The sequence below is a fragment of the Equus asinus genome, chromosome 2 (assembly GCF_041296235.1).
Source record: "Equus asinus isolate D_3611 breed Donkey chromosome 2, EquAss-T2T_v2, whole genome shotgun sequence".
NCBI classification, from domain to species: domain Eukaryota; kingdom Metazoa; phylum Chordata; class Mammalia; order Perissodactyla; family Equidae; genus Equus; species Equus asinus.
In genome coordinates this window covers 59397581-59539276 of record NC_091791.1, presented here as the reverse complement: position 1 = coordinate 59539276, position 141696 = coordinate 59397581, and the positions used below count along the sequence as shown (strand labels likewise).

The 141696-nt window shown below is 53.5% G+C and overlaps 2 protein-coding genes across 11 annotated transcripts; one reads left to right on the top strand and one right to left on the bottom strand.

Annotated features, from left to right (window-relative positions):
• The first annotated feature begins 11297 nt into the window (after nucleotides 1–11297).
• On the top strand, nucleotides 11298–27421 carry TBATA (thymus, brain and testes associated). Its single transcript, XM_070519358.1, has 9 exons — nucleotides 11298–11338; nucleotides 12628–12863; nucleotides 14847–15002; nucleotides 15906–15991; nucleotides 17263–17439; nucleotides 19387–19468; nucleotides 20287–20431; nucleotides 21924–21976; nucleotides 22986–27421. Exons 1-9 carry the CDS (start codon nucleotides 11298–11300, stop codon nucleotides 23069–23071), a joined length of 1062 nt encoding a protein of 353 aa, XP_070375459.1. The 3' UTR covers nucleotides 23072–27421.
• A 20242-nt stretch (nucleotides 27422–47663) lies between these two features.
• Nucleotides 47664–131252, bottom strand: ADAMTS14 (ADAM metallopeptidase with thrombospondin type 1 motif 14). Of its 10 annotated transcripts, none has more exons than XM_070489620.1 (22): nucleotides 129992–130467; nucleotides 127855–128297; nucleotides 103857–104013; nucleotides 98027–98217; nucleotides 79323–79406; nucleotides 78424–78580; nucleotides 76364–76469; nucleotides 74495–74638; nucleotides 73733–73865; nucleotides 72167–72280; nucleotides 69816–69964; nucleotides 67690–67865; nucleotides 65201–65334; nucleotides 64698–64821; nucleotides 63601–63681; nucleotides 59490–59653; nucleotides 57888–58056; nucleotides 57315–57447; nucleotides 55020–55227; nucleotides 52134–52263; nucleotides 51902–52012; nucleotides 47664–49723 (listed from the first exon to the last, which is right to left on the bottom strand). In XM_070489620.1, exons 1-22 carry the CDS (start codon nucleotides 130071–130073, stop codon nucleotides 49569–49571), a joined length of 3345 nt encoding a protein of 1114 aa, XP_070345721.1. In that variant the 5' UTR covers nucleotides 130074–130467; the 3' UTR covers nucleotides 47664–49568. The 10 variants fall into 10 exon arrangements, 9 of the variants coding, with proteins under 9 accessions (XP_070345721.1, XP_070345690.1, XP_044612465.1 ...); XM_070489589.1 differs by having other exon boundaries at nucleotides 47664–49694; nucleotides 129992–130464; XM_044756530.2 differs by having other exon boundaries at nucleotides 47664–49697; nucleotides 129992–130461.
• Between the last annotated feature and the right edge of the window lie 10444 nt (nucleotides 131253–141696).

Here is a 141696-nt window from a genome sequence, read left to right as displayed (position 1 = left end):
ATTTCTGGCAAGGGTGCTCTTCTGGCTGTTTTTTGGCTTTTTTCCTTCAGTCTTAGGAATTAGTGATGGGCGAGATAATCTCCAGAGGATTTACAAGCTCTTCAAGATAAGAGAAACGGGTGGAACTGCCTCTAAAGCTGCATTTCCAGTCTTACAAGGATTTCCCAAAGACGGTTGCTCTTGTTTTCCCAGAAACTGGGTTGTAACTCAAATGACATTATGGGTTGATCTACCTGTCCAACTACAACATAAAGGCAGAGAAACCACTCAAGTTTTCTCCCAGATGAAGTTTCTGGGACATAACCCATCCAAAGTTGAAAGCATTTCCAATTAATTAAAATGCACCTGAGGAGTGAGTCTCTGAGGATGCTTGGGGGGTTCCTCATAGTGGTAAAGCACCGTCAGTGTCTGGCTGACAGTGGGTTGGAGAAGGGTGCAGAGCCCGACTGCAGGTGTCAACTTAGTTAAAAGATTTAGTCAAGTCCCATTCAGCCCAGGCACTTAGTCCCTGAGCCTGCACAAGGCAAGCCAAGGGGGCGAGAGGCAAAGGCCTGGAGCTGGCCAGGGCAGGCTCCCAATGCCAGGGTTGAAAGTGAAGTCCTTGGCAGAAAGTTTTCAAGTTTTGATTTTACAGAAAGTCTAGGTTCTGCTCAGGTCCAGCCTGAACTGAACCCCGACGATGACAATAGAGGAGGTGACGAATGAGACAGACAAACAAGGGAAAGATGTGATCAGGCCTCGCCCTCCCAGACTCTTCCCAAGAGTTATCAAGATAAAGGTCACACAAACAACAGATCCCAGGCAAGAAAGTTTACAGAATAAATTACTGGTCTCCTGTCCCCACAACAGACTGAGTAGGCACCTAAAACCCTCAACAAGCTCTTGACAGGAGACAAAACAGGGTTCCAGACCGTCAGTCAAAGGACTGACCAAGGGGCCAACCTGGAATCACTCCAGGTGCCCCAAACCAGAGGAGAGCTGCCAGGGGTGGAATGAGGACTCTCTGAAACCAGGCAGAGGAGGGCTCCCGGGGTGGAACATGAACTCTTCAAAACCAGGCAGAGGTGGGCGGGGGTGGGTGTGGAGCTTTCATTAGCACCTGGAAGACCAGTGGAAGCTGAGATTCCCAATTTGATTAAGTTCTTAAACTAGTGATTGTAAGAGCTCTCTGACTGTGGCCACGTGGTGTTACAGAAAAATACCATCTTTTCCTTTTTCATGGACTCGTAACTGAAAGTTGTCCAATTTTGAAGAATGCAGCCTAGGGGGCTGCTGGTGGGAATCAAATTAGCGTAATTTAGACAGGGCCGGTCGAAATATACTTATACGGCAGCTAGAACCAGATCTCAAAACCAGCCCAAACCAAGCCAAGCCAAGAGCACTTCTGTGAGTGGATCCCCTAATTCTTCCTTATTATCGAGCGTCCTCAAAACCAAGACCCTCACAATGAAGGCCAGACCAAGGCTTCCTTTGTCAGAAGTCACAGAGGGTGTCCACTGCCAAACCAAGGCTTCCTTTCAGAAGTCAGACGTGAAGAAGAAACAAGAATGTGGTCACTTATACTGAAGGTATTCACCAAAAATACGTCTTCCAAATCAAGAAACTGTCTCTCTACTGCAAAGTGAAAATAGGCACCAAGGAGTTGGCAGCTCCAAGCCAGGAAAAATCCCAGAATAGTCCCAGAAGAAATGTTCCCAGCAGCTGCTGGACTGGGCCACAGGTTCTTCATACTGGCAAGGGGCTGATGAGTCTCAGTCAAAAAGATCTGTCTGGACTTAGCTCCTGGCTGGCGCACCATTTGTTACCAAACCCAGTTCGTTTTTGCCTGCCATCCAGAAAGCCAGACACTGAGTCAATGAGGTTGCAGCAGAGAGAGAGTTTACTCACAAGGCAGCCATGAGAGGAAGCAAGAGCATGAACCTCAAATTTGCTTCCCCAAAAATAGGGACTCAAGGATATTTATGGGCTAGGGAGCAAGGTGGTCTGAAATGTGGAGAGAAGTGATTGGAGGTGAGGCCAGGTAAGGTAATTGATGATGCGCACAAGGGTAGTCAGACTCCATGCCTCTTCATAGGACCCATGTTCACAAAATGGTGGTGTTAGCATGTTCTGAGGGTGGAGTTTTTAGCCTCTCAACTTCAAAAGGTCACCTATCGGACATCTCTCCTGGTCCCATTGATGAGTTGGTGGTCTCAGCAGGCCTGAAGTGGACAAGGGGTTCCAATTCCTGAAGAACAGCTCACACACCCATTACCATGGTGACCCAGGCTCCAGGGAGATGTTACCTATAGGAGCCTAGTGGGAGTCAGATAGCATATTGCCTAAGCAGCACAGTTAACAATGGGTGGGTTAAACAGCCAAAAGCTATAATCAGCAATTGCAAAAAGGTAAAAAAACTTTAGTTCCCAGCTACTTAATTATTAATGGCTAACTCTCTGCCAGTTTCAGAGCAATGAAAATTACCCAAAAAAGTGGAATCATTATATAACGATAGAATTGTCAATCCACCAAGAAGACACAGCAATCCTAAATGTGTATGCACCAAACAATATAGCCATACAATATTTGAATAAAAAACTGATAGAACTGAAAAGAGAATAGACAAACTATAATTATAATTGGAGACTTCAATACCCATCTCTCAGCAATTGGTAGAACTAGACAGAAAATCAGCAAAGATAGAGAAGAACTCAATACCTCCATCAACTAGCAGGATCTAACTGACATTTACACAGCACTCCCCTCAACAACAGCAGAAAACACGTTTTTCACAAGTGTCCACGGAACATGTATCAATATAAGCCATATCGTGAGCATGAAACAGACTTTAACAAATTTAAAAGAATTAAAATTATGCAGAGTGTGTTCTCCAATTACAATGGAATCAAAGTAGAAATCAATAGTAGAGAAATAACAGAAAAATTTTCAAACATTAGGAAACTAAGGCATAAACTTCTAAACAAACCATGAGTCAAAGAGGAATTCTCAAGGGAAATAAAATAATACATTAAACTAAATGACATTGAAGATATGACATATCAAAATCTATGGGACTCTGCTAAACCAGTACTGAGAGGTAAATTTATAGAACTAAATGCATACAATTAGGAAAGAAGAAAAGTCTCAAATCAATAATCTAATCTCCTATCTTCAGAATCTAGAAAAAGAACTGCAAAATAAACCCAAAGCAAACAGAAAAGGGAAATAATAAAGATAAGAGAAAAATCAATCAAACTGTAAAGAAAAAATAACAAAGAAAAATCAATGAAAAAAAGAGTGGGTTCTTCTTACCCCCACCCCCCTTTTTTTGGTGAGGAAGATTAGCCCTAAGCTAATGTCTGTTGGCAATCTTCCTCTTTTTGCTCGAGGAAGATTGTCACTGAGTTAACATCTGTGCCAATCTTCCTCTATTTTATGTGGGATGTTGCCAATGCATGGCTTGACGAGTGGTGCTAGGTCTGTGCCCGCGATCCAAACCTGTGAATCCTGGGCCCTGAAAGTAGAGTGCACGAACTTACCCACTACACCACCAGGCTGGCCCCTGGAATGGGTTCTTTGAAAATACCAACAAAACTGACAAACCTTCAGCAAGACTGACAAAGAAAAAGAGAGAAATTACAAACCGTCAATGTCTGGAATGAAATAGGATATTACTACAGATATCAAAAAAATAATAAAGGAATACTACAAACAACTCTACACATGTAAATTTGACAATTTAGAAGAAATGGACCAATTCCTCGAAAAACACAAACTACTACAACTCATCCAATAAGAATAGATCATTTGAATAGTCCTAAAACTATTAATGAAACGGTCTTCATAATTTAGAAGCCCCCCAAAAATAAATCTCCAGGTCCAGATGGCTTCAGTTGAAAAGCCTAGCAAACATTTAAAGAAGAATTAACACTAATTTTACACAGTCTTTTCTAAAAAATAGAAGAGAACACTTTGCAATTCATTTTGTGAAGTTGTATTACCCTGATACCAAAACCAAAGACACTACAAAAAAGGAAACTATAGACCAATATCCCTCATAAATAAAGATGCAATGATCCTTAACAAAATGTTACCAAATAGAATTCAGCAATACATAAAAAGGATTGTACACTTCAATGAAATGAAGTTTATTCCAGACGTGCAAGGCTGTTTAATTACTCAAATATCAATTAATGTAATCCACCATATTAACAAGCTAAAGAAGAAAAATTACACGATTTCATCATATCAATTAAGGGGGAAAAAAGCACTTGACAAAATTCAACACCCATTCATGCTAAAAACTCCCAGAAAAATAAGAATAAAGGGGAACTTCCTCAACTTGAAAAATAACACCTACAAAAGATCTACAACTAACATTGTAGTTAATGGATAAAGACTGAACACTTGCCCTGTAAGATCAGGAATGAGGCAAGGATGTCCAATCTCACTGCTCTTTATTCAATACAGTATTAGAAGTTCTAGCCAGTGCAATAAGGCAAGAAAAGGAAATAACAGGCATACAGACTGGAAAGAAAGAAAACTGCTGTTTGCAGATGATATTATTATCTACATTAAAAATCCCAAGAAATCTACAACATATCTCTTAGAACAAATGAGTTCAGCAAGGTCATAGGATACAAAACTAACATATAAAAATCTATACATTAGCAGTGCACACATGGACACTGAAATTGAAAATACAATATCATTGGGGCTGGCCTGGTGGCACAGCAGTTCAGTTCGCACGTTCTGCTTGGTGGCCCAGGGTTCACTGTTTCAGATCCTGGGTGTGGACCTGGCACCGCTTGGCAAGCCATGCTGTGGTAGGCATCCCACATATAAACTAGAGGAACATGGGCATGGATGTTGGCTCAGGGCCAGTCTTCCTCAGCAAAAAGAGGAGGATTGGCAGCAGATGTTAGCTCAGGGCTAATCTACCCCCCACCAAAAAAAAAAAAAACATACAATGTCATTTACTCAAAAAAACCTGAAGGGCCAGCCCCGTGGCCCAGTGGTTAAGTTCGCGAGCTCCTCTGCAGCAGCCCAGGGTTTCTCTGGTTCAGATCCTGGGCGTGGACATGGTGCCACTCATCAGGCCACATTGAGGCAGAGTCCCACATGCCACAACTAGAAGGACCTGCAACTAGGATATACAACTATGTACTGGGGGGATTTGGAGAGAAAAAACAGGAAAAAAAAAACCCTGAAATACTAAGGTGTAAATCTAACAAAATGTGTGTAGAGTTTGTATGCTAAAAACTACACAATGCTGATGAAAGAAATCAAGGAAGATCTAAACAAATAGCGAGACGCACCGTGCTCAGGGACTGGAAGACTTTAACATGGTAAGGATGTCAGTCCTCCCCTAATGGGCACCCAGGGTTAACTGGGTTGCTAATAAAATCCCAGCAAAAATCTTTATAGATATAGCTAAGATTATCCTAAAACTTATATGAAAAAGCAAAGGAATTAAAAGAGCAAAGAAAATCTTAAAAAACAAAGCTGGAAATCTGTGATATTGTGATTATAATAAGAAATATATATACATATTTAGTCTTCTCCATTCTTAGCACAGAGCTCCTAAAAGCCTTAGAATTTCCTAAGAGATAAGAGAGGTAAAGATGTCTTTTGTTATTCATAACTAGCTCCTTTCAATTACACCTGAATTTATGTTAATAAAGATGGCTTTTGATTGCTAGGGAGCCTTTCAGCCCTACTCCCCCTGTTCCTGGAAGGGGAGAGGGGCTGATGTTTGAATCAATCACCAATGGCCAATGATTTAATCAATCATGCCTACCTAATGAAGCCTCGTTAAAACCCAAAAGGATGGGGTTCGGAGAGCTTCCAGGTTGGTGAACACACATCCACGTGCGGGCAGTGGCGCACTCCAGTTTCACATGGACAAAATCTCCTGTACTCAAGACCTTGCCCTATATACTTCTTCACCTGGCTGTTCTTCAATATCCTTTGTAATAAACTGATTTAGCAAATTATTGAACCCGAGGAGGGGATTATGGGAACCCCGATCTATAACTGGTCAGTCAGAAATACAGATGACAATCTGGACTTGTGACCAGTGCCTGAAGTAGGAGCAGTATTGAGGGACTGGGCCCTTACCCTGTGGGGTCTGATGTTATCTTCAGGTAGACACTGTCAGAACTAAGTCAAACTTGCAGGACATCCGGTTGGTGCCCTGAAATGGAGAAATGCTTGGTATGGAAAAACACTGCCATACAGCTGGTATCAGAGAGTTGCGGAAAAAACAGTTCTCCCTGACTGAGTCTTACACTAGATATCAAGATTATTTAAAACTAGTTACTAAGAGAATGCAGTGTGGATGCAGATAACCAATAACCATTCTACAGATAAGAGAGAGAAGGTGAATTTTACTTGAGCCAGGCTGAGCATAAGCTGGGAAGGTAGGATCTACAAAGGAAGAAAGCACCCTGGAGAAGCAAGGTTTTCAGTACAGTTTTATACCTTTTCAGAACAAAAAACATACATCAAACATGCCCAGGATACCTAACATATATGGTCATCAAAGTTTCAAAAAGGTATTCAGCTGCAGATTAGCAGGTCAACATGACCCTGATGTCTGGGAAAGGAAATTTATCTTCAGGAGCACCGATACTGGCATTACTGGCGTCAGAGGACAGGAAGTACGCATCCTTATCTTCAAAGAGCGCATTCTTTTACTTTGAGATAATGTTTAATGCATTCCTTACTTTAATGGTTAAAGCAGATGCACAATGTATGTTTGAAAGGCCATATAAGGCTTCTTTAGTTAAGGACAAATCAGGTTTAAACCAGAATAGCTACTTCATATACCTCAACGTGTGAAAATTTGTCAGTAGTATCGGTGGAATGGTAGACTAACAGAACACTGGAGAAGAACAGAGTCCAAAGACAGACCCACACATATCTAGATGCCTGAATTTTAATAAAGATGATACTATAGAGAAGCAGCACAAGAACAGTGTTTTAAATAATGGTGATGGGTCAAATGGATACTTACATGGGAAAAAAACATGGCTCTTGACCCCTATCTTACCCCATATACAGAAAGCAATTTCTGACTGGGCATAGATCTGAATGTGAAAGGTAAAACAGTAAACCTTCTAGAAAATAATATAGGAGAATATCTTCATAACCTTGGGCAGGCAAAGATCCCTTAACGAGGACATAAACACCACAAATCACTAAGGACAAGATTAATAATTGGGCTAGGTTAAAATTAGGAATTTCGCCCATCGAAAGACTACATTTGGAGACAGAAGAGCAAGCCACAGAGGGGAGAACATATTTGCCACACATGAAACTAACGAGCTCTGGGATCGTCAACTTCCTCTTCTGTAGGCTTAAGTGAGTTCACATATTTAAAAGGGAGCACAGTGCCTGGCACATAGGAAGTATTCCATAAAATTTTATGTTGCTTTTCTTATAATCAAGGCATCCAGGCAGGAGGAATTTACTTCAAATCATTTCCAGGCAGACAAAATCTCTCTCCTATTTTGACACTCCACAAAGAAAGAAGTCAGCAATTCTTTCATTCAACCTTACAAACAAGTGTTGTAAGGTTCATCCCCCAGCTGCAATCTGCATGCAGACCCAGTGCTCAGATCTAAATAGCAGAGTGGAGCGTTAAGTGCAGTGAGGAGCACGGTTACTCTTGGCTGTGTCAGGGCTCAGTGTGGGAAATTCCCCAGGTGGCTGAGAGCAGCAGGGGGAAGAAAGCCCTCTCTCTTTTCAATCATGGTGTTATTTATCACAGTAGTTGCCAGGATTCCCAGAAGCACGGAAGAGGGGCTTTTCAGAACCGTTTCGAAGGGGTTGCCTCATTCCTGCAGAGACAGGCCCAGGGCAAGCCAGAGCTTACACGGGGAACATTCTGACCTGTGTGGATGGAGAAGCACTGGGAGCAAGGTCAAGATGAGAGGCCACCTCCCAATGGGTCACCACAGTGGTTTGAATTCCCAGCCCTCAGCCCAGAAGGGGCAGAACTTTTGAAGGACTTGAGTTTGCCTCTAGCTACCCTCCTTCCTTTTGTTCCTCTCCAGTGGAAGACACAGAGTCTAGAAGCTTCAGGGCATGGATAGGGAGCCAGGGGTGCTGAGAAGGAAGACCCTCGAATAGGCCCATCCCCATCAGTTTTGAGGGCCAGCAGCCTCATTCCTAGGACAGCATGAAGCACCATCTGCAGACCTTTCCCTGTTTCACAGAGTTTATAACCCTCGAATCCTCAGATCTCACCATAGTCCTGTGGACTAAGGATTATACTTACCCCATTTTACAGGTGTCCAAGTTGAGCCTCAGAGACATAAAGTGTATTACGCAAGGTAGTTCTCAGACTAAGGACTCAGCCTACTATATAATCCTACTTCCATTAAGATTACCATTTTTGAGCATCTCTCGTGTGCCAGGCATATGACTAGGTGCTTCACTTCCATTAGCTCTTTGGTCCTTCAGAATGACCCCAGAAGTAGGTGAGGTTACCCCATTTTACAGGCTCAGAGAAGGTTATAACAGTCAGAGACTACACTTGGTGCCAGGCACTGTTCTAAACTCTTGAATGTGCATTAAGTCACTCAATCTTCCCAACAATCCTACAAGAATAAGTACAGGTATGATCCCCATTTCAGAGATTCAGAGAACTGAGATTCAGAGATATCAGGTAAGTTGTCTGAGGCCACACAGCTAGGAAGGAGAACTGGGATTTGAACCAAGCATTCTTACCGCTATTATACATCTCTGGCAGTATGGGCAATTTACCCAAGGTGACACCTCTAGGGAGTGTCAGAATCTGATTGAAATCCCTGCCCAACTGAAAACCCAGGATCTTCCCACTCAGCTATCCTGCCTAAAGTAGGGCTGGAAGGATGCTCTGCGTCCTGTTGGCAGCCACCTCCTTTCCATCTAAGAGACAGCTGTGCGAATCAATCCCCAGAAACAGGATGTGTGGAGACAGATGCCTCCACGGTGGCATCTGGCCCAGCTGGCTGACAAAGCTGGGACCCAGCACAAGCAAACTTCTTTGCCAGTTTTTCTCTCTCTGCCTGCTGCTCGCTGGCTGAAACCAGCCCCTGACTCTCATTCTCTCCCTGGGTCCCCATTGAAAGTGCTGAATGGGAGGTACAGCGGGAGCTTGGAGGGAGAGCGGGTCCTCAGCGAGCCCTGCCTGTCCCTCCAGGAGAGTAAGAGGAGCTGGGTGGGGGTGAGGAGAGGGGTGCTGGGGAGTGGTTCTGGAGTTGTGGGGAAGGGGTAACCTAGCAACCACTGGCTCATGTGGTCACAAAGCTGACGGGCTTGCCCACAGAACAAATGAGCCTTCCCGTTGATGTGTCCTCTTGCTCCTTCCTGCTCCGGCAGCAGGGACTTCTCTCCCACATGCTATAGCGGCCACTTTCCTCGGTGAGTCCAGGGATCTCTCCAGGGTAGGAAATGGACACTAGAGCCAGACTGGGGCCCAGGGGTGGGCCCAGAAGGGCCCAGATGGGGAAAGGGAAGTTCCATCTCTGGATTGGTGTGAGCCTTCAGACCCCTTGTGCCTGGCTGGCTGGGGGTCCACAGGGGAGAAGGAAGTGAGGACAGGGGCAGACTCATGGGGGCTCAGCCTGTCCTGCTAGAGTCCCCGTTGACCCCTCTACAGAGCTGTGGTGTGTGACCCATTAGTGGCTTATAAAATCAGTTAAATAGGTCACACCTAACATTTACAAAATGCGAACAAAAAGTAGGATGAAAATATCAGTGTGCATCATATATATTGCTTCGGGATATTGTTGCTTCAGTTTCACATACACACGCAAGCGCCTGCACACACATGTATGCACATGCATATAGATCATGATGTAAAAATGAACTTCTTACCGTGGTCACAGCCAAAAGCGTTTGAAAGTCTCTGTTCTAGTGAGTCCCTTTTCCTTAGGCAGATGGGTTTCCAGGCTTCCAAATGCCCTGTCCTCAAGCTTACAGCCTCTCAGCCCCAGAGCCTAGCCCCTGCCATCAAGGATGTCCAAAGCCTCCTTCAAAGGAAGCTCTGCCAGTTGTTGTTCTCTTTAGAGGAAAGATCAGGAGCCTTCGAGTCAGGAGGCCCGGCTCCTTGATGTGTGATCTCACAGTCTCTCCCCTTCCCCAGTCTCTGGCAGTGCTGCCTGCCGCCCTCCATCCTAACCTGACGAACCAGACCACCAGAGTCCACGAGTCTGAGGGCTCCTTCTCACATGCACTGATTTCCTGCCCCAATCCCATCCCTGGGCCCTGCAATGCCAGCACAATGTCTATATAGATGCAGACCCACAGATTTGGATTAATCACGATTCTTCGCTTTGACGTCTATCACCCATCATCCATGTCACTTAATTAGTTTACTTAATAGTATAATGAACACCAGTAACTGCACCTCCCAAAACCCAAGAACTAGAACATCACCACCAAGACACCTTCCATGCTCCTCTCCTGTCCTCTCCCTGGCCCCGCCTGCCCGCCGAAATAGCCACTAGCTGAATCTTGTGTCTAGCATTTCCTCACCTTTTTTTTTGTTTAATCACGTTTATGATAATTTTGCTTGCTTTCAAATTTTATTTATTTATTTATTTATTTTGAGGAACATTAGCCCTGAGCTAACATCTGCCACCAATCCTCCTCTTTTTGCTGAGGAAGACTGGCCCTGAGCTAACATCCATGTCTGTCTTCCTCTACTTTATATGTGGGACGCCTGCCATAGCACAGCTTGATAAGCCGTGCATAGGTCCACGCCCAGGATCTGAACCAGTGAACCCTAGGCCACCGAAACAGAGCGCACGAACTTAGCTGCTACACCATGAGGCCAGCCCCTCCCACTTTATTTTTAAAAAGAATCTCAGGCTATAGGATCTTCTGCAACTTGCTGTTCTTGACTTAGCGTTATATTTGTAAGATTCATCTATGTTGCATGAAGCTGTGGTTCATTCATTTTCATTGCAATATAACATTCAAGGGTCTGAGTGTACCACAGCTTGTTGATCCATTCTTCTGCCTTTGGACATCTGGGTTGTCACCGGGTTTTTGCTGATTTGAACAATGTTAGTTTAAATATTCTTACAAACAGCTCCAGTTGCACATCTGCAAGAGTCTCTCTTGGGCATATATCTGGGAGAGGTATTGCTGGGTCATATGGCATGAAAATGTTTAATTTTACAAGATATTGCCAATTTTTTCCCTCTAAAGTGTCTGTTCCAGTTTACACTCCCACCACCAGCCTATGAGAGTTCCTGTTATCCATCTTCAACACTGGTATTAAGTGTACTGGTCTTTACTCCGTTAGAAACCCTCCAATGGCTATGGAGGTGGGGACCCAGTTGGCTGAACAGCCACCGATGAGGTAAGGCCCCAATGCTGGCTGAGGAGGGGTGAGGATGGGGCAGGGTGGAGGACCAAGGCGGCCTCGGGGGAACTCCACGGATGGGTAGAGGGTAAGGAGGCTTCAAGGCAGGCAGTACTTGCTCACTTTCCACTGGTGTCAGTCAGGCCCCCAGTGGGTTCTCAGGTCCGAGTTGTCACAGGTCACAGGCTGGACCCCTCCCTGGGGGCGGGGGGAGGAGGGGTGGCAGGGGGCAGGAGCACTAAGCACAGAAATTGCAGGGGTTTTCAAGGGTGACTTCTCCTGCTAGTTGGGGACAAGGAAGGTCAGCCAACTTTGACTATCAGAGAAAGTTTGCTGTTATTTCTTTAAGTCCCAGATCCCTTAGAGACGAGTTAAGGAGAGAACAGGAAACCCAGGGGCCTGGTCAGCGAAATCCTCAGAGGGTCCCGGGGCAGAATGACTTGCTTAGCACATCCAGAGTCCATCTATATACTCCAGGACTCCCTTCAGCCAGGGCCACCAGAAGGGAATGCAGACAGCGAGCAGGCAGGGGGTACTCCCAAGCCCCGGGCGGAGAGCAGACCACCTTTGGATCCTTGCTGGACTGACCTCGACCTCTTCCTCCAGGGTCAGAGGCACAGTGTCCTCAGGAGAGGGAAGGGGTGCAGGGTGGAGGACAGAGAACCTGAGACAGTTTGACTCCCGTGAAGCGAAGAGCTTGAAGCTTCCCTGCAGCGTTGCAGCCCTGATAGCGTCAGCTCTGCACCTCCTGGGAGGGGCCCCCTTGGTAGAAAGACTTGGATGCCGAGTCTGGGCCAAAACTGCCCCTGAGGGCATGGGGGGAGGGTGACGGCCTACAGCTGGCTTCTCCTGACCTGCCAACAGTTTGGCTTGGGGAGAGGCCCTTCTGGGTTAGCCCCCTGGCCCTGGAGGTGTATATAGTGTGCCTTTGTTCCAACGCAAGTATTTGGAGGAGTAGGTGAGTCGGTAGCTTTTCTTTCTGGCTTTAGAGATGGTTTCTGGGAAACAACTGGGGTCCTGGGAGGTTCCATCTGAGTTCTCTCAAATGGATCCTAGCTCCGGGCTAAGACATCTTAGAAAGACAAAGCCTCCTGGTACTGGATTGCACCAATCGGGAATGGACCCTGGGGAAGGCTCAGCTTTGGGTGTCAAGGGGGTGGTGGTGAAATCCTGGAAACCAGATTTCAGGGTCTCAGGAATGGACTCTATAATAAACACAGCTCTGAGCTAGGCTGCGCGCTGCTGCCAGGAGGCTCCATTAACTTCTCCTTGACCCTCTCCTTCAGTCCAAAGGCTGAACCGAAGCCTGAGAAGAAGTCAGGGCACAGGCCAAGGAACCATGGGGACAGCAGGCCACAGAAAGAACCGATGATCCCAGGGATCGTGGATTTCGAGCTGATCCGAGAGGCACTGAGGACCCCCATACCCCAAACCCCTGGTGCCTACCGCTTTGGCTGCCTCAGCCACCACTCCTTCTTCTCCCGGCACCACCCCCACCCCCAGCACGTGACCCACATCCAAGGTAGGGCTGGGGGAGGCAAGGCCTGGCTGGCGGCGGTGGGGCGGTCTGGAAAACTGGAAAGGGAGGACCCAGCCCCTGTTTCCAGGCTGAGGTCCAGAGAGGATGGGAACATGGCCAGGGTCACAGAGCTGCTTGGCCACTTGCAAGCACTTGGCCAAGCCAAGACTTGCCTTGGGGGGCAGGCTCCAAGGGCAGGCTGCACATCCCTACAGGATTTCTCTCACTGCCCAATCTCCCATTTTACAAATCAGAAAAAGAAAAAGGGATGAACATTCTGCCCCAGAGCTGTGCTCTTTTGTCTAACTCAGGCCATTTCATCCACTCAACCATTCATCAAATACCCACTGAGTGTGAACTATGGGACAGGTACTTTCTTTAGACCCTGGGGATATGGCCCATACTGACAGTCCCTGCCCTCAGGGAGCCTGCTGTCTGGTGGGCAAGGATAGGAAACACTAAGTATCAGAGGTGGTAAGTCCCAAGGCTATGGAGGGGAGACCTGACGAGCAGCATAACATTTGAGCAAAGAATGAAAGGAAGAAAGGGCATGAACCAGGTGGCCATCAGAGGGATGAATGTCCCAGGCAGAGGGAAGAGTAAATAGAAAGGCCCTGAGGCGAGCATCCTGGCTCTGTTGGAGGAACAGCAAGGAAACCACCCTGGCTGGAGCAGAGTAAGGAGGGTGAGAAAGCAGATGTATCAGAGACACAGTGGGAGCCCAGATCACGTGGGCCTTGGGGGTCACCGTAGTCACCATTAAGCCATCTCATCGAGTCAGATGGGAGCCATTGGAAGGCTGAGAGCAAAGAAGTGACAGAAGTGACCTACTGGCCTCTGTCTGGATGGTGGCCCAGACCAGGAAGGTAGCAGTGGTGGAGTTAGTGGTCCCGCTCCTGAGATGCGCAGAAGGGAAAGCCAACAGGAATTGCCGACTGATTAGAAATGGGCTGTGAGGGGAAGCGGGAGGCAAGGCCGACTCCAAGGTTTTTGGCTTGAGCAACTGGAAAACTGGAGTTGCATTGCCTGAGACAAAGAAGACTGCAGAAGGGGTGAGTGGAGCTGGGCGGAGGAGTCAGGAGTCTGGTCTGGGATGTGAAAGAGGTGAGATGCCTTTTAGACGTCCAGGTGGAGCTGCAGAGTGGGCAGCCGGGTCTTAAGTCCAGGGGAGAGATGTGAACATGAGAGCTATTCGAGTAGGGACTGTGTTGGAAGGGGCATGCCTGGGTGGGGTCACCCAGGAGAATGTGCAGATATGGGAGGGGAGCACCTGGGCCTGAGCCCTGGGGATCTCAGGGCTAGGAGGCTGAGGAGATGCAGTGGAAGCAGCAGAGATGAGGAGCAGCCCCGAGCTAGGAGGAACCAGGAGAGGGAGGAGTCTTGCACCGAAGGAAAGTGCTTCAGGAAGGAGAGAGTGAGCAACCACGCTGAGTCCTAACCAGGCAGCTCCTCCAAGCTTAACTATCTGATGAACCTAGAATGGCACACAGACCTTGGCTGGAAGGGTCCTCATGTGTACACTGCTTGCTGCCACCTCCAGGCTGCCGTGCTCTCAGCCCTGCACAGGCTGAGAGATGGCGGGAAGTCTTATCCAGAGGGTCTGGCGAAATCTCCTCACAGGCTCTGGCTTAATGCCCCTGCCCTCACGTGCCTGCCTCTGTGCACTGGCACCTGCAGTTGGTTGCTCTGTCACAGAAAACCAAAAGGACCCCAGGACTAGGGTCCCTGGAAGCCTGGGTTCTTGTCTCACCTCTGCCTGACTTGCTGTGTGACCCTGAGCACATCCCTTCCATTGTCCATTGTCAGTGCCCCTGTGGGTGAGGTTTCGGTGGTGGCAGAGGCCCTCCCAGCTCTAGTGATCTATGGGCTGTGGCTAGTGGAAGAAGTGGGGCCAGTGCTCTCCCTGCCCACCAGCCTCCTCCTGGCCTCCCAGAGTTCTTGGGGTGCACCCAGGCCTCCCTTCCCACAGCCTCTAACCCTCCACAGATCTCACCGGGAAGCCTGTCTGTGTCGTCAGGGACAAGGTCTCTCTGGCCGCTTTGCCTCACGCCGCATTCTTATCCCGCTGTCTGATGGGGATGCCTACCATCTCTCTCCCTATTGGAGACCCACAGTCCAATCGCAACCCCCGGCTTTCTTCTGGTGGGTACTTGGGCCACATCCCCACTAGCTCGGGGTTCCACCTCTCCCCAAGGGCTGCCCCTCTTGGGCAGGTGCCTGGGAAGGAAAAGGCTACTGCTATTAGGTTGGGGGGGTTCCAGTGGGGTACCCCACTTTTTTCCTCATTTCCTCAGACAGTTGCATTATTCCCACCCTACCCGTCCTCAGAAATGTGCCCCTGCTTGGATTTGAGGTGTTTGAGAAGTTATAACAGGCAGAAGACAAGCAGATGGGGGCAGCAGTGATGTGACTTACAGCTGCAGACAGGGACACTGTTGGAAATATTCAGAAACTTGCGTGCTCAGGCTCCGGCCAGTCAGAATGATCCACCATAGACAATGCTGGAGCAGCGTTCCAGAAGCCTCTGCTCTGCCCAGCCTTCCCCTTCCCTCAAGGTGGGCGGAGGCAGGGGCCAGGCCTGTGGAGGAGGCTGGGACAGGTGCAGGGCCGAGGGGTTTGGCAGGTTGCTGAAGCGCTCCTTACTGGCCTCAGCCTCTCCGGGAGCAGTTCAACGTTTTCATAACTGGCGCAGCATCTCTGCTGAATCTCAGTCCCAGCCTCCGGTTCCTAAAAGAGGCAAAGCTGGATTAAACCACGGGCATCTTGGTATGCAGCCAAATGCTCTCCAGCATCTCCCAGTGAAGCCACAGCCTAGGATGTGAACCTCAGCCTCCCCCAGGAGCCACCCGCTCCACCCCTGCCCATGGTGTGATTCCTAATCCTTCCCCCAAGGGCACTGCCTCCCCTTTCCCTTTAAGATGCCAGTGAAGTCTGGAAGGAGGGGAGGCTCTTCCACACACAGCCCTCCCAAACCCCAGTGCCACAGGGAGGGCAAGGAGGAGAGCCCCAGGTGTCAGTTGGCAGGATCTTGTCCCCTCCTCCCAGAGGCCTGGAGGAAGGAGTTGAAGGACCTGGCTTCCCGGGTGGCCATCTTCACCAAGGAGAACCAACTGAAGAACAAAGAGGTGGGTGCAGAACAAGGGAGCTGTCTGGGAAGAGACCAAATGGATCCATCCCTTTGTAACAAAATCCCTCCCAAGGGGGTTCAACCCGACCAGACCAGCAGTAGAGCAAGTTCGCGGAGGCGCTGCTGTTGACACTGGGGGGGAGGGGCCAACAAACGCAACCGAAGGGAGAGGGTCGCAGCCAGGGCTCAGAGGAGGAGAGACCACAACTTGCTGGAGAAATCCAAGACGGGCTCAGAGCTTAGAGGTGGACTGGGCACACATTCCTAGTGAAGACACACAGCACGAAAGCTCAGACGCTAGAAAGCACAGGACGTCTTTAGAGACCGGGGGCTGGAGCGCAGGTGTAAGTGGGCAGCAGTGTGCGAGAAGGTGGGAAGGGGGCCGACTTAGAAGCTGTGCAAGACCAGCTTGTTCTTTTGAACTTCTGAACTTAGTGTAGTGTCTGATCACATAGCAGTAGAGAAACACTGACGCTTTTCAAACAAGATGGGTGGCCTCATGGGTGCTATGTGCCCATAAACCAGGAAAGACAAGTGGGAGGCAACTTGAAGGCAGTTGGAATTGGTCCCAGGACAGGCCTGGCCCTTCGTGGCTGAGTCTGGTCCTGCCCTTGTCTTAGGCAACAGAGTTCTCGTCCCCACTCTGCAGCTGACTCACCCAGGGCAACTCAGCTAAGCTGTCCGGGTCTCAGTTTTCTTACCCTTAAAATGGGGAGAAGGATACCACCAGTCTTAACTGGAGTTGCAGGGACAGGAGGGCCCAGGCGCTGTGCCTACAGGCCTAACTTGAGGGTTTCCCAGGGCAAAGAAAAGAATCTGGGGACAGCTGAGGTAGGAAGTAAGGCAGGTGGTGGGGTCCTTGGTGCAGCAAGATACTGTTTTCAAATCTCTGATAGGCTGGGGAGAGAAGCAGCAATGGGCCTGCCCAAGAGGAAGTATGAGGACCATGCAAGGACCAACAGGGGCAGCCAGGGTCCTACAAAGTTCCAAGAGGAAAGGCTTTGGCTATAATGGAGGGGCTCCCAATGGGGAGAGGGGTCTAGGACAGTGTGGGCTGGCCTGGCCAATATTCCGGGTCCCTGCAACACTGTGATGCTGGTATTCCAGGAGAGGAGGTGGTGGGTGCCCTGGAGGTGTGACCCAGCCTTGTCTCCCCTCCCCCCCCCTCCCCTCACTTTCCCTCTCCTCTCGTCTCCTTTCTTCTCTTCACCACTGCCTTCTCCTCTCTCTCTCTCCCCTCACCCCATCTGGAGTCTCTGGCGACTTTTCTCCCAGCAGAAAGAGGAGCCTCAGCGGGAGCAGAGGGCAAAGTACTCTGCGGAGACTGGTAGGCTCATCCCTCCTGCCACCCGAGCTGTCAGCCGCCGCCACTCCCGCCGCGGCCAGCAGAACAATGCTTCAGGCCGAGATGGAGGAGGCCAGACCTTTGTCCTTCAGGATCAGGAGCTGCTGGTGAGGCCCTGGGAAGGCTGGGGGCCATGGCCCTAGTCTGAGGGCAGAGAACATGGCTGGACCAGCTCCCTGGCTCCCAGCAATCCCAACTAGGACCCTCATACACTGCCTTAAAGTGTGGCCTTTCCCAGGAATACTGGTACCTAATTCTGTAAGACTGACAACCCCAGACCTGGGCGTCAGGAGTCTGGATTCCAATCCCCGGGGCCCCTAGGTTTCCGTGTAAGCCTTTCCCTCTCAGTTAAGTCCCTTCCCCTTTTGGGGCCTTAGTTCCATGATCTAGCCAAACCGGAAGCATGAACGTGTTATTGCGAAGGTCTGTTCCAGCTGCCACTTGACGAGTTAATGAAGGGAGCTACAGTGGTGGAATGAGAAACTTGGAGATGAAGGTCCTGCCTAGTGTGCCTCAGACCACACCCCAGTGTGCTGCAGCCTGCAGTCTGCAGGCTGGTCCCCAGCCTGGTCTCCCCATGCTCCAAGAGGGGTCTGGTCTGTGCTACAGTAAAGCACAAAGCTCATTTTCTCCACGTTCAAGTTTCCCCATGCAGGTCTGAGATGAGTCCATGACTCCTTCCCGTAGGTTAAGGCAATGAAAGTCCCTATTAAAATGCACATGTGTTCTCCAGGGAAGGCCAGACCATTAGCCAGCATCTCGACCCCTTCCCTGTGACCAGTGCTTCCAAGCACGCTGTCCTTTTGGAGCCTTACAACACTCCAGTGAAGTGGATAGAGCAGACAGGGTCTGGGATCCCCATTCCACAGATGAGGAGGCTGAGGCCCTGCCAGGTGACATTCTGTGATCCAGGTCCCCAAAGAGGGAGAAGCATAGCCGGGACTAGAACACAGTACTTTCTCCACCATAGGGCGGCCTCACCTTGCCTGGAATTAGGTTCTCGGGTCCTGTGGGGAGGGGGCACAGGGCAGGTAAGTTGGCTGCGGAGAACGGAGAAGGGCCCAGGGCAGACCAGAGGTGTGGGTGGAACTTGCTCCAGCAGGTGAGTACCTGGGGATGAGGGTGGGCACCCGAACAGGCGTGGGCCTGAGGAGCGGCCTGGCCTAGTCCCTCCTCTGCCAGGGAGGAGCCAGACCCCTTCACGTCCTGGGAAGACTGACTACCAAGCACTGAGGGAACCCAATTTCCGAGGACTCCAGGGGCTCCACCTCCCACCACGGGCCCCAACTCCAGCTGACCATAGCCACAGGGGCCATCAGCAATGCGGCCCAGGGAGCCCCGTTGTCCATCCAAGACAGAGCTGGATCTTTTCCTGGTGATATTTGACTGGAGAACAGTGGGGAAAGGACCCTGACGTAGCAAAGATCCCGAAGGCTGAGACTGTGGCCAGGAGCAGAGGGTGCACACTGCTCATCAAGAAGGAGCCCTGGCTGAGCGGTTCGCAGAAGCAGCAAGCCCTGACCCTCAGGCTGCCCACTAGGGGCACCCCACCTCTTTGCTGACATCTCCAGACTCTGAGCTTTGGAATTTGAGAGTGGGGAGGCCTGTGGGGTCCCTGAAATCCCCACACCAAGGACCCAGGCACTGGGGACTTGCTGTGTCTCCGAGGAGCTGACTGGCCAGCTCTGACTTTACCCTCACAGTGAGGGACTCTGGGGTACACTCAGCCCAAGAGGGGCTCAAGGGTGAGGAGTCCACACATCTGATTCCGAGGCTCAGCTCTCCACCCGCTCCCTGCTAGGGGTGCTCCTCCATCAAGGCCTCAGTTCCTCATCCATCCAGTGAGGAGGCTAACAGTCTTCCTCCAGGGATGTCAGGAGAGACAGCCCTCTGTGAAGTGCAAAGTCCCAAGCAGAGGGGAGGCAGGGACCATCGTGGGGACCTGTTTAGCCAAGCATGTGGCTCTGGGAACCAGTTTGTTGGGGAGGGGCCCATGCGTTGGCTGGAACGTGCTGTCCGGGCACACTGACCCGGGCCTCTTCTCCTGCCCACAGATCCTGGAGCTCCTTTGTCAGATCCTGCAAACAGACTCCCTGAGTGCCATCCAGTTCTGGCTTCTCTCCGCTCCCTCCAAGGGTGAGGATACAGCCCCATGCCTGGGTCCTTCTCTGAGTGGAGACAGATGGTTCTGCAGGACTCGGTTCTGCAGGACTCAGATGTCACTCAGCAGTCACCCCAGGGCCTTCTGCCTGGGCCTCTTCTCCTTTTTGGAGCCCCACACCAACCTTTTCCGTCTGGACAATGTCACTTCTCCTTCCTCCAGATTCCTCAGCAGGATTTCTATGACCCTGTTCCTTGGAGGGGGTCCCTTTTCCACACTGACCGCAGGCCTCAGCACCTGGGAGGGAGAAGTCGAAAGACCGTACTTAGCAGACACAGCCCCTCATCTACCACTGTGGAAAAAACACACACATGCAAATCCATGCACATAAGAGCACACATGTATATGCGCATGAATATGCGTGGACATACACCCACGCACTGGGACAGCAGTTGGAGGCTGTATTTAAGTGAGAGGGTGAGGAGTGATGGGAGCCAGACAGCTTATTGGAGAAGGCTTCCTGGATGGGGGAATGGGGGCTAGGGGGTGGAGGGCTGATCCCCAGCAGGCTTCCCAGAAGGGCCAGGGAGTGTGGTGGGCAGCTGGGCCAAGAACAATGTACGCAGGAGGGGGGTGTGAAGGGCTGGGCATGGTGCACACACTGGGGCCAGGAGAGAAGTGGGGATCTCCCCACCGGGACAGAGGGCAGAGTGTGAGATGGCTAGAGAAAGCTGCCCTGGGCCAGCGCTGGGCAGAAGAGCTGGAGGCCCTGCTTCCTGCCTGCCCCATGTAGGGACAGGATGGGGGCTGGGGTCATGGCCCTGAGGACTCTGCCTCCTTGCTGTGCTTACAGAGAAAGACCTCGCACTCGGGCTCCTGCAGATAGCCGTGGCTCAGCTCCTTCCTCAGCCCCTCGTCTCCATCCCAGCAGAAAAGCTCCTGAACCAGCTCCAGGAAGTCCAAGAACCACCTCCAGAGAGGAAACAGCCACCCTACAGGTGGGCTTGGCACCCCTCACCTGCCCCTCTGTTCCCAGAATGGCTCCGTCCTGTTCAGCCATCTGTCCTCCCAGATGAGAAGGGAGCCTGGCACTGGCCAGAGCCGCGGCTGACTGAGCCTGTCCTGGAGGAAGGCTCAGTCCCTCTCCAGACATCCTCCAGTTCTACCTGTGCTGCTGGAAGGCCCACTCTGCCAGGCTAGACTCTGTTGCCAGCTGTGGGGGATGCCCGAGGGTGTGACCTGTGTCAGCTGTAATAAGAGAGGGCTGGATGAGCCACATCTAGGCCTCCAGAAGCTCTTGGTCTTTGGGAAGACACATTTACGCCAGTTTTAAGTGCCCTGGCTGGCTGGAGAGAGAGATTCGTGACGAGCTGGGGAAAGGGAAGGTGAGGGACAGCCTCACAAAATGGGTGAGCAGGGCCTGAGTGTCAGCAATGGAACTCGTAATGTCGGGGGCTCACTCTGTGGGCCTAACATTGCCGGGTGTTCTATATACTTCTGTCCATACAGCCACCCACGGAGGCAATATTGCCTCCATTTTACACATCAGAAAACTGAGGCTCAGGAACAGTCAAATGACCCCCAAAGTCCCCTGGCTGGTCAGCAGAAGAGCTAGGATTCAAACTCCAAGCCCAGCAGTGCCCAGCCTCACCAGGGAGCTTGTTAAAAATGCAGATTCCTAGAGATGCTAACACCGCAGGTTGGGGTGAACACAGGGATGTGTATTTTTAACAATCACCTGAGTATTCCTGATAGAGCTTGGGAACACTGCTGGGATGGATTTGAGTGAGCAAAGGAGAGGGTGGATAAAGTCAGGACTGGAAGTCAGGATTGTGCACACTTTGGGGAATGTGAAGTTTGGCGGTGCTGGAGTGTAGGCAGGCTTGGTGAGAAGGGGTGGGTTCTTAGATTTGTGGGAGGCATGGGTCTTGCTCTAGCCCTAGACTCGTTTTCCCTTCCACTTTGAGAGACCAGAGGAAGCACAGGAGGAAGGCAGTGTTCACTGTGACCTTGGGCAAGCTGCCTTCCATCTGTGAGCCTCAGTTTCACCTTCTCAAAACCCCCTCTCCCAGAGGTGTAGGGAGGAAAAATTCTATCGGGTGGGGTGCATAGAAAGGCTTGCCGAAGTGTAAAGCCAATCCGAGACTGAAGAGCGTCCTTCATGCTGTAAGTAATTCACTAGGGAAGCAGCGGTTCCCGGCTTCTCCACTGACGCAGGAAGGCTCCTTGTCTGCGAGGAGCCAGTGGCTTCTCTCGTACTTCCTGGGATGGGAGGGCCTTGCTTCCTTGTGGCTGCAGCAGGCAATGGAGTCCCAGTGGTTGGGGTCCCGCCTGGGCTGGTGCCAGCCGAGGACAGACACTTGCTGCCTCTCTGGGAGGGGCCGCTCTTGCCCCTCCCTGGAGCACCTTCCTCGCCTCCCTGCCTGCCCTGCCACTCTGCTGGGTGGCTCCAGCCTGACCCTCCCTGCCTCTCCTTTGTGTTGGTTGTAGCCAATCTCCGAAGAAGACGAAGACGCCACCTCTACCAAGGAGGGAGAAACCAGGTAGGAGGCCACTAAGCAGGTCACTCTGGGGGCTCGCTGAGGCCCAGCCTGGCTGGGGTCCCCAGGGGGGTCAAGGCACCCTGGAGATGAATCTCTGCCCAAGGAAGCTGCGCATCTTATCCATTCATCCATTCACTCATTCATTCAACAGACGCTTATTTAGCACCTGTGTGCTAGGCTCTGGAAACCCCTGGGGAAGAATTCAGACAAGTTCCTGCTGCCACGGAACTTGCATCCTAGGGAGGAGTGCAGACAACAAATAAAAACAATGGGGGGACAGGTGCCATAGGGAAAATAAGGCAGGGTGACAGTGATGGAGAGTGAGGGGTGGCCGCGTTGGGAGAGGGTTCCTTGAGCTGAAAGACAGCGAGGAGCCAGCCCTACACAGGTCGAGGGAGAGCCTATAAGCAGGGCTGCCAGCGCCTGGTGTGTTGGTGAAAGAGCAAGCAGACCACGGTGGTCAGGCCTTGAGGTGAGGGATAGTGGTGAAATGAGATGAGGCAGGTGGGCAGGGCCGGCCTGAGGGAAAGCAGGCGTGTGGTATCATGCAGAGGGCGTGAGGTGCACTGGAGGGTGACAAGCAGGGTGCAGCGGGCCCCCTCTGGCTGCTGTGTAGAGAATGGACTGTGGGGGCAAGAGAGGATGAGGGAGACCAAGTGGAAGGCTGCCGCAGGCATCCTGGTGCCTTAGACATGTGTGCGGGGGAGAGAGCACAGTGTCCTGAGTGGTGGGCAGGGTCTCTGGCATAGAGCAGGGACTTCATAGATATCTGTTACTTGCACACAGAAAGAAGAGGGTGGTAGTGAGGCTCAGACAAGGGGTCAGCTCCTCCCGGGCCCCCAGCAGAGCCCAGAGAAGAAGCTGGGCTTGACGCAGGCTCTCACACACCTCCCTCTGCTCTCGTACATCCGCCGGGGGACTTGCAAGGAGAAGGGGTCCCCCAGCTCTCTGGGGAGGGGCCTGGGCGCCCCTCATCCCCTCCTGCCTGCGGTGTCTCCCCTTCCCGCAGAGAACATTGGGAAAGCCCAAGTCCTCCGGATGCATTCCAGCCAGAACATGGAAGAGAAACCGGCAAAGCCAAAGGCAGAGTGCTGAGGACCACCAGCCTCTCTGCCCACCTTGCTCAGGACCCGCGTTCGGGGTTGCTTCTGCACCCACCACTGCAACAGCGATACATACTTTCATATCACATGGAGTCTATTAAAACACTGTCTTCCCTTTAAGAGGACACTTCCGCTCTCCTATCAGTAGCATGTCTGTGCTTGGGGCATTTATTCCAGGAGAGAGGATGAGCTGCACTGAACCATCCCCATGCCCTTGGAGAAAGCCCAAGTGCCATCAATCACATGGGCCTTTCCTGGTTCTTTTCTGTTCCAGGGAATAGAAAGGCAGATGGTGGTTAGGGCGGCCTGAGAAAGGGGCTCTGCCCCTCCTTGAGCCAAGACACACAGGGCTCTGGCGAGGTTAGAGCAGAGGTCAGGAGCCCACAGGCCTCCTTAGAACATCATCGATACCAATGATTGAGTTCCTACCAGGCCCTGAGGCAGGGACTTGGGGAACAGCTAATGAGGAATACTATGTGAATTGTTCTACAGGCTTTATGTGGGGTACTATATTTGATTCTCCCAAAAGCTCTATGAGGTAGAGTATTAATATTGTCACTCCCATTTTATAGATGAATAAACAGTCTCGGAAAGGTGAAACAGCTTGTCCAAGGCCACACAATAAGTGGCAGAGTCCAGATCCAAACCCAACATATCTGGCTCCAGAATCCTTGTTTCTATCCACTGTATTCTACTGCCTTACAAACAGCTGCCCTCACCAGAAGTTGTGGTTACATTCCTGAAAAGCATAAGGGTTAGCAAAATAGTGGTTGTCAAGATCAACGAGGAGAGGGACATTATATAAATGTAACCCAGATGCAGCTGGGGTATCTCTATCCTGTAAGATCTAGAGAACGTGGCCATGACCCTCTGGGAAGCCCAGTGTCTTCCTTGAGATTTTTGCAAATTTCCTGGGAACATGAAGGGGAGGGAGGCATCAAGGTTTGACAAAGTCATGGTCACCTGTGGCTCTGAGCTCCCACTTCTACTGACTCAGCCCGGTGGGTGGGTTGTGGTTCCATTCTTTGCTTGCAGCACTGCTCCACTGCACAGCAATTCAGATGGATTCAGTCCCTCTAGGTTCTCCCGAGGACCCCACTCACACAAAACTTCTGTGCACAGTAGGCTTCAGTCAAGGTCAGGGTGGGGATCTGCCTTGTATCCTGCAAACAGCTTCATGGTCCACATTAAATTGCCTTGTTTTTAAGAGTCCTTGGCCACTCTCCCACTGGGGATGGTTCCCTGGTAGCAGCTTCTCCTATAATAACTGTGCCCGCTGGCTTTCTCCATCCCTGTCCCCACTCCTGCCACCAGTCTTCCCCAGAAAGCCCACATTTATTTTATTTTTATTTTTTTCCAATTTTTTTATTGTGGTAAAATATACATAACATAAAATTTACCATTTTAACCATTTTTAATTGCTCAGTTCAGTGATACTAAATACATTCACACTCTTGTGCAACCATCACCACCATCTGTCTCCAGAACTCTCTTCATCTTGCAAAACTGAAACTCTGTGCTCAGGAACCAATAACTCCCCAACCCACCACTTACCCACCATCCCTGGCAACTACCACTCTACTTTCTGTCTCTATGAATCTGACTACTCTAGACACATCATATAATGGAATCATACAATCATACATGTTTGTCCTTTTGTGGCTGGCCTATTTCACTTAGTATAATGTCCACAAGGCTCGGCTATATGGTAGCATGTGTCAGAATTTCCTCCCACATTTATTTATTTCTTATTAATGCAGCAGCTCAGCTTCCTCTAGCCTCTCTTCTCAAACCTTCTAGCCCCACCTTAGCCTGGCCAACCTCGTCAAGGGGCTGAGCTGAACAGAAGGTCTGCTCAGGGGACAAGGTCTTTGCCCCTTGGCAGTTGTGGTTGTAAGAGTATAGCATCTTCCAGTATGAATAATTTTTTAAAATCCACTCAGTAAAAAATTCTAGAAGATATCTGCTTCCAAAATAAATCAGACTTGTTGGCACAAAAACCCTGGCTGTTTAGGTAATCCTTCTGTATCACCGTTAATTTTTCAGGAAATGTTGTATGAGAGTAATATTTGCCACTGCAGATTCTCATAATTTTGTTGTTTCATAAAGTGCACATCTCTTCAAAGTTACTTAGCCCATCCTTCAAATTTATTTCTTTATTTTGCTTTCTCTGGCTTGTGTTTGCTTTCGCAACTCCTTGAAAAATGCTCGTGTCACTGCCTGACCTTTGCACCCCTTATCATTGCACTTAAAGACAAGACTTCCTGGGCCTGGCTTCTTAGCCATATATTTTGAGGGTAGATAGATGACTTTTTCAGCAGTCCTGCAGTCTATCAGGAGAAAGAAAGAGAAGAGGACTCAGCCAAACCATGCTCATATGAAAACATCGTGGAAATAAACACTGTGATATGCAAATAGGAAACCACTATACTGCAAAAATATGGACGGCCAAGGTATGATTGTACGGGGTGACCTGTCCTCATTCAATGCTTGCAGCAACCCGTAAGGCAGGTATTACTATCCACATCCTACAGGTGGAAAATCCGAGGCTTAGAACAAAGTAACATGTCAAGGCTCACACAGCCAATAAACAGTGGCTTCAAACCCAGGGCTTTGGGGCTCCTCAGCCAGCGCTCTTTTCACTGTGCTACACTGCCATCTTGCAGGCCATACCCCAAGGCCCACTCTTCTCCAGATGAGAGAAATGGATCCTTTTCTCATTTCCAGCCACTTCACCCACTCTTGCTCCTGGTTCCTCTTCCCCATGCTTTGAAGACAGAGTTTGCTCTGACTCCTTGGCCCTCTGCCAAGTCCCCAGGAGGGCCTGCACCCTCTTTCTAGGTTTTAAGAGAGTCATTGCTAAACCCTAGGAGGACAGCCGGGAGGGCGGGGGGAATTTGAAGGTTCCAGACACCTCACAAAGCACTGGTCAGAGTTGTCACTGGCCTTCCTGGAAATGTGAGTGGTGTCGGACCTGCCTTCCTCGTCACCTGCAGTGGGCCATCTGTGCCCTCAGATCCTGTGTGGGTTGGAGGCCAGACTGGTTACTGGGCTGTGACCCATAAGGTCTGTTTGGCTTTGCAGAGTCTCTGTGCTCTGCTTGGCAACATTCCTTGTCCTCAGCGGCTTGGCCCCCATTGGGACAGCAAGGTGACTTCTGCTGGTGTCAGGACACCATGGTCACTTCCGGGTCACTCCTAAGTTTTCTCTGGCTCCAGGTCCTGGAATTTTTCTTCTCCCTGTCCTCTGCTTCTCTGCCTGAAACAGGAAGACAGATTCAGCCTTCCAACCTTCTCTGCTACGGCTCTAGGTTCTTCTTGGGACCCCAGTCTCTTACGTCACTGTGGTAGCCATTGTTTGGGCTGCCCAGGATGTCCCCGACCCTTCTTCCAGGGTGGACATGAGGCCTAGCTCTCTTCAATCAGAGCACCCCATCCCTGGGCACAGTGACCAGTTCAGGGGTAGGATAAGCATGTGACCCAAGCTGGGCCAATCACAGACTGTCCCTGGGAATTTTTTGTGTGTAGGGGGAGGAATATTGGCATTTGAGAGGATGCCATCATTGGTCATCATTGCTCCAAGGGGACACAGTCCTAGATTAAGTCACACCTGGTGGCCCTGATTCTCCCCATCCTTCCCCATTATATGAGACAATAACTTCTTAATCTTAAAGTTGACTTTTATGCATTTTTTAACATAAAACCATCTTACTCACTTTTAAGTTCAGGGATATTAAATAGATGAATGTTTTTGTGCTACCATCACCACCGTCATTCATTCCCAGAACTCTTTTTATCTTGCAAAACCGCAACCCTATACCCATTAAACAATAACTCCCCAGGCCCTCCCCCTCCCATCCCCTGGCAACCACCCTTTTGCTTTCCGTCTCCATGATCTGACTGTTCTAGGTACCTCACATAAGTGGAATCACAGATATTTGTCTTTTTGTCTCTGGCTTATTTCACTTAGCACAGTGTCTTCAAGATTCACCCACGTTGCAGCGTGTGTCAGAATTTCCTTCCTTTTTTAGGCTGAATAATATGCCATTGTATTTATATACCACATTTTATTTATCCACTGCTCCATTGATGGGCATCTGGGTTGTTTCTGCTTTTTGGCTATTGTGAATAATGCCACTATGTACATTAGTGTACAAAAGTGATTGATTTTTATGGCACGTGTAAGCAAAAGGATTCTGGATAATGTAAGGTCTTAGAGCTAGTGAGTGGAGGCTCCAGAATTAGAATTCAGGCCCATCTGACTCCAGAGTCACCAACAAGAGCCCTTGCTTTGCAAACTTGAACCATTCTTGTACCTCCATCATGAATTTGTCGCACTTGTTCACCACCTGTACCATTCTTTAATGTTTCTTTAAACTTACTTTTTTAATGCTTTTATTTAAGTAAATATAGTTTTTTCCTAAGCAATAATATCGATGGTGTCATGGTTTTGATGTATTATTTATAAAAGTATCTCATACACGTGAAAATAACATAGATGCATTAAGATTTAAAATGTTCCTCCCTGTGCCAGCTAAGTTCATCTATTGTACCAGCAGGTATACTGACCACACCCTGGGAAACATTGACTAGAACAGATTGCTGTTTGAAGATGAGAGAGCCACCCCTGGGACTCTTGGCTTAAGGACACACACAGGAGTCAGCTTCTTCCCGCCCACTTTGCTGGCTCAACAATTGGGCCCTCCCCAATTCCACTTCAATTGGTGAGACTGGAGACCCATTTCCAGCAAAAGCAGGGGAAGGTTGTACCTCACTGCTAAAGCCTGAGAATCCCATTGTTGGGACGGCCCTCAGAAGCCCTCTGGAACCCTTCCAGCCTCCAGGGAACCCCCATCGTAGCATCCACACATGGTGTCCAACTTCAGCTTGAACAACCACAGTAACAGATCTCACTGCCTCTCCACGCTGTTTAAGCCTTAGTTTTGCCCCCAGAGCCACAAAGATCAAGTCTTTCCCCTCCTCCCCTGGCTAGCTAATTTTCCCTTGTCAAACCTCATGTATAAGTGTCAATCGAACCACGCCTCCTTTCAAATATTTGTACCTTTTACTTTTTACTTTTCTTGTCTGATTGCATTAGCTAATACTTTCAGAGACTTTAGTTAAATAATGATAATAATGGATATTTAATGCTATTTTAATGGGAATGCCTCTCATTTTCCACTAAGTATAAGTTGACTTTGTTTACATATCAAAGATACATATGTATATATAAACTGAAATATTCACATGTTCTCGAAGTCATGCCAAGAAGTATCTTTCAATTCTTAAGCGTTTAATCCACACTGGAACCTTATGAAGTGAATACTATTGTTATGACAATTTTACAGATCAGGAGCAGAAAAAGAAGTAAATTGCTCAAGGTCATACAAGCAGCGAGAAGCAGATTCAGGCTTCAGACTTAGCGGCTTGAATGGGCAGAACCCATTCTCTGACCCTGTACACCTCATAACGCTCCATGTGGTAGTTACCATTATTAGCACAATTTTGCAGACAATTCAGGAGAGTTTAAGTGATTTGTCCAAGGTCAAACAGCTCGTAAGTGCATCCTTCTCTTGAGTTCATAGGGCAGTCTTAGAGTTCACCACTACTGCACATTGGGTTCATTTCTTCTGCATGCTGTGTGGTTTTTCTCGAATCTGTCTTCTATTTCACTGCCTCAGTTTTCTGCCATGTCAGCTATACCCTTAATGTTACACTACTGTATGCACTAATTAACAGTGGCATTATTTTTGAGCTTGGTTTCTTTTCTTAGTTCCCACGACTTCCTTTCCAACTTAATCTATTGCTTCATTTCAACTTTGATCGCTTGTTTCAAAGAGTTCAAGTTATCTTTAATTTCTTGAGAATGCAAAACATTTCTTATCTAATATTTCCTTCCATTTTCTGGGGATGTCCTCTTCCAGAATGTATACTTCATCTTTCTTTTCCATGCTATCTTTCCTCTCTCTGCTTGCTTCCTTCTTTCATTCCTTCCTTCTTTCCCTTTTTCCTGTAGAATTTTGTCTAGGTACCCTGTCAGTTTCTTTTGCTTTTGCTTACGTTGCATCTGGAACACTCCTGGCCAAGCCTCCTATTTACAGAAGAGTGTCTTCTCCATTATCCACTTTGTTTACCCGGGCCCTGTGTGCCCCCTCCCCTCTGAACTTCAGCTTGAGAACTGAGTGTTGCTGGTTTATATTCTCCCTGTTTTCCTCTTCAGCTGCCTGGGACAGGAGCTGGGGAAGACTGAGGCCTGGGAAGCCAGTAAATGAATTGGCTCGCTGTTCTCTTCATCTGTAATTTTTTAAATAAAACTTTTAATTTTAGAACCTTTGTAGGTTTACAGGAAAGTCGTGAAAACAGTACAGAAAGCTCCCATATATCCCACACCCAGTTTCCCCTATTTTTTTAATAACAGCTTTATTGAGATCTAATTCACACACCATAAAATCCACCCATTTAAAGTGTACAGTTCAACGGCGTTTAGTGCTTACAGAGTTGTGCAACACAATCAACTCCAGAACATTTCCATCACTCCACAGAGAAACTCCTGGACCCACTAGCAGTCACTCTCCATTTCCCTCCAAGCGCCCGCTGCCCCAGGCAACCACTAAGCTACCATCCGTCTCTGTGGATTTGCCTGTTCTGGCCTTTTCACATAGAAGGAACCATACAATATGTGCTTTTGTGACCGGCTTCTGTCACTCAGCATAATGTTTTTAGGGTTCATCCGTGTTGTAGCCTGTGTCAGAGTTTCATTCCATTTACGGTCAAATAATATTCCACTGTGTGGAGATAACACATTTTGTTGGTCCATTCATCAGCTGATGGGCATTTGGGTTCTTTCCACCTTTTGGCTCTTGTGGATAGAGCCGCCATGAACACTCATGTACAACTTTTTGTGTGGTCATATGTTTTCAGTTCGTTGGGGATCTACCCAGGAGTGGAATTGCTGGATCCTACGATAACTCTTTGCCTTGAGGAATGGCCAGGCCAGACTGTTTTCCAAAGCAACTGCACCATTGTACATTCTCACCAGCAGTGTATGAGGGTTTGCATTTCTCCACGTCCTGCCAACACTTGCATTACCTGTCTTCTTAGTGGGTGTGAAGCAGTATCTTGTTGTGGTTTAACGTGCATTTCCCTGACGGCTCATGAGGCTGAGTGCCTTTCCGTGTGCTTATTGGCTATTCGTGTATCTGCTTTCAAGAAATGTCTATTCCAATGTAATTCTGTTTTTAAAAACAAAACTCCTGTTTTGTAGACGAGGATTCTCCATTCTGTCTGGAACTTTCCTAGTTCTACAGGGGACGCTCTGCAAGGAAAGCTCACCAGCCATTTTGGCTTGAGGGTCTCAAGTTTTTGCTTGGTTAAACAAACCAGCAGTTTGTGAATTCCATCCAGCCGAGCCCGTGTGTGCCATCAGAGATTAGGAAATAGGGTAATTATTGCTTACATACTTTCTTCCTGCCAGCTGGGAGGGGAAAAGTCACACTAGCAGTTTTTCCGTCTCCCTCTGAGATGCTCTTGATCCCAAACGGGAGACAAGAACCAGGTGTCACAGTGCCCTCTGAGCGCTTCCAAACCCACAGTCCCTTTTCCACCAAATTGAAGGGAACCCATGAGGTGTTTAGACTTTGCCTGACTTTCATCATCGTACCATTTTCAGGGAATAAGGCACACGGCTATTCCTGGAGCTTTCATTTAGTTTGGCCTAAATTGTTGCATTTCTGGGCGAATCCTCCCGAAGCATGTGGTCTGGGTTGAGACCCTGCCTGAGTTTCTACATTAGTGACCCATTCCTTCCTATTTTTATTTCATTTGGGCCATTTCAATTTGGAAAAGGAAATTAAAATAGCAATAGAGATGCTGTAACAGTAATCATGTTTTAATTTTTGCTGACTTGGTTGTGAAGGAGTAGAAACCCAAATAGGGTTAAAAGTGTGAAAATCAACTCAGTCTGAAAAGAAACAAAGGCAGCTCTGCCATCCCTCTGGCTGGGGGACAGACACAGACAAAACCAGCTGCAAAGTTAACAGGAAAGGCTGCTTTCCCCAAGGTCCTGCAGCAGGTGTAAAATGCCACAATCACCCCCTCATTGGCGACTGCTGCTTTCTCACCAATGAGACCCCGCGAGAGCCCTGCTGCTGTTTTTATTTATTCCTGGGGAAACCCAATTGCTAAGCTGCTCTTGCCTAATGACAGCACCCAGCCCCTAATTAATCCCCATTTCTCCTAATCTTGCCTCAGAAACAGTCACCAATCCAGAACTGACCCCTGCCTCCCTTGGACCCTTCCAGAACCCGTCAGTGGGAACCCAAATCTTAGAAAAGACACTCCCCCCTCTTTTGTCCAGCAGCGTTCCACACTCCCTCACTGGACGAAGTTAATAAATTTGACAGGCCTGTCCTCTGCGGTCTGTGGCTGCTTAGACTGTGAGAGTCGGTATTAAAGTGGTGTCGCCCAGCTCCGTTTTTCCGTTCAGCTAAACTTTTGTTTGCCCTCAGGGATAATTAACCCAGGGTAATGACTGCTTAGGTGCTTTCCTCCTGCCAGCAGGAAGGGAAAACAATCATGCCTATTAGCAGCTCTCTCAGAGCTGTTCACCCATTCCAGGTGGGCCCGAAACACTGCTGCTCACGCGGGAAGGCGGACGACCTCCAGGCCCAGCCACGGACGGCCCTCGGGTGGAGGGTCCACGATCAGGGCCTCTCCCCACACCCTGCCATGGGACCACGTGGGCACCTGGCCCTGTCCCCAGAGAGCTGTCTGTCCCGGGGTGAGTCCTTCTTCTGTTTGGGCCTCAGTTCATCTCTCAGCTCACTAAGGCCCCTTCTTCCTAGTCAGACAATCTGTGATTCAAAATATAGCACTAAGTGGGGTTCCCAGCAACAAAAATCACTAGCATTTCTTAAAGGCTTTCCATGTCCTGGCACTATGCTTAGCATTTTGTACACATTTCCCATTTAGTTCTCATAACAATAAATTAAATATTATTTTCCCATTTTTACATGAGGAAACTGAGGCAGAGAGAGCTTAAGTGACTTGTCATAGCTAGTAAGGGGCAACCCTTACATTTAATCAGCATAGCATACTGTTTCCCTAAGTATCATGGAGAGATCAAAAAGAAACTGAGGCGCAGAGAGAGCTGTGACTCCCCTCGGTCACACAGCCAGAACCCAGGTCCCCTGGCTCCCAGGCCACTACCCTCTCCTGGCCTCTCTTTCTAGAGCTGCTAGCAATGCCCCCTCCAAACCGGTCTGGCCAGGGCAAAGGGAGGGCTTTCCCTGAAGGGTCATGGCCCTTTAAAGTAACCTGACCTGCAGCGGCACACCTGGACTAGAGAGAAACGCAAGGGGTGGGGGGCGCTCCAAGAAAAGATGCCTGGTGCTGGCTGCTCTGGGAGGGTCCAGCCCTGCCCACCTCGCAGCCTGCGGTGGAAGGACCAGGCCCAGATCTGTGATAGGTTTCATTTGACCTTGGAGTATTCATTTTTTTTGCTGACCTTTAAAAATCAGAATTTAGGTTTTCTCTTCTAACATCAGAAACTATGGAAACACCAGATCCCTGTTCTGCATGGCCTAAGCGCTCATTCACCGTGGTCCCCACCCTCATTTACAAGCTTCGCCCGGAGGCTGAGCCCAGCTCTGACACACATGCACACATTTACAACCTGCTCTGGCTTCTGCACGTGCACACTCAGCCCTCCAGCTCCTCTGTCCCCTGGCGCTCTGCATCCACAGACCAGCGGCCTCCAGGCCCTGAGACCGTCTGACCTGCTCCTGGCTGGAACAATTGCCCACTGAGCGTTTAGTTCAGTGGCTGAGCCCTGGAGAGGGGAAGGTTTTGCCCCCAGTCAGGGATCAGGGGAAGTTCTGTATGAGGTATGTTTGATCGTATTCTAAGTTACAGAAAATTCGCAGTTGGGAATCCAGCTCTACCCACTGCAAAAGGGAATGAGGGACCCCGCAGTTTGATCGAGTGGACAGGACTATTGTGCCCTGACCAGTTACTTCGTTACTCTGAGCCTTGGCTTCTGCATTCCTATGAGAACTGCCCCCAGCCAGAGCACTTGATTAATCAGCAGGTGGATTATCTGGGCTCTGACTTCAATACAAGGAGCCTCAGCTCTTTTCTTTGTGAAAACACCATCACTTACTCTGTAACAGAGGCTGTACTGCAGACAGGATTCCAGGAATCTGTTTTGTCAACTGCATGGTCTCTCTTCGACTGCCTCTATGAGGATTGTCTCTACTCTGCGTTAGCTGTGTAACTTTAGGCAAGTGACTCAACCTCTCTGAGCCTCCATTTCTTCATCTAGGAAGTGGATATATTAATAGCACCAACTTCATAGGGTTTTTGTAAGGATTTAGTGAGATATTAGGTGAAGGGCATAGTGCAGTGCCTGGAGCACAGTATGTGTTCAATGGACGTTAGCAATATTTTGCCCTACACTCAAGCACCCACTTTCAGAAATTAATCTAGCACGAAAGCCACATTACTAGTACCACACCTACTTTCTTGACAGCTCTTTATACCAGGAACAGGCTAATACTTACAAAGGGTTCCGATGGTTACAATCTTCACAACTGCCCCACGAAAGGATCTAGCCAGAAGTGGCGTCCCCATCTGGCAGGTGGCAGGTAAAGCGAGGCACTAATGGTCAGACATGAAGACAGGCAGAGCTGGGCTAGAACCTGGGTCTCCAGCCTCCTGGCCAGGATTCTGCTTCCTACGTCCTGTTGACCACCTGCTGAGATGATCAGCTGAAGTGGATGATTCAGAAGCCCCTCGAATGACCTAGGCTCCTGGGACACCATTGGGAACGCCAATTCTTGCCATGCAGACGGCAAATTTGGTAAGTCTGATAAACTCATCTGTTTGGATGTCCAAGACCTCTTCTGTGTTTTGAGAGAAGATGGTGAAGACCAAAATTTTTAACATTTTAGCTGTAGTAGTATTACACCACTGGAGAGACTAAAATCTGAACAAGTTTTCTGGAAGGTAATTGGGAAATACATATCAAGTGACTTTATAAAATGTGGTTTGGGTACATTTCACTCCAATTCACTCCTGGGAGTATCTCCTAAGAAAAATCAGGTAAGCATGAAAAGATTTACCTTACATCATTGTTTATGAAACCAAAGTTTAGAAACAATCTAAGTTTACAGTACTAGGGGATTTGGTTAAATAAGTGATCATCTAGCCATACAATGAAGTAGTGTGTGTCATTAAAAATGAAGACGTAGCTTGACATATTTCAGGATGGAAAGAGTTTCTTCTTATACTGTTGCAGGGGCAGTGGGGGAGGGGAGCAAGTTACCCATGGCATGGATAGCAGCATCCTGTGTGTGTGTGCAGAAACACACTCTTACACATGCATGTGCGCGCATATATCTGCATACGTCTGGAAGGCAAACCAAGTTGTTAACAGTGGTTACTGCTAAGTAGAAATATGGATTTTTTTCTCATTAGGTTTTTAGATTTTTTCAATAACGAGCATATGTTTCTCGTGTAATTTTTTACAGAGAAAACGATTTGGGGTGTATGCCCTGGGGATTTCTACTCAGTGGAAGCTGGGTCCCTGGGCACTGCCCCAGCCATCCCACCCCTTCTCTTCCCTGTACCCTCGTCCCCAGGCACCCCTCCCCTTCCCATAAGCCCTTAGCCACGTGAAGAGAGGCAGGGAGCAGGGGCTCCTCAGAGTGCCCCCCCACCCAGAGTTCCAGGTCATGTGCTTTTCCCTCCTCCCCTGCCTGCCCGGTCATTTCAGATGAAGGCCTGGAGGTCCACCAGGAGGTAGTTTCCAGCAAGAAGGAGACAGAGGCCAGGCTGTCCCACAGAGGCCGGCCTTTTTCCCAGGACTATGACAAGGCACGGCTGCCCTTCTTTCTCCACTGGGAGACTGGGGAGGTGAGTCTCCTGCCCGTCCTTGAGACGCAGCCAGCTCCCTCCCCCTCCCCCTCCCCCAGGAGCCTACAGGGCTCGCCCTGAGTCCCAAATGAAGTCACAGGCTGGAGCCCCCAGGAGGCCATGTGGACACAGAGGACAGTTATGGTGACAACTTGCCAGGCAACTTGGGCAAGAGAGGGAGGGGTTCAGGAAGCGCATCCCCAAAATATTGCCCCGCAGCATGCGGAACATTTTAAGCCGAAGGAGCTTGAGAAAATGGCAGAAGCAGGAAGGTCACTCTGACCTCCCCCGACCCTTGTCCCCTGACAAAGGCCCTCATTCTCGGACTTTGGGAGGCTTCTCATTTCTGAAGGCTGGAGTGACGGTGGGGATGGAGGGCTGGGCTGGGAGAACTGAAGGTGAGCTGATGGGAAGAGGTTGGAGCCCTCCCTCACCCCCAGACCAGGGTGGGAGTTGGAAGTTGGAAGTTGGTTTGATTCTAGGAGGACATCTGAGGCCTGCCAGGTGTCCTACTCTGTGCAGAAGCACATGCTGATGAAGACCAAGGATCCTTGCAGCTACGAGGGGCTGAGGCAAGACCTCCACCTGCTGGCCACACAGCAGAGTCCCCACTCCCTTGGGTTCCAACTTCCATCTCCAAAACCACTGTCTCCTCTGCGTTAAGGGGGTGAGTCAGCTCTCGGGTCACAAAGGCCCTCTCCCCAGCCTCACCTTTTCTCGGTGTCCCCAGCAATATAGGTTTATTTATTCTGTGATACAAATTCTGCCACTCGCTAAGAAGGCAAAAGTGATTGCAACCATTTTCTTTTCAATGACATTTCTCTAGTCGATGGCTGCTTTATCAAAGCCCCCTGAGATTTCTGTAGTGAGCTCCTCCTGTCGCATTTAGAATAGGGTGTGACTGTCACAAATTTGACTCACCAGGGTTTTTTCTCCTGCAGCACCACGCAGAGATAAAGTCCCGCAGTTCAGGCCTGAGGAAGTGGGAGAGCTGGTTACCTGCACCCTCATGCCAACCGGGTGGTGTCTGGCATGAGTGGGAAGGTCGAGGGACAGTGGGAGGGGCCACATTCCCCTGGACAGAGAGTTGGGACCTGCGCGCCTGGCACTCCAGCCCTCCCGCGCCTGCTGCCTGGGCTTGGCGCTGCCCCCAGCATCCCGCTTCTCAAGAAACCCTCCCGGCTCCAGCCCCACTTGCGGGCTCCGGGAGCTGGGGAGCTGCGCCTGGTGGCCTGGAGGAGCTGTGGGTGTGGTGAGCGCTCCGGGGCGGGCCTGCGCGAGGGATCCTGGAGAGCTGGACGGGCTGCAGGCAGGAGGCATCCCCTCTCCGCTTACCTGGCAGTCATCCCTCATCTGCCTCTGCCTGGCCCAGGGACTTGGCCAAGTCCTTTCACTCGCTGGCCTCCGAGGCCAGGGCCCAGACGCTCTGGGGCTGAACCCACACCTGGTTCACGCTCTGGTTCTGAACGCCTTGCTTTACTTCTCAGTGCATCCGTGTCCACACCTGCAAAGTAGAAGAATAAAACAGAATGAAGCTGTTTAGTGAAAACACCTTGCAAACACTCAAACCGCCAGGGTCAGATCCAGTATAGCATCAGCAAGTGGAGTGGAAAACAGCATCCAGGCCCCCTGGTCCAGTATTCAGTCCTCTGTGCTCTGTGCCCTTCTGTCCCCCGGCCCACGGCATTCAGGTGAGATAGCCTTGAACCCTCCCAATTCCCATAGTCCAAAGATTCCTGGGGATCCTGCAGGCACAGGGTCTCGGGGCCCCTCTGCCTCTGGCCCTCGCTTTGCCCCTCATGTCAGCCCAGATGCAGAATTTGGCTCCTGCACCAATTGCTACTGGGATTCCACTAGTGAGCATTTGGAATTTCTAGCGATTTTGCAGAAGTGCGGGTCCCAGGGAAGGGCTGTGCTGTTAGCCCCTGGCACTCTACCATGGGCTCCCCTCCCCCTCTGCTCTCACCCTTGCTGCCCCCTCCTCAGTTTTCTCAGAAGTCCCCAGATACGACCCCCTGCTCATGAACTATAGCCCCCAGCCTTCGGCTGTCTAAGTACCAGGGAACCCTTGCCTTGTGTCAGCATCCCCTCAAGGGGCATTAGCAAGACCCCTCCATAAGAGGCCCCTCCCTCCATCCTCAGAGACAGATGGGACAACTGCCCCAGCTCCTTTGCCCAGAATTTGCCACTGGGTGGGGGGCCTTGACACCCCCAGAGGGCAGCCCACCCAGAATCCTTGCAGGGCTGGAAAACTCTTTCGCCGACCTGTGCCCTCCTTCTGCCCTCTCAGCCCCCACAGTGTGACCTTGCCCCCCCCCCCCACCAGCACCTTCCTGGTGGACACGGCCACCTCCACTCAATCAGAGGTCTCCCTGGCCACGCTTGGAGTTCCTGGACTTCAGCAGCATGGAGCATGCACCCTGCAGGAGATGGTCCTGTGCACAGCCGCCCTGGCCCCCCAGCCATCCCAGACCTGCTGAGTCTGCTGCAGAATACCCACACCAACACTCTACCCCAGGGGGCTGTGGGCATAGCTCGGGGAAGGAGGAATGAAGAGGATAATGGCAGCAAACACTTAGGCAGCACTTAGCATGTGCCACACTGTGCTAAGGGGTTTGTGTGGATTGCAAATATAGATGCAAAGTCATGCAAAAATATACATTTCAATCCTCACAATAATCCTGTGAAATACATACTGTTATTATTATCCCCATTTTATAGATGAAGAAACTGAGGCTCAGAGAGGTTAAATAACTTGCCAAAGATTACACAGTGAGTGGTGGAGTCAGAATTGGAACCCAGGTAGTCTGGCTCCAAGGCCTCCGCTGTTCAGCGCATGAGGCTCTGGAGGCCACCCCAGCGCTGTTGCATCGTCTGTCTCAAGGCCCCACCCCCACCCCATGCTCCTCCCACCCACGTGGAGTAAAGGAGAACCTGTGGAGCTCAGATGGGACAGAGGTTGGGAAACCACTGGCCTAAGAGGAGGAGACTTGAGGTCCGTCAGGAACGTACTGCATGACAGTGGGCAAATGTCTGTAGGAAACTGGCCTCAGTTTCCCCATGGGGCTGGGCAGGGTCCTCTCTAATGTCCACTCTAGCTCTGACATTCTGTGGTCTGTGAGAAAGCAGAGGCAGTGAGGAGGGACAGTGACCCAACATTGACCTTTCCCTGCCCAGGCCCCAGGCTCCTCCTACTGCCCACCCAGCTCGTTCCCAGGGAGGGAGAAGAGCACAGGCTCGTGCACTGTGGATGCTGATGGTGAGTGGTCAGAACTTAGGAAGGCCCAGAGAGCTCATGGGGCATGCCGGGGCCACACAGCCATGTGGGGTTTCCTTTCTCTCCAGAATTCCCTGAATGGAAGGCCCTTGGAGCTGCCCAGTGGGGACTCTGGGATCATCATGCTGGGAGCTGTCTTTGGCAAGGGGGCCCAGCAGGGGTGATCTAGGCAGCTGGTCCCCGAGAGTTGGATCTTGAAGGTCAGGGCCGCTTCTGACAGGTGCTGATTGAGAGGCTGGCATCCTAGGCCAGAGGAACAGCCCAGGCAAAGGCAAGGAGGTTGAGGTGATGGGGCCAATCTGTGGCTGCTGTAGTTTGAGGTCTAGTGGGAGATGAGATGGGAAGGCTCAGGAGTTTGGGCAACATCCTGCAGACAGGTGGCTACAGGGAGTGACTGAGCAGGGAGTGACCGCAGAGACCTGGGCTCTGCCAGCAGGAGGTGAGCCAGGCCATGTCCCTGCTCCTGGATGGACTGAGCAAAGTGTCAGGCAACTCAGAGCAGAGGCGGTCTCTGCTGGCCCTGAGGCACGCCTGCTTCCCTGGAACTGTGTCCCTCCCCCAGCGCTACATTTGCTTCCCACAGCCTCCTCTGTCACCACCTGGTCCAGGCACCACCGCCTCCTGGGCAATGGCAGTGGCCTTGCTCTGACCCATTCCCTGCTTGGTAGCCTTTAAAATGTAAGTCATACTGTGTCATTCTCTTGTCCACTCCCTGCCCTGGCACAAGGCCCGACCCTTGCTCATCTATCCCATTTTGTTGCTGGTTCTCTCTCCCCAGAGCTGCACCGGTTCTCTGACTGGGCCAGCAACCTGTGGACCCGTTCCTCCTGGAAAGCACCTGCTCAGGCTGTTCCCACTGCTTGCAATGCTCTTCCCAGCACTTCCCTGCTGCCTTCTTATCCTCGGGTCTCAGCACAATCACGGCTCCTTCTGAGAGGCCTCCCTGACCATCTTGCCCATAGATAGTTCGCCGCCTCATTCTCCATCCTAACACCCTGTGCATTCCCTCCCAGCACTGTCACAGTCTGAGAGGGGCTTCTTCACTTCATTCTCATTCATTATCTGCCTCCTCCATCAGACCCTCAGCTCCATGAGGGGAGGGACCATGTCTGTCATGTTCACCTCTGTAAGGCCCCAAAGCACACAGTAGGTATTCAATAAATGTTTGCTGACTGAATGACTGAAAGAAGAAGAATCAGCCCCTGCTCTCAAGAAGCCCCGCCCACCAGAGGGACAGTGAGTGGTGTGAACACAGATGTATGTGAAGACAGCTTTGCACGCATGCACAGAGGAGGGTGCCGCAGACTCATCTGGGCTCCCAGAGGAGGTGACATCTGGTCCTAGTCTTGAGAGAAGAGTAGGGAAAAGGCGGGAAGAGCATGAGGCCTGCAGGGGCGACCACCAGAGCCCCTGTGGTTCCCACTGTGGTCAGGCTGCGGGCGGTGATGCGTGTGCAAGGCTGACAGCCTGGACGTGTCTCCTTTGGAGGATGTGAACCTGTGGGCGCAGGAACTGAAAACCAACACCTGGGCATGGGACAGAGGGGCTCCGAGCTGGCGCCTGAGGTTGTGACAGGGCATCCAGGGCCCCCAGATGAACGGGTTTCCCTCAAGCCTGTCCCCACATGGACAGCAGGCTTCCTGGACTCCTAGCAGTTTCCTCTCAGCAGGCGCTCAGCCAAGGCAGGGTGGCTCCGGATTATCTGGATAATGGCTCTATGTGAGTGAGCAGGAGCCCGAAAATGGAAAGGGTCTCCCCTTGGGGCTGCCCTGGCAGTGGATTTCCAGGTCTCTGTGGACAGCCCTTCACCAGGGCCAGCTGACGGCCCAGCTGGAACAGAGGTCCCCCACCGCCCCTGAACACAGCAATGTCGGCCAGCCCCATGCGACTGTGTCTGCAGCTACGGGAGGGGAGACGCCCATAGGGAAGAGGTGGAACCCCAGGGCCAGGGCTGTTTAGTTCAGACCAGGGTCTGATGGGAAACTGTTCCAGACCATCCACTCTCTGCTTCATGCATCCACCCACGATTCACTAAGCGTTTATTGTGTGCCAGGCTCTGAGCTGGAGAGCCAACCTCTGCTCTGGGGGATTCTCAGGCTAGTGGTGGAGCCAGGTGAGTGACACCCAAGAAGGATGGGGGAATGACGGGCTGACGGGAATAGTAAAGATGAGACAAAGCTTTGGGCAAGATTACTGTTTCCGCCCTCACTTTTAGCCAGCATTTCCTTCTATCTTGTTCCCTGAGGAACTCTGGGGTGGAGAGAAGTCAATACGCCTTAGCAGGACTCGTTCACTGTTCTCAGTGCCGGCCCTGTGCCGGGTGCAGAGAGAAGTGCAGTCCCTGCCCTCGTTGCTGCTCGGGGGCCAACTGTGGGGCGGGGGCGACACGCAGGCTGGTCTTGTCTCCTGGGCACTGAGGGGGCACTTTCCGGGCACTCAGGAGGGGCTATAAAGTCTTGGGAAGACAAGGGAGGGCTCCACGGAGGAAGCAGCCTGGGAAATGCACTGACAGAGCCTTGATGGGCACAGTCCTGCAATGCATGATGGCTGTCCTGGTCCTGCAGTGCATGGTCTCATCCAAACCCCTCTCAGCACTGTGAGGGAAGACGGAGGCTCAGGCAAACATCTCTGGCAAATAGGCAGTGGGCTGGGCTTTGACCCCAGGCAGTGTGGCCCAAAGACCAGGCTCTACACAGCACAGTCCCCTCTGAAGGGATGCTGCTGTGGACAGGACTGCAGCTGGCAGAGAGGGGCCGGCTTTCCTGGGTTCCTCTGGCAACAGCCTGAGCAAAGACCTGGAAGCAGGCAGGGGAGGGTGGGCCAAGGCTGAGCGGATTCTGACAGGGAATCAGGTAGGGGTGAAGGGAGAGGCAGAGAGGTGAGGCTGACAAGAAAATCAGGTAGAAGTAATTATGAGACTGGGGCCTGAGCCTGGAAGGCAGCCGTGGGGCCTCGCCTGGTGGGCCCTGCTTCCCACAGCCCTCTGGCAGGGGAGGGGGGTGCAACCCTCCCACTGGCTGGGCCACCATCTCCCTTGCTATCCTTCCACACAGAGGTCTTCACACATCCACAATATCCCCCCAGCAGGCCCCCCACTGTGCGTCACAGGCTCAGGGCCTGTCCTCACAGCCGCCAGCCCCTTCTCCTGCACGAGGTCAACTCATGCAGGCCTAGGCCTGCCGTCCACTTGTCCCCCTGCTGTGCCCTCCCCCCCCAGGCCCTGTGATGTGTTGAATTCTCGCCACTGAGTTCCCAGAGATTGGAAACTCCAGTACCCTGTCACTGATCCAGCCAGTGACGGGCTCCTTCAAGGAGACGCTCCCTCCAGTGTTGGAACCAGCTCCAAGACCCAGCGGGCCCACCTCCGCATCCCTGGCTCCCAGCTGCCTCTTGGTTTCCAGGTCCCAGCCTCCAGGGAGAGTCTAGTGAGAGGACGTGAGCCCTGCGGGACCTTGAAAGGAGGCAGAGAACCCACCCTCTCTGTGTGTTCCTGTTTATTTACCCTGCAGACACTGGGTTTTCTGAGAGCAATTCCTATCCTCATGGGGCTCACGGTCTAGGGGCAGACAGGCCTTATTCAGGACCCACAGAGGGAAATGCACAAGTGCACCAAGCTCCCTGAAACAGGTCAGAGAAAGAGCCCCTAGGAAGACCAGCAGGGCCCGGCAGCCACGGGAAGGATTTTGGTCTTCTCCCCAAGGGCGGTAGAAGCCCCTGAATGGCTTTTGGCAGGGCCCTTATGACGCAGAACTGAATCAGCCCCCAGCCAGCCTCCCCACCCCCGGGAGATATCTCTTTTTTAAAAATTACTTAATTAATTAATTTATATTGAGGTAACATTGGTTTATAACATTATATACATTTCAGGTGCACATCAGTATATTTTGACTTCTGTGCAGACTACGTCACGTTCACCACCCAAAGACTGCTTACCATCTGTCACCTTATACATATGCCCTTTTACACCTTTCACACTCCCCTCTCCTCACTTCCCCTCTGGTAGCACAAATCTAATCTCTGTGTCTATGTGTTTGTTTGTTGTTGTTTTTTAGGTATGCGTTTTGGTGAGGAAGATTGGCCCTGAGCTAACATCTCTTGCCAGTCTTCCCCTTTTTTTCCCCAAAGCCCCAGTACATAGCTGTATATCCTAGTTGTAAGTCAGTCTAGTACTTCTGTGTGGGACGCCACCACAGCATGGCATGATGAGCGGTGTGTAGGTCTGCGCCCAGGATCCGAACCCGTGAACTCTGCGCCACCAAAGCAGAGCACTTGAACTTAACCACTTGGCCATGGGGCTGGCCCTGTTGTTGTTTTTATCTTGCACTTACGAGTGAGATCATATGGTATTTGACTTTTTCTGCCTGACTTATTTTGCTTAGTATAATACGCTCGAGGTCCATCCATGTTGTCTCAAATCACATGATTTCATCTTTTTTATGGCTGAGCAATATTCCATTGTGTATACGATCTCTTTAATATTACTATTCATCATCATATTTTTAGGAATAATAATAATCCCTCACTTGCTGGGCACTTTCATAGACTGTTTCCTTTGCTGTAAAATCAATCCTGCGAACAGTTGCATATTCCCAGTTGAGCATATTCCCAGCTGAGGCTGGAAGGGAGGTGGCAGCTGGGCAGGCTGCACGTGTGGCCAAGAGCTTGGAGTGGAGCTGGACCTCCTGCCTCCCTGAGCTTGTCCTGGGACTCTGAGCGTGAGTGGGCACCCTCCTGCCTCCCCGTCTCTGGGAAGTTCGAGGCACTGCCAGCCCTGAGTGGTCACCCTCTCCTGGGGAAGCCCGGCAGCAGGAACAGCCCTTCTCCTAGGAGAGGATGGTTTGGCCTGGGCATCTCCAACTGTCCTTGCAAGTTCTTTCCAGCATCATGCCAGCCAGGAGTCCCAGAGGCCTCTGCTGCTGCCTCTTGGGGGGCAGGGTGTGGGGACAGAAGAATACAAATACAAAACAATCATGCTCCCCCTCTGGCAGCCTACAGCCTAGGTAGGCAAAGACAGATATGTTAAAATTATAAGGAATAGGGCCAGTCTGGTGGTGCAGGGGTTAAGTGCGCACGTTCCACTTTGGTGGCCCGGGGTTCACCGGTTCGGATCCCAGGTGCGGACACAGCACCACTTGGCAAGCCATGCTGTGGCAGGTGTCCCATATATAAAGCAGAGTAAGATGGGCACAGGGATGTTAGCTCAGGGCCAGTCTTCCTCAGCAAAAAGAAGAGGATTGGCAGCAGATGTTAGCTCAGGGCTAATCTTCCACAAAAAAAAAATACATATATATATAAGGAATAACTATTACTTATAAATCACTTCTGGGCCAGACCCAGCACTCAGCCCCTTAAGTACATGGTCAGCCACCTCACAGGTAAGAATTATGCCCATTTTACCGATGAGGGGCCTAAGGCTCAGAGAGGTAAAATCACTTTCCCGTCTCCACCCAGGCGGTCAGTGGTGGTGCCAGGAATCAAACAAATCCCTGTCCACTTGGGAGAGGGGCAGATTTCCCCCCAGGGGGACAGAACATCCCCCGCTGCCCTGGTTATGTGATTCAAACCTTTTTTTTACTGAGATATAATTTGCATACAAGAAAATTTACTTTACAACGTGCATGTAACCACCACCACAATCAAGATACAGAGCAGCTCTGCCATTCCCAAAACTCCCTCGTGCCCCCTCCCAGTCAGTCCGCTCTCCCACCCCCAGCCCTGGAGACTAGTGATCTCCTTCCTGTTCTTACAGTTTTACCTTTTCCAGAACATCATTTGAATGAGATCACCCGGGGTGCCGTCTTGGGCCTGGCTGGTGTCTTGGACAGAGAGCTTCAGATCTGTCTAAGTTGATGCATGCATGTACCTAGGAGTGGTTCAGCCCTTTTCATTGTTGAGTAATATTCTACTGTACAGGCATGCCACGATTTATTTATCCACTCACTACTTGATACACATTTGGGTTGTTTCCAGTTGGGGGTGCTTTCAAATAAAGGTGTTATGGACCTTTGCATCCAGGTGGTTTTGGGGACATGTTTTCATTCCCCTCATGTGAATATGCAGGGGAGGCATTGCTGGCTTGTAGGGTCGGTGTGAGTTTCACTTCATAAGGAACTGTCCAAATGCTTTCCAAAGTGGCTGTAACACTCTGCATTGCCGCCCTAAGGATGAGAGTTCCAGTTGCCCCACACCCTCCCAGCACCTGATGTGGTTAATCTTTTTAATTTTAGCCATTCTAATAGGTGTGAAGTAGGATCTCATTGTGGTTTTAACCGCATTTCCCTAATGACTAATGACCTTGAGCATCTTTTCATCTGCCTACTTGTTATCGTATGTTTTCTTTGGTAAAGTGCCCAAATCTTTTGCCCATTTTTTACTAGGTTGTCTGTTTGAGAATTCTTTATATATCCTGCATACAATCCAGATATGTGATGTGAAATTATTTTCTCCCAGCTTGTATTTTGTCTTTTCATTTTCTTACCACTGTCTTTTGAAGAGTAGAAGATTTTAGTTTTGATCAAGTCCAGTTTGTCAATCTTTTCTTTTACGGCTTGAACTTCTAGTGTCATCTCTGCCTAGCCCAACAACACAAAGATTTTTTTTAAATGTTTTCTTCTAGACGTTTTATAGTTTCAGCTCTTACCTTTAAGTCGATTATCCATTTTGACTGAGTTAATTTTTGTATATGATATGAGGAGAGAGTTGAGGTTTATTTTTTCCATATAGATGTTCCATTTTTCCAGCATGACTTATTGAAAAGACTATCTTATCCTAATTGAATTACCTTGACACCTTGTTGAAAGCTGACCATGTCTGTGTGGGTCTACTTCTGAATTCTCTATTCTGTTCTACTATTCTCTCTGTCTGTTCTTACACTAGGACCATACCATCTCGATTACCGTAGCTTCACAGTGAGCCTAGAAATCAGGTAACATAGGTCGTCCCACTTTGCTCTTTTTCAGAATTGTTTTAGCTATTCTAGATCTCTTCGTTTCCATAAGAACTTTATAATCAGTTTTTCAATTTCTTTTTAAAAAACAGTCTGCAGGAATTTTGATTGGAATAGCAGGAAACTTATAGATCATTTTGGGGAGAATTGATGTCTTAACATTATCAAGGCTTCTGATTTATAAACACCGTCTACCTTCATTTAGATACTCTTACATTTCTCTCAGCAAGACTTTATGGTTTTCGTGCACAGGTATTCTGTGTCCCTGATGCACTGTACATGGGCTTGCTTTCCTAACTTGCACTCTCACAGGTGGTCGGAGCCCCGAGGGATGCTCTTGCGGTCTCCTGTCCTGCTCCAGATTTTTCTCGTGCAGAAGCCTGTGGACAAGAGCTGATGAGTAGCTGTAGACCCCCCTGTGCGCGGGGCTCCCAATGATTCCAAACTGTCACACTAACCTTTAAAAAGTCATTAAAATTTTTGTTGTATTTTCTTACTGCTTGTATGTGGGCCTCTTCCTTCCGAGCTCCGCCAAGGGTGGAAGAGCAGGTGTGCCCTCTCTCTTCTCGGAGGGCCTGTACTCTTTGGAATTCAGTTCACCTGCTTGCCTTGCAACCTCAGCCCTCTGCTGGGCTAAGAAAAGTATGACTTCCTCGATTATCGGGCTTTTTCTTATTGTTAGAGTGGGACCGATGTTCTCCTGTAGCCCTCCACACCTTAAGCAGGGCGTGGGTAACAACAGGCCCTGCAGGGGTGGGAGGGCCGGGGGGAGACTGAGAAAGGGCAGGAGTCCAGCCGGAGGTCTGGGGGCTTTTGAGGAACCCAAATCCTGACCCTGGCCCACTCCTGAGGCATAGCCACAGCTCACCTGGCCCCCCAACCAAGCCGCAGCTCAGGAGTAACCCAGAGACCAATGTCACCCCTGGGAGGAGCCTCATCGTCATCGTCCCTTGCATTTGCTGGTCACACTGTTTTCACAGGTAGGCAAGACAAACACTTTCCCTCCCATTTTTCACATGAGCAGAAGGGCTCAGAGTCCCTCCAAATCCAAGAGCCCAAAGGCTCCCCAGAGCCGTCTGGCCCCTACACTGGACGCTGTGGGGCCCTTGGGGTCAGCGGAGGTCCCTCTTCCTCATCTTGAGCGCTGCACTCCTGCTTCCAGATCTTGAGCTTCTGCCTGAGCTGTTGATTGGCAGAGGTTCCCAATGGTATAAGATTCAAAATTACTGATCCAGGCCAACCCCGCTGCTCCTTGTCCTGGCAATGGCAACTGACCAGTGGTCACTCCCAGAGCACTATGTGAAGGATTCTCAGGGGGCATCCGGGTCAGTGGGGAAGAGTCAGTGATGGACTGGCAATGTCTGCCATGGGCATGAGGTGGGGAGCATCAGCATACATTTCCATGCGTTATTCCTGCTGCACGAAATGTGCCAGGACCACTTTTAGCGCCAGGGAGGCTGGCCTCCTGGAGAGCCCCTCTGCCTGCACTACCCACCATGGAAAGGACCGCACTGTGCCAAGGGCATGTGCCCCCCGGGGCCAGGATCCCCAACTTTGCAGGCCACACTCTGGGTACCTCGGCCCACAGAATTCCCTGCCCGAACAGCCCTGAGTGCACTTCTAGGGCCTGTGGTGGCATTGACCTAGGACAGTCCCCCTAAGGTGTGACAGGTTACCATGTGTGGCCCCTAGGTCCAAATGGTAGCTGTTTAGAAGGGGTAGTTTCCAAGGGGAGGCCGTTTGCAGAGGGATGTTGGAGCCTGGACCTGAGGGCTAGACTGTCCACACACAGGCATGTGAGGCCCCCAGAAGGAGGTCTCTGTGCCCTCATCCCACGCCCCACAAATGTCAGGGAGGGGCTTGTGATGCACTCATTGAAAGAGTGTGGTGATGGATTAGTGATGTCTGACATGGGCAAGGGGTGAGTTAGATTAACATCACACGCTTCACGGCAGCCCTCCCTGCCCTCTAAGACGCACCTCATTCCTTCCGCCTCCTGCCTGGCATCCACGTCCTGCTCGCACTTCTGCAGGGGAAGAGCACTCACCACCTTCCGAGGAAGCCCCCCTTGCATGTTTGAACAGCTCTGCTAATTAGAACGTTCTTCCCTACGCAGATCCCAAAACTACCTCCCAGCCACTTCCACCCTTTGGACCAGATTCTGGATGGTGACTTGCCAAAGGCCACAGAGCTACTAAGTGGTGGAGCCCAAGTGGGACCCTCTCGCTCTGTTCTTGCCTCTCCGCCCTGAGCGGATGCTCAGAGAGCCCCAGAGTGAGCAGGGCCAAGGGAGGGAGGCTGAAGGTCGAGTCTTCTTGTGGCTCCAGCCCCTCCCTGAACATCCTCCACCCAGTCATCTTGCCCAGTCCAGCAGATTAGAGCCCTGGCTTCGTTGTCCCTTTCCTCAAAAACACAGAGAAAAAGAAAAACACAACACAACATTTTGGGATCCAAAACAAAACACCAAGTTATTATAAAATATTAATAAATACATAAAAATTTAAAGATCTGAATCTCAAAGGCACAAGAGTTTACACCCCTTAACACAGGCAGGCTGGGTCTCACAGGAATGATTGAGCGTGTGCCCAGCATCCCAGGAGGGGGTGGGCAGCAGTGGAGAGGGCACCTGGGGAGTCCCCTCTAGGGCCTCTATTCTCCAGGGGGTTGCGGGCCGGGGCCCACTGCTCCTGTTCCTCCAGCCTGGCTCAGAACGGCCCTGTGGACCTGGGGAAGGAAGGACTGGCGAGCACCTCTGTCACCTGCCGAAGGGTCTGGGAGGCCCTCTGCACAGCTCGGAGGACCCCTGGGAGGGATTGTGGGGAGCCGCGTGGCTTCCCCAGAGCAGGAGGGTCTAGGGAAATTACCTGCCTTTGGAGGTAACACAGAGGGTGGCCGAGGCCCTACAGTGCTGTGGGTCAGTGTCTCCTCCCCACCCCAGCATGGGGCAGAGGCTCACATCCTACCCTGGGCCACTTAGCCTGGGTGGCCCTTGTCATCCCCAGGGCCCAGCTATGAGTGGACTCTGGTCCTCAGCTCTGGGGCCTGACCACCAGCACCACAAACCTCTGGCCCAGCTTGAGCCAGCTGGGAGAAGAAGCCCTACCTCCAGCAGGATGGTCTTCGGCAGAGGGCAATGATTGACAGGGCACAGCCAGACAGCTCACGTCTCCTCTGTGTCCCACAAAGTCCCCCTCGTGCCCCAGAGTGAGGACCAAAGTTAGCATTCCTGGTCCAGCCAGGGGTCTAGCACCAGTTGGGAAACCCCTGGATTATGAGGACACACCTTCCAGAGTGTCCAGAGCCCCCTTCTCGGGTGGGCTGGGAGGCCCAACTGTAACCTGGAGGCCCCAGAAGGAACAGGAAGTGCCATCTCCAGGGACAGAGGTAGCCACCGACACTGCCCTCCAGCCAGGCAAGGCAAGCTGGACCCTTGGCCTTGGCCGGAGGAGCTGTGTGGAGCTCTCATTACAAAGAGCTGGGCCTGAGATGAATATGCCTCCCACCCGCCCCAGCCCTGCAGCCAGAGCCTCACGACCACACTGCCCCAGCTCCCTCCCTCTCGGACTGCCCTGAGGGCCCCCTTCACCTCCCCTGGCCCCGCTCTGCCTGGGCAGAGGGGCCAGATGGAGAGGGCCTCCACAGGGGTCCCCCCAAGCTCTGGTGAAGGCAGACAGCCCGAGGGATCCAGTGGCTGTGAGGAGGGGGCGCTGGCTGGCCCTCAGTCCTGGCAGAGAGACTGACAGGAGCCCCTGAGAGGTTCAATTCTGGGCTGCTCGCTGAGGTATCTCTGGTTAGGACATTCCCTGCTCTTTCCTTCCTCGCACACCCACTTCACGGGGTGAAAGTGTCACAGCCCCAGACTAGAACAAGAAAGCAAATAATTTAAAAGGAAGTCTGTGCTTGCCCTGCCCGCTGTGTGTCCTCTGCGTGGGGGTCTCCGGGCAGCACACAGAGTGTAAACTTGACTGGGGGGATGGGGAAGGGGGGGCTCATGTCACCGGGGAGGTGGCCGGAAGGCTGGTGCCTGGATATTTCGGGTCTTCCCTGAGTTGCCCTTTATTTTCAGAGGCTGGCAGAGGAGCTCCGGTCCAGCCCCAAGTTAGTCCCCGGTGGGTGCATGGGGAAGTGCCCCAGAATGTTCTAGGGCTCAGTTTCTGGGGAGCAAAGGGGCGCTGGGTCACTCGGGAGCTTGTGCTCAGAGGTCCTGGGAGCTGTGTGGGTCGGCCATGCTGGTGGTCTTCTGATCCCGTTGGCCCCACAGTGGGCTCCACCGCATCTGGAGGGGCCTTGGGTCCTGGTAAAGGGCTCCCAGGAGCAGAGAAGGGTGATGGTGAGGCCAGGGCAGGGGCCGGGCTCACGCCAGGGCCCAAAGCCTTCTTGGTACAGGACTCGCAGCACAGCCGGTGGTAGCCAGGGATGAAGCAGTAGCGATCGAGCACTTCCATCTGGCAGAAGATGGACCTGTCCCCCACGCAGGGCTCTGCTGCACACACAGCACAAGGACCGATGCTGGGGGGACACCCATCATTGGGGTGACATAGGGACACAGGCCCCCACCTCCCACTCAGCCCACCAACAGCAGGCCCTCCATCTCCTGCCCTGGCTGGACTCGCTACAAAGGTTTTCCCAGAGGGGGCCACACGGCTGCCCGAGAGGAGAGACTGGCCTGAGAGTCCTTATTATATAGACAAGAAACTACAATCCCTTAGAGCAGTGGTTCTCAAAGTGGGGTCCCCACACACACAGCATCAGCATCACCTGGAAGCTTGTTGGAAATGCTAATTCTTGGGCCCCATCCAGACCCACTGAATCAGGAACTCTGGGGGTGGGGCCCAGCTCTGTGTTTTGACAAACCTTCAAGGTGATTGTAATGCCTGGGAAAATCTGAGAGCCATGGCCCTACAGCATTAGTTGTCAGACTTGGCTGCAAAATGGAATCACCTGGGAGCTTTGCAAATTGCTGTGGGTTCTACCCTCAGCAAGACCAGACAGTCTCGGTGCGGCCTGGGCACTGGGCGATCCTAACCTGCAACAAAGCCTGGGAACCCTGCTCGAGATGGAAGTGGGATCCCATTCAACCCAAAGGAGTCTGCCGATTCTGCCCAGGGCCAGGCAAGTGCCCAGGGAACTCACACCTGGGACAAGCAGATTACACATCGCGCCGCCAGTCATCACGTATTTGCAACGTTAAGCCCTCCACCCATAAATTTGGAATCAAGCAGATCTAGGTTCCAACGGAGGCCCTGTCACTTAAAAGCTATGAGGCCTCGGGCAAGTCACTTAAACTCTCCAACCCTCAGTTTCTTCACCTGTAAAATGGGGATAATGCTGACATCTCCCAATGAAAAATAACAGTATAATGATAAATAACATTTATAGAGGGTGTGCACTATACTACTTTTGTTTGCTTTGTTTCAAATATCATCTAAAAGTACTTCTGTGTTTCTGTAAAAATCCCAGATAGGTCTCTCCAGACAATGTGAAAGCAGGAGCTTTGCTTTCTACTGAGTTTTAGCAGAGAAAGAGAAAAAGAGAGAGAGGGAGGGAGGGATGGAGGGAGGGGGAGGAAGAGCACAGTGTGGGTGGGCGGGGGTGGGGGGCTGGCTGGTTTAGGGGAATAGGAGAAAGATTAGAAAAACTGGGGAGCCAGTGGCCTCTAGATGGCACCAGAATTCTAGGAGCAGAATCAGAGGCCCACCTGCGCTCCCAGGAGAAAAGGAAAGGAAACCCAGGCACTTGCACAGCCTGAGCCTCAGCACAGCAGAGCAGCAGCAAGGCTGGAGCCAGAATATCCTCTGAGAACATCGAGCCAGACCCTTTATTTTACAGATGAGGTCGCTGAGCTGAGAGAGGCTCCAGGATTTGCACAAGGTCGCACAGCTAATGGGCCTCTAACTATGAGTTAGAGTCTGTGATCATTTTGCTACTCATCTTGTCAGACCCTGGTCCTTGGGAAGGTGAGGAAGGGAAAAAGTGAAGGAACATAGAACATACAGCCTGGTACATAACAGGTGATCAGTCAATATTTATTAACGGATGGATGGATTGGGTGGGTGGGTGGATGACTGGATGGACAGATGGATGGGTAGATGGAAGGAGAGACAGGAGGATGAACTGATGGGCTCCTGATCATGAGCCAGAAAGAAGTTACTACTACTATTTTTGTTGTTGTTAGCTGTCAGGTAGGCAGGAATGCATGTATTATCTCATTTAACTCTCTCAACAGCCCTATGAAGACAGCTCAGACCTACCACTGCTTATCCAAAAATCTTGGAACCAGATATTATTCATAATTCAGAACTTTTGAGGTTATAAAAGTAATATCAGGTGTAGTCATATTATATAACATCCTCAGTGGAGACTGGGACATCCCCTTGTCACCAAATATGGCAATGTTTCTTAAAGTAACTTATCTCTTGTTGGTTCGGGTCAGATTTTGCTGCCAAATGAGTTTGCACCAAATTTAGGGAAACACTTGCAACTTTCAACATTTTGGAATTGCAGCTAAGGGATTGTGGACCAGTATGAGTGTCATCCTCATCACACAGCCGAGCAGTCTGAGGCTCCAGGAGGCTAAGGTCACATGGACAGGCTGGAGGCTGGGTCTACTCCACTGCTTGCCCGTGTCTGTGACACCATGGCCACTGCAAGGTTTGGGGAGGGGGTGGAGTCCCGAGATATACTTACTTGATGATATCTTGTTAATGGGATGTAGGGGTCCAGGTTGTGGCACCCACTGCCCCTCTGGGGTCACAAGTTCCGGGATGTCAGCCCTCACTGTGGAGTTCCAGAGATTTCCTGTGAGCGGGGAGAAGCGGCTCTAGCATTTGGGACTTCTAGTCAGCCAGGACACAAGCCAGGCTGGGTCTCAGGTCCAGGCCGGAGGAGCTGAGCCTGCCCCCCATCCTATCTCGCTCACCTCCACAGGCAGGCAGGCTGCAGATCTGGACAGTGTCTGGCTTGTCCCCCTCACACTGCCCGAGACTATTGGCGCTGGTCCGGCATACCACCTGCCGCTGCTGGATGCCCTCTCCACAGGTGGCGGAGCACTGCCGTGGGAGGACCAGGCCAGGCCACGTTGGCCGGGGAGGGGTAGGTGGAGAGACAGAGGAAGCAGGCAGTGAGCTCTGAAGTCCAGCCAATGTCCAGGACAGAAAGGGTACAGAGGAGGGTGCCAAGTCTCTACTTGGCCGGAGGGACATGCAAGGACTGCTCTGCTCCAAATGGCCTCACCAGGACAGCACACCAGCTGTCAAATACTCCTGGACCAGGTGGTAAATAGCCACTGCCCTGGACCTTTCTACCATCTAAATGGTTCACCCTGGCTCAGGAGGGGACCTCCGGGACCCCATTCCAGCACTGCTGCCTGTGCCTGCTGTGTCTAATCTGTGCCTGGATCCTTAAAGATTTTGTGTATCACCGTGGGACACTCCCTTCTCATGATGCACCAGCCTGAGGGACCCGGGGCGGGCCAACACCTGATGATATCTTGTTAACGAGATGTAGGGAACTGGACTGTGACACCTGCTAAACTGAGAGGGCTGGGTGACAGGGTGGCCATGGACCCTTCTAGCTCTGAGATTTAATGACTTTGTGACTCAGTTTACCAAAATTCAGCTTGCAGAGGCCTATCTTCTTCTTCAAGAGGGAAAGCCGTGGGTGCAAGGAGCAGAAGGCAAACAGTTTACAAGCGCTGCCACACACAGCATCCCCTGGACCTCACACACTCTGATAAAGGGGGGACTCCCAGCAAAGCAAGGCTGCCCAACGTGACCAGGTCGCTGGGTTTTGTAGGCACTGACCACAGCCCCTCCGAGCAGGATGGGGAAAAACTTGCAAAGGCCCACTTATACTGGGGCATTTGATGACCCGAGGGAGACACAAGGGTCACGGGCCACACAGAACCACGGGACAAAGAGGAATGATTACAAACAACAGCTCTTGAGTGCTTTGTCAGTCTTACAGGGGCCACCATCTTCCACTATCTGTCACCTCTGTTAGTTTCATCTGAGGGGTCCTCTGTGGACCAGCAATCTTCCTGTTTTATATTAAAGCAAATAAATCTACATATCATGGAGAAGAATATAAAATCTGCATGAGCTGTGTGGGGATTTTTGATTATTTAAAAAAATACTCTTTATTATGCAATATTTCAAGCATACAGAAAAGTCTGAGGAAGTTGGTCATGAAAGTCTGTCCCAATACCACCACAGCTCTGACAGCTCAGCATTCTGGAGTATTTTCAAACCTTGGCTTCTGCCTTTTGAAACTTGAAGGAAATGGTAACCCATTGGAAGAGGTTTATCCTTAATACTTTAATTTTTTCTCACTTATTTTCCTGAGGTTTATCTATATCGATAAGTACAGTTCAAGCTCACCCATTTTTCTTGCTGTATAGTATTTTATTGTATGAACAGACCATGATATTTTGGTCCGATCTCCTACAGATGGACATTTAGGATATTTTCTGATATTTTTCTATTACAATGAGCATCATTGTACTTATCTCTATGATCAAATGAGGTTTTTAAAATTGTAGTAAAATATACATATCATAAAATTTACCATTTTAACCATTTTTAAGTGTCCAGTCCAGTGGCCTTAAGTCCATTCACACTGCCGTGCAGCCACCACCACCATCCATCTCCGGAACTTTTTCTTCTTCCCAAACTGACGCTCTGTCCCCAGTAAACACTAACTCCTCCTTCCTCCCCTCCCCCAGCCCCAGGCACCCACCCTTCTACTTTCTGTCTCTATGAATGTGACAGTTCTAGGCACCTCACATAAGTGGAATCATACAGTATTTGTCGTTTTGCGTCTGGCTTATCTCACTTAGTATAACGTCTTCAAGGTTCACATCAAATGAATTTTTGAGAGAAAATCCAAGACATCAAAAAACTTCCCTGTGGCCACTTCCAGGGCTGTGAACACCTGGACTATTCCACAGCCTCCTCATTGTTTCCGTATTCCCACCCTGGCCTCCCAATGATGAACTTTCTACCGAGCTGCTGGAGTGATCTTTTACACCCAACCAGAGCTTGTGACACCCCCATTAAAACCCTTCAATGGTTTCCCATGCACATTCTACCTCCTCATAAAGCCCTGTGGCATTTGACCCCTGCCCGCCCCTCCAACGTCATCCTGTAGCCCCTGCCCCTCCCATTAAGCTCCAGTCCCACTGTTCTTACAGTTTCTGGAACAGGGTAAAGTTGTTCCTGCCTCAGGGTCTTCCTGTGGCTCATCCCTCAGGTCTCAGCTCAAATGTCACCTCCCTAGAGAGGCCCTCCATGATACATTACCCTCATTTATCCCACACAGCTCTAGCTGCAACCTGTAAACGCTTTCGTTATTGGTTTACTTGTCTCGTACGGTTCCCTCCCTGGACTGCAGGTTCCACACAGACAAGAATCACAAGGTCTGTCTGGACGATGCTGGATTCCAGGCATTCCTAGTACAGTGCGCCTGGCCCATAGTCGGCAATCAGGAAATATTTCCTGAATGCAAGAATGTGCTCCAGTTTGCTCATCTGTACACAGGGAGATCAGCCCGTGCCTCCTAGCTCCGGGTGATGGCGAATGAATAGAAAGGGCTAGCCCAGAACCATGGCCCACATACGTGGCAGCGGTTGGACTTCGTTGTGAGACAAACCAGATCAGATGTCAGGGAGAAATTCATCCAGAAACACTCTGCCCACAGGGAGCACCAGATCCCTCCGCAGCTCCCCCACCCAGACCCACCGCTTCCCTGACTCCCCAGAGAAGCTGCCTGTAGGCCCAGCCCCTCCCACCCTCTGAGGACAACTCACCTGGGACCAGGCTCCCATCCGCCACTGAGCTGGACAGGGCACGCGGAAGCAGGGCCGCCGGGCCTCGGGCCGGTCCCCAGGGCAGGCCTTGGCCGGCATGGCCTTGTGGGTACCGTTGGAGAGGGGCAGCAGGCACTGCACCCCCCGGGTCTGCACCCCCATCTTCCCACAGCTCCGGCTGCAGGTGCCCCACTCCTCCGTCACCCACCTGGAGGCAGACAGGGCAGAAGGTGGACGGGAGGTGGGGCCAGGGGGACAATTTCTCGCAGGGTCACTCCCACCCCCTGAATCACTGCCAGCAAGAGCCGGAGAGTGGGTCTGGGCTTCAGAACTCTTGGGGGCCAAGACGACCATCCACTGGCTCTGCCAGGCTGTGCAGTCTTAGTGAGGTCACTTATTCCCGCCTCGGTTTCCTCATCTGGAAAACGGGTATGATGCATATTTAAATTCTGGCCCCTTGAGCATCCTTGGGGAAGCTGTGAACCCCTCTAAACCTCAGTGGCCCCATCTTTACATCAGGACTTTTTCAACACCTCATAAATATGTACTGGAGTTTCCCCATGTGCAGGCCCTGTCCTAGGTGCTGAGACACAGTGGTGCACAAAACAGATGAAAGTCACCACAGCTTGTATAGCAGAACCACCCCCCTGTAGGCTCTTGGGACAATTAAAGCACTTGTATACATAAAGCATGTGGCAGAGTGTGTGGCATGCAGTAGGCACGTGATAAATGCACTGTTACTACCACTGTCAGCACCTGGGGAGCTTCAGCGCTGATCAGCTAAGCTGATGGTCTCCACGTGGCTTCTAGCCACAGAGCAACTTCCAGCAGCATCTTAAGCAGATGCCCCCCAGGTGAGTTAGACAAAAGCAAAACTGCTCTGGTGGAGGGCAGGCAGGGCAGCCCCCAGCTCCAGCCCCTCTCAGCCTCCTGTGGCATCCTTTAGTAAAGCAAGGCTCTTTCAGCCAACCCCTTCCTCTAAAACACAAAAACACACAGCGCCTCAACTTCATTTGGCATTTTACGGATGGAGACAAACCGGGGTGAGGGGACCTGCCAGGATCACAGCAGAGGGAGCCCCGCATGCTCTGTGACCACAGACGATTGTGGGGAAAGTGGCCTGGAATACAGTGTAAAGTAAGACGTGAGAGAGAACCACGGGGGCGCTGAGGGTCTGGGCACAAGGAGCCCATGCTGGCTAGCACGGGTCACCAGCTCCTGCCCTGGCCCTGAGGATCCCCGGGCCTGAGGGAGCACAGCTGCTGTGGGTCACCAAGGCTGAGTCTAAAACCCCCAGATCCCAAGAGGACTCCTAGGGAGGCAGGAGGATGGGCTCGGCTCTCTGAGGTTTCCTACTGGCCAGCTACCCGTGGCCCTGCCTGGGGGTCACTAGAGAAGCCTCGTGGGGACTGAGGAGGTGCTGGGGCTGGCTCTGCCACAGGCTCAGAGGCCGGACCTTGAATCCTCCACAAGTCACAGCTCTTTCCTCTCTCCAAAGCCGCCTCCAAATAACCCCAAGAACATGACCTTGTGCTCCAAAGAGCCTGTATCCTCAGGCCAGGGAATCCCAATCAGGGGCTGGCAGGCCAGACCGCATCCTGGGCTCCACATGACCGGGCTGAGAGGAGCTAGTGGACAGCATCCTGGCCTAGGGCCTGGAGCCTGGAAGCACTGAAATCCACTTCACCTCGATGGACTCCCCCAAATCATTAAGGGAAAGCTGTGTCCCCAAACTGGGCCTCAGTTTCCCCATCTGTAAAAGAATGCCTGGAGAGGCAGAACAAAGGAAGCATCTTCCTTCTTCTGGGAATGGAAGTTAATCCAGAAATCCCAGACAGGACAGATGAGCAAGGAGGGCAATGCTGGCCATGGCAGAGTCTGGCATGTGGCTGCTCTCCGTCGGGGAGTCCTGGCTGCAGGGGCTGTGTGCCTGGAGGAAGCAGGCTCAGCAGTCCCTCGTCCTGGGGCTGGGGCTGACAGAGGGTCTGCAACACCCTGGGCTGGGGCTCAGGCTCCTCGTCCCTTCCCCAGAGCACTCACACAGGCAGGACACAGGGACACCCAGGCGTGGGCTCAGGCCCCGTCCCTCCCTGGGAGCACTCACACAGGTGAGGCACAGGGACACCAGGGCATGGGCTCTGGCCCCTGTCCCTCCTTGGGAGCACTCACACAGGCGGGACACAGGGACACCAGCACGTGGGCTCAGGCCCCATCCCTTCCCGGAGCACTCATGCAGGTGAGGCACAGGGACACCAGCGCGTGGGCTCAGGCCCCGTCCCTCCCCGGAGCACTCACGCAGGCGGGGCACAGGGGTGCTGGTTGCAGCGCCGGCGGATGGGCTTGGGCCTCTTCCTGTGGTCGCACAGGTGCCGCTGCACCATATGGTGGTCCCGGCGGCGCCGGCAGCCGTATTTGGTGAACTGGATTCCTGTTGGGAGGGCAGGCTGCCATGGGCGTGGTCCCGCCAGGCTCCCACTGCCCTGTCCCGGGCCTCAGGGATGGTGCGTTCTGGAGAGCCCAGAGGGCTAGTCCCACTTCCCTTGGAGCCTTTGCACCCCCTCCTGCCCGAGTCACTTTCTGAGGAAGCCGTCCTCCACCAGCCCATCTCACGCGTCCCTAGTGTAGTGCAGGCGGGACGTGGCTCTAGACGGCTCCCCCTCCGCACAGCTGGTGAGCCCTTACAGGGCCCGGGCCCTGCCCCAGCCTGCTCTAGCACCCCCAGCCCCATCCCAAAGGCCCTGCCCAGAAAGGCACGAGCTGTGGACACATTAAGTGGGGACAAGGTCAGTCCCCGGCCATTCCTGCTCCTCTCCAGAGAGGCCCTGGGCTGCCCCCACACGGCAGCTGGATGGTCAGGTGGACCAGTACCTCCTCCGCAGGCCTTGGTGCAGGGGGCCCAGCTCTTGAGCGCCCACTCATAGGTGTCTGTCTCCTCCAGGAGCACGTTGTTGCTCCCGATAAGGGGCAGAAGGTCCTCATGGATGATGTACTTGTAGGCCAGGGTGCTGCGGGGCCCACCCTCAGCCGAGGGGAGCACCTGAGGGGAGATGCAGGAGGTGGCACAGGACTGGAGAGCAGAGAAGCAAGGCCAGCAGGGGTGCCGGGGAGGAGGGGGCAAAGGGAAGGATGTGAAAAGCAGAACCAGTGAAAGCCAGGAGGGGACTGCACCGAGTGTGGCCTGGGGGGCCATTTAGACCAACAGCCATGTGGCAAAATCAAGCTAGGCACCTACTGTGTGCCAGACCCGAGAACGACCCGCGTTCCCATTGATGATTTTCCCTCCCACAGACCTAAGTTCTAATGAGGGCATGAGCTACATCTGTTGGTCTGTCCTGCTCGCCAGAGCACCTGCCCTGCCTGACTCTAGAAGACGGTCTGTGATACAGACTCTTGTCAGGTGTTTCCTCCCACTCTGTTCAGGTTGTCTTTTCACTTTCTTGATAATATCTTTTGATGTGCAAAAGTTTTCAATTTCCAAGAAAACCAATTTATCTATTTTTTCTTTTGTTGCTCACGCTTGTGGTGTCATATCTAAGAATCTGAGGTCATGAGACTTATCCCTCTGTTTTCTCTAAGAGTTCGATGGCTTTAACTCCTGTTTCTTTAGGTCCTCGGTCTATTTTGAGTTAGCTTTTGTATATGATGTGAGGTAGGGGATCAACTGCACCCTTTCACATGTGGCTATCCAGTTGTCCCAGCATCATGTCCCCGGGGAATGGTCTTGGCACCCTCACTGACAATCAATTGGCCACAGGCGGTCAATAACTACAGGGTGAGTGGACAATACATGTTGGATTGAATTAATATGCCAACACCAGGCAACAACAGGCTTCAGACTCTGCCCTCCAGGCCCTCCCCTAGTCACAAGGGTAGCACCAGGAATAAAGCCTGTGCAGGGTCTCCCTGCCACCAGCCAGTGCCGAGGGCACTGCAGACAGAGCCCCTCCTGGTCTGGTCTCCTGCTCCACAAGCCCTGGCCTATGGTCTAGGAGAGGAGAGTGCGGGCGGAGGCAGGCCCCAGCCGGGACAGTGGCCCCAGCCCCCTCTCAGGAGGTGGGCAGTGCCAGATGGCAACCCTGGGTCAGCTGCCCTACAGGCTACAGGAAGCCACTCCTGGACTCACTTTTTGGCAACGCCATAATGCAAGCGGACACTGGATGATGCCAGGACGACAGAGGGAAGCAACCCAGGCCCCTCTGGCTCCCTCAGGCCTGTTTCTGACCCTGCATTAGGGAGAACAGACTCCATGTGTGGCGTCTCTTGTCTGACAATCATCTCTTCTTCCCTCCTCACTTGCCATCTGGCCACCCTCAAGCACGGAGGGCACCCTGGCCTTGCCCAGGCTCCTGAAGACACGAGAACAGGAGGATTTCCCCGGGCCTGTGCTGGTTCACCCCAGAGACAGTGAGTGAGGGGACTGGACTGGGACAGCTAGAGGGGGGGCAGGGCCACCGTGTGGGTGGGGCTCACCAGGACGGCGATGGCTTCAGGCAGCGGCCCGCTGGTCCTTAGGCTTTCCTTGGCGTCCTCCACCGCATACTCCCACTCCAGGCCCATTGCCATGAAGGTCTGGCTCGCGGCTTCCTTGCCCTTGGGGTTGAGGATGAAGCTGCCTGTGACCTGGTTCTTCACCGCTGGCCATGGGGAGAGGGTCACACAGATTTCTATTCCCCTCCACAGGAGCACGAGCCAGGCCTCCTTAGGGCTTCAACGCCTTCCCCGTAGGCCCCTTGGGGCTCCTGTCTACCTGTCACTTCTTCACCCGAGCCTTTTCCCAGGCAGATTGGTCACCACACTGCCCCCAACACACCGTCCCTGCCTCTGGACCCTGGTGCACACCATTCCTCCCACCCTCACGGTCTCCCCTTCTTCCTGCCTGACTAATTTCCACCCATATTTAAGGCTCAGCACAATTCTCTCCTCCTCCAGGAAGGCTTCTTTGATTGCCCAGTCTTTAGGGATTTGCTCTCCCTATAACTCCTATGGCAGAGCACAGAGATTAAGAGAACAAGCTCTGAGTCAGATTGATCTGGGGAAGCTACTCAGCCTCCCTCTGCTGCCTCAGTGTTACCATCTGTAAAATGGGAGGGCTGCTGCCCCGTGAGGATCATCACTGTCCCCACCTCCACCTGCCCTGCCGTGGGGCTCCTAGGACAGTTCAAGGAGTTTAGACACGTAAAGAACTAGGCAGGGTGCATGGCATGCAGCTGGCACTTAACCAGCGGGAGGCACCATGACTGTCCTCAGAACAGTGCCTGACGCGAGCACTGTTGGGATAGACGTCCCGACTCTCCCACACCCTGTCAGCGCAACTCCTCCGTCTTGGCGTCCTTGGCTCAGTGCAGAGACTGGCACGGAGTGGGAGCCTTTAAAATGTCCATAAATGTCTGTCCCTTAAAGTCCCCTCCGTGAGTGACTCACAGCTTGTTACTGAAAGGCACCAAGTAGGAGGGGTGCGGGCGGACGCCCCACAAAGGCCCCGTGTCGTGGCCTCGGGCCCTGGAAGCAGCAGGGGCGGGGATAGGCTGCAGCCAGGACGGAGCCGCTGACCCCGGTGGGGAGGGCATCCCCTCCTGGTGCAGATTCAAACGTTCGTGCATAACTGTCAGAGGAGAGCTAAGGATCCAAAGCTCTGACCGTGTGCTGGCCACTCTGTAACCGCCCCAGGGCGGTCCTCACCTCCCCCCCGCCACTGCCCCCGAGCTCATTGCCATTATTAATCCAGGCAGGAATCAGAGGCTGTGTCTGAGAGGGGCAGCAGTTTCTCCTGGACACACAGTGGACGGGGATGGGCCGGCCTCCCTGATGAGCAGAGAAGGAGGGGAGGCTGGTCCTGCCCGGGAGAGATGCTCCTCATCTCTGATCTCTCTCAGTCCCCAGGGTCTCCAGACCCTCTAGGCTAGAGCTGGGCAGCTCCTCAGGCCGGGTCAGCCTCAGCCCTGCCCACTGCTCTTGTCTGCTCCTCACCTCACAGCAGCTGCCGGCCCCGCCCCCTGGCTGTACACCCTCGTTCCAGGAGGTGGCGGGCTAGACTCAGTGGGCTGGACTCAGCGTGGACTCTACCATCCAGGCCCAGCTCAGAGTCCTGGCCTCACCACTGACCCACTCTGACCTCGAGCGACTATCTTAACCTCTGGGTGCCTCAGTTTTCTCAGCTGCAGAATGGGATAACAACAACCCACATGGATTGCCATGAGGCTCAGACGAGATAACGTATGAAAAGTGCCAGTTCGAGGCCCAGCACAAGGTGGATATTAACAGTGTGACTTCTCTTCCTTTTAAAGAGTCACTGTCACCAAAGTCCAGGAGAGACGAGTGAGTTTGGACAGGGCTCCGGCCTTCACAGCAGGCTGCCGCCTGTCCTGGGCTTCTCCAGAGGGTGCATACCCTGCCAGGCACACACACACAAGGGCACACATGCATACATGCGCCCCTACACACACACATGCATAAGGGCATGCAAACGCACACTCATACACACACACAAACACAGAGCCTGCACATTTTTACTGAGGGCCTGCCGTCTACCTCATACGTGTGTAATTGCACAACCTGAGCCAGCGTCAGGTTTCAATGCCCCATCCAGGTCCTGCAGAGCTCTAACCCCTCAGGGGACTCACCCACAAACCCCACTGAGTGTGCCACCCTGGGCCTGCCCCAGGGCTAGGAGCCTCTGCCCTGACCTCCACGGAAGCCGACCCTCGGCCTAGAGGAGCACTCCCTGCCTCCAGGGGATCAAGGAGCCAGACTTGTGGAGACAGGGGCTGGAAGGGGCTGCTGACCTTATGAAATCTTTGTAGGGGTGCAGCAGGAAGAGTATCTGTAAACTCCACCCTCTCCTTGGAGGAAAGGACCCTTCTCTCCTGCCCCCTCCCCTCCTCAGCCCCCGTTCCAGGGCACCAGTCCCCCAAGCCGACAGGCAAGTGGGCAGGGAGGTGGCCGAGCCAAAGCCCTCCACTCACGTACCCGCAAAGAGCAGTGTGGCTGGCGAGGGCACAGGGCAGGGGGCAGGAGACCCGGGACCAGACAGGCTCAACCCATGAGCGAATCAGGGCACATGAGGGGCTGCAATCCACCTGGGCCTCAGTTTCCCCTTGTGCCTACTGCCTGTTGGTACTACACTCTCTCAGGTGCCTCTTCCAGAGCAGGTTAGGAACCCATCACAGCTGCACTAATGTGGATGTCCTCTCCAAGGGGCAAGTTCTCCAGGAGACTTTAAAAAAAGTTATTATTCTGATGATAATCAAAAACATGAATGCCAGAATTTTTGTTATATCTGAGCCTGCCCAGAGATGTTATGTTTTGTATTAGTGTTTATGATGAGTTCGTACCAAGCAGTGTGTCTTTGGGGCATAATAAACAAGAGGGGCCTCTGTGACATGCCAAGGCCAGGTGACATTGTAGCCCATATGCCCTCTGCAAAGGGGTATGAAAACAGACAAGTGTGGGAGAACCCAGCCACCACCCAAAGTGCAGGCAGCTGCCCACCCGCCCGCCGGGACCCAGCTCCAAACCATGTTTATATGTTTTAAATTCAGATATAATTCACAGACCATACAATTCAGGCTCTTCAAGCGTGCAGTTCAGTGATTTTTACCATAGTCACAAGGTTGTGCAATCATCACCACTATCTAATTCCAGAACATTTTCATCACCCCAGAAAGAAAGCTGAGACCCATTAGCAGTCACTCCCCAACTCCACCCCCCCCCACCCCCCAAGCCCCTGATAACCAGTAACCTACTCTCTGTCTCTATGGATTTGCCTATTCTAGACATGTTCATTTTTTCACTGCCAATTTAGTTTCAGCAAAAAAAGAACACAAAGCAAACAAACAAAAATTCTCTCCCATTACAGTAATTCTCTTAACTTGAATTTTATTGCTTTATTTTGGGGCTCTAATTTTCCATCTGTCTTGGCTGTATAGTTGCACAACTGTTGTGAGCGTAAGGGGTGGACATCTAGTTTAGGGACTATGTGATGAAGCATCATTATAATGAGAATAATTGAAGGGTCCATGTGGTCGACTGCACAAACGGCTCCAAATTCCTCCTGTACCTGTATGCACACCCCTCTGCAGTGTGACTCAGTTTCCCAACAAGAGAGAGCCTGTTTCTACCCCTGGAGTCTGGGCTTGGCCATGAGACTTGCTTGGGCCAATGGGACATTTAACAAAGCATGACACAAGCTGAGACTGAAAACTGCTTGCACACTGGGGCTGCCTGCTCTTGCCACTCCTGGGGACTATGTGACAGACACCTTGTGAATAATCCTGGGCTAGCCTGCTGGGGACATGGCCCTGTCACCCCCATGACCCCAGCCGCCAGTGGTACCAACCAGCTCCCAAGAGACCAAGCAGCAGACTGCATTTGCAAGAGTGAGTCCAACGGAGCAGAGGCAGCACCCAGCTGGACCCAGCCCAAACTGATGGCTGGCAGAAGAATCTAACAAAAAGGTTCTCTGCCATTACTCAGATTTGTGAAATCTTCCCTCGTTAGGATCCTCTCCTCTGTTCTCCCAGCTCCCCAAGCCCGAGGGCAGGTCCCGGGCCTGGCTGCCCCCTCCTGGCACGCCAGCACTCACCAATGCGGTGCGGGGCCTTCTCCAGCTCCTCGATCTGGATGTGCCTGGCACCCGCTGGGATCTGGACCAGTTTGAGAGCTCCTGCGACAGAGGAGGACCCAGAAAAGCAGTGAGCATCCTGAGCCGGTGGCCTCAGTGCCCATCATCCCCCATGACACCCCCCCACCCAGGTACCCAGGAACCTCAGTTTCCTCATCTATAAAATAGGAATGGGCCCTTCTCCACGAGGAGCTGTGGGGATCAAATGAGAGGCTATAGCTCCAAATGCTCTATTAACTCTAAGGGGCTCTGTGTGTTGGTTTCTATTATTGCCCACTTTCTTAACCCTCCTCTTCTCTCCTGATTTTCCACCCCCCCTTTCTTCCCACATCTTAAGTCACTGTAGGATCTGGATGAAACAGGCCATGAAGATCAAGTATGGCTGCCCTAGGTCCCCCTGGCCCTCCCAATCCTAGGCCTGGAAACAAACCTTTCTCAGAGCCACCAACCTTGTCTCCACAAGGAGAGGCAAGACAAAGCTGTAACATTCCCAAAGGGGAAACAGATCTAGTTCATACTAAAGTGTCAAGAACTAACATCTGGCCCTTTTCAACAGCAAGTGTGACCAGATCAGAGGTAGGGAGGGAAGTCAAGGAACTCAAAGGTAGCAGGAGTTCAAAGCAGGAGGCACTACAGGTTTGAGAAAACGAGGAGAGAGGAGAAAGCAGAGAGGAAAAGAAAATTACCAGTGTAGTCTGGGCCACATCTTCAGACCTGTCTGACCCCTCACTCCCACCAACAGGCCCAGGGCCAAAGAGATGGCCAAGCTCCTATCACAACACACAGCCTAGCAGAAATATGCTTCCGAGCTACTGGGCCCGTTGCAGGCAGCAGCGTGCCTGGAAGACAAGGTGGCCAGCGTAGCTCCTGGCTCGCCAGCTGGGGCAACCTGTGAAGGTCCGGAGATGGGCTCCAGGGCCCCTCTTCCCTGCCCTGAACTGTGGCCTGGCTCAAGGAGGGAGGGCCCACCTGAGGGACGGCTCAGGCTCTAGGAACCCAGCTGGGGAACCCCAGAACCCCAGCCACTCCTGGTCGACGCTCAGCCCCAGCCCGCTCACCTGCCTGCTTGGAGGCCTTGCCCAGCGTCCCCTTCACAGTCCTGCAGTGGGAGTTGTCACCGCCACAGACCCCGCACTTGTCATCAGCCTTCATGGACCCCACCTCCTTGTCACAGCCGACGGGCTGTGGTCAGAGGTGGGGTCAGCAGGAGGAGGCTCCCATGTCCCCACCATCACCCCCAGGTGTAGCCCCCGGCTCCCTCCTGGGTCCCCAGGCCCCAGACACGAGAGGACCCTGGACCGAGAGGCATCCCTAGACAGGGCTCTGCTACAAATTCGCCATGTGACATGGGCAGGTCTTAAACCTGGCCCGCTCCTCTCCCCTCCAATGGGGCTGGCAGTAACCCTGGTCCAGCATCCCAGGGTTATGTCGAGGACTGAGGGGTGTCACAGGTGGGGAAAGTGGGGCGACGCTTGTCTTCCAGGGAGCAGAAGGGGCAGGCGGGGCAGCTCTCCATCTCCAGCTGCCAGCAGAGGGCGGGTGGCCTGCAGGGGGCACCCACCACACACTCTCCACGGGCACAGATGCTGTATGGGTCCCGGTAGCTGCAGCGTGTTCCATCATGGACCACCTGGTTCATGAAGACCACAGCCCCTGTGTCCTCCGACTGGCAGATCAGCTCACACTTCTGGGCGTCTGTGGGGAGAGGGACCAACCACACTGAGCCCCCAGGTGGGCATGGAGAAAGTGGGCTGGCCCAGGACACCAGTGCACAGCCCATGGAGTGACATCAGCACATGGCCCACGAAATGACACCAGCGCATGGCCCAGGGAATGACACCAGCGCACGGCCCAAGCAGGAAGCTCTGAGGGCCAGCTCTGGGCAGCGAGGGGAGCAACGGGTGTGGAGCCAGGGCTTAAAATCCCTGTCATGTCACTTATTTATTAGCCAGGTAATCTTGGGCAAATTATCTGACTTCTCCGAGCCTCAGTTCCTTATTTGTTATCCCTGAACCGTAAAATGCCACATCAGGATGATGAGAAAAATCAAATGACAAAATAATAATAAGCCAACACTTAGTGAATGCTTACTGTGTGCCAAGCACTTCCAAAACCTTTACACACTCTTGATGTGCAACTTTAAATGCTTTCTGTGAATTAACTCATTTACATCTCTCAAGGAGGTAGGTTCTAGCATTACAGAGAAGGAAACCCAGGACCAGAGAGGTTAAGGAATTTGCTCAAGGCCACACAGCCATGCAATAAGCAGAAGAGCCAGGATTCTACCCCAGGCTGCCTGGCCTTAGTGCTGCTCTGACCCCTGCACACACTTCACCGGTCACACGGATGATGGGGTATCCTAACACGTCTGTGAATGTTAGCAGGCCAAGTGAAAGGCGGGCAGAAGAGCAGTCTGTGTTTGGGTTTGTAAAATGGAGCAGCACTGAGGGAGGGTGGGGAGTCCTTCCCAGGTCTAACAACTGAAGGTTCTCTTCTCTATCCAGGCTATTGACGTCCCCAAAAAGGAGGCTCCAGAGAACATAGAAACACCTGCTGTGTTCTTCAGAAAAAGGGAGGCAGGGGCTTAGCCAACATCCCGGGATTTGTCTAAAAGTGCAGGGAAAACCCAAAGTCCCGCTGCCCCCGCAGCCTCCTGCCCCTCCCCACCCCGTGCCCCTGTGGCTTGTTGGGTTCTGAATGGACCTGTAAGGCTTTCAAAGCAAGCTGCTCCCTCAGCCACATTTCTAAGGACCCATCTGGCTCCTTGCTCCTGGTGCCCAGGCTCCTCGGACACCTAGTGACATCTTGCCCCAGCACTCAAGTCTGGAGCCACAACATCCAACACCACTTTGGATTTCATACATGGTGGGACCTGGGCCAGGGGTCAAGGGGTGGGGGGCTCCAACCCTCCTACAGACAGGAAGGACTTTGACCTGTCTGCCCCAGGCAGGTGGGTCTCCGGGCAGCCGTGGAAGGCAGCCAACAGTGGCAAGGGAGTAGTGAGCTCCCCAGAGTGGGAGGAATCCAAGCAGAGGGAAGACACTCCCTGCCAGCCTGTTCCGGAGGGGTCTGTGCACCAGCGGGCAATGGACAGGCCTCTGTGGTCCTTTCAAACTTGAAGATTGTCATTCTAAATGTGAGCTGAAGAACTGAGGGGTCCTGCAACTGATACTTTGGAACCAGGGCTACAAAGGGGTGGCCCTGGGCTCAGGAGAGGAAGGGCTGTTCTCATTGCTCCATCTGAGGCTGAGGGCTGTGTGTTAGGGGGTGAGTATCTGTCTTTGGAGAGACCATGGAAAGGCCGGCAGGGGGAGGTGGAGCCAGAGGACAGTTACAGGCCCCTCCAGCCTGAAGGCTTTAAGACACCATGAATCCCAGCCCTTCATGGGCTTCCCTCTGCCGCTATGAAAGCCATCACTAGAAATGCTCCAAAACAGACAGATGCTGGCACTGGCTTGGTCCCAAAATTCAGACCCTGTGGGTGAGTCCCGAGGCCTGTGTCTGTCCCAGGGCAGCCTGGAGGGGGTCAGTGTGAGGATCCCACAGGCCCCCATCGGCCTGCCTCTCAAATCATTTTCATTAACTGCTAAAACGGCAGCACAATCAGTAAAACCTACAAGCACGGCAGGTCACAGGACCGAGCTTCTTAGGACGTTGGTTATGCAAAGCGAGGGGGCTGAGCCTGTGTGGTGCCTTCCCTCAGGGAAGGACATGTCACAGGCACCAGCCCCAACAGCCGGCACTGCCGCCGGCCTCAAGGGCACCCCTGGGTGAAGTGCCCCTTGCTCAAGGCATTTTCCTGGCATCTGCCAGAAAACAGTCATCAGAGTACCATATCAGAGATGGGTCTGATGAGGACGGTGGTCCCCCGAGGTAAACAACACAAAGGGCTTCACAAAGGTCTGTGGCAAGCCTGCTGACTGCAATGTCCCTTCTGGTGTCCCCACTGTCCCTCCACCTTCGCCAGCAGGGGAGGCCCTGCTGGGGAAGACACAGACCCAGCACATGCCCAGGGATGTGGGGGTGGGAGGGGGAGCAGGGCCCGCTCACCGTCATCAGGCTCGTAGGGGACCCAGCTGTGCTTGGCGTTCTGGTGGATGTAGTAGGAGTTGCGCTTGGCACACTGCTGGGCCCGGAAGTCCTCGTAGGGCCCCGGACACTCCTCGCTGTTGCAGATCTGGTACTGGAACGTGGGCCCTGAGCACAGGCGGCCTCCGTAGGCTGGGCTGGGCAGACACAGAGACCCAGTGACCTTGGTGGCTGGGAAGGCTGGGGAGGGCCAGGCTTCCGACATGGCCACCAGGGGCAAGCTCGGCCTTAATAGAGCAGCATCAAAAGGAGGTCCACTAACTCATAAACTGGAGAGGGACCCCCACTGCTGGGGCTGCTGAGCTCAGAGCCTTCCAGATCCCTCTTGCTCCTTCAGGCATACGCCACCTATTCCACCATGTGGCGGGGCAGGGAGTGGGGGGGGGTGGGGAAGAGATGGGGGCAGAAAGCAGGAAAGACAGGAATGACTAACCCTCTCCAACTGGGCTGGAAGGGAAATCAGTCTTACTCATCTGTGTATATTCTTCCAGCTGTTACACAGGGCCTGACAGACAATAGGTACTCAGTAAATGACTCAGCTACTCCTATTTGCATCTGCTTCCATTTAATACCATAATAAACTAAGGAGTGGTAAAGAGACAGACCTGGAATCAGAAGATCTGGCTGAGTCTAACCCCAAGTCCTGATTGTGTTTGTCCCCGGGCAGGTGACTTAGTCTTGCTGTACCTTAATTTCCCCTTTAAAGGAGGGACCATAAAATGTATTTTATCTGCCTCCTAGTGTGCCTGTGAAGAATAAATAAGAAAAGCTATTTTAAAGCAATCTGTACTCTCTCCTCCAGTAGGTTAGAGGATTAGGTAAGATTATGGATACACAGTATCCAAGCTGGTCCTGCTCAGACAGCCGGGAGAACCACCCGCTTACACACACCACGGCGCTTAGCGTCCCACCTGGCACAGAGCAAGTGTTCGATACGCTGCAATAATTATAACAGCAGCTGCTATTTATTAGTGCTTAATCTGTGCTGGGCATGGTGCTGAGAGCACACATATTATTTCATTTAAGCTTCATAAAATAAAAAGTTACTATTACAGAGGACTTCAATAAATGGAAATAACAATCGTCATGACTGGAAGGTGGTTTTCTCAGTGGGCACCGCTGGGCCTTTCTCTAACTCCGGCTTTCATACCCTCATCAGGTGGAAGTTACACGGCAGTTCATTTTGGCTCGTATTTGTACAAGGCCAGTATAGCCACCTGACACAGGATCAAGCTGCTCCAGGAGGTAGTGAGTTCCCCATCCCTGGAGGTAAACAGCAGAGTATGAAGGACCACTCCTGAGGATGCTAGAGGGCGGATGACCACCACCGAGCCGCTGCGTTCCTAGGGCCCTGCCGTTCTGCAGTCCTCATCAGCTCACTCAGCACCATGAGGGTAGGCCAGGCCCTGCCCCACAGAGGGTCAGAATCCCTCGTTCCTGGAGGCAGCCCCACGTGGCCGACTCCGGCCGGCCCCTGTCTCTCATGAAGCTCCTTAAGCAGGTGCTTCAGCGTGGGAGATGGAGGCTATAGAGAGCTGGTGCTCCAAAGTTCCAAAACCATGGGAGGGGATGCCATAGAAGGGATAACAAGGGAGAAATGGACTGCTTCCCCAGAATGCTGAAATTTGGGAGGGGGTGGTGAGAGACGGGATTTGACTATAGGAAGAGGTAAGTTAAGAAAAATTAAAGGATGTTTTGCTTCATGTGGTAGAAAAAAAACTTGGGGAATTTATTCTCCCAAGACATGGCCATTGAACACTTAGCTCAGGGTTTTCTCAAATTTAGCTGGAGGATCAGGATCATGGCAGGGCTTGTTAATCTGGCAGAGACCTGGGCCCACCCAGCCTGTGCGGGCAACCTTCAGGACACGAGAGTTTGCAAATCACTGGTTCAGACCCATTCTCAGATGGCAGACCCAGCCAGAAGTGACCTGGCCCCCCAACAATTTTGGGTCCTCATCCATTAGAATACATAACCCCTGCAGGGGTCCTCCTCTTGTGCCCCACCCCCCAGTGCCTTCCCCTCCAAGCCCCTCAGGCCTGGAAGCTGGGTTCCCTGCCTTGCCCACCCCAGCCAAGCACACTCACGGGGGATTATCACAGCTCCGGCTGCGGGATCGAACCCCGCCCCCGCATGACCGCGAACATGACCCGAATGTGGTCCAGGAGCTCCAGCCTCCATCCTGGCCGTAAGTCTGCTCCAGCGACTTCCAGATGCAGTGACCTTTGAAGCACCACTGGGATGGAACAGAGGGCATGACGTCACCCTGGGGCCACTGCTGCCCTGCCTGCCATGGAGGGTGCCCAACCAGGCACATGGCACAGCTGGTAGGCACCATGGTGAGCCCAGAGAAAGGGTCGTTAAGAGCACAAGCCTTGGGGTTACACAGAATCCCCCCCACCATGCACTGAATGACCTTCAGCAAAGGACTCCCCTTTCTGAGCCTGTTCTTCAACTGTACGACGTGATGAAAGCACTGTCCACAGAGCTGCTGTGAGCATTCAATGAGACAACACCTGGCACATACAGCCCTCCAAAAACGGCAGACGGTATTATTAAAGATGATAATAACTGTGCAATTATTTGCTTCACTTTTCCAGGAGAAATAAAAGAGGAGAGAAGACACAATTTTCCCACACTATCTAGAGTTGATCTTGGCTGTACCTCGAAACCACCATCCAGGGGCCACAAGCAGGTGTGCTCGTGGGAGGCAAGCCAGCCACATGGGGAGGTCCGTCCATGTGGTGGAGGGACTGTATGCATCGAGTCCAAGAGGCCTGGGTTTGAACCCCAGCTCAGCCTTTCCCAGCTGTGTGTGGCTTTGGCATAACTTCACCTTGCTGAGCCTCAGTTTACTCACCTGTTAAATGGGACTGTTCTAAGAACTGACGGGAATTAACAAAGGCCTGTGCACAGGGCCAGGCACAAAGTAGGCCTCAACCAAAGTTAATTCCCTTCCCTTTTCCTGTAGGGCCACAGGGAAGAAATACAGCAAAGCTCTCTGTGTCTTTTTCAAGACATAACTCAGTGGTTCCGAGCCACCCTGGGGAACTTCAAAAACTCCGGATGCCTCAGCTTTACCCCAGACCAACGGAGTCAGGATCTCTAGGCATAGGGAATTTTTAACTAAGCTTGTAATTTTTAAAAGAAGCAGCAGAGCCAGCCCCTTGGCCTAGTGGTTAAGTTTGGCACGCTCTGCTTCAGCAGCCCAGGTTTGGTTCCCGGGTGCGGAATTACACCACTCATCTGTCAGTGGCCACGCTGTGGCAGCGACCCACATACAAAATAGAGGAAGACTGGCAGTGGATGTTAGCTCAGGGTGAATCTTCCTTGGGGGGAAAAAAAAACAAAGAAGAAGAAGCAACATACTTTGTATACGGTAAAATTCACTCATTTCAAGTGTACAAGGCAATGATTTTTCATAAATTTACAGCATTGTGCAATCATCACCACCATCCAATTTTGGAACATTTTCATCACCTCAGAGAGATATCTTGTGACCATCTGCAGTCACTCCCCACTCTGGGGGTGGGGACTTTTAAAGCTCCCCAGACGGTTCTAATATGTGGCCAAAATTGAGAGCTGCTGATTAACTGTTACATGAAATTGTGATGCGACAGGGCCTGGGACTTTGAAAACACCTGGAGCAGGTGTACCAGTCTTCAGGATAATAGCACGGCGGGGTTGGGGCCATGGGAAGCCCCATCCATCGGTGAAGGGACAGACTCTACACCCCTGTAAGTGGGAGGAGCCTGGTGAGGGCAGAGGGCAGAGGGCAGGCTGGTGGGGGCGGGTCCCCAGGCTGGGATCCCAGCTGATGCTGAGCCATCATCACGCCTCTCAGCACTGCTTCTTCCGAGCTCTCTCATTTGCTTTGACGTGACTCAGTGACTTCAGAACAACCCCGAGGGGTGGGAAGGATGTTTGGCCAGAGGTCAGGAGGAGTTCAGTGAATGGCCCAAGGTCACCCCACAGCGATCATGGCAGGGCCAGCAATAGAGCAGAGGTGGGGTTCACACCCCAGCCCAGGGCTCTCAGCCGCAGCTATGATGTCCCCTGACAAACAGAGCCCTGCACCCACACACGCGTGAGGGAGCAAACAGACAGGGAAATGCGTGACAGGGCAGGTCTGGGGGAGGAGGCCTCATCCTCCGCATCTGTAGAATGGGAGTAAGCACTCCGGCCGGGTGGCCTATGAGGTAGTGCCAAGCTCCACAAACTGCAGAAGCCATGGAGTGTGGGGTGGGAGAGAGGGAGGGTGTGAGTGTGTGTGAGTTCACTTGCGGCCTCCGTGCACATCTACCTCACACGAGGCTCGCACCTGTCCTCCAGCACCGCCCCCCACATTCATATACACACTAGGTGGGGAGGCAGGGGTTCTCCTGAGACCTGCACTTCAGGAAGCCACTCCTGCTGTAGACCCCGGGCCCGCAGGTACCTTGCCTGGCTCACACTCGGTCCCGTCCAGCGGCGGCCCCTTCTTGGTCTTGCAGAAGTATGGGTTGTCAGGGTGGCTGCACCACAGCTGTTTGCAGGGCTCAAAGGTCCTGAACTGCGTGGAAGGGGAACAGGGTCACAGGGCAGGACTGGCTCTCCAGCTCTGACAAGTTGTCCAGGGTGCAAAGGGCAGGGACACAGAGAGAGAGGAGGGTGGTGGACACTGGGCCCAGAAGACTGCGAAGAAGGTAGGAGGGGACTGTGCAACCAGAGCCACACACATCCTCAAGCTCCACCCTACCCCAAGTGCCAGTGGCCTCCAGCGCCCCCTCCTCTCTCCAACAGGGCACAGAGAAGAGGGGGCCAGGCACAGCCCTCACCCTCTCGTCTCCCTCCCCAGGCCTCCCTCCCCGCCTTTGCAGAAGCCACTTTGTGACTGAGTGCAGACTAGGGTTTGAGGCTCTAGGGAGGCGGGGCCCACCAATGCCCCCTGAGTCCTGTGCACGTGGGGGCATCGAGGGGCCTGCCGGTCTAGCTCAGACCTGCAGCACCCAGACAAAGTCAGGACTCCATCTCCCTCCAATCTCACCAGCCTGCCAGAGGCTGGTGACCTTAAGTTTCCAATTGTCTAGGAAAGCCCCAATTTCCTTTTCTCTTCTGTCATCCGTCCCAGCCAGACAAGTGTCCTGCAAATACAGCACTGGGGCATTGAAACCCCCTATCCCAGGCTGTTCCCTGACTCGCAAAGCAGAGACCATGTGTCCCACTGTGCCCTGGGCAGTGGAGAAGGTGACCATGTGCAGGCCCTCCTGGTTCTATAGAATGGGGGGGGGGGCTGCATTCCTGGGTGAGGGGCTTGAGGCACTCGGGTCACCAAGGCCTGCCCCATCAGAAAGTCCTCTGCCCCAGGATGTCCCCTTCTCTGAGCCTCCACCTGGGCCCCAGTTAGCAGCTGTTCAGTTCTCTCCTGGGTGGCTCTTGCTGGCCGCCAGGCCCCAGGCTCTCCCCAGCCCTGTCCTGCAGAGTAGGGACAGGACTATGCTCTCCGTATCCATCTCCCAGGCGTGGGAGAAAGGGAGCATGGAATTGACCCCCTGGAGAGAGGAATGTGCGGGCACAGGAGAATTTCACTAGGGTGGGAAGTCAGCCCCAAACCCCTGAAGAGCAGATGGTGGCAACTATTCCTCTGCCAGGCCAGAGCCCAGTGCCTCATCTGACATGCAGACTGCCTGGCATTTAAGCCCCTGGTGACCAGCTCAGCCAGGATCCCATTGGCCATCTGCCCTCTGTTTTACTCTGTTCCCATCTTTTCCAGGGCTGAAGTGTTCTCTAGCCACTGCACACATCTGCCCCCACAGGTGGGACTGGGCAGGGCAGGTATGTGCAGAAGGTGGTAGGGCCTGGGCCCTGGTCACCCTGCGTCCCCCCATGGTGGCTGGCACTGAGGCTGCAGGCCCATCACGGGGCCACCTGGCTGGCAGGGCAGACGGTGCTCTGTGACTGACCAGCCTGGGTCACAGAGGACACGGCCTGGCGCCCCGGCTGGCAGAGGCCGGTGGAGACTCACCACCGAGCAGGTGTGGTACCCAGTGCCGAAGTCGAAGCGGCACTGCTCGTCCATCGAGTAGTCGATGCCGGGCAGCTCCGGGGGCCGGGGCCAGGCGGGCACAAAGGGGTCATCGAGCAGGCAGTCGTAGGAGCTGCCAGTGGAGACCGGGAGGTGAGCCAGGCGGAGGCAGGAATCCCTTAGCTCTCCATTCCCGGGGCTGGGAAGGCCTGCAGGAGTCCACCCACTGCCCCGCGCCAGGAGCTGCGTATTCTGGGGACAACGGCTGCCCTGGGCCCCCCTCACGCAGAACCTCGCTTCCACCAACGCGTGCCTGGGGTCAGAAGCTCAGCCTGTAGCTGCCTTACAGGGCCAGTTTTGCCCACTTTAGAGGGACATGCTATGGCCAAGAGCAAGGGCTGGTTCATGGACAATTTGAGGGCTCACTGCACTGAGGGAAGAAGAAAAGTCAGCCCGCCATGCAGAACATATGCTGGGCCAGCTGCCACACGAGGTTAGTGACAGTACCTCTGCCCGTACCTGCCCCATCCAAATCCACTCTGCGCCCAATCTCGGCCTTGACCCCCAAGTCTAACGCTTGTCCTGGGCCTCCACATCCCTGGAGCCCCGGGAGCCAACTGGCAAAGCCAGGAATTGAGCGTGTGTCACGGGCGGAATGGTGTTGGGAGGGGAGGTCACTTGGGGGAGACGGGTAGCTGTGTGACCTCTGCGTGGACTGGCGGCACGCTCCCCGTCCCAGCCCCCAGGGCAGAGGCAACCTACGGGAGGTAGCGGCTGAGCTCCAGCTTGCTGCAGCGGGACCAATGGAAGCGGTGGAAGGCAGCCTGCACCAGGGGCGCCATGACGCTGCCCAGGCTGGTCTCATCTGCGCAGCCATTCCCCTGACCGTCATGCTCCATGCCGAGCCTGGAGGGTGTGGGAAGACAGAGGGGAGCCCTGAGTCATGCTCAGGGAGCCCGCCCCGGGAAGACAGGCAGGCAGGCCAGCAGTGGGAGACCCTGCCCTGAGCAGGCTTCAGACTGCACCTCCTGGCCTCAGTTTCCTCACCACACAGCGGGGAGGACCACCCCTCTGGATGGAAGCTGAAGCCCCACCCTGACCCCCAATAGGGCTGGACTCATTCTGTCCTCCTGCCCCCTCCTCAAACTCCACTCACGTCCTCACAGCTTCCAAGCCCAGCTCAAACCCCACTCCTGCCCCAGGGGACCCTCCCTGGCCTCCTGGCTCATGGGCTGACCTCCCGCAGCAGGGCCACCTGTATCATCACTAACAACTCGCACGCCAGGCACTGTCTTCCCACCAGACCCAAGGCCTTTGGGTACAAGGACCAGGTCTCCTTCAGTTCAGTTCAACCCCATTTGCTGAGCCCCTCTGGGCCAGCCTCTTAAGCTGCTCCAAGACCCCACTGTACTTAGCACAGAGCTTTGCACATGGTGGGCACCTATTACAATGACAGCTGAAATTTTAAAGTTGTCTTTATAGTTAGTATTCAACGCCAAAACCCAAAGGTTCTAAATTCTTAAATACTCCAGGTGGCTGCAACTGGCCTTGACTACTCGACACACGGGCTTCTAAGCTTGACCTTGTCCCTCCAGAGGGAGGGGCCCCTGCTCAGTGAAGAGTGGACACCCCCTGCCCCCACATACAGGAAGACAAACTCCTGGCTCCAGAATATGTAGAACCACTGGCTTCCAGGGCAGGAAGAGACCTCGGAGGTTCCCTGGGGCCAGCCTCTCTGCACAGATGAGGAAACCGAGGCCCCAGAGAGGAGGCGCACCTGCCCGGGAGGGGCAGAGTTGGGATGAAGTCTGCATGGGCTTCCTGCGCTGGTTGGGTTGATGAGGAGATGGGTCCGGCAGACCGTGGACGGCAGACCCGCCTGCTGGGGCTGGCCCCTCCTCTCCTTCCCACGCCCTGCAGAGAGCAGCTTCCCTCTGTGTGACAGCGGGGGCGGGGGTGCACGTCCCTTAGCTCTGCCCCTGTGCACAGACAAGGCACGACCGTGGCATGTGCACATTGCCACCTGACACGTTGGACAGAGGCTTATTTGCTTTTTCCCGGCTTCTAGAGCTCTTCTCTGTCCTGATCTCCTCTGTAGCCCCATTCCTAGAATAGGGCCTGGCACACAGCAGGTGCTCAAGAAATACAGGTTGAATGAATGAATGAACATGCTCTAGACAAAATCCCAGCCCAAGGACCAAGCAAGCCAGCCTCCAGCCCGGCCCGTGGCCTGAGTGCCAGTGCACTGCTTACGGTGGGCTCAGGCCAGCACTCCAGTGTGTGACGAGTGCCAGCGCAGGCTGGAAGGGCTCTCAGAAGGGCCTCGAGGAGGGGATGGGATGGAGGGGCAGAGACTACCCAGAGAGCACACTGCCTACCACAGGACACTGCCACTGACCTGCCCACAGGCAGGCCCACATCTGGGCCCCCAGGCACAAGGCAGACCCAGAATTGCTCGGGTAGTCCCGGGCCCCTGGGCTCCCTCCCCACCAGCGCAAGGCCTCGCTGCAGGGTAGCTCCTCTGGCATCTCCTCAGACACTGGGACAGGAGCCCAATTTGGGGCAAAGCCTCCCACACCCACAGACATCCTGGGAGCTCACAGCACAGCCAGCCCTCTTGGTGCCACTTACACGTGGCCGGTCTCGTGGGCCACCACGAAGGCTGAAGAGAAGCCGTCCTCGTGGTTAAGAGCACAGCTTCTCAGGGGGTGGCACATGCCAGTGACAGGTGCATACCCTGCCGGGAGAGGAAGAGAGGTCAGAGAGAGAGCTCATGCACAGGTGAGGCAGGACACAAGGTCTGTGCCCTACCGGCCACTGCAGGGACATCCTGACTGGTCACTGCCGGAGGGTCCCTGGAGGAAGAAGGATCCTTGCAAAGTACCCCCGCAGTGGAACAGTCTGGACCAAGCTGCCCCCACATCCTAAGGCTTCCGGCTTCCCTCTCGGCCTGCAGCTTCCCTGTGCCTGTTAGAAGGCAGCAGGATTTCCAGACAGGGCCCGAGCCTGCGCACACCTGACTCCCATGCCTCGTCCCTCCAGCCAGCCAGTCAGTTAGTCAACAAACAAGCTCCAAATGCTTTCTAGGTGGGGGTAGGGGTGGCATAGTGTTAGATACTACAGGGAAAACAGAGGAATCAGGTCAGAGCCTCCCATCCCCCAACCTACAACACCCCCACACTTAGGGGCCCACGGCTTAGCAGGGACAAGGGTCAGGAGGTGAGTTACGTGTGTGCCTGCAGGGCCAGAGTTCAAGGAGCGCAGCACGGAGTGCAGGGGTGATCTGGAGGAAGGGGCAGGTTTCAACTGAAGGGGCTGAGGGGACCAGGGAACGACTTATGGGGCACAGAGCTGGGCCTGGAGGACAGGTGAGACAATTCTCTGGAGGTGGAGAGACGGCATGTGGGTGTGGAGGACACAGGCAAGGGGGTAGGGCCCAGAGAGCCGTGGGCAGTGCAGGAACAGCGCGGCCCACGTGTACCAGGCAGTGCTGGTGCGAGGCCTGTGTTCTCAGGGGCCTGCTTTCAAGACCCACCCTGGGGCCCTGGTATGGGCTGAGAGGGTAGAGGGCCCGGGAACACACCCAAGGAGGGGTGAGGTAGCTCGCTCCTGGCGTGAGTTCCCTGCTGGGCCTGCAGCTGACCCTTCAGGACTGCCAAAGTGCTCTTTCATTGGAGAGGGTCTTGGGGGCACGATGAGAGGCTGTAGGGGAGCAGGTTTCTTGGGCCTCCAATGTCCTGGAGGTCTGAGATTTGCCTTACCTGGGATACAAGTACACACATGGGTGTATGTTTGTGTGTCTGTGCATGTCTATCTGTGTGTACGTAGGTGTATCTGTGTGTGTGCCTGCAAGTGCACATTGGGGGCTTTACGGATTCAGCAAGGAGCTCTTTGGGTCGAGGCATGGCTGCCAGACTCATTTCTAACATCGAACCAGAAAAACCTAGAAAGTCCTCAACTTGGAGCCTGGAGATCTAGTCTGAGTTTCAGATCTGTCTCTTCTCTGCTGTGGGACATAGGTGAGCCTTTTCACCACGATGTGCCTCAGTTTCCCCACATGGAAAACGGGGAGTGGTCAAAGCCTCCTGTGTTTGGAGAGCACTCACAGGCACACTCCGTCACAGACATTCCATGCACTCCTTGGCCCTTGCAGCAGCCCTGGAAGGAGGGAGGCTGCTATTTTATTTGCCCCATTCGACAGCTGAGAGATCACAGGCAGATGAAGTGAGCTTGGATCATCAGGCTCCAGAGGCACGGAGCTGGGGGCAGAGCACAGCCTTCCTTTCCGAAGTCCATACGGGCCCACCCTGCTGCCCCCCAGCCTGCAGTAAGGACAGATGGATGCGGCGTGGGCAGAAGCATCTTGAAGATCGCTGAGGGGTCTCAAGCAGCCAGCCTCTGGGATGGGAAGCACAGAGCCTGGGACCTGACCACTCACAGCTGCCCGCAATCTCGGCCCAGACAGTAGGGACCATGGCGGGGACCCCTTCACTTCCCCTGACCCCCGGGAAGCCATTCCAAAGCTCGCTCACCCATCTGGCCAGGGCCTGTCTCCAAAGTCCCATGGACCTTTTTGCTGCCAGGGAACCCAGCCGCTCAAACCTCCCTGGGGTGGCCCCAGAGAGAGCGCAGCCCTGAGCCTCGGCCTCTGCCCTACAGCTGCACACACCTGGCCTCTGCAAGTACAGTACCTGGCATACCTGAGGGCCCAAAGTCCTGCCGGGTGAGGAAGATGACATGGTCGTGGTGCTCTGCGTGGTCGGGGTCCTGGCGCTGCTGAGAGTGTGCCCAGCGACACACCTGCTCCAGGCTGCGCGAGGGGTTCCCACGCTCAATCAGGCTCAGGGACTGCGGGGGCCGGAGAGCATCAACAGCGGAGCGGTGGGTCGGAGCCCCCAGACCACAGCGGGCACCCGGCGCTCTCTTCCCACTGGCAGAGAACACCAAGGCCCACGGACTGCAGCGCTGGTCCCAAGGCCACCAGCCGTCCCAACGCTGGCTGCTGCTGGCACACAGCCCTCCCACTTCAGGGGATGTTCAGGTGCCAAGCCCTGGGCAGGGACACCCGTCGGCTGAGAACTCAACACGCATTCTCTCTAATCCCTCAACTAACCTGCCAGGCAGATGCTGTCCAGAGCATTTCCTCTACACTTACATTAATTGTCTTATCTAATCTTCAGAACAGCCCCTAGAGGAAAGCTCTGTTGTGACCCCCGTCTTGGGGAGGACAAGCGACTGGTCTAAGATTGTAGAACCCAGGGCCCCAGGGCCCCACCCTACCAGGACTTGTCTGGGTCGCTGCCCCTCCCTAAGCCCCACTTTCCCCGTCGCTTCCTCAAGGACCAGGACCTTCAGCTGTAAGGGTACAGGACTGTCCATTTATCAGATTAGAGGGAGCCCTTAAGTCCTCGCTTACCAACCCCAAACGCCTCTGCCACTGAAGCCTCAATTCTAATGGTCTCAGGGCTCTGATTCCAGAGACAAAATGTTTCCTAGATGCCGTCCCCCTCCCCCACGCTGTAGCTGCTCCAATGCACTGGCCCCACACCCCTTGTCCCTCCACACCCCGCCTGCTGACAAGGCGGTTTACCTGCCGGTAGCCAACCATGATCAAGCGGACAAGGGCAATGTTTATGTGGGCTCCGAGGGACTCATCGTGGTAAATCTCATCCACCTGAAAGAGAAGAGCATGCAGTTTTAGGGGAAGTAAATGTTCGTTAAGGGCCTACTGTATGCCAGGTACTGGGCCAGGTACTGGAGAGAGGTAAAATGACCCGCCCAGGACGTGCAGCCAACGAGCAGCAGAGCTGGGCTTGAATCCTGGCTGCCTGACTCCGACCCTGAGCTCTCCCCACGAAGCCCAAGTGTGCGGGCGTCTGGTCTCAAACTCAGCAGCTCTGACCAACTCTCGCCTCTCTACATCTCTGAAGAGCCCTTACAGAAATGTCACCTGGCTCAGATCCCTCGTCCTCACATCCCTGCACACCTTTTCAATTGCCACCGCAATCATCTGTCTGGCCTGTCGGGCCGGGCACTGGGGAGGCAGCGGCAGGCGCTCCTCCAGGGCAAATCCAGGGGGAAAGTGCTGGGACCAGCAGCATCAGCATCACCTGGGGGCTCGCTGGGAAGGCAGAGCCTCAGGCCCAGCTCCTGGGTCAGAGTCTGCATTTGAACAAGATCCCTGGTGATTCTCAGGCACGATCAAGTCTGAGCATCACTGCATTGGCTACTCCCTCTCCCACCGGCCCAGGGACCTGTGGGGCAGTGCCTTGCACGGTTCATCAAAGCACGCAGTCCTATCTACTCCCCTACTCAGGAAGCCCCAGAACAGTGTCCATGACAGGTGGACACAGCCTCTGCCAGTCCACCCCCAAGGACAGGGAGCTCGCCCGCTCCTGAGGATGCCCATCTCCTGAGCCGTCCCATTGGACAACTCCAGCTTTTTTGCTTTAAAAAACTTTTTTTCTGAATATAAAACATTTCACTCTAAAAACTTTGAAAAGTACAAAAAAAGTAAAAGAAGAAAATTAAATCACCTCCCCTACTATTAGCCAGATACATAACAGCCACAGTTAACACGCTTCCTGCTCTATGTGTGTCTCATTTTACAAAATTGGAATCACACTGAATATACTCTTTGCATTTTGCTTGTTTCATGAAACATTATTCTGTGTGTTTAAAAGTATCATCTCCAGTGTCTGCATGGCATGCGCCACCACTTATGTAACTAATCCCCCAGTTGGACATAACCCCAGAGAGAAGTGATTTGTCCAAGAGGAGAAATGACTTGCTGAGCGAGTCAGTGTCAGTACACAGCACTAGTGGAGCAATGCAGCTCCTGGGAGCCAGAGTTCTGGTTCAAATCCCAGCTCTGTCGCTTTGGAGCTGGGTGGTCGGGGCAAACCAGGTAATTCTTTAGAACCTCCATTTCTGTCTCTTAGAACAGGGATCATAATGGCTGTCGTGTGGACGTCTCATGCCAACTCCACATCTGGGAATGATGAGTGAGCCACACAGGCAGAGAGGCCCCAGGCACCGACAGTGATGGAGACAGAAGTGGAACCCAGCCTCTGACTCCTGCCCGCACAGCTTCCCAGGAGCCGGGATAGAGTTTCATGCATGGCCCTGTTCTCACCACTTTTGTCCCTCTATGCCCTTCAGCTCATGAGCAAAGTAACCAGCCTACAACCCACACGGGGACTGTGGTCCACCAAATCCAGAGGAACCAGGTGGCCAGCCCCACATCTGAGAGTCCCCCTGGGAGAGGAAATCCAGGAGGGGAACCGGAGGTCTGCTCCTGTGCCAACACAGCCCTCCTGGGCCAGCCAAGGACAGGGCCAGGCTGTGGGGGCCAAGCTGTGGCAGCAGATGCTGTATGCACCGTGGAGCCCCAGCCCGCCTCTCCCAGTGCCCAGAACAGGCAGCTGCCCCAACTCATGAGCAGGCAGACTTCAGAGCAGCCAGCATCAGGCTTCCACCAGGGTCTGCCTGGCACCCACGTCTGGAGCCAACTGAGATGGAAGACCAGTGCCCCCTGTGGGACAGCAGGCCTCCCCAACACCCCGCCACACGGAATGGTGGGAAGTCCAGAAGGCAGCAGCTCTTCCTCCCACCGGCCGCCTCTCCCCAGCAGGAACAGAGACATCATGGGAACAAGTGCTCAAATACATAAAGAGATGTCCTTCTCAACCCTTGACTTGTCCCAGGAGAACTGCGGGCTGGAGGGGCAGGGGTCCAATCAGCCACACACACATTTTCTCCCCAACAAATTCCAACCTAAGGATTCTTCGCTGATCTGCTGACATGACTGCTGATCTGCAATAGAAAGACTCCTAACTAACCCCGATGTCTTAGCCCCTCCAACACCAGAACTTGGCCTTCCTTCTACACAGGGGTGGGGTCGGTGTCTCAGACCACCCTGACATGCCCTGTAGGCATGTAGACCAAGGGTGGGGTCACGGGTGACGCACATTCCACACAGCCACACCGCACCCCACTACACACGTATAAACCACGGCCACCCCGGGGCAGGGGAAGAGAGCAGGCACTGGGAAACAGGTGGGGGCATCTGCAGGGCCCTGGGCGTAGCGAGTGCCCAGGGCCACTGCCTTCCTGCCCTGTCTCTCTCCAAAGTGGACCAGGTGGAGTGCTGCCAGAATCCTGCCGTATTACTCATTTCTATCCCCCCACGCAGCAGGCCAAACCCCTATCAAGGCCTCCAGTGACCCCCGCTCCCCTGCTCCATCTCCAGCCCAGGACACTGGGAGGTCCTCACGGTGGGACTGGGGAGGGGGCTGCCGCACTCTGAGCAGGAGGCAGAATCAGAGCCTGAGTGTCCAATGCTGATGGGGTTGAGTGGGACCTCGTGACACCACCTCCCACTCCCAGGTAACTGGCCTCAATGCAAACACTGAGCAAGCAGAAAGGGACACCCCATCTGGAGAGACCACTCAGCACCCTGAAACAATCCCCAAAGGCTTCGGGCGACTGGTATACGGAGCTCTGCAGCACAGACTCCCTATGCCACCCCCCAGGAGCTGAGGGAACAGATGGTACACGTGTGGGCAGGAGGGGTCAGGGAGGTCTCCCTGGAGGACCGGCAGGATCTCTGGACTAAGAAGGTTGTGGACCCTTCGGAGGAGATGGGCAGAGGCTTGGTGCAGGGGAGAGGAAGGCAGGAGCCATGTGGAGCCACCAAGAGAGCCCCGAGGTCATTGGCAATCAAGGTAACTGAGGCCAACCCCCATGTGATGGGGACTTTCTTCCCAGCCCATGCTCACACACCTCTAGCAATGGGGAGCTCTCGGCTGTTAAAATGTCCTCAGTGCCATAGGCCCCACTCAGCCTTCCCGTCCACCTCCTCCACTGGCCTCAAGTCTCCCTCTTGAAGTTTCACTGAGCACATCTGCGCCATTCCTGGGGACAGATGGTGACCACAGTCTCTCAGGGACTTCTCCAAGCTCACATCAGTCAAGGAGAAAATCTCACAGGCAGCAAGAGAGAGAAGCCAGATCATTTAGCAAGGAAGCACCATTGGGTTGGGAGCAGGGTTTCAACGTAACAAGGGGGACACTGAAGTGACACCACCAAAGCACCAAGATAAAGGAACTGTTGACCCAGAATCCTGGGCCCAGCAAACTATCTCTTAAGAACCATGATGAAATGAAGACGTTATCAAGTAAGCAAAAACTGAGACAGTTTCACAGGACCCACTAAAGGATGCGCAGGAAAAGAAGATGGAAAATGATCTTGAAAAGGACACCTAACCCACAGGAATGGATGAGTAGTTTTGAGGCTGTGATACAAGCAGGGTTCGGCAATGAGAGACAGTCTGATCTTTTCTTATTCTGAACAAGGATAATGAAGTAGCTCTTTACTCCCTTATTCTCCCATTTAAAACAAGTGGGGCTGGCCCTACCATTCCAAGTCCCCCAGTCCAGTCCATCTCTGGGGCCCTGGCACAGTCATCTGCACACACCCCTGTCACCCCCAGCCCTTGAATAGGGACCTCAGTGGCTCTGATTCAGCCGGAGCTGCCCAGAGTCTTTGCCCAGGCCAAAGAGGTGGCTGGCCAGGGCTGCCATGTCCAGCCAGAACTGCAGAGGCCGCCTGGCACATGAGTCCCATCCACAGCCTGAGCCGGTGCTGGAGCCCCAGCCAGGAGTGCAGCGCCCTGGGAGGCCAAGGACCCCAGCCCCGTGGAACACACAGGCAGCTCGCTGATAGGCTCCAGGCCAGCTGTGGACCAGGGCCTGGCTCTGTCAGCTCTGCCCTCCACGCTCCCTCTCAAATGCCAGAGGTGAGGCCGCGAACCAGCTCAGAGGAGGCCAGGAGTTGCTTCTCACGGTGGTGGGCACAAGCATGGCAGCGGCAAGACACATCCACAGGGCGGAAAAGAACAGTGTGTCTAGTCTCCTTGCTTCCTCACCTCAGACAATTTCCATGTCATTTGCAAAGAGCCCCCCACCCCAGGTTAGGGTTCGGCATGACACATTGGCCTGGGATGCCACTGGATGCGCACCAGAAAAAGAAGGAAAATTCAGGACTTTCTCTGGCCCCAGGGAGACAAAACAGCAGAAGGGAGAGGATGCTAGAGCGCACCAGAGCTGGGGGAATGAGCTGCTGGTCACCAAACACAACCATGTGCCAGGCCCTGTGCTGAGCACTGTGCAGACAACCTCACAGCAGCCGCATGGAGAGAGGAACTATTCCCTTTTCATAAGCGAGAAATCCAGGGCTCAGAGAGGTTAACTTGCCCAAGGCGACTCAGCTGGGAAGTGGGAGGGCCAAGATTTGAACTCAGATCTCTGTGAATCTTAGCCACTAAATGCAGCTGCTCTCCAGAACCAGCTTCTGTGGCAGGCTGGCGGGGGTGGGCTTTCTCTGGCCTGGGAGAGAAGAGGAGGAAAGTTTACAACCCAGAGGAGGAAGGCAAGCCTTCAGGCGCCCTGCTCACCTGGGTCCAGCCAACGTGGCATGAGCAGGTAATAGAGAGAAACTGAGCTCGGGAGCCTGCGGTTTGCAAGGCAGCCCTGACTGTGGACTTCTCTCCATCTGCACACTTGTCCTCACTTCAGAAAACGCCGCCCCCTTGGTTGGCTAGGGAGAGGGAAAGAGGCCTTGCCCTCCAATAGTGCAGTCTTTCTGAGAAGATACGAGCCACGCTGGGAGGTAATTAGATGAGGAGGTTAAAGGAGGTGAGATCCGGGCAGACGGGAGGAGCCGGCAGAGGCAAGGCTTATGCTTGTGGGCACTGAACTGGGGGCAGGCTAGGGAGGGCCGGGGGCAGCTTCTAAGTCAGGGATGGAAGGAGAGAGATGCCCAGGGGCCAGGAAGCAATGGGCAAGGAGGCACCTCAGGGGGGAAGGCGCAGGAAGAGAGCCTGGCGCTCCTGAAGCCTCGACCACATTCCCTGGGCTTTCTGACCTGCTTCCAAACAGTCCCTCGTGGGTGCACATCAACTTCTGAAGCACAAAAAGGCTTTCTTGGGAGCAAACGCAGGGTGGAGGTGGGTTTCCACATCCAGTAAACAGCGAAACAACTAGCAAGAGAGTCAGCGCAAGAACCCTTGCCTTGTTCTCCTGTAACCCTGCATGACCACGCCTCCCGGGGCCCTTGTGGTCAAGCCCACAGAGCCAGAAGAGGGGAAGGAGGTCTATCGGGGTGGGAGCTCTGAATGTGTTTTCCTGCCCAAAGGGAGGGTCAGACTCCGGGCACCTAGGGCAGGAATGCCCGGGCTTTAGTCTGCGGCTTGATGGGGAGAGCTAGGTCCCCAGGGAGCCCATGGGAGGGCAGCTGGCAGCCCTCCCTTCTGGACCAAGCCGAGATGGGCTTCTCCTTGGCAGGGCAGGGGTAGGGGGGCCCAGCAGAGAAGGTCCCGGCCAACCCCAAGCCCTCACTCCTAGGGAACACAGCTCCTGAGGAGCGATGGAGCAGAAGGTCCCCCTACTGCTGGCAGCCAGGTTCAGGCAGGTCTCAAACATGGAGGGCTGTGCTGAGAAGGTAAGACCCTGGGGTCTTCAGCCACCCTGTACTCAGACAGGAGACAGGCCCTAGCTGCAACCTAAGGGCTGCCGGCGCCCCCAGCTCCCTGCACCACTTCTCTGGACCCTCCCAGCACCCTGCTGGAAGGAAGTGCCACCCTTCTTTTCTTTTTTATTAACGCGTTTTAAGTTTAGAATAGCTTCAGGTTTACAGAAAAGCTGCAAGGACAATACAGAGAGTTCCCGCCTGCACGGCACCCAGTGTCCCGCATTATTAGCATCTGTCATTACTGTGGCACATTTTGTCACAACTAGTAAACCAATATCAGCACGTTATTATTAGCTAAAGCCCATATCTTATTCAGGTTTCCCCCAATGTCCTCTTTTTCGCTCTGGGATCCCATCCAGGACACCACATTCCACTCAGTCATCATTCCTCCTTAGGCTGCTCCAGACGCTTTCTCCTCTCTGACATTTCTCGGACCTTCCTGGTTTCTGATGACCTAAAAGGTTTCGAGGAGTCCTGGTTAGGTATTTTGCAGACTGTCCTTCAATTTGGGTAGGCCTGAGGCTTCTCTCATGGTTAGACAGGGGTTATGGGGTTTGGGGAGGAAGATCACAGAGGTAAAGTGCCATCCTCCCCACATCACATCAAGAGTGCACGCTACCAACACAGCGCATCACTGACCAACACGCTGCATCACTGACCAACATGGAGTATCACTGACTGACATGGTGCATCACTGACCGACACGGCTCATCACGGACTGACATGGTGCATCACTGACCGACACGGCTCATCACGGACTGACACGGTGCATCACTGATGACACTGACCTTGACCACCTACTGAGAGAGCGTTTGCCGGGTTTCTCCACCGGGAAGTGACTCACTTTTGCCCCCTTCCATGCGGTGCTCTTTAGAAGAAAGTCTCTATGCAAAGTGGAGTTAAAATCCACTTCCTTGAGGCCAGAGTATATGCATCAATTATTTGGAATTCTTCTGCACAGAAGATTTGTTCCTTCTCCTCCATTTATCTTTTCATTTAATCACTTATTATCAGCATGAACTCATGGATATTTATTTTACATTCCAGCTATAATTCAATGCTGCATCATTTATTTGGTTGCTCAAGTTGTCCCAGCTATGGCCCTTGGGAGCACTTTCATTTGGCTCCCATGTCCCTTTAACATACCCTCATTGGTTTTGGTTCTGGGGTTCTGTGTTTTTTAAACACTTCCTTCCTTTCTGGCCCTACGAGATGCTCATCTTGTACATTCCCTGCCCCAGCTCTGGAGTCAGCCATCCTCCAAGGAGCTCCCAGGAGCACAGTGCATTATCCCCATTCTCATGGTGAGAAAGGCAGGCCCAGAGTGATGGAGGAGCATGCCCAAGGACAGCAACCACAGTTGGTTCAAGCCCAGCCTCTGCTCAGGGGCCTTCCCTGGGCATCCACTGCCTCTGAACCTGGAGAGAATGGGGCCAGCCCTGCTTGAAGGCAGGGGAATGGCCACAATGACCTCTCCTGCCCTTTCTCAGTCCCAGGCCCTAAAACCAGCCCTTCTGTCTCCCCAGCCACGACCCTTTTAACAACAGGTCACATGGTGATTCTGCAGAACAGGCGCTCCACCGCCCAGGTACCAGAGACACACACCGCACTTCTAGAGTCTGAGACACTCTTCTTTTTCCCTGTTTACTATCACAGTGGGCCAGGGGCAGTCACCGTGTGTGGTCACTGCCCGTACAAGCACGAATTTCTTGTTGTTCCTGGCGGCTTCACAGGACAACCGCAACCCCTCAACATTTCAGGTAATGACCCGTTTAGGGACTATCTGAGGAAGGAATGTGAGTCCCGGTTGTCTGAAAACCTGCATTGCCACCTTCCAGTAAGATCAAGAAGGCACCCACATTAAAGCTGCAGAAGGGGTGTCGTGTCCATAGCTTTGACGAAATCCCAGTGACAAGAGAAGAGCAATCCTGCAGGATCACTCGTGCTCTTGAAGGCACAGGCGACAAAACCACGTGGGAAAACACGGACTCTGATGGCTCTATGCTGAAAGTGACTTGGACAAGTGATGCTCTGAATGTGAAGAAGTCATGGGAAGACCTTACTTCCTCACACTGTCTTATTTATGTGTGTACAAGAGCAACATGACAAAAATCTAAGTCTAAATGAGGCTAAAAGAGCTCTTCTGATAAATACAAATAAAAATGCTAAGTGATAAGAAAACACAGAGTTTAATTGGTAGGTTTTGCTCTTCCTTCAGTACATAAAATAACGGAGCGTCTGGGGCCTTAGATTTGATGAAATATGGTAAGGACGTGCTCACACATATGTGTGAACTCATCTGTGTGTGCACATCTGATGTGGCATGGTACACGCAGGTGCATGTATCTACACACATATCTGTGTTACTTACGTGTGCGAACACATGTACCATATATGTGCGCATATGCACACATGTGTGGATGTGTGTCAGCAACATACTGCTGCCTGCAGCCTGGGATCCCTGCTTTCCCTGGGCCCTCAGGGGCTGACCCACGCAGTAGCCAGAGCTGGGCCCTGGTTTCCCCTGGGTTGGGACACAGACTTCACCAGGCTGTCACGCTCACTCATAGGCCACACTGGCAGCCCTGCCTTCAAGGTCACCAGTGAGATCTTGGAGGCTGAGCCTGCTCTCTGGGAGGTGGGAGGAGGGTGCTGAATCTCCTGATTCCTTTCTCAGTTGCCACAGGCTCAGTTGCCACAGACTCGGCTGCTCCATCCCCTCCCTGCCAGTTCACGATCATGGCCCTGTATTTCAGAGGGCTGGTGTGGGCTACAGGTGGGCACTTGAAGCTGCTGTCTAACCAGCACACCTCTCCAGGGTGGGGCTCTGGGACTCCCAGGGCCTGCAGGCTGGCCTGAGCGGTTCTCCCGGGACCCAGTTGCTCGGCCCACGTCATGCCCAGGCTGTGTGTGCAGGGTGGTTCCAGACTGCCCAGGAACAGAGCCCTTTCATGAGTCCACAACGCTCAGCATTTATCCTCCACGACCTATTTCCAAATTGCAGCAGGCTTTATGTCCCAGGGAAGCCTGCCTGTGTGTAAAGAGAGGCAGTGTGGAGGCCTGGGAAGACCGGAGCTCTGCTGCGCGATCTCACCCCCAAGCCCATCTCTCCTCATCAGACTATGGAGGCCTGAGGACGGAAGGTGAGGCAAACGTCAATCATCTGGAACCAGGCCTGGTACATAGTATGTGCTCAATCAACGGCATCTGTTAATTAGTTTAAAACTTCTACTTCTCACTTTGGGAGGCCATTAGACCACCCCAGAAACAGGATTTCTGGAATCTGACCTCCTGTTTGTCCAATATGTTGAGTGAGCCGGTAGATATGAACGCCCTTCGTGAATAGTAAAGCTGTCTTTACACGTGAGGGTACTCGTTATCAGTACATCTCCCCTGCCAGGAGTCCCAGCAGTGGTCCTTTTGTGGTGGGCGCTGTTCTCTGCCCAGTGGGAATGTAAACACCTGTGTGTGGCAGTAGGGGTTTGCAGCCCGGCCATGAGGGGTGCTTTGACATGGACGATTCTCTGTTGCGGGGCATCCTGTACATCATGGGACGTTCAGCAGCATCCCTGGCCTCCTCCCACCAGACGCCAGCAGCCCCTAGCCCTCCAGTTGTGACAACCAAAAAATACCTCCAAACCTTCCCCGTGTCCCCTGGGGGGCAAAACCGCCCCTGGTTAAGACCCACTGCCTTAAAGTACACGAATGTTTGCATTTAGTTTTGGGGGCCTCTGAGTGCCCTAAAAGCAGTGGAAAGTTTCCTGAGGAGAGACAAGAAGAGAAAGGAGCAAAGAGAGGGAGGGGGAGGCTTCCCATCTTCACGACGAGCAGGCAGGACGAGCTGCTTTGGAAGCTCACACCCCTGGAAAGGAAAGGTCTGGCAAAGCAACACATCATCAGCAGGAGAGCAGCTTCTGTGGGGCTCCAAACCAGCCCTTAGCAGGAATGTTTAACACGTGTTTTGTGCCAACAGAATGCCACCCCCCCCCCCCCGGCCAAGCTGCGGCCACCAAGGCTCTGGTCTGACAGTCACCCACACCCAAACCTCCCGGGTCTGGAAGGGGCACCAAGCTTTTCCAAGCAGGCCGTCTGAGCGACTTCAGTGTTCAGAAAGGGGTTCCGAGGTGGGTGGGAGCTGGTAGGACCTTCACAGAGGCACCAGCCAGCGTCTCTCCGGCAACCACGTCCAACACCTTTGTAGTGTCAGCTGGGCGAGGTGGGGAGCAGGGTGGACAGAGAGCCCGCCACCCAGACAAGCGGGCTGCCAAGAGGGGTCCAGCTGCAGGCTGGTTGCGTGAGGATCAGTGAAAGGGCCTCTTTGTCCCTTCTTGCCCACCCTCTGCTCCGGCTCCAGGCCGTAAAAGGATCCGACATCCCCACGGCCAAGGGAGTCCTTGCCCCAGAGACTCAATGCATCACCCCGAGGCAGGGAGAGTGTGCCTGGCTGGCAGGCCCGGCCATAGCCAGGAGCCAAGGGCAAGGGTGATCCAGGTACAGCTCCAGGGTCCTGCCCCTGCCAGGGAGACCCGTGGCAGAGAGCGGTTCCTTCTGCAAAGGGGCAGCATTCTTCCCACCTCCCAGGCTGGGAGCCTGGGCACCTTCCTTCTCCCTCCTCCCCAAGCTGCCTGCCCCAAGTTCTGCCACAGCAGCAGTGGGGGAAAGCGCAGACTTTGAAATCAGACAGCTGTGGGTTCGAATCCCAGCTCTGCCACTTGTTAGCTGTGTAGATTCTGAGCAAGTCACTTAGCTTCTCAGAGGCACAGAGGTCAAAGGATGTGGCTGCGTAAGGCGCAGCGAGGACTCCAGGAGGGCTTCTGTGAAGTGCTCAGCTCTGAGCCTGATGAGCGGCAGGGACTGGAGTGATACTGGGACGTTTGAGATATTCAGGTAGTTTGGAGAGTCCTCATTTCCTGGGTCTTTCCACTGCCCCATCACAGCCTCAGCTGGCCTCTGGTGTCCATCCTCGCCTCCCCAAATCTACCTTGGTGCCACCGACAGGCACTGTTCTTCACACATTTTCTCCACTCGAGAGCCCGGGCTACTGGCTGATGGAGATCCTGCCACAGGTGAACTCCAAGCGTTCTCTGCAGGCCTCCGTCACCTCCCTGAACACCCGGCTGCCTCCTCACGCTGCCTCCACAACCCTGCCTTGCCACCCTGCCCCGCTGCCACGCTCAGCCTGCGTGCTCCTCCCCTCGCCAAACCCCTCCCACCCACGGCTGGCTCAGCTCCAACCCCCTCCAGAAAGCCTTCCTCTCCCCCAGTCCACAGGGACGGCTGCCTCCTTCAGCACTGCCCTCAGAGATTCCCGAATTATTATGGGACTGAGGCTTGTTTTTGCAGCCAGACCAAAGCTTCTACAACAGGAGTCTGTCTGTCATACTAGGCACACACCAGGTGCCCACTAAATGCTGAAAACTGCCCAGCATGTTTCAAAGTCCTCAAATGGTTCCCGGGTCCTGAGATTTGAAGAAGCCTTAAGGAGAGTGACAGATGGGTAAACTGAGGCACAGAGAAAGACAAGTCCACCCAGGGCCCACCAGCACGTGAGGGAGGGGTGAGGAGGGAGTCCTTGCCCACCATCTGGAGCTGCATGAATATTTATAGCACATCCCCAGGTTAATAAAAAGAAAAATGAGAAGCAGGATGCCCCTGACTCATTCTCCCAGCTGTGGTGGGGAGCTCCAGAGACAAGGACCCGATCAGATCATTCTGAGCGCTCCACTAACAGCTCCGCCCTCTGCTCGCTGGCTTAGCACAATGAGACCATGCACCCTGGGAACCAGATCTCCTCTCTCCCCTCCTGCCAGGCCAGCCCTGGCCCCGGAAATCAGGATCAGAAATGGTCACAGGCAGGCAGGCACTCTGAGGGAATAGCAAAGGGACACGCTTTTTACTGGCTTCATGAAATCCCTCGGGGAATTAGTGCTTCAAGTGTCCCAGGCAAATAAAAGTTCCCACACAATGCACAGGATGAGCTGCTGCTTCCCCGGGAGGGAGAGGCTGCCGGCTGCCCATCTGTTCACCTCCACGGGCCGGAACCATGGCGGGCTGGTCCTCTGCACCCTGGTTAGTCAGAACCCCTCACAGCCCTCTTTCCCTGGGGCAGCGGCAGGTCTGCCACAACTCCTTAAGCGGGGCCATCTCAGTGCTATGAGCCCCTCTCCCCCGGGGGAACAGGCCGCCATGGGAAGCTCTGCCTCAGCTGCACGCCTCACATACCCCAGGCCCCTTCTGTTCCCACATCCACAAGGGCAAGCCAGCAATGAGCAGAAGACCCAGCCTCCAGCAGCCTTCCAGAACCTCCGAGAAGACATGTCCTCCCCTCCTCACCTCCTTTCTGGCAGGTGGTGAGGAGAAGGAAGGTGGAACCGAGACTGCAGAAACAGCAGTCCCCAAGGCAGGCCCACATGGCACAGTCTTCAGTGAAGGTGCCGCAGAGCTCCCTGGCCAAGACTGTGAGTCAGAGGTCAAGAGAGGAGGAAGAGGTCATGGGCTTACCTTCCCCCAACAGTAAAGTTCCAAGGACATGGGGAAGGACAGCAGGGAAGGGGGCGACTGGACTCCACATCGTGAACCTCCAGAACTTACTTAGGAGAGCTTCCCACCCACTCCTCACCGCCATCCACATGGTCTCTACTAGCTCCAGATCTGAGGGATTAACAGACCCTTCTGAACGCATCACATTTCAGTCTGGGAGCGCCTTTGGAATACCAAATTTCAAAAGTACACTTTGTTCTACGGAAAAAATATCCCCTTGTATGACCCATTAAAAGACATCCTCCAGTTTCCAAGGGAAGCCCCAAATTCTGCCTGGGGAACAAGTTCTGCCGCCCCTCCTCATCACCTTCCTAACTTCGCTGCCTTCAACCCCACACCTCGGAGGCAGGTCTCATCTTTTCCATGGCCCCCAGGCCACTTGAGCTGATCCTCTCAGAACCCTGTTGTGGGGCTTGGACTAGACCAGTTACTGGGTCTAGTGGGGGCCTTGCCAAGGGCACACAGTGGCCAGGAAGCCACAACATGTGGGTTTCCACCCTAAGCAGGGACCTCAGGGACTGGCACAGGGACACACACGTATATGATCACTCATTTCCTGGGGTCGCTTCTCAGGTCCCACCCCTGGCCTGTGTGGGGACCCAGTCAGAACTGCAGAGTTGGTATAAAGATTATTTTAAGCTGAAGACATCTGGGATTCAACAGATGCAGAAGGCTTCTCAGAAATTCTCTTATCTGACAAAGAAGCAATTTCCGGGAAGCAAGCTACCATAAATCTCCTCCCCAGGGAACTTTCACAGCCATAAAAAGTGATGGAAAGACCACTTGCACCTACATAAACAAATATCATCATAAACTTTCTTATTTCCCCTTAGTTCTCCTAAAAACCCATTTGTCTTTCCTAAATAAACCTATTTGTCCTACCCCTAGAGCCCTTCTCCCTCCTTTCTTTCTCCTATTAAATTAGGTATATAAGCCCCAAATTCTAACCACCTCATTGAGTTACTCATCAGTATGTCCATGGATATGCACACCGAACCCGTAAGTAAATGTTTTTTTCTCTTGCTAATCTGTCTTTAATTAGTTTAAATCACAGATCCCCAGGAACAGAGCCTAAGAGGGTAAAGGAAAGTTGTTTTTCTTCCCTGACACCTGGGTCACCAGCCATGGACAGCACCACCTGGCATGAGGCTACAGACACTGTATAGAGGCCGTGGGAAGAAGGTAAGCTCTGAAGTCGACAGAGCAGAGCTTGGATCCCAGCCCCACGGCTGACCAGACAGGAGACCAGCAGGTTGCAGAGCGCTCTGCACCCCAGTTTCTGTGTGGGGACATCAGCAATACTCAGACCTCTCACAGGGTTCCTGGGAGACTTGAGTAAATGAGGTCACCTTTATAAGGAGTCTGGCTCCCAGTGGTTGCTCAGAAACGGTTCCAATGACGTCACTTGCAGTCGTCTGTGGACACACGGCAGTGTGAGTGCTGGAGGGCAGGGACTGCATCTTCCCTTCCTTCCGAGCCTTCCACTGTGCAAGCTGTTCTTTCGTCTGCACGCCTCACTCCTGCTTTCCAGGAACAGACCCTGCTCCACCTCAACACACATGCCCAATGAGCTCCACCTGGGGGGCCGGAGCCGACCCTCCAGTCACAGCAACTAGCCCAGGACGGCCACGTGACCCACCCCAGGCCAATCCCCCCTGGGAGGGGGAAGGATCCCTGGCCTTTGGGTCCTGAGAGCAGGAGGTGTGGGAATCTGGGGTTGCCAGTGGCCCTGTTTCCCGTCATGGGGAGAAAGCCTGGTTCCTATTGGAATGTGTCTCAAAGCACAGACAAGCAGCGGGAAAGAGTGTCCTAATGGCCCTGAGGCCCTAGTCCCTGTGCTTCCTGGAGCTGCCCTGTCCTGCAGCTTCCTTCCAACAGATCCCTTCCTTGGCTTAAGCTAGTGTGAGTTGGGTCTCTGTCACTTGCAACCACAGAGCCCTGACTAACACCTACCCCCATCCTGCCTAATGCCTAGCACCAAGGAGGGCCCACTGAGGCAGCACAGCACCTGGCTCTGAACAAATGAATGAATGACAGCCAAGACTGTGGGTAAGGCCAGCGGGGAAGCAGGGCTCCAGAAAGTCTGTTCCACCCTTCCAGAACCTGCTGACCTACTCAGTCCAACCATGAGACATTTAAGGAGAAGCAAACAAACAGAATCTCAATGGAGGTGCACAAACAGGGGTTTCTCTAAAAGATGCAAGAAGGAATGGAGCAGAAGGCTGAAGAAAGAGAGCTCTGTGGTCTTCCCCAGACAACCCACCCTCAACCACTCCCGACCGCAGGCCTTCCCTCCATACCCCACGCCCCAGCCAGAATCCAGAAAGGGAAAGGCAGTGGCCAGGGCAGTGCTGGGGAGGAGAGGGTTGGGGGAAGGTCCCACAGCCAGAATCCGGGGTGGGTCCTAAGCAGGGCTGCCAGTCCTCTAGCTCCAGGGGCGAGCTTACAGCCGGTAAGTCAGATGGGCCACGAGACTCCCAGCCATCCAGGGAAAGTGCTCTCTACCTGGGACCTGGTCTAGGCCTCAAACTCAGAGAATAAAAATTGGTACTTCAATGGAGACTAAGCACTGTCCACAGCACACCTTTCAGTCCTACCTGAATCTGATGTGGCAGAAGCTACTTTACAACCAGAGCAAGACAGACAACTGACAGCAATGCACAACTCTCGTCTATCGACACGCAAATTCTATCTTCCCTTCCACCCCGTGAAAAAGCCAGTTTTGTCTCTATCTGCACATTCACTTCAAAATTCCTGATCTATAAAGGTTTCTGTTCTTTGGGCTCTCTTTTGAATAGGTTATGACATCTGCCTGGTTCCCTCATTGATTAGTGAGTAAAGCAAAAGCTTTAAACACACACCCATTTTCATTTCTGTACAAGAGTCATGATTTTACCTTTTTCTGAAAATTATCTTTTAGCAAACTGAAGGACTCTGGGGCTATGAATAGGGCCCAGCTCACAATCCTGGGCTCTTCAGCCCCTATTTTGGACCCAGGTTCCCAGCTCCCAAGGGCTTCCTAAGGCCTCCCCTTCGCCTACCCACTTCAGCTCCTCCTCCTGTTCTCCACCTGCTGGCTCCGGCGGCCGACCTGGCTCTCCCACCAATGGGATTGGTCCTCAGCTGTGGGGTCTTAGGTCGGGCCAGTGATTTATAGAGTATAGGTGGCTGTGTTCATATTCATAGTCATCCTCCCTTCCTCCCTCTCTCTTTCTCCAACAGCCCACACAGCAGCCTTTGCTCTTTGAGTTCCAAACCACAGGCTACTTCAGGGATAGAATTAGTATCCAAACAAAGGGTGGCAAGGGGCAGACTTTCTGGCAGCCCCTCCCCTCGCTGGGGCTCCTGTAACTGGAGCTGATTTCTAGCCTTGCTCTTTCCTTAAGGCTGGTGTTGGACAGAAACCTGCTGCCTTCCCCTTTTCCCCTCTGGGCAGATGCTGGCTCCCTGCTCCTCCCATAGACACCACCAGCTCCATATTTACTCATCACCTACCAGGTGCTGGGCTCTGTGCTGTGTGCTGTTGGGGTTCAAGCCCAAGACAAAGTCCTCACCCTCAAGGACCTCACGCTCAGAGACTTAGACAAAGAACCTCTACAGGCACACACAAAGACAAACGATACGGCTACAAGAAGGGCGGAACACATTATTTGAGTACTCACTATGTGCCAGGCTTGTGCTAAATACTTTACACATATTTAACCTTCACAACAAACCCAAGAGCAGATGCTATTATGAAATTATGAAAATACGGAGGCTTTCAGAGTTAAACATTGTAGCAGACACAGTCGGGGTGTCTGTCCAGCTCAGAACAACTTCTCCAGTGGCCATGCCTGTGTCCAGTCCCTCTCCTACTTTGGGAAACTCTATGTCCTTCTCCAACACACAGTGATTGGTCCAAAGGGTGGTCATGTGACCTAGAGTTAGACCAATCAGAGTCCTGTTCCCGGAACTTTGCCTGGGAACTGGAGGGAAAACTTCTCTTGTCTCTGGCCATGGAGCTCTGAGGGTAGGAGTCGGCCTCACGTTGCTAAAGGCCAAGAATCTGTCCTGCAGAGAAGCTGGTCAGAGAGAAGTGGGATGTCACAGAGAAAGTAAGGAACCTAAAGACAGAGTCCATGTAAGCCTCCAGTACCAATTACATTTACAACCACCTCCATCCTGTTCCTCTCACAAGCTGGCTCATAAGCCAATAAATTACCCTGTCTTTCTTAATCTAATTTGAGTTGGTTTCCCATCATTTGCAACCTACAGAGTCCTAAGCAATGCAGGTCCTTTGCCTGAGCTGCATGCTATCTTAGCAGCCACCTCATTTGCTGTGTGGCCGGATTTTGGACCCCAGACGGCACGGCAGCATCAGGCTATTTCATTATCCTACAAGTATTTCCAGGCAGATTGGCATGACTGTGAGGTTGATGCTTCTGTTCATTGACTGTTCGGTTTCCAGAAACGTGTTACTACTCACCTCATGGAAGTCATATCATGATTCTCACCAACCACTTACTGAGAGATTATGCTATGTGAGGTACCAGGCTACACACTGTGTGTCTCATTTAACTCTCCCCTAAACGATGCACAGTGAGTATTGTTAATGCTGTTTCAAAAGTGGAGAAAGGGACACTTGAGAAGGTTAGTAACCTGGCTCCAAGGTCAAAAAGATAGGAAGGGGCCGCCAGACTGTGTGGTTTCAAAGCCCACGCTCCTGTCCAGTCCACTAGTGTTCCTCTCTGTGCAGTACTGTGGTCGGCTGCAGGTCAATCACAGGCTTCAAGAACTGCCAGGGTAGATTGAGCGCAAGGTGATGCTATCCCAGCCTGCCCACCTGCAGTCGTTTGGTCTGCATGAGAACGCAGCTACCTTACAGGTCAGAGGAACCTTAAGCCAGTGGAGGCCCATGCAGCAGGTGGACCCTTGGCCTTCTAAAGAGGCCCCACTCGAATTCTTCGGGACCCACCACGTGTAGGCATCACCCTTCTCAGCTCTTACGTCTGGATGAACGTCTATGATGAGCTGTCAAGCTGGGTCACCTGCAGGGACTCAGGACCCCGTCCTGTTATCCCCTGTTGATGTGGCATTTGCCTGCCCACACTGCTCGCCTCCTCCTGCTGGACTCCACACAGCCTCAGCAAGCTGAGTTGGGCCTGACCCCAACATGTCACCCCTCTACCCAGCTTCATAGGGGAGGGCCCGGGGTTCTGCCCACCCTCCCTAGCATCTGGCTGTGGCCTGCATGACTGCCACCATAGGTCCCTCTTGCACCTCGACTTGTCTTCATCCTCCCAGAGCCATAGCTGCAGGCCCCTCTGACAAAAGCCTCTTGCCAGAAGAGAAACAGCACAGGGCCCACCTCCAACACTTTCGCCCTCCTTCCTTTCTGGTCTGTGCCTCTTTAGCTCCGAGGCGCCCACTTCTAACCCACAGGCCAAATGTGGTGTGTAGATACATTTTGTTCAGCATTCACTGTGGTTTTTTATTTTAACATTTAAAAATTGACAGCTTCACTTAGACATCTAGATTTAAATTTTCCATAATATCAAGTTTTTTTAAAAAAAAATCTGCATTTCTGACCTTTCTAGAAGAACTGGCCATATGTGACAAGAGCCCTGCATCTCTGCATGAGAGTCGCCAGCAGCAGCTGAGTGAGTACCAGGCACTCACTTGGGACAGAAGTGGGCTCAGCGTCACCAGTCTCAAAGTCTGCCCGTGACTCTCTTTTTCCCTGCCTGTCTGGTCTCTGTGAAGACACAAGGCCCACAGTGGGGACCTGGGATCCCCTCTAGCAGATTGATAGCTCATTGGCCAGTCTCTCCAGCCTGGGATTGGACATTTTCTCCAGATGATGGGTCTCAGGGAAGCCCCTTCAACTCTAAGGCAAGCGAGCACCCCCGAGACACGCCTGCCCCAGGCTCTGAACGTGTCCAAGCCCAGAACCCACTGTCAGCGGGCCCCAGCTCGCCAGGGGCTGGCACTGACGGCCTGTGACCACCTCAAGACAGGTATGCACCACTGTGGTCAGGCTGCGGCCTGGGGTGGGCATCAGGCTAGCTCAGGCCTGTTTCACCACAGAACCTGCTGTCCAGCTGGGCTAAGGAACAAGCAGTGACTTCCCCAAGGCCACGCAGAAAACACCAGGCCCGAGAGAAACCACCCATTCAGACCAATACCGGAGGCTCCCGCTCCACCCCTGCCCAGCCCTGAGCCCCAGGACTCGGAGACACTCACGATGTTCATGAGGGTGAGGACGTAGCTCTGCACGTGCTCCTTGCCATGGAAGCGCACCACTGAGTCGTCCACCGCCAGCAGTACTTCGATGCTGTAGCTGCCCGTCTTGGCATGTCGCCGCTTCCGATCCCCGTCACCCAGCTGGTCCCCCACCAGGCCCAGCAGGTTGGGAAGGCTGCCCAGGCCAAAGGCTGAAACCAGGATGGGAAGAGATGGAGGTCAGACCCACGTGAGGGGCTGGCCCCCTCATGCCGCCCGCCAACACACCTCTGCCCCCTGCCGCATGTGCCCCCTCTCCTGCCTCTGTAAGCCAACGGAGCACGAGGGTTTGTTCCATACTAGATAGTTCGTGGGCACAAACCGTTTTCCTGGCACGAGGGAATGGCTACGTCTTTGAGGCAATGAGGAGCAGAGAAGTGATAAGTGGCCTGGGTTCCACTTCCCACTTGGTCCCGTCCCACAGTGTGTCCTAGCCCAAGCCCCTTCGCTTCTCCAGGCCTCCATCTCCCCTCCTGTGACATGGTGATGAATAATCCTGGATCTCTTGCCCCACAGGCCTGCTGTAAAAATCATAGGCGGCAGTGAGTGGAAATGTAACCACAGGCCCTCTAGGACTAGTTCAACTGTCCCCATCTTATCAACAGAGTAATTAGGAACTGAGAAACGACCCCTTGTCTAGTTCCAGCCAGTTGAGACCACCAACCTCTCAAGTAGGCCTGCGTAAATGCCCATAAATGAACCCTTTTGACATCAAAGGGCTGAAAATTCCACCCTCAGATCATGGTAACGCTGCCATTTTGTGAGCACGCACCCTATGAAGAGGCAGGCAGCTTGACTACACTTGCGCAGATCATCAATGACCTCACTTCTCCTTACCTCTAATCATCCATCTCCACGTTTCAGACCGCCCTGCTCGACATCCCATAAACTGCCCCAAGCCCTGGCTCGGGGAGACAGATCCGAGAGCACACGCCCTGTCTCCTTATAGCTGGATCTCACAAAATAAAGCTGATTTCTCTTCCCCTAAGCTGATGCCATAAAATTGGCTTTTTTTTTTAATGTGCATTGGGCAAGAGAACCCCAGTTGTGTGCAGTAACAGATCAATGAGCACCTTGCAGAGACCCAAGTTCTGCCTCCAAGCCTCTGCCAACAGGGGTACTGCAGGAGCGAAATCTGAGGACAGGGCAACGGGCAAGCACGGGACGCTGTGCTTCTGTTCCCTTTGATTTCCCTTCCGTTAGCGGCCCTCTAGTACAAACAAGGAAAGCACTAGAGTTAAGGGTTGGAAAACTGTGTGGCCACTGGCCTATTGGAGACACCAGAGAAGGGCGGCCGGCCCTCCAAGTGCACGGCCAGGCGAGCAGGGCTCAGGCCGGTGTCACCACTGCTCACCCCTGGGGCCACTGCCTCTCTCTCTGCAGGTCACACTGCACAGAGCTCTGGCAGTGAGCCCAGCGGGGAGTGCAGCTGCCCAGAGACAAATTCCTGGGAGGGAGGAGGGAGAACTCCAGGAGGCAAGGGCTCCCTCCAGGGAGCGTGGAGAAGAAATGACAGTCACTCCCAACGTGGGAGCAGTGCCCGAAGGGTTACACACCGCGAGTGAAATGTGGGACTTGACCCCTCACAGCTCCACCTGCAACGCCTATCAAAGAGAGGCTCAGAGAGGTTACCTGACTCATCCCAGGTCACACAGCAAGTTAAAGGCAAAAGCCCAGAATGTGAACCCAAGTCTCTCACTCTCCCATTATCACACCCTATTAGGGCCCACCCAGAGTTCTCTGTCAGCAAAAACAGTGAGGAGATTGGGGAGGGCCTGCCGAGGTCAGCCACAGACCCCGGAGGTGTCCCAACCACACCCTCTTCTATGTGTCTCTCATCCTTCAGGCCACACATAGGTAACCCTCAAAGTGGGAGTTGGGGGCAGCAGGCTGCTGGCAGGCTTTCAGTGAGCCCACCCAGGAAGCCCCAAGAGAATGTAAACCAGGGCAGCTGCTTTGAAAAACAGTCTGGCAATTCCCCCCAAATTAAACATAGTGTTACCATAGGACCCAGCAATTCCACTCCTAGCTATATACTCGAAAGAACTGAAAACATATGTTCACACAAAAACTTGTACATGAATGTTCATAGCAGCACTATTCATAATAGCCAAAAAGGGAAGCAACCCAAATATTCATCAAGAGATGAACAGATAAACAACATGTGGTATCCCCACACGAAGGGACATTCGCCTGCTGTGCAAAGGAGTGAAGTCCTGGGACGTGCCACAGCATGGATGAACCTGAGATGCTGAGTGAAAGAAGCCAGTCACAATAGGCCACATGTTGTGCGATTCCATCCATACGAGATGTCCAGAACAGGCAGTCCACAGAGATAGAAGGCAGCCCAGTGGTTGCCAGGGCTGTGGGGAGGGGAAACGGTAGTGACTGCTGACTGACGGGTATAGGGTTTTATGGGAGTGATGGAAATGTTATGGAATTCAGTAGTGGTGATAGATGCACAACATTGTGAATACGGTTAAAAAAAAACAAACCCTAAAACACTGAATTGTATGCCTTAAAATGGTTAAAATGGTGGATTTTATCTCAATTTTTTTAAAAAAGCAGCAGCAGCAGCAGCCCTAAGGCCCAGCCGGCTGGCTGTCCCTCAAGGGATGAGCTGCCCTAGTGTCTGGCAGCCCCGGCCCTTGGCCAAGGAGCTGGAACTCCGCCCACAGGTGCACACGGCCTGCTGGCCTCCAGTTCCCTCCTCAGGGGGGACTTGGGGTGGAAAGGGGGTGACAGAGAGCAGGACCACAGGCTGAGGAAGGAAAGGGCAGTGTTGGGAGCATGGGAGCGTCCAGGGCACAGCCTCCAAGGCCAAGGCAGGGTCCACAGGGGAGTCTCTGAGGGGCTGGGGCAAGGGCCAGCTCACACCTGGAGGTCTAGCCGAGGGAATTTCTACCTCCAGATGCTAAACAGTCTAGATTTCTCACAGAGCCCTTGAGGACAGACCTGCTTAACTCTTTTTGGGGGCCCATCAAGGATGTGTGTAAGTATGAGTGTGTGTTTGCATGAGTGTGAGGAGATGTCAGTGGGTAGGGGGTGTAGGTGAGTGGGCAAGCATGTGTGAGGTGACTGTGTGTGGGTGTGTGAGTGGGTACAAGTGTGGCAGGGGGTAGAAGCAGGTATGAGTGTGTAAATGAGTGTGGCTGTGTGTGAGGTGTGTGACTGTGCGGGGGGTGAGTATTAACGTGTGAGGGGTGTGACCGTTGGTGTGCAAGTGGGTATTGTGCTATTGTGTGTGAATGAGTGCAAGTGTGTGTGAGTTGTGTGGCTACGGGGGGTGTGAGTGGGTATTAGTGTGTGTGAACATGTGAGACGTATGACTGTCTAGGGGTGTGAGTGTGGGGTGTGTGTATTGCATGTGAGTGGGTGAGTGTGTGTGAGTGAGTGTGTGTGCGAGGTGAGTGGGTATTAATATGTGTGACTGAGTGTGAGTGTGAGTGTGTGAGCTGTGACTGTGTGAGGTGTTTGTGTGAGTGTGGGGGGTTGTGTTGTATGAGTGGGCGAGTGTGTGCGAGTGTGTGTGGGTATACACATGCTCTCTTCAGGAGGCAGCAGCCAGGACCACATCCTGAGTGCCAACGGGAAGAGTCCCACCCCCAATGTCATGGGTGCCTGTCAGCCACCTGCACGGTGGGGCCCAGGTGGCAGGAGGCCCCTCGCGGCCCGGGCTCAGCTGGAAAACTAGCCTGATGGCTCCTCTGACGCTGCCTCTCCTTCCTCAGGAAAGCCAGACGCACTCCACAGGGCAGCAGAGCTCACGCAAGGGACACAAGGATCATTAAGACTTGGCATCTGTCCTCCAGGACCCCCAGCCTGTGTGGGAGAAGGAAACAGTCCCAGGAGAAATCCAGGGGGCTGAGGGATCCAGGAGAGGGGACACCTGAACTGCGCTGACCCCCAGCAGGATGGGGAAGGACAGAGAGGGGAAGGTGCCCAGGCTGAGGGAGCCTTCTCAGAAGCCGGCTTCCTGGTGGCCAAGTAGCTCTGACGAGCTGGCCCGGCCTCTGAGGCTCTTCTCACCCCCAGACATGCGGGAAAACCCTTCGTCCTCTCAAGAATGTTCAGTGGAGATGGGTGCACCCACAAAGCCTTCTCCACACACTGGGCCCAGCCCTGCTGCTAGTCTTAAAATAACAGAAGGAGTGAGTGTCACAGGTTTATTCTAAGGAAGGACACAGATGAGCCCCGGCATGGCATCGCCCACAGGCCCACAGGCACTCCAGTAGGCAGTGCGATGAGAGGGAGTCACATAGCCTCCCGGGCTGAACTCTGACTCTGCCAGCTGCGCATCTGAGGTCAATCATCCCTAAGGTGGGCGCTGGTTCCCACTGGTCCCCACCCTGCCCCTAAAACCCAGCCTAGCCCCACCCCACCCCAGGCCTGCAGAGCCCTCCACCACTCAGCTGGCTCCTGGGGCTGCGGCTTCTCTTACAGCGACTCTGGGGGAGCAGCTGGGGCTTCAAAAGAGGCATTGTGTGTGGGGACAACTGGCTTCCAGGCATTCCTTCACGCGATGCCCAGCCCCACAGGGGCCCTGACGGGAGGGCGCGGTCTGCTCACAGCCAGATTCCACCCAGGCCTTCTCGTGTCCTTGCGGCCAAAGGGGCTCCATGACAAAGTTAAGTTGGACTATGAAGTTGGCCACAGGCCCAGGACCAGCACACATCGCAGCCGCTGCTTCATGGGCTCAACCATGGGTCCTGAGCATTGCTGCTGCGCAGGCGGCTGTGCTGGTCACCGGGGGGCAGGGACGCCCCGCTCTCAGGGGCTCTCACCCTAACCAGCAGTTACCCTAGTAACAATACTGTAGTAAGAGCAGCCACTCAGCAAGCACCTACTACGTGCCCAGCTCCGTGCTGGGATTCTTACCTACACTATCACTAATGCACTCAACCTGAGAGGCAGACAATGACCACCTCCACTTTGCAGAGTAGATGAGGCTCAGAGATGTAAGTAACTTGCTTAAGGTCACACGGTAGACAGTGTTGGAGGCAGGATTTAAAAATCATCGGTTGGGGGGCCAGCCCCGTGGCCGAGTGATTAAGTTCACGCGGCCTGTTTTGGCAGCCCAGGGTTTCACCAGTTCAGATCCTAGATGCGGACCTAGCATGGCTCATCAGGCCATGCTGAAGCGGTGTCCCACACAGCACAACCAGAAAGGCCTACAAGTACAATATACAACTATGTACTGGGGGGCTCTGGGGCGGGGGAGAGAGAGAGGAGGAGGGGACGGGGAGGGGGAGGGGACGGGGAGGAGGAGAAGGAGAAGAAGAAGAAGAAGATTGGCAACAGACGTTAGCTCAGGGCCGATCTTTAAAATTAAAAAAAATTCTAAAAAAAAATCGTCTGTTGGACACCAAGCTGACTCTGATGCCCTGACACCAGGCAGTCCCCTACAAGTGCCCCAAGAACTTCTTTCCTGTGGCTCCCAGGGTTGAGTTGATTTTTAGGGGGAAGAGCTAACTACAGCCATTCCACCTTCTGCCTTGGCAGAGAAATAGCCTTGCAGAGCAACCCTGAGCCCTGGAGATATCTCTGGAGTCCCAAGGACTACAGTTCAGGGGACTTGAGTAGCTTCTGTGGCCCCCAACTCCAGCTAGCTATAGTAGCCCCTAAACCCACTGGGGTTTCTCTGCTAGTGCAGAAGATCTACACGGCCTGGTCCCATTTTACAGATAAGAAGGCAGAGGCCAGGAGTTGAGAGGTTAAGGTCAGAAGTTACCCAAAGACCCCCTCAGAGGTGTGGACAGAGGCAGAGCTCGGGGACCTGCCCAGTGCCTACCTTCATTGTGAAGGTCCCCGCCAGGCTCTGCCCACTCCCGAGGGACAACTTCCCGGCGGTACACCACGTGTGTCCTCCCGCTGGCCTCCTTCTCCTGCTGCCCCCACTCCAGGGGTTCTATGAAGAAGTCAGTGCTGTCGGTGCGGATGAGGCCTGCCTGAACCAGGGGAGAGAGAAGAGGCATGAATACACGGCACAGAACAGGTGAGCAGTTGTGAATGCAAATGTGTGTGACCACATGGGTGCAGGCTCTTTCCGGGGGGCCTCGGGCAGCCCTGGGATCCCAGCAGGGAAGTTTAGGGTGGCAGGAAGCTGAGCAAGGGGGCCCATGCCCATTTCCAGCAAATCAGATCCACTTGACTGTGCTGTGCACTCATGGGGTTCCACAAAACGTTTCATTGAAACAAACGGTTCCTGTGCTTAAAAGGGGGGAGGGGAGGAAAGCCACTGCCACAAAGAATATACGCGCACATCCCAGGACACCGCATCCCACCCTGAAGTGCTGGCACGTGGATTTGCCTTTGCCTACCTGCAGACAGGAGAGCAAATCCTATCTGTAAAGGTAAAGGATGCCCAAGGAGGGTGCTGGTTCCCCGCTCCAGGACAAAGCACTATTATTTCAGATTTGAAGCATGTGAGCACTCATGCCAGAGAGAGCAGCTAATGTTCGCTGACCATCAACGAGCCAGCACAGTGCACACGAGTGCACACTCTGTTTTCAATCTAATTTTTTGCCTGCATCAAAATATTCCCTTAAAAAAAATCGGGTGTTTTGACTTTGGAAATAAAAACAGAAAATTACAACCTTGGCCAAGCCCAGCAAATGTGTTATGAGCCCCCGGTGAAGGCAATAATCACAGGGGCCAAGGAAACACACAACCAGATGCGTGTGAATATACAAGTAGCCGCGCAGGGCCCCGGCCCCCGGCACACATCGGCTCTATAAAATCAGAACAGCCCACCTACCATGGTGCTTGGGACAGAGCAGGCACTGCTAAATAAATATGTGTTTGTCGAATTCCCTCACTCATTCAGCAACTGTCTACTGAATGCCTACAACCTCCCAGCACTGCTCCAGACACTGGAAATGCAGCTGGGAACACAAGGCAGCGAACGAAGGAACCATTTTTATAAACCCATTGCCCCTTCTCCGTTTGAACAGGAGCTGCCTGTTTTTAAAGCAGCCACTACTTTACGCAGTTAACTGCCACCAATTTTCCCACCTCAGCCTGTTTGGAGATGGCCTCTTTGGGAACTCCCTTGCAAGTCCGACGGAGCACACACCACCGAACCTCCCAGCAGCTGCCAATCTCTTTCTCGTCCCTTCCAGCTAGATGTGTGGATCAAACGGCAAACACCATTTTGGATCAAAGCCAAGGTGGCTGCCTTCTGCGCCTCATAAACCGCCTCAATCAGAAGGCCAAAAATGCTATAGGGAAAAATAGCAGCATTACTGCGTTAAGTTTGGGGCTTCCCAAGGTGACCATTTTATCAGGTGACACTCAATTGTCTGCAAAAGTTCTGGTCTGCTTATTAAAACGTCAACGTCGCAGCTTGTTTGGAGCAAATATCCTTTCATTCAAAGCACTCTCCCTCTTATTTGTACCTACTATGTGTCCAGGGCAGGGAGAAGCAGATGAACGAGGCCCAGCCTTGGGTTGTGAGTGGCTCTTCACCAGGAAGGAGGGGCCCGCAGAGAAGCAGGGGGAGGCCGGGTGTCGTGCTGGGTGCTAGGGCGGGTACGCCTGAGGGCAAGGTATCCACCAGGCTCCTGGCTGCAAGGGGCAGAAATTCAGCTTGAACCTTCTTGGCCCAAAGGAGAGTATATTGGCCCCATGACAAACCATGGCAGGGGCAGGCGCTGGGAGTGAGGGACCTAATGCCCTCAGCTCCCTCCCACCCCTCCTCTGGGCGCCCTGTCAGCTGCATTCTCCCAGCAGTGCTATGCAGTCTATTCTGGCAGGCACATCTCTGCCCTGCCACCAGAGACAAGGAGATGGTCCTTTCATAGTCCCACCTGCAACAGCCCAAGGGAGGACTGTGGTGGGTCCAGCCAGAGTCACACGGTCACTCTGGGACTGCCAGTTCCTGTGAGACCTCCACGGCCCGCAGAAGGGCAATGACTGCATTGGAAGGGAGAAATTCTTAGGGTGGCAAGAGAAACCCGCCTGGGCTGGAAAGGGTGCACCAGGCAGGGGCCCGGGCAAGAGTGTGGGAGCATGAGGGCAGGGCAGGCCTGGGGAGGCATTCAGGCTCATGGGCAGAGGCTGAGCCCAAACCTGGACAACAGGTAACGGCCAAATCGAAGGGCCTCTGCCACTGCAGCCCTGCAGAGGCCCCCAAAAGGAAGCTTGTCTTCCAGGGCACACAACGGCTGTCAGACAGGAAGCCCAGGGCATTCCCCCCAAAGCTACTACAGCTCGGCTACCACTCCAGCCCTTTCCTCTTTCTGTACCCGTCTGATACCCAGGGGGCTGTTCCTGCCCTGTTCCAGCCCCCCTGGACCAAGCAAGGCAGGGGCCCCTAACAGCACAAGTCAGAAGGCCTGTGCTTCATCCAGACCAAAGTCGTCCACAGCCAGACTCGCCGAGGACTGTAGCTGGGCTGTCCCTGCCCACCACATCTCTGGAAGCAATGCAGCAGAGGAGAATTCTCCAGACCAGGGGGCAGAAGACTCCACTCAGCCACCCCCAAACCTGGGCCACCTCGCCACAGCCCTCCCCCACTGAGACTTGGCTAAGCAACTGCACAAGGAGGATTCTTCAAAAGCCAGCATTCGCTCCCTCACTGTCCAACGACTCGATGTGGCCACCAGATCTCAGTGCCTCGTGTGAGGGATGCAGGTTCTGGAATGAGCCACACGGCCTAGGGAGGGGCTGGCTGCAAGGCACTGCCTTCCAGCCCACCCCTCCCTGCCCACAATCATGGACCACACAGACCTTTCAAGATCACCATGCCTGCCTCAGTCTGAGGCTTCGGTACCTGGACAACATCCCTAGTTAGGGGACCTCTCACTTTTACTGGGATGCCTCTAGTGACAGAGAGCTCCCTCCCTCAAGATGGAACCTATCATGTGTAGGGACATTCGCAATGTTTTGCTGAGCAGAAACACATTTCCCGACATTCCACCCCTTATAAACAGTCTTATTATCACTGACGTTAGTAGCAGTATCTATCACTTGTATTTACACATCTTATTTCATCTTTACAATGACCCTATGAGAGAGGCACAAATATTAGACCCATTTCATGGAGGAGGAAACAGAGGCTCAGAATGGTTAAGTAACTTGCCAAAAGTCACCCAGCAAGTAAGTGACAGCACTAAAACAAGAGCCCAGCTCTGTGTGGCTCTTAACCACTAGGCTATACTACCACAGGTCATCCCTGGGCCCTGCTTCTGCCCTTGGGGGCCACTTGGGGCAAGGAAACCTTCCTTTCATAATTCTATCTGCAAATCCCTGGGCCTCTGGTCTGGTCTGACCTTGCAGAGTAAGCAGGATGTTCACTTTTCACCCTGGGCAAAACGCCCCCACGGAAGCCAGTCCACCTCCCACCATGCACAGGAGAACAGAGGAGAAACTTCAGCACAAAGTCCCAAAAAGAGCAGACTCCCCAGGTGACCTCCATCTGGCATGAGAGGCTCTGCACAGCATCCTCATCACACCCCAGCTCCTCTCTACCAGAACTGGAAGCCCCAGGACTCCTGGGTCTGGTCAAGGTCCCCTGCCCACACGCCTCTCCCCAGGGGAGAGTTCAAGAAGCCCTCTTTCCCCAGCCCAGTTAACTCTTTAGGGCAAAGACCTCAGCCCTGTAATATGCAACTTGGGAAGTAAGCTCAAACCTCTGTGTGACCATGGTTTCCACCAGCCCCCCCAGGGAACAAGGGCAGAGCTTCCCCAGTGATTTTCCTCGTCCATTTGTGCACACATCCAGCCTTGATCAGCAGCTCTTATGCAGGTCTGGGCGCCCCCTTGGCCTCGAAGACCCTCCCCCTGGAGAGGAGATGGGAAGGCAGGCTCGGCCACCAGACCAGGAGGCAGGCCCTTGGTTTCCCCTCTGCACCATGAGAGATTTGGCCGATGATCCCCTCCAGCTCTGCCCTGGCCAGGAAACCAGGCCCCGAGCGGGCAGACAGACTGGCAACAGGAACTTTTGGCTCTGCCTCCTCACCAAATTACTCCCATCTCTCAATTGATGAGATGTTTATGTTTCTGACAAGTGGTGGCTAATTTTAAAGCACTATAATCAAGTCAAATTTCTGTGTAAGAAATCAAGAAAAGGGGGGGAAATAAGTTCTGGTAGGCTGGAAAAGAAATGGCAGCCATGTCTGTGTTCACCCTTACCTTATTCCCTGGAAAAATAAATAAGCAGGAAATACATACTAGAAAGGATCTTCACGCAATAAGAACAACAGAAATAGCTGATCGCGTCCCACTGAGCCACAGCCTATACACGCCCTCAGGCAGCTTCCCGAACGGAAACTCTCCCACGGGCGGGCCTGGCGGCCCTCAGCAGAGTCCACTCTACGGCTGCTTCGGAGGGGCCCTTCCTGGGAGCTGCGTGGCTGATGGGGAGCATCTGTTGACTTTTCTAATATGGTTGTGACATTGTTTTGGTTGCAAAGGTGACACCTTCTGCTACATCTTCATCCCGAGGCCTCCAGGCCACACTAATTGAGGTTTTCCAGTCCTGCTTCCCCTCATGGGAAGCCCCCAGATCCAGAGGGTAATTCCAGGGCACCTGAAGGAGACAGGGTCACGTGGTGATGCGGAAGGTGGGTGCTGGCTTAGAAATCGCCTTGTGTCCTGCCTTGGGTCATAATTGAACAAGTTCAGTTGGCCACTGGCAGCTGTCTATCATCAGGGCAAGGTCCCAAATACTGAAGCAGATAATTGAAGCCATATTATTTTGGTATTTGCATGTGTACATGTGTAAATGTGTTTTTTCTAAAATTGCATGTACTTGCATGTAAACTGGGAGGTGAGGGTTCAATGAGCCAATAAACAGATCCCCAGGGAGGCCACAAAAAGAGATCCTTGAGTACGAGAACATGTGTCCTTGGATGGTGCCTGGACAAGTGTAGGCCTGGACAAGGGCAGGGCTCCCTCTGTGCTGAGTCAGGTGCAGAGACAATGAGCAAGGGCCCAGCATGGGGTCCAGGCAAGGGAAGGGGCTTAGCTCCGAGAAGACAGCTGCAGGCCCTCTGGGAAAGCGAGATCCTGAGCCCCCTTGCTATGCCCTCAGATCTACCAACTTCTGTTGAATGCCCAGAAGGAGGGCCCATTTCAAGATGGCAGCTCCAGCAGAGCCAGCTGAGGGGTAGGCCAGGTCTCCCCTTCCTTCTCCTTCTAAGGCCAGCCTCACTGGGGCCTCCCCGGAGGAGAAAGAAGCAGAGCAGGCCACCTCCGACCTAACCATCCTGCCACCTCCCAAGGAGAGTGCATTGTCAGTCCCGACCTGTTCTGGAAATTCCATTAGGAGGGCGTTACTGCCAGCTGTCTCAGGTTCAAGGCATCCAGCACATTCAGTCTCAAACTGTTCCACTGTAGGAAACGAAAGAAAACCCAGCAAGGGGAGGCTGGGGTGATGCACACAACTGGGAGGGGCATGAGAATCAGAAACGGCTGGGCCGACCCCGTGGCTGAGTGGTTAAGTTCACGCACTCCGCTTCGGCGGCGCAGGGTTCGCCAGTTCGGATCCTGGGTGCAGTCCTGCACACCGCTCATCAAGCTGTGCTGTGGCAGTGTCCCACATCGGTGAACTAGAATGACTAACAACTAGGATATACAACTCTGTACTGGGTTTGGGGGAGAAAAAAAGAAGAAAGGAAGATTGGCAACAGATGTTAGCTCAGGGCCAATCTTTCTCATCAAAAAGCATACCTTAAAAAAAAAAAAGGAAACAGCTTCCACCAGATTCACCCTCAACCCAGCAACCTGCTCCTATCCTCAGCCACTGCCAGCCACGCTCCCTCCACAACCACATCACCTGCCACAACCTCAGAAGGCTCGAATGTGGGCCTCTTCTTCCTCTCCTCTACCCTCCTGCTCACCTAGCTATGGCGCTGGCTCCAGCTATTCCTAAACGTCCTCAAGACTTCCAATGTGCGACCGCACTGCCTCGTCACCGTCAGTCCCCTCACCAAGTCCTTACTTCCCTTCTCACCACCTTGGACTTCTTGGTCTAGACGCATAATAAATCTCTTACAAACACCCATGATTCTCTCCCCCACTTTCCCTCTATCCTACTCTCCCAGAGAAGCCTCTGCCCTGGTTCAACACAACCAGTCACCGACTCCATGTCAGCACGCTGATGGAGAAAACGCAAGGGTGCCCACTGGTCTCACTTGAAATCAGCGGCCACAACTCTCATGTGAGCACGATGCTGGCTGGGGATTCTGCTGCCCTTCTTGCTACGTCTGCATTCCAGTTCAACTTGCAGCACTGCCCCCACCCTCAGCCTCTCCTGTTTTCAAGGAGAAAATGGACACCATCCTCCCATCACCCTATGAACTCCACACCTGTGCTCTCCCCTTCCTCCCCCAGCAGCCTGTGCTCAGGATCACCTCCCTCTCACCTCCTGCAACTAGTACCCCTCTTTCCAGCATCAGCATGCTCTCCCTCTCTGGGATCACTGTCCTCGTCACAGACGTGCACTCGAGGACCTCCATCTGTGAAACCCCCTCCCTCGCAGCCCCGTCCAGCTACTCCAGGTCTCTGCTTCCCTCCACAGCAGAAAGTCGTTTACGCTCACAGCCTCCACCTCTGTGCCTCATGCCTCTCCTCTACCCATGCACAGGGGCTTCTAGAGCCGCCACTCCCCAGAAACTGCCCTCATCAGGGTCACCTGTCACCTCATGTGGCCAGAGCCAGCAATCGCTTCTTTGTCCTGATCTCACTCAGCTCCTCCCACCACACACATGCTCCTTGGGGATTTCCCCTGATCACACAGCTTTAAATACCGTGTATTCACAGATAACTCCCAAATTACATCCCCAGCCCTGACCCCTCCCAGAATTCCACACAGGACTGTCCAACAGCCTCCTTGATAGAGACCCTGGGCCTCCGCTGGGCACCTCAAACCCTAAAGCAGACCGACTCCTCCCCTTGCCTTCCCCATCTCAGCAAATGGCGCCATCTTCTTCCCAGCTGCTCAAGCCAACCATCAAGGGGAGGGTGGGCCAGGGGGCTGGGTTTTTTCAAATCCTTCCCCCATCCCTGCCCACCATGGTTCTGGTGAAGTCAGTTCAACCAGAAGCCGTACCCATGTAACCTGAGGGGACAAGACCCTCTAATGGGTCATCTTGGGCCACTGTCCCTGATTCATGACAAGTGTGAGGGGGCCAGCCCCACCCCACACCCCCCCACACCCTGGGACCACCACTCCTGCCAGGACTCTTCAAGGTGGCCCAGATCCCTTCCTCCCTCAATATGTCCTTGGGTCTTTATGAAACATCTACTGCAAGCTAGGCTTAATGGCGGTGGGGGTGTGCGAAAAGACAAGTAAGAGCAGTCTCTGCTCTCCTGGTAAGGAACTAGTATCTAGAATATATAAAGAACTCTTACAACTCAATAACAAAAAGACAAACCAATTTAAAAATGGGAGAAGGATCTGAGTAAACATTTCTCCAAGGAAGATGTACCCGTGGCCAATGAACACATGAAAAGAGGCTTGACATCAGTCATCACTAAGGAAATGCAAATCAAAACCACAATGAGATACTCCCTCACACCCACTATGAAGGCAGGAATCAAAAAGTCAGATAATAACAAGTGTTGACAAGGATGTGGAGAAATTGGAACCCTCATACACTGCTGGTGGGAATGTAAAATGGTGCAGCCACTCTGGAAAACAGTCTGGCATTTCCATAAAATATTAAACAGAGTTACTCTATGACCCTGCAATTCTACTCCATGGTATATACTCAAGAGAAATGAAAACACATGTCCACACAAGAATTTTTACACAAATGTTCACTGCAACACTACTCACAACAGCCAAAAAGTGGAAACAATCCAGAAGCCCATCAACAGATGAATGGATACACAAAATGGGCTATAACCATACAATGGAATATTATTCAGCCAGGAAAATGAAGCACTGACACATGGTACAACACGGATGAATCTTGAAAACATTATGCTAACTGGAAGAAACTAGTCACAAAAGACCACATATTATATGATCCATTTACAAGCAAGTCCAGAACAGGGAAATCTACAGACTATAGACAGAAAGTAGATTAGTGGTAGCCAGGGGCTGGGGTAACGGATTAGGGGGGTGATAGCTAAAGGATACAGGGCTTCTTTCTGAGATAGTGAAAATATTCTAAAATTGAATGTGGTGCTAATTACGCCACTCTGTGCATATGATAAAAATCCATTGAATTGTACACTTTAAATGGGTCAGTTGCATGGTATGTGAATCATATCTCAACAAAGCTGTTAAAAAAAAAGATGACACACATGGAGATGACACATACATGCATGGAAACGAGACACACGTGCACGGAGATGACACACACATATGCACTGACACACACATACAGAGACAACACATGTGTAGGCAGGCAACAGACACACGCACAGAGACAACACACATGCACGAGGCACAGAGGCTGCCCGCTACTACGGAAGTGTGAGTCAGTGTGGCTGGGATGAAAGCCTGCAGATGCTGAGATTCTATATAATTCAAACCCGGTGTGGAAGCCCCAAGCCACAGGAGCTCTGCTGGAGGCTGGGCTGCCAAGGCCTGGGCCCAAGCCAAGGAAAGTCTGAAAGCTGATTCATCCCAAGCTGCAGCCCTGGGGACAGACAGGAGGAAGGAGTTCTTGGAGGATGGAGCTGAGAACCGCCAGCTTGTCCTCAACTGGCAGGCCCTGCCATGCATGCCCCACATGGGCAGCGTGAGAACTCCCAGGACAGGCCAAAGGCCCAGGAGAAGCACCAGGAGTGGAGAGCCTCCACCAGCTGGAGGGAGTTATCTGGGATGACCGCTCAGCCCCACTTCCCAGGGTCATGACGTCTGCAGGCCCCCCACCCTGGGAGGTGCTGGGTAAAAGTTTCCTGAGGTCTTGCTAGGCCCAGTCCATTTGTAGCAGGAATCCTTCTCAGGGAAGGAGCAATGTGGTGGGTGTGGTGGGTAAATGCAGAGACCCCTGAGCCAGCATCCCTGGGTCCTGCCACTCTCCATCCATGTGAGCTGGGCGAGTTACTGAACGTCCTGTGCTTCAGGATTATAACAGCACTCTCTTGTGGGGTTGCTCTGAGAAATACACACAGAGCACCCAGGAGGGGCCAAGCTTGCAGCAAGGACTATGTAAGTGTTCGAGTTTGCTGCCACGATTATCATGACCATCATTTAAAGTGTGCCTGGTAGTCCCAGTGGCTCATGCAGGGAGCCTAGGCGTTCAGTGCTGGAGCAGCAATCCAGAACCACAGGACGGTCTGTCTCTAACTCATGGCTCTGCTGTGATCTCTACTCAGATACCCTGCCTGTAAACAGGAGGAAATCCCTGAGAAAAAAATACCAGTGGTTGAGCATCCTTATGGAGAAAAGTCCTTACCAACAGAACAGGCTGGTTCAGGGTAATTGAAAAGGCGAGAAAGAACATGTGCACACAAAAGGTTGATGGCCATGCACCCAGCCGTTAGACAGCCGTCTCTGGGTGGCAAAATTGTAGGCAATTCCTTCTCTTCAAACTTTTAGGTATTTTCTAACTTGTGATTTTCCTATCTGAAAAGGAAAGCTGATTCTGCAGTGTCTGCCTACTACAATGAGCAAATAAATAATCATAGAGCAATTATTTTTAAACAAAGTTTAAAAGAGGAAACAAACCCAATGTAATCCTCCTTTTCCGTCACCCAGCTTCCCTGCAAAGTGGCATAGAGGCCGCCCTTGGGAGCGAAGCACCTGGGGCCCCGCCCCAGCCCAGGCCCTTCCCAGCCGGCTGAGGCAGGCCCTCCAAGCCTCAGTTTCTGTATCTGAAGCCAAAGGGTTGCTGGGAGGATGAGATGAGGTCATGAAGGGGAAACACCCCTCCCCGAGGCCCCGCTCACAGCAAGGGGAGGCCTTTACTCCTTCCTTCTTCGGGGCCTGGCTCTCCTGGTTCCCGCAACTTGACTTCAACTTTTCCATCAAACACACAGTAGACTTTTCCAGCAGGCTGCAGCAGTGGGTCTCACCCCTAGATGCCCACTGGAATCATCTGGGGAACTGGCAGAACTACAGATGCCCAGGCCACACCCAAACCACTGAATCAAAGCTCAGTAGGCGCAGACCAGGCATCAGGATTTTCTTAAAGATGCCCAGGTTATTCTAATGTGCAGCCAGGTCTGGGGACCACTGATCTAAGCTCTGGAAGCTTCTAAACTATGGAATGGTACTCAAAGGAGTGTTCAAGTGATCACCCGTGTTTCACAGAGTAGGAGCAGCGTGAGGAGTTTGACCAGCATTCGTTTGTCGTAACACAGGAAATGGGCAGGGAAGACAGAAAGGGAACGAGAGGACGACTCCGTGCCCTGACCAAGGGGGCGGGGGGACCAAGGGAGCGGGCGGGGGAGGCAGTCTGGACAGGAACGCCTCTGATGTCATGAGCACCTCCCTGTGCTGAGCATGACCAAGAATCGCCTGCACCACATGTGACTTGTGCCATAGGTGCTGTCTTAGAACCTAACCACCTCCTCCCCCAAGGTTCGACTCCCCTGTGAGTGAAGAAGAATTTACCGGAATTGCCCTGAGCTGGGTGGGTCTGGGAGGTGGTGGGTGACGGGGACTGTGATCTGCTGTGTAGCCAGTGGCAAGTCAATATGTCACGGCCACCCCAGCTAGAGAGCTCACAGTGCAGACAGTGAGGACAATTAGTAGCAGTACCTTGATGATGATGATGATGACAAAGGCGATGACTGATTCTGTCCTCTGGCCCCTGGGTCCTGGGCCAGGGGCAGGGCAAGCCCTCACACCAGCAGGTGCTCAGAGACTCCCCTTCTGCTCCCAACCCCCACCCTGGAGCCCAGCCAGAGTCAAGGGCAGACCTTGCCAAGCTGGCAGCCACCCCAGTTTCCATTCCTTGTGCGCAGGAGCTACATGGCTCCAAGGCTTCCCCCTATGTCACCACCACGGCCCACCAAGGTTGGGCCAAGAGCTCCGCCTGGCCCCCTGCTTGGCCCTGAGTCCTGGCAGCTGTGGTGGCTTTGGGACAAGGAGACAGGAAGCAGCCCTCAAATGCCAGGAGGCAGCATGGCTGCCAGGCCCTGAGCTAAGGGGTGGCTCCCTGCATCCAGGCCCTGCAGTCTGAACCCTATGGCTCAGAAGTAAGCCAGCTGACAGTGGGGCTGCTCCAGTGAAAAGGTGCGGCCAGTCCCTCTCGCAGCTGGGGGTCAGCCCTCAGCAGGTCACTTGTCTCAGCGACGCCTCCCCTATGATCCATCTGGCCCAGAGGGGTGCTGACTTGGTTTCAAACGAGATCATGCGTGTAAAATGTTTACCACAGAGTCTGACACACAGCAGGTCCGCAGCGAATGAAGGCTGTGGTGGCGGCAGGAGCAGGACTCCCTGCAGAAGGCAAGGAAGCAGGGGAGAATGGAATGGGTGGGCTTCACCGCCCGAGTGCCTACGCCAGGCCCAGCTCTTAACCCCACAAGGGACCCCAACAGCACGTACCCCTCCAAGTGCCCCTGCCCACCTCCACATGGCGGGAGGAGTGGACGGAGCCACACTAGCTGGAAAGCACCATCCAATGACGCACGTTCCGGTCCTCAGTCCTCACCGGGCCTGGCACCATTAGCATCTCTCCCAGATTCCTCAGAACTCTGCCACCTACCAAAGCTTGTCTGTGTTGAGCCCTGAGGCTACCAGCAACACAAGTGCCCACATCCCAGCCACTCAGGCTACTCGCCAGGTCCCCAACGCAGTTTAAATGTTCACATACATCTCTGCGATTTCATGTCTCCTAAACCTCTGTCTGCAATGCTATTCATCATCCATCCATCTATCCATCCATCCATTCACCAGATAACTACCGAGTAGGCCCTGTTCTAGATGCTGGGGACACAGCCAAAAATTCCTTCTCACCTGGAACTAACATTCCACCAAGGGGTGAGACACGCAGTAACTAAGGTAAAACATGGCATATGGCATGCCAAACAGAAACAGCCGTGGAGAAAAATTAGGCAGAGGAGAGAACCGGGGATCAAAATTTTAAATAAGGGAGTCAGGGAAGATGTCACGAAGAAGGTGACCACTGAGCAAAAGCCTGAAGGAACTGAGGGGCAGGCACTGGCAGTACCTGGGGAGGAGTGTCCCCCCAAGAAGCATGGAGGGACGGCTGCGGAGGGAGGGGCAGAGGAGGTCACAGGCGCCCAGGAGGAGGGACGACCGGAGGCCCGCTCGGCTTCTCCCAGAGGAGGATCAGAGGAAGGCTCAGATTTAACGAGACTGGTCTGGCCGCTGCTGTGAAGAGACAGCAGGGGCGAGAAAGGACACAGGCAGATGGGTCAGGGAGGCCATTACCACCGCCCAGGAGAGAGACGGGTGGCTCCGACCACCCCACCACTTACTATTCTTCTCAAGCCCTGTTTGTTTCCCTTTTGGAATTACTAGCAAGAAAAATACCCCCACTACAGCCACACGGGACCTGTTCCGTACCTGGCACCACATGTGTTGGCACAGGCTCCCATGCCTCTGCCCCTGCCGTCAGCTCTGCCATCAGTGTCCTGCCGACCCAGCTCAGACGTTACCCCATCATCGCTCCCTCCTCCAGGCCCGGTGGCTCCAGGTGCCGCTCCACCCCAGGCCAGGAGTGTCCGTCTATCCCTCTTCTAGACGTGAGCTTCAGGAGGACAGGGACGGGTCCACGCCATGGGACCGACTTCAGAACAAAACCACCTTAAATAAACATTTTGGGGGCCACGCCCACAAACAAACTCCCCTGGGCATATTGCCCTTAATGAGGGAGCTGCTCTCCCACAAAACGTGGCCATGGCTTAGGGGATTATGAAGTATGAGGTGACAAAGTACCAAGCACTCAAGGCACCCAGGCTGGCAGACTGGCAGCTACGAACACAAGGTGTCCATGGGCTGGGGACACTGATGCAACTGTGGCTCCTGCCAGCCTCAAGGGGCAGGAACGAACCTCTGCTGCAGGGCGAGGGTGGCTTGGGGGGCACAAGGGTTTTCTGTACAGATCAAAGGTATAAATATTTGGTCGGCTTAAAAGCACAGGCTGACAAAGGGCTTCAGGCAGCCCACTGGGAACAGGGTTTGCATTCAGACCCACCATGTCCTGACAAACACGCCCACCCTCGGACATTTCCCTGAAGGGGCCTGTTCTGCCCCCTCTGCCGTGCTACGGAAAGCAGAAGAAAAGGAGACTGCAGCGTTTTAAAAGTTCCATGACATGTAATGTGTGCATAACAGCAGCCCACTGCCTTCCAGTATTTCCACAATGGATAAAACAGCAGCAGTGGTGACTCGGGGCTGAGAAACACCAGAAGGTTCCGTTTCTGCGTCAAATCCCACTAACGGGGTGGTTGATATTTGTTTTTTCTCAGTTGGCTTCCCAGTTTTTGGGAGAACAATGACATACAGGGGTTGAACAGCCCACCCCCACAGTGGGAGCCTCATAAACACCGCCACTCAGGACCCAGGCCCAAGGACTCCCAGGACACCCCCTGAGCGGCGCTTCAGCATTCAAGCTCCGAAGCCGTTGCCACGGCCACTGCATCACTGCCCAGCACAGGGTGTAGCACCTTGAGTCGCTGCTCACATTTACTCAGTTCTTTTCCACTGACTCAGGAGGGGCCGGGTGGGGTCCTGAGGAAGCACTGGACTGGGAGTCAGGGGCCCAGACCCCACAGCCCTGACAGTTGCTGCATGAGCCTGGGTGAGTCTCTTCCCTGCCCTGAGCCTCAGCTTCCTCATCTGAAAGAGGAAGAGGGGACCAGGAGGCTCCCAAAGGCCCTTGCAGCCACAGCTGTCCACACTCAGGCCAAAGCCAGAATGAACTGTGGACACAACGCTGAGCTGTGATTCCCCACTGGAGGGTCCATAACACGAGGATCATCTGTGCTAACAGGGCACTCCTGGTGCTACCAAGGATGAGGCAGCCCGCAGATATTACTATTATTGTTGTTGTTTCTAAGGCTTTGAAGGCAGGGCACGGCCTGCATGCTGACAATGGAAGGCCCAGCCTGGCAGATGGTTTGGAAACTTCAGGGTCCAGGGAATGCGGAAATTCCCTGGGTCCTCACCGAGGGCCCGCCCCTGGGCCTCCACCACGCTGAGGCTGGGAGGCGGAGGGAAGGCAAGCGCAGTCCCCAGGACACGCATCAGCCAGCAGGGCGGCCTCTGGACTGCCATCCCTCCAGCCAGCTTGAAGACATGAGCAAGAAAAATGATTCCAGCCTCTCTCGCCGGAATGGAGGCTGGCTCTGCTTGGGAGGAGCGGCAGGGAGGCAGTGTCTGGCTTTGATTCCATATCATAAATAAGTCATTAATGCAGAGCAGACGGCGAGGCACAGCCATGGGGAGACCAGGGAGGTGAGACTGCAAGATCAGACCACCTTAAGGATTGGAAAACTCCAGGACCCAGACCCTGGGCGTCTGCTCAGACAGAGGCCCAGACAGAATGGGGCCTTCCGGGAAGCAAGAAGAGCATGGAGATGGGCGACCAGGGGTCTGAAAACGAACCTACTGCAGATCCTGCCTCAATTTCAGTGTTTATTCGGAGTGATCAACAATAATCATAAAAGCTACCACTTACTCCTCTAGGCCCTGTGGCAGTACTGTCAGTGCTTGATTTCTAATCAATAAAACCACAAGGTAGGGATACCCACTTTACAGATGCAGAAACTGAGGCTCAAGAGGTCAAGCCACTCGCCTAGGGTCGGTAGGGAGAAATAATGCAAAGGTGGCTGCAGCAGTCACTCCTGTCTGCACGCCTCTGTGCAACGAGACTTGGCCACCCTTCCCCTCAAGAGGTGGAGTCCGTCTGCCCACTCTTGGAAAATGTAGTCTGGCCCGGGGCCCACTCTGACCAACAGCACAGAAGCAACATTATGTGAATTCCAAAGCCGGGCCTTAAGAAGTCTTGCAGCTTCTGCCTCGCCCTCTTGGAAGGCGACCCTGAGACTCCCATGAAAGAAGCTGGCCTTGCCCACCAGAGGATGAGAGGCCACAGGGAGGAGAACTGAGGCTGTGCAGCCAACAGCCAGCACCAATGGCAGATGTGTGAGGGGAGCCCACTGGGACCTTCTGGCCCAGCCCAGCCTCCAGCTACGGGCCGTCACATGAGGGCCCAGGAGCCACCCGCGGAGGAGCCGCCCAGCCACCCTACCAAGCGTGAGGGAGGATCCATTGTTGTTTTGAGGTCCTCAGTTTTAGCTGGTTTGTTACGCAGCAGTGGGTAACTGATACAGCCCCTCAGTTTCCCCACACTGTCTCCCCAGGAAGACCTGTGCTGCCCCCCTCCCGGGACTTGGCTGAGAGCAAGGCACCCCACGCTGACCACTGCCCCTGCCTGCGGCCCCCAGGCCCTCCGGCCCCCTGGGCAGGAAGTGGCCACAGAGGATGCATGAAGAATAAGATGGACTGCAGGCTACTTTCCACCAGAGGACCCACAGTCACCCTGTGGGGTGGGTCATGAGAAGTTCCCTCTCACTTCAAAGGGACAATTTCTGGTTTTCATTGTACAGACATAAATTCTATGAAGCGGCCCCAGGGTTTCCCAGGGAACTGGGCGATGTGAATAGTGAACGGGATGACCCAGGTGGCACCCTTGGGGAGGATGCAAGCTCTAGAGCCAGAAGCTCGCTGGTGACGGGAGGGAGGCAAAGCAGCTTCACGTCGCACACCCACGGGGCATGGCTGCGTGGGGCACACGCCGGGGCACACTCAGGGACAGTGTGCCCCAGCTGACCTGCAACATCAGCCGGGGTGCAGGAGAGCAAATGGCGGTGCGTGTGCCACATCCATCATCGCCGACCTGAGGCAGATGGCAGTCAGCCATGGAGAGAATGACAGGCGTGCTGTCCGCTGTCCCTCCTCATCTAACAGGGGGAGAAGATGCAAACGTGAGCACCAGGCCACCTCTGGCAGCCAGCCCTCGCACTCTCTCCCCGTCAGCTCACCCGGCGTCCAGAGAGCCTGCCCTGTGCAGGGGTCGTAGGGGCACACAGGTGACCAAGCTCAGACCCTGCCTTTGGGAGCCCAGTGGGAACATTCTGGGCGAGAATGCAAACTGGGGTGAGGAGCTAGTTGCAGCCTAGGAAAACTAACAGGCCTGAGTGAGACAGAGACCGGATGGGCTCTGCCCGCCTAGCTGAAGGCCCAGAAGTTGAAGACCCCTGGGGGGTCAAGCAGACACGCAGGGTGCTCTTGACCACCTCTTCTTTCCTGTCACCATCTCCTCAGACCCAGAGGACTCAACCTATAAATCCATACCATCTAACAGTAACTGCTGCAGCATATCAGGTACTGAGCTAAGAAGCCCTTGGCAGCTCTATGAAGTGACTATATTATGATCCCCGCCTTACAGATGAGGAAACTGAGGCACAGAGAGGTTCAGAAATTGCCCAATGCCACACAGCATGTAAAAGGCAGAGGTGGGATTTCAACCCAGGTGGTCTCTTTCCCCAGGTCATGTTCAAGGCCCCTGCACGTACTGCATCACTGGGAATCCACGGCCTCCTGCTAATAACCCTGCTATGTTTGGTCCATACACTGTCTTAAAAAATAGAACACTTAGCTTAAAAATCCATATTTCTGATATCTCCTTGAAATACTCAAAGATCCTGATACACAGATGGGCCCCCTTTACACAGGGCATGCCCTCTCCAGGTGGCCGCCATCACAGCTCCCCACTAGAACCTGGCCCTCTTCTCTGTCTCGTGTTACTCCCTGCTCCTGGAGGCAGCTGAAATCGCGGCCTCCTGGGTACCATGATCCCAGCCCTGTGCTCACTTCTTGGAGAAATGCAAAAGTTTAAGACCCAGTCTCTGAATTCTGGGAACCAGTGGCTGAGATGAGGGATGCATCAAGCAGAGGGAAGGGAGAGGCACCGTGGGAGGTGTGAACAGCACAGGCGCAGGCAGGGAGGCTGCAAGGTGAGGCGAGAACACCCCGGGCTGGCTGCAGCGGGGGTGGGAGTGTGCAGAGCAGGAGACGCCATGGAGCTGGAGAGGGAGGTGGAGCAAGGAGGTGAGGCCTACACCCGCGTGGGACAGGTGGCCTACAGGCCAAGATGGACGGGGACAGGCCGGCTGTGTGGCGGGGTGAGGGCACCGCTGAAACTCCAGGCTTCCCGCTCCACAGCCCCAGGGCAGGGGTGGGCAGTGGGGCTGAGCCAGGGCTTCCCAAGGAGCTGCCAGGACAGGCCACTCACTCCCCAGCCAGCAAGGAGCAGCCCCCAAGGTGAAGACAGGTGCTGGCCCAAGGACACCAATGAGCCACAGGCACATCTGCTGCACCAGCCCTACACCAGCATGCTGCTGGAAAGATTAGTATCTTCCCCAAATACTAATGTGACTCCTGTTACTAACCTCCCATGGCTCCCTATGGCCACAGGGCCAAGTCTAAGCTCCATGGTGAGGCAGAGATTTCCAAACGACATTTTCACCAAGCCGGCCCCTCCCATAGATAGCTGGGATGACTTGCCATGTCCCGAATCCTGTGAAGATATAGGATTTCCTTCCCTGCAGAATGCCTACAATTCCTACCTCTTGGCTTTAAAAACTCCTGCTGATGCTTTAAAACCCCACCCAAAGGTCCCCTCCCCTGGGAACCCTTTCCTGAGCACCTCTCCTCAGTACTCATCTCCAGGCCACCCACGGAGGGTTTTACGCCCCCTGCAGCCCCACAAACACTGAAGGTTAGTCTTCTGGAGCCCTGGGAGAGAGCGCGGAGCTCATCCCTGCGTTCCCAGGACCTAGTCAAGGGCCCATACATGATTAATGGGACACTCCACTTGGCACCTCTCAGTGTCCCCCACTCCCGGAAGGCATCTGGGGTCACTACAGACCAGCTGTAGGGCGCGCCCACGCACTGAGCGAGCACCATCCTGCTCGTTCTGCAGAGAAAGCTGTCGCAGCAGGAGGGAGGTGCATTCCCCAACCCAGGAGCCAGGGGCGGCCTCAGACTCTCCTCAGAGCACACTGAGAATCCGCACGCTGTTGCAATACAAGGGACTAACGACATTTACGGTATTTTTCACTATTAACAATAACTAATTACTGTAGTGATTACTGTAAAAAAGTAATAAATATTGCTATTAATAATCACTGAAATAATCCCCATTTTTCAAGGCCCTACCATACCCCAGACTCTTCACCTTTTTATGTTATTTATTTAATCCTCTGAACAACCCTTTAGATGGTCTCTCTTTTCCCCGCTTACAGACAAGGAATCTAAGCAGAGAGATTTAGAAACTCATCCAAGGTCCCACAGCTGGTCTGTGTCAGAGCAGGGACCCCGCGCTTTCTGCCCCCCTAGACTGTCTCCTCATAATTACTGCTGACAACGCCTGTCAGGGCCCTTCTATGGGCCGGGCACTTTTTGTAACAATTTCATTGAGATATAATTCACCTACCATCCGATTCACTTGTTTAAAGTGTAGGATTTAAGGGTTTTAGTACATGCACAGAGTCGTGCAGCCACCACCACAATTTTAGAACATTTCATCACCCCACAGAGAAGCCCTGGTCCTTGCTGCCGTCAGTCTCGATCCCCCACTGTAACCCCATCTTAAAGATAAGAGGAGGAGGCTGAGAGAGCTTCTGTGACTTGCACAACCTCAGGCAGGGAAGAAGCGGGGCTGGGGCTCAGCCTCCCGCCCTCTCCCCACGCCGCCTGCCAGGGGTCTACTCTGTAACCCGCTAAAAATGCACGATCTACGGAAGGTGGAAAACGGAACCAGATGTGACAAATCTTACACGTGCGGCTGCTCCTGCGCCAGGCCTGTGACTCACAGAGGCTCTGAAGGCAAAGGGGGGACGCACAGCGCAGCCCAGCCTCCACCACCCCAGGGAAGGGCAGCGAGGCCCGAGACCCAGAGAGGCCGAGGCGGCAACAGAGGAAACAGCCTTTCAGGAGGCTGGGAGTCCAGGTTCCAGGTGGTACACGGGGTCCCCACTCCACTGACCCCATTCCTGCACCCCACAACCCCTCCAGGACCCACAAAGAACTGGCCCCCGACCCAGGCCTCCATGTTTCTCCCAGGAATTCAGAGCCACAACTGCTAGCAGAGAGTCTGTTCCGCACCTGGCCCCCAACCAGGGGCCCTGAGACGACCCAGGCCCTCCCTGCCCGCACACCCTCAGAGGTTGGGGGCACAGGAGGGAGGCTCTGAAGAGCGGTCCATCAAGTTGCTGCTGCTGCCTGGGCACAGTCCCAATCTGGGACCCAAGGGCCTGACAGCTGCCCCCAACCCCAGAGGAAACACTCTGCAGGTAGGGCTGGGCCTCCCCACATCTTATTTCCTTCCTCCAAACACCCTCAAGCCTGCCTGGGTCAATTGCTCTCTCTGCTGGCCAGGGGCCTGGCACTTTCTTTCATGTTTATAATGTTTGAACAGCCTTGGCTCAGTGCCACCTCTTCCAGGGAGCCTTCCTAGATGCCCTAACCAAAATAAATTGGTCCTGGGGTCGGCCCGGTGGCACAGCGGTTAAGTTCACACGTTCCGCTTCTCAGCAGCCCAGGGTTCGCCGGTTCAGGTCCTGGGTGTGGACATGGCACTGCTTGGCAAAGCCATGCTGTGGTAGGCGTCCCACATATAAAGTAGAGGAAGATGGGCACAGATGTTAGCTCAGGGCCAGTCTTCCTCAAAAAAAAAAAATTAAATAAATAAATAAATAAATCGGTCCTTCCACTGCTGCCTCACACAGGACTGTAATTTGTCTGCTTTTATGTCTGGGTCCCCATTACCTGCAAACTCATCCAGGGCAGGGGTCTTGGGTCCCTCATTCCTGGGTCCCTCCCAACCCCCTCCTCTGGCCATGATACACGAGGCCCTCCAGAAGAGCAGGGGGGAAGTGAGACAAAGCGCTCATCCCTCAGTTTTAGTCATGAATTAACCACAGCGCACAGACCCCTCCCAACGTCTGTCCCAGGCGCCCTCGGGTGAGTGGCCCCCCGGATGGCAGAAGTGGAGGGGTGATGGTCGCTGACTCCCACTGCAGGCTCCAGTTGGAAATGAGGATCAAGCCACAGGTCTAGACACGGTGCTTCTCACCAGAGCAGCCAAGATCCACACGGCTGCCAGTCTGTCCGCACAGAGGGGGTTTTCTTCAGACTGTCTCACAACCGGAAGGTTCGCTCAGCCATGAGGGCCAAGCTTGGGACTGGTATCTTTTCCTCTCTGTACCTGCAGCCCAGCCCAGGCCTGGCATGGAGCAGGCCCAGGACCAGCCAGGGAGGGAGGAGTCCACCACAGGTTTACGGGACCTGGCTTCAAACTCCCCCAGCAAAGCCTGCCCCGTGTCACACAGTGCCACTGCCGGAGCTGGAAGGAGCTCCGAGCTCATCCATTCCAGCCTCCAAGATGCACCAAGGAGGTGAGTGAGGCCCAGAGAAGGAGGGCAGCTGGCCCAGGGTCACACAGCCATGTCTTCCAACTCCCGGCCCAGACTCTTTTCAGGTAACAGGCTGCCACATCCCCGCCCTGGGCCCCCTCTCCTATCCTGCCCTTCCTTCAAGGTCAGACCAAGGCCCACCTGCCCAGTGAATCTTCTGGGATCCCACCCCCAGCCCTGCCCAGCGTGGTGCTCCCTCACTTGCTTGCTCAAGCTCTTCCTTCTGCCCACAATGCCCTCCCCACCCACTGGCCCCAGCAAACTTCTACTCATCCTTCAAGGCCCAGTTCAAATACCACCTTCTCTAACACCAAAGATAATAATCACTCCCATTTACTGAGGACACACCCGCATTGTGCTCTGGAAAACCAACAGGTTAATGTTGAAACTACCTGTGGGGTACCCCCTGCGTGGCACCCAAGGTCCTTGAGGTCAGGGACCTGACTCTCTGCAAAGCAGGGTAAAAATGTCTACATACCTCATATGACTGAAGGGTTTGCAAACTGTAAAGTCCGGTGCTAACAGAAGCTATCTGTATTATCTTCATATGTGCCCCCGTGACTCAGTTTCCTCATCTACACAGCGGGCAGAGTTAATGAACGCATGTGAGAGTGTGCACTGTGCCTGGGCTGTGGGAAGGACTCGTTACCGCTGCTGTTATTATTGGTGTCACTTTCATTTTCTTACATCTCCCTGTGGACCCTGCCCACAGCCAGCGCTCTGTACACATCTTTTTGGAATGAATGACTTCCACACTTGAGATGTTGAAGAAGATGGGTTGAAACCCAGAGACCACATAAGGATGCAGAGTCGAATCTTATCATCACAGAAATGCTGCACTGTGGCCTCTGAGCCCGAAGTTGGCTCAGCCGGGTCACTGTGAACAGCTCCTCGCTCTCACAGGACACAGGGCAGTTTTCTGGAGTGGCCGGAAGTGAGGAAATCTCTGCCCTGGGGAGGCCTTTGTGCTGGGCTGTGGCCCCTGTCAGGGACATGGGCGGCGAGCCCCCTGGGAGCTGGAGTTAGGGACTGGCTTCTGGAGACAGCTGAGGGCACAAGCAGGGGCCTGGTGCTAAGCAGGGCCCCAGCCCGAGGCTCAGGCCATGAGGTCCCACCAAGGGTGGGGAAAAGAGGTGGGGGTGCCCATGGAGCCATACCCGGGGCCTCAGTTCCACTGCGGAACCGGCTGCCAGAAGTCCATGCCTGGACAGCCTCTGAGACCTGATCCAGCTTCTGCAAACGTCACACAGAAGCCATTTCCGTCTGCCAGGGAGCATCAGTGCAGCCCCTCTCTGGACAAACGAGAAGAGTAAAGCCCAGAAATGGCAAGTGACTTGCCCAAGTCACACAGCTGATGAGAACATTCACTCAGAGGCCACCAAAAGTCAGCAACACGGGCTGAGCCATGCCCGGCCCAGGCCCACTGAGCAGCCTCCCGCTCCAGCAACCAGAGAGCAGCTTGTCCTTGTGTACACTGCACCGCATGGCCATGTGACCTTGATCAGGGGGCGCTGGGCCAGGGACCTTCGTGGCCGCGGTCCCTGCAGCCCCTAGCAGTTCAGTGACCACTTGTCAACGGTCTGCTGGGTTGGTTCAGTGACAAAGAGATTCTCAGGGTGCAAAGGGGGTAGACAGTCACCTACTAATGGTGACAATCATCCACGCATGTCTCCCTTTATGCACCCAGGGTCCTTCTATGGAGGGTGTCAAAGAAGCGGGAGCCCCAGCTCCGTCCCTGGACAGCTTAAGTCTACGTGGCTGATGACCTTAGGAGGTCACCACGCAATTCAGCCAAGCCACTGGTTTGCCCTGGCACCTTCTGTCTCTCCCTCTGCAAAGACACTGCATCCCTGGATGATTCCTTACATCACTTTGGATTTTCAAACCAAAACTTGCGGCCACAGCACAGCGCGAGTCAGCAGGCTGACCGAGGGCTCGTGCCGCACGGAGCTGCTGAGTCAGGGCGGGCGGCTGCCGGGCCTCAGAACAAGGGCTCCACCTCCTCCAGCCCTCCTGACGACCTGGGCTTCTCCAAGTCTGCTCCACAGAACCCTTGTATTCTGAGTGATTCCCGTGTGCTCAACTTTGAGAACAACTGCCTAGACCACACCTCTCAAGGGGCCCTATTGCCTCGAATGGGGCAAAAATTGGTTCTTTGGAAGGCAAAAAATGTACTCTTTTTATATATAAAGATATACATACAGTTTATAAAAAGATATTCAGTACATCTGTGGTATTAAAATGTCATGAGAGGGCAATTAGGAAAAAATGTCTAAAAAGGCTCCTCAAGAAGGTGATAATGAAAAAAAGATTTAGAAACACGGGCCTAGACAAAGGCAGCAGTGACATTCAGAGGAAGACCCCTCCTAAGAAGGGGAAGATGGTGAGAAGTGCTCCCAGCCCTGCCCATGAGGAAAGACCCCTCCTTTTCATCCCCCCCATCTCACTCAGCCCTCTCTTACAGCCGAAGGGCCAAGGGGCAAGTGGGTCCTCTCCTGGGACACATCAGCTCATCCCTGGCAGAGTAGAGACCATGGACAGAGTGCCACCTGGGCCCTGGGGCTGCCACTCAGGCTCACGAGGGCCTGACACACCAAAGATGGAGCAGCGAGGGGCACAAGATCCAGCACAAATTGAGCACGAGAAAGAGGGAAGCCACTGGTGGCCTTCTGGTTTGCAACACGGAGCCAACTAGCAGGGGTGTTCCCTGCACCTGAGAGGGTCCGAAGAAAGAGCTCACAGAGCTTGCTTCGGACCAGGGACAGGGGGATGAGGAGGACATGGCAGTTAGAACACTAACAGTGGTTAACACGACAGAGCCTTGACCACATGCCAGGCAGGTGCCAACCACCAACCATGCTGCCCAGCGATGTAGGCCACATTTTCACCACCAGAGCATCAGCTCCATGAGGGCAGGGACCCTGTCTGTCTCGGGCACTTCCATATGGAGGGCCTAAACACTGCTGAGTACATGGGACATGTGCAGTAAATATGTGCAGAATGACTAAATTCTTGCTTCACGCATAAGGGAAAGAACCACAGGGAGGGCAAGGACCATACCCGGAGCCTCATGGCTAGTGAGTGGCACAGCCAGGATTCATCCCCAGCGGAGCCCACCCTCCTCACCCCAGCGTGTGTCTGGGCTCACAGATCCCTGACAGGTGAGTCGTGGTCCTGGTACATCAGCAGATGGTGAGGGGCTGAACAGGATAAGGTACCATCCTAACTCTGCCACTTCACACCTGGCAGAGTGTGGACCTGGGAGCCAGCAGGGCATGCAGGGTTCTCTGTGGAAGGCGGCGAAGCCTCCGCCTGCACACGGTGCCCATAGGAATCCCAAACACAGGGGAGCCAAGGAGAAACCATGTCAGCCTGGCTCAGACGGCCAGGGACTGGGGCGGGGCGTGGGGTGAGGGATGTAGGTTGTTCCTTACCAATCCGTCGCAGTTGCTGATGGCGACAGCTGCCCCAGGCATGCCCGTGACACCCCCAGTATAGACACACTCCCGCCGCAAGGGCTGCCGGAACAGCTCCTGGAAATCCTCCTGCCACTGCACCGAGGCTCCGGGCACCACCAGCCGCTGGTTGGGTTGCAGGTGCAAGTGCAGTTTGTCCCCAAAAATAGTGACGTTGAAGTAGAGGGAGGGGCGCCCCGCCCAGCCAGGCCGCAGGGTTGCTCCTTCGGGGCGCCGGGGGCTTCGGGCCACCCGGAAGTGACTGGAGTGTGACAGTGGTGCGGGTGGCCTGTCCACTATCGCACTCCCTGCGGAGGCTGCTGCTGGCCCTGACACCACGTGGGAGAGGAAGCGTCCCCGAAAATCTGTGCTGCAGGGCACTGTCACATCATAGTCACCAAGCTTTCCGGAGAGGTGCAGCTCTGTTGGAGGTAAACCAAGAGTTACTTCAATGCAGCCTGTGCAGAGGGAAGGGAAGCCAGAAATCCCAAGGGGGCAGGGAGGGATCTGCAAGCCTGAGCATCACCTGGGAGGGACCCCTTGGCCCAAGCTCATCCATTCCCCATCCAGCGCTTCCTGAGCCCCTGGATCTCCGCACCTCGATGAATGGTGTTCAAGTACTTTGTGGACACAAATTGCTCCCTGTAGTCCCCAGGTCCTTGTTAAACTTAGCGGAAGAAAACAAATGATGCCAAACAGTCCTGTCACTCTGGCAACAAGCCTTCCAACCTTGGGCACTTGGAGGAAAGGACTGGAATTCTCCGAATGCCCCCAGGGCAAAGAGAGGGAAGGCCGGACCTGTCCAAACTCCCCCAGTGTGCTGAAGCCACCAGCCCAGCCTGGGGCAGCGCCCTCGTCGCCAAGCTCTGGGAACACAGCTGGCAAAACAAACACACCTAGAAACCCAGGGGATCCTGGGCACGCGTCAAGGAGAAAGGAGGAACGGAGAGAGAAGGGAGGGGACACAGGCCTGTAGTTTTCCAAGTTTAGAAAGAGAAGTTTTTAAGCAGCACAGTGGCTGCTGAGATTTCTACGTGGCCCAGCCCCAAGCCGGGTAAATATAGATCTTCAAAAATAAAAGGAGGCGCACGGGGTGACCTGCCCACTCGGACTGAATTAAGTGTGAGGTCATGGCCCCACGCTCCAGGCTGCACGCCAGTGGCCCCATCCTCACGCAGCTTTCCCGGAGCCCAGCCAGGCCGGGCAGGAATGACAGCTCCCTGGCTTCCAGGCCTGGTGATTCACGGATACAGTTTGGGAGGAATTTTCATTTCTGTGCGGCTCTATCTCTTGCCTCCCCAACCCCCTTCACGGCACTGATAAGACCTGGAAAATGATGGGTCCTGAAAATGCCCCATGTCCAAAGCAGTTATGGGTGGGGGAGGACTAACCCTCCTCAGGTTTTACCCATTACAGCGGAAGACCCCCCAACACTTCAGCTAGAGAGATCCTGCTCTGGTACATGAACAGAGCTCACAGACAAGCAGGCACCCTGCCTGGAAATGACTGGAGCCCCCTCTCCATGCTCAGAGCCCCCAGGAAGGCACCCCACACTGCAAGGTGAGGGTGGAGAGTGTCTGGTCTGGGGAGTGAGGGTGTCTGCAGAGAGCGCACAGAGAGAATGCTGGGGGAGAGAAATGTAAGTGTGTTTCCGTGCAGAAGTGTGGGTGAGCGCTGGTGCTCACTGGGGTATAAGACAACCACCTGCCAGAATGATTCTGTGCATGTGACAGACACATGCACACACATACACACACATGCACACACGGATACAAGTTGGAGACAAAGATACTGAAAGAGAAAGACACACAGGAGAGACAGAGAGAGAGAAACACAGAGACAAAGAGACAGATACACAGCCCCTAAGAAGAGGCTCCGTGTTCCCAAATCCTCTCCTGGGATCTCTCTCTACATCTTGTGGCAGAAAGGGAGAGAAATCGCAGAACAGCGTCGGTGGCACATGGGAAAGGAAAGCGAGCTCAGCCCTGGTGTGCGCACCGCCTCCCACCCGCTCCAAAGCTGCTGTCTCTTGGGGCACCCTTGGGCCACCCTGACCCGAGTGCACCCCGGCCCCCACGCGCCCCCACACGCCCCCGCGCGCCCGGCCCGCACTCACCTGGGGTCCGGCTGCCCGCGGCGGCGCAGAGCGCACAGTGCAGGGGCAGCAGGCAGGACAGCAGCGCACCGAGCGGAGCCATGTGGCCGCGCGGGGACGCGGGCCGGGCAGGCGTCCGAGCCCCGAGCCCCAGGCTGCGGGCTAGGCTGGGGCGCGCCTGGGGCTGCTCGCGGGCCGGCCGGCCGGTCTCCGCCTTCTCCGCCGACGCTTCTTCCCGCCTCGCAGCCTCCTGCCCACCCGCTCCCGGCCCCCCGCGCGGCGCCGCCGGCTGGACCGCTGGCTCCGGGCACCCGAGGCTGCCGGCAGGCGAGCGGAGCGGCCAACGCGCCAGCGCCCCTGTGCCAACTGCTGGCCACTCAGCCCGCCCGAGCCGGGACGCTCCAGGACGGGGCCGGAGCCGGGCGAGGGGGTGGTGGGGCGGGCCTTGGGTGGGCACTCTGGCGGGGCGGGGCGGGGTTGGAGCGAGGGGCGCCGTGCGCCCGGGGGCGGGGCGCTGGGCTGGGGAGTGCGCGGCCGGGCCGGATCGGAAGTGCCACGCGGAACCAGAGCTGGGGCTCCGGGCGTCCTGGGCGCGTGTCCCCTCAAACGCCTGGGCTCCCCTGCAGTGACGGCCGGTAGCCGCTTTCCTTGGGCTTCTCCGCCCCCCTTGCTCAACCGTAGGGCCGGCTCTCCAGAGCCTCGGGCCCGAAGAGATGTCTGACTGCATTTGGGTGGGGAAGCTATGAGCACCCCACCTCGAGAGGGAGCATCTCCTCCTTTCTTTCATAACGGTCTTGATGCCCCCACTGACCTTCGACTCCTTGGATCCACCCATTTTGCAGATTGCGGCTGCCTGCGCCCCCAAGTGCTGTGACTGGCCTGGGTCCTAGTCAAGAGCCGGGGAGCAAGTGAGGGGAGAGCCCTGCTTCGCAGTCAGACAGCCCTGATTGAAGTCCTAGCCGTGAGCCTCCATCTCCGCATCTGTGAAATGGGTGCTAACTGCAGCGCTTAGTAGATGTTGGATAAATGGTAACCGTCGTCTCCTTCCACCACTGGTCCCAATAGCACCTGCCACACAGCCCCGGGTGGGGACAGCCACCAGGTGAGAGTGGGTGCTATTCTGCAGTGTTGCTGAGACCAGCTCAGTAGTCAGGGCAAGCAGCCAGCTCCTGCCTTACTCTGTAAATGTGTTCCTAACAGTTTGCAAATGAACTGCATTTCGGGCAATCCAGAGGTGGGAACTGAAGAAAGGAGAATTTTTTTTTAACTGTGGAATAAAGAACCTTTGTGTAAAGTGTATAAAGACCCCTACTCTTTCTGCTTTTGAGTTCAAACATTTTGTTGTGGGGCTTTCTTAAAGGAAGGCCAACTCGTGGACAGAAGTTCTCTGACCAGACTTCTCTTGGGAATCCCTTGGTCCCCTGAGAGAGGACTCGGGTTCCTGCCCTCTTCTCCCCACGTGAGGTCTCCCATTCTACACCCTTGCTGGGCTCTGAATGTGCTTCTGCCCTGAGAGCAGAGAGCTGGAATCTTCATCCTCGTGGCCCCAGGACCTGGCTCAGGGCCTCCTGAGAGGCAGTGCTTGTGGAATGAATGAAATGACATCGAGGTTTTGCAGGTCAGTGCATTTATGAAGCAGGTTCAGGCAGCTGAAGTGATGTGTTCCGGGTCTCAGAGCTCATTCGAAGCAGAGCCGGTGTCAGAACCCAGAGTCTGGAGAGAGAGACACGATTAGGAGTCAGGAGACCATTCTAGGCCGGACTTTGCCAAGTACAGGCCATGTGACAAGGGCAAGTCGTTTCCCCCTCTGAGCTGCAGGACCTCGTCTGTCAAAGGGGAAACCGTGAGGGTCACAGGAGGCGTAGACGAAAACCCTGAAGTCCTGTGCAGGTGCAGAGAGTGCTCCACTCCAAGCAACATCAGAGCATCCAGTTGCTTGGAAATGGCACCACCAAGCTAATCGAGATTAAGTTCAGGAAGAGGAGAGTTTCTGCTCCTTTAAGATCTGTGAAGTCAAGAGCCAGACTGTGGTTGTGTGTGAGGGCTGGTGGAGCAAGAATGGGAGGGGTACGTGTGTGTCTGTGGCAGCTTAGAGAAGAGGCTCTGAGATGGCCGGGCTGGATCTGTCTTCATTCCGGCCCTCCGCAAACCCGCTAACTAGCTCAGGATGAAATGATTCTCAGGGTCTCAGTTTTCCCAGCTGCAGAGTGGGGGCCCTGTGGGGACAGGAGGAAAAGTTCTGGCATGGGCTTGCTGATCTTCTCCCTGCCACTGTGACCCTGGACTCCACCCCATCCTTCCTGCCTTAGACTTGGTCAGTCAAGAGGGACAGATTACGCTGGGACCCCACAGCCCACCTCATGAGCAGTGGGCTGGGGCCTTCCCTGGAGCAGAGAGCAGACCTCACCCTGCTTCTCCTCCCCCGCCCCCTTCCCCGGGGCTACAATGGTTGCTTTTGTTGGCAAGTATTGTATGTCCGAGCTCTTTTCCACTGAAGAAGGCTTTGTTAGGAAGAAGGGACAGGGGAGCATAGCTAAGAGTCTGGGCCAGAAGGTGGGGGAAATGGCTGGGTGGCCGGCCCCATTTCTAGGGATGAACAGGGCCAAAGCAAAGAAACCTACGGCCGTCAGCTGGAGACCCTGCTAGGAAGGCACGTCTGGGTTCCCAGTCTCGCCTTGGGATTCTGCGCGGGCCAGACCAACTTGGGTGTTTCTCTTGCTGACAGTCTTCAACACTTAACCAACACTCTCTCGGTCCAAGGCCCTGGCGGTGCAGGGGGAGATGCCAACGGTTCACACTGCACACCGTCAGCAACCGGTTGGGAGACATGACGGGTGCATGAGAAAGCCTGAAAACCAGGTAAGACACATGCTCTAGCTGAAGGAGCAGGGCCACCAGTGAGGGCTATGGGGATTCAGAGGGAGAGGGGCTCAGGAGAATGTTCCATGGAAGACAAGGGTCCGAGCTGAGCCTTCCCCAGGGGAGGTGGAGAGGTCGAAGAGCTCCTGGTAGGGGGCCCAGCCTGCCTAGAGAGAGCACCCCCTGAGGAGGAAGGGAGTCCCAACTTCTACCTTTGAGCATAGACAAAACCGAAGAGTTAGAGCTGGAGGGGCTCTGAGACAGTCTCCAGTCCGGTGTCCCGCCCCCATTTTACCAGTTAGGTAAACTGAGGCCCAGAGAGGGAAAGGAACTTGCTTCTGGTCACACAGCCAGCTTAGAGACCACCTGGTTTAAGAACCAAGGCACCTGCTCTCAGCCGCAGAAGCGCAGCCTCCCCTGGGCACCAGCTCTTTCCCTCCCTTGCTCCACCTTCCAAGATGAAGAGGAGGTGGTTTGAGGTGGCAACAACAAAATCTCCCCATCTCAGGAGGAGTCACAGATGCCCCCAAGGGAGTAAGGGTGTCAGCCTGAGACAGGTCTCTGCAGCAGGAGGCCAGGAGCCCGCTGCAGGGGGTGGGGGTGTGGGTGATGCAATGGGAGGCACAGTTTTGTCACAACTCAGGAGGCCCAGCAGGTGGCTGTCATTTGTAGAGGACCAGCTGCTGTGCTAAACACTTTCTGTGTTACCCTGAAACACACGTAGAGGGTCCCTTTCTTATAACCCCTGGTGTGACCAGTGGCCAGTTGGGCTCTGATATACTCAGGAGAGGAGAGAGGGAATTCTGCCCTAGCTCAGGGAAAGCTACTGCCATCCACCCAGTTAGGAAGCCAGACAGCCAGAGCCACCCTAGTCACTTCTCCCCTGCCCGGTCAATCACCTCCAAGCCCTATGGAGTCCGCTCCAAAGGACCCCCAGTACGGCTACTTCCTTCCATCTCAAACGCACTCCCCTTTCCCTTCCAGGCCACGAGCATCCCTGGACACTGCCGTAAGTCTGTCCTAACATCTCCTCCATCCTCTCTGGCCCCTGAAACCTCTTCTCCAGCCACATCCAGAGGAGGTATTTGAAACACACCTCAGATCAAGTGGCCACCTCCACTATTAAACCTCCAGTAAAGATCAGACTCCCTAACTCAGCCTATGAAGCTCTGCATGGGGTGGTCATGCCGACTCTCCTGCTTCCACAAACCCCCACACACAGCCCTCCAGCCTAGCTCCTTGTATGCCATGCTCTTCTAGCCTCAGGGCCTTTGCACAGGCTGTCCCCTCTGCCCTGAATGCTCTATCCTGCCTCTTCACCCAGTCAATCCCTGCTCACCCTTTAGACATCCTTCCAGTCATCCCTTCCTGAAGCCTATCCTGGCTTCTCCGCTGGATCAAAGCCCCCTGTTGCTGCACTGTCTCTGCTCCCTCACAGCACTTCTCACTGTTGAGTCTCACCTGATTCTGTGGGATTTGCAAATTCGCATCTGCTTCCCTGCCAGACCATGAGTTCCACAGGGAGCGGGGACCTCGTCTGGACTTTTTCCTCATTGTATCCACAGTGCCTGTCTCGTGTTTGGCACCTGGTGGGCCCTCAATAAATATTAAATTAATAATCAAATGAATGGGATTTGGAGAAGGAACAGTTCGTGGAAAATTTGGGGAGTTAAGCATTTCCCAGAATAACCATTCCAGAGGAAAATTTGAGACACACACTTGCAAATTCTGATTCCACCATCAACATGAAGGTCACCAGGCTCCACAGTTGGCCAGGGGTGGGGAGAGGAGCTGCCTTTCTGTTCCCCCAAGTCTTGAAAAGATATTAAAAATAACAAAAGCAATCATCATGGCTGCAACTTGTGGGCCAGGCACTTTTCCAAATTTGCCTCAGTTCCCACAACCCTCTTGCAAGTCCATATCCTTATCCCCGCTCACAGGCCCTGCAAGGGTAGGCGATTTGCCCCAGTACAGACACTGATAAATAGCAGAGTTGTATTCACACCCAAGTCGGATTCCAACCCACCTGCTTCCGAGTACGCCAGTGTGCCTGCACCACGTCCTCCCACCCTCCTCCCCTCAGACGTCGCCTAATTCATTTTGTTTTCCTTTATTATTTTTAAACTTTTTTGTTGTGAAAACTATAACACATACAGAAAAGTGCCGTCTGCTGATTTTACAGAAGGGTAAACTGAGACCCAGAGAGCAGAGGTAACTTCCCTGAGGCCACACAGTGAGATTGCTCAGGGGCAGGATCACACCCCAAGTCTCCTGGCCCCCTTCAGGTGATCTTAGAGCATCACCACTCTTGGTTTCCACCCCAGCCCAAAGGGAAGAAAGACAGCTTGGGTCTCTCCCTCCCATGACTTGAGAGCCACAGTCCTGCTAGGAGGTTCAGGGCCGGAAGTTCCCAAGTCAGGGGCCCCAGACCAGCAGATTCAGTATCACTTGGGTGTTTGTTATAATTGCAGATTCTCAGGCCCCACCCCAGAGCTTCTCAATCAGAAACTCAGGGGCAGGGCCCAGCAATCTGTGTTTTAACAAGCCCTCCAGGGCATTCTAATGCATGCTCAAATTTAAGAATCACTCTTCTAGGCAAAGCTTTGAAAGTTGGGGCCAAATTAGCACTGAGAACAAACTCACAGAGGATCTGTGGCCTGCTCCTAATTAAAGGCTGCCCCCTCCACTCCCCCCGACTCTCCAAAGCCTGGGCTCCAGCTGTATCTGAACTCCGAGCCTGGGCAGAGCTCCAGAAGCATCCAGACGATCCAGAGGCCGTGCCTGGTGGTCCTTCTCCACATCACCCTCTCCTTTCCCCCAGGGTTCCCTCTGTGCATTTTTGGCCAGTGTCTAATGACCGTCTCTAGGAGACCAGGACCCGTTAAGTTAACCACAGTGATTTGTCATGCATTACGGAGCAGCTGACACCCCTGAGACCGGCTGGGCCATGAGATCAGTTAGAAACAATGCTGTTTGTGCCCTGTGTGTAGACGTGGTGTGGTTACTGCATGTTAGGGGTTCGGGGAGAGGAGGTCTCCTTGTCCTGGAAGGAGGGATGCCGGAGAGGCCAGTGTCTTCAGGAACTCTGTTTCTGCCATTTCCTCTCCCACAACTGTAGGTGTATGACTGCGACATCGGCGTCCTTCTTACCAAAGTCCACTGCAGCCCCCAGCATTGGCCCTTTGCAGTTCAGGAGAGAGAAGGCAGAAAGCAGAGACCCTCCCATTTCCTGGAGCCCCTGGGTGTGGGAGAAGGACTCAGAGAGATTTAGCAAGGACCCATTTCTCACAAGCCTTTCTTCTAATCTTGATCTCCTCTTAGATGCTGTGGGTGGCATCCTGCAGCAAAGAGGGGCCAGGCCTTCATTCTGTTCCTTTCTCTAGATGAGTCGGGCTACACGTAACCAAAAAAACAAAAAATTTATGTGTGGTCTAATTTATTACCCTACATAATATGGAATACCAAAGCAGGCCTGTTCCAATCCCACAGTTCCTTCCTCTTTCCACTCTGCCATGCTTGGTAGTTAGTCTTGTCCTCAGGCTTGTCCCCTCTTAGTCACAAAGTGGCTGCATTAGCTCCAGGTAACATATGTTCACCAGATGCAGTGGTGACAAGAGGCAATAGAGAAGGAAATTCTTTCTTGTCACCTTTTTTTAAAGATTTTATTATGCAAATTTTCAAACATACACAAAAGAAGACAGAACAGTAGGAAGATCCCCCTCATTTACCCCAACCCAACTTCAACCAGTATCAGCACACGGGCAGTCTTGTTTCATTTTTATCCCCTCCCCTCCACATCTTGGGTTGCTTTAAAGCAAATTTCAGACATCATCTCCCATTTGGTATCGGTAGCTAATAGATAAAGACTCTCTCTTCTTTAAAAACAAAAACAAAACATCAACAACAAAAACCATAGTGTCTTTGTCACACCTAAAACAATTAACCATAATTCCTTAAAATCATCTTATATCCCATCATTGTGCAAATTTCTCCAACTGTCACAAAAAATTTTTGTTTTGTTTAGTTTTGCTTTTAAGACTTGGTTTGTTCAAATCAGGGTCCAAACAAAGTCCACACGTTGCTTGTGGCTGATGTGTCTCAGAAGTCTCTAATCTAAACCATGGGTGGGCAGATTACACCTCGGACAAATCCAGCCCACGGCCTGTTTTCGTAAGTGCCCCCAGCCGCCTCCACTCGTTTACATAGTCTTCAGTTCATTTCATGCTGCAAAGGCTGAGTGGAGTAGCGTCTGCAGAGACAGTCCTGCCCACAAAGACTAAAATATTTATCACTTGGCTTTTACAGAAGAAGTTTGCCTGCCCCTGATCTAAATAGTTCCCCCTCTTGTTTTTCCTCTCTGTTTTTTTGGTTGACATAGCGGATCATTTGTCCTGCACAACTCTGCAGATTCTCGTGCCCCTTTGGAAAAACAAGGAGGAGGCTTCCAGAGGCCCCTTTGCAGCAGTTTGCCCCAAGTCTCAGTGTCCAGAATTGCCTTCAGCCTGTTGGTTCTTAGCCAGTCCCTTTGAGGACTGAGTCCTTCCTCGGAAGCACATGGACACTCATAGAGGATGAACAAAACCGGATTTCTATCCAAAAGCGGGAAGGGAGTGAATGGTTACTACGTGGGAACCCAAGGATGATTCCAACCTTCTATAATGAGTCAGCTCAGGAAGATGCTGGAGCTGGTGGCGTCTCCCTCTGCTGACTCTAACCAGTCAGGGCACCTCCCTCACCCCCAGGACACAGATTCTCCCTGCTCCATCTTCCAGCTCCTGGTCAACGTCTACAAACCCTTGGGCACGCCCCCTCTCCCAGCTCTGTGCTTGACACTGGGGGTCCAGAGGTGACCATGGCAGACCAGTCTGTGTGTTCTGAGCTCACTGTCTCTTGAGGGTCACTGACAAGGGGTCAGGCGTTCCAGGGTCGGGGTGACCTGCTGGGGTAGGCACAGGTGCTGTAAGGGCACTGAGGGATGCCAAATTTATGTTTGAGCCGTCGGAAAACGCTTCCTGGAGGAAGTACCCAGGGCTTCTGGGGAAAGGTGGGCATGGATCCAACTTCGTAGGGACAGAAAGACCATGTTAAGGGGTCTGGCCCATCCAGAGGGCTCTCAGCAGCCACTGGAAGGTTCTATGAGGGTACAGGAGCAGCGTTAGGATTTAGAAAGCTAGTGAGATGTAAAACCTGCTCTCAAATTCCTCACTCACACTGTGGTATTAGAGTCAACCATAGTCGTGTACTCGGGTATTTAGAGCCCAAAGTGGTGAAAACATTAATAATGATATAGTGGGAGAGCTGCTTATAATAGTATTCTCTGTCTTTTTGAAATATATCAAATATTATATATTAACATATATCTTTATATTATATTTTCTATTATGCAATCTATATTTTAATATATAATTTGTATTTTATATACTATAAATGTACATTATATTTTATATATCATGATATATAAAATATATAATTTTTTATATATTTAATATATAATTTAATAACTATGTAATCTATTTATAATTATATATGAATAAAAATTATATATCAGTATAAAATATAACAAAGATATACATCTTTTTATCTTTTTTGGTGCGGAAGATTGGCCCTGAGTTAACATATGTTGCCAATCTTCCTCTTTTTGCTTGAGGAAGATTGTTGCTGAGCTAACATCTGTGCCAGTCTTCCTCTATTTTGTATGTGGGACACCATCACAGCATGGATTCATGAGCACTGTGTAGGTCCGTGCCATGGGTCCAAACCCACAAAACCAGGGCTGCCAAAGTGGAGCTCATGAACTTAACCACTATGGCACGAGGCCAGCCCCAGAGATATATATCTTAATACATATATTTGACGTATTTCAGAAAGACAGAATACTATTCTATTTCTATATATTTTCAACATAATGGAGTGGCAGTCTGGTGGTGGAACTAAGTGTCTGAAATGACACCACAGAGGAGGCAACTTTTCTATCGTCACCCAAGGCCAACTTTGCTCCAATAGGTTACCCTGGGCTACAGCCCCTCTTTGAGCCTTGGTTTTCTAAATCTGGAAAACGAGAACAGAAATATCACTCTCCCATCAAAATGGACACACACATCAGCCGTATGCTCTTTAAGAGTGGGGCAGAAAGGGCGTAATATTAGCTATTGTCATTTCTACTGCCTTCGTAGCCCATGAGACTGATGGCTCTGCGTCACTCGTAAGGCCTCGCTCTCGGCGCCCGCTCACACAGCAGACCAGTGGGAAGTGAATCTACATCTGCTCACTTCCAGATGACCCGCCCCTTTTCAAACGAGGGCAACACAGGCACACAAGCTTTGCCTGTGAGATTTTTGCCTTCCATATGCACAGAGCTCTCACAAGCCCCAGCTTCAAACTGTCAGGAGTTGTAGCTGTCACCCATGTGTCCTGCAAAGGAGGGAGAGGCCTTCACACCATCCGGCGTGCAGAAGGCTGCAAGTATTCATGAGCACCAGCTGTGCAACCGGCACTGTGGGAGGCACTGCACAGACCCCAGGAAACGTCTGTGCCCCAGCTCTGCTCTCCATCTGCAAACTTTAAGCTAAATTCAGAGGCCCTGAATGTGTACCTGCTTGGGATTCGAGTGTCAAAGATGACGTTTTGTATGATGTCTAGTATTTGCCTAGCAAGAGGAAAACCTCAGCTGGGAAGCGAGGAGGCCAGGGTTCCCATCAAGGCTCCAGGGCTCCCAGGCTGGGCGGCTGCAGGCCGCCCCTCCCCCTCTGCACCACGGTGGAGGGATGAGATCACCCCTGCGGGGCCTCTGAGCCCGACTGCCCCTGACTCAGCCCCCGAGCCTTTGCACAGGCTGTTCCCCAGCCTGGGGTGCTTCTCCCCACACCTCCAACTGGCAGGCTATGACTCTTCCTTCAAATCCTTTTCAGTGGTCACCTCCTCCACAACACACTCCCAGACACACAACCGCCCCCATTCTCCTACCAGCAAATCATCCAATTGCTCCCTCTCCTGCTCCACATCTGTGCCTTGGACAAATGTCGGTGGAACTCCCCATGCTGAAATTATTCACTGGCTTAACAACTATGAGCTAAAGGTTCCTGTTTACTTACAGTCTAACGTTCAGCCCAGAATGTAGTAGATGCTTTATAAATGTTTGATGAATGAATGAATGAATGCATGAATTAATCATTCATGGTTTCTTAAGCCTGCTGCAGTGTTAGGAGATTTCTATTATGGTCTGGAAAAAGATACATACTTCTTGTTGAAGTATTTCTTTTAAATTTCTTTAGGGCAGGGGCCTTTCTTTGCTCAGGTTTTGTCTTGCCAGGACTTGGCACACAGTAGGTGCTCAACGAATGTTTGTTGCATTGAACAGCATTGAAGTCCCCTCCCCTCAGCCTTCCATGCTCGGTGAGCAGCTCTCTCTAGGGAACTAAACAGTTCCTTTAGGAATTTGAAGTCATCTGCATGAAGGGTGTATGGATTGGGAATTAGATTAGGATAGAAAATATCTACGTGGCACCAGTGTAGGAGCTGCAGGCCAGGCCCCGGTTGTCAGGGTGGCGCTTGCGAAGAAAACCCCACCAGCTCCAATGCCCAGGAGGACCATTGCCACCATGGTGTACGGACCCAGGCTTAAGTCAAAATGTCCCCAAGGAGAGCACCACTCCTATTGACATGATAACAGTAATGACAATATGTTTGTGGCACACAGTGTGGGTCGTGCAGGCTGCCGTTAAGGGCTGGGCTCCGTCAGCTCAGCCTTCAGCCATGGGAGTTGGGTATCCTGAGCAACCCAGGGATAACTTCTCCCCTTAGGACCCAAGGTCAGGTTAGATTTGATTTTACTGTCTTTATTTACGTAAACCCCGTGGAGTAGGTATTGGCCCCGTTTACAGATGAGACTTAAACTGAGCTCTAGAGAAGTCAGTAATCAGCCGAAGGTCACGTGGCTAATAAGTGGCAGACTTGAGACTTGAAGTCAGGTCTTCAGTCTCCAAAATCCACACTCTCCATGCTCCTGTAGCATCTGTAGGGTCTGTAAGCGTTTCATTTCTCACCAAATTGTTAGCCTCCTAATGGTTCCTCATAGTGCACGGCTTCCCCCGGTAACTAGAACTGGGCTGGACCCACAGACAGCTCTCAGGAGACTGGGCCACCAATTAAGTCCCGTGTCCTGTGCTCTCAGTAGAAATGGTCCCAGCAGCCCCAACTAGAAGGTGAGAAAGGATGGCAGCCTCCAGGGATACTCTGGCCTTGGGAACTGAGTGAGGCTTGAAATACATCATCTCACCCAACAGCTGATGGTGACGCCCCAGTGGTCACCATTAGTCACCCACCCACCACAGGCCCTTCTGTTCTTTTTATAACTCTAAGCAGCTGAGGTCAGCCAGGCCCTACAGCCGCTCCACATTCGTGCTTCACAGGCCTCCAGGATATGTTTTTTGGCAAGGCCTCCAGATCAATTAGCCAAGTCAGCTCTGGGAAGCTGGTTTGTGGGGTGGGAACAGGGTCAGAAATCCTTCCCAGTCATCGAATGGCTACTTACGGCCAGTGGAGCCAAGCCTTGGGCAGAAGGGCACAGAGAGCTGCGGGAAGACAAGGTCACGGAGAGAGCAAAGTGCGCAGAGAACTGAAGTACAGTGTGAAGACCAAATCCAGAACGAGCTAAAAAAGGACTCTAGATTGCATGTTAGGAGCGGCAAACCAGGGCTGCCGAGCTGTGGACTTCCCTGAGTCCACTCCAGCTGGCTGAGGGGACGCTTCCTGCCACTCGGGAGCCACTGACCTCCACTGAAAGTTCAGAATAGGTCCGCGTACCTCTCCAGCCCTGCGGCCCAAGAGCAGCTGAGAGGAGATGAGCCCTCTCTGGAGACGGCCACGCC

Bases quoted from the DNA above. Each gene is read 5' to 3' on its own strand.
- TBATA (XM_070519358.1), top strand. From the start codon at position 11,298: ATGGAGGTGGGGACCCAGTTGGCTGAACAGCCACCGATGAG. The intron at 15,003-15,905 runs GTGGGTACTTGG...CCCTCCTCCCAG, and splicing joins CAACCCCCGGCTTTCTTCTG to AGGCCTGGAGGAAGGAGTTG. The intron at 19,469-20,286 runs GTGAGGATACAG...CTGTGCTTACAG, and splicing joins TCTCTCCGCTCCCTCCAAGG to AGAAAGACCTCGCACTCGGG.
- ADAMTS14 (XM_070489609.1), bottom strand. From the start codon at position 130,805: ATGGGTGGATCCAAGGAGTCGAAGGTCAGTGGGGGCATCAAGACCGTT. The intron at 98,218-103,856 runs GTAGGCACTGGG...TCCTGGTTTCAG, and splicing joins CGGGGACCTTCACAATGAAG to CCTTTGGCCTGGGCAGCCTT. The intron at 69,965-72,166 runs GTACCTGCGGGC...GTTCCATCCCAG, and splicing joins CCGAGTGTGAGCCAGGCAAG to TGGTGCTTCAAAGGTCACTG.